The following is a 144,179-nucleotide window of genomic DNA, read 5'->3' as shown; positions in this document are numbered from 1 at the left end:
CGGAAAGGGGTTTGGAGCTGACATTGGGGCACAAGGGAAAGAGCTTTGGGACGGGGGGGGCGCCGGCACGGTAGTGCTCTGCCTGCATGGCTACGAGTGATTGGATAGAGTCCGCTTGGCGCACCAGGATGCTTATCAGCTTCTTAGTGCTTTTCTTCCTGGCCTCTGCGTTTCTCTGGCGGATCCTGCTTTCCCTTTCCCTCCAGTCCTGCAGTTTTTTATTCTCTCTGGCAGAGTGATCCATAACTGTTTGCATCAGGTTGTCTTTGCTTTTTCGCGGCTTCTTCCCAGGTTTTGGAGTCTTTGAGCTGCTGTTAACATGGGCAGCTGAGAACTCAAGGTCGCTTGTGGAAAGGAAAAAAAGGCTACAGTTAACAGAAGCAGCATTGTTTATATCTCAGACATTTATTCCCACACAGTGAAAGAGTTTACAGTCTTCACTTTAGCATAATTTTCCCATACCAAAGAGAGCGCTCATAACCCACAGGAGCCCCAAAATGGTGAGTAAGGGGGACTGATTGCTTCAGGGCTGTGCGGGGGTTTCTGTGCATTGGGGAAAGCAAACTGCTGCAGGGGGCACCTAAAGTGAACACTCTCCCAACATTTTCCACAGGAGTTAATTCTGGAAGCTATCTCGCTGCTGCGGGTCACCTGGGAAGAGGGAATGATTGCTTCAGGGCTGTGCTGGGGCTTCTGTGCGTTGGGGAAAGCAAACTGCTGCGGGGGACACCTACAGTGAACACTCTCACAACATTTTTCACAGGAGTTAATCCTGGAAGATATCTCGCTGCTGTGAGTCACCTGGGAAGAGTGGGAGGGTCTTCTAGAGCAATACAGATTCCGCCCAGGCCCCTATGCAGCTTGCCTGTGTTTTGCAATGGTCGCCATACCCCTCACGGCACAGTGGCACGTACGCGTTAGCCTGACTGGGACAAGGACCACAGTGGATCTCCCTATAAACTTGCGGAAGTGCATTGCCCACGCTCTGGCTGAAACTTTTGAAGAGGTTACCGAGGCTGATTACTGCGACGTGATAGACCACATCAACGGGCTATTCCACATCTAGGCATGCATGCATGCAGCCCTAACCCTCCCTCCTCTCCCGAAACATTTCCATCCTGAAAATAAAAGCCGCTTACTGGGAACCCGCTCCTCTGCTTGTCCTTCACCAAGTACCGGTTGCTGCGACTGGCTGCCTTCCTCCTGGCTTGAGAAGACCTCCTGGCTGCATGCCTCCTGGGACTCCGGGGTGTCTCCCCCCACCCCAGTACCCTCACTCTTGGTTTCCTCCCCCCCCCCTCCACCCCCCCCCTCGCTCTGAAGTGTCCATCGTGGTCCTCGGATTGGCGGTGGGGTCACCTCCAAGTATCGCGTCCATCTCCTTGTAGAAATGGCAGGTCGTGGGGGCAGCGCCGGAGAGGCGGTTTCCCTCGCGGGCTTTGCAATAGGCACTCCGCAGCTCCTTCACTTTAACCCTGCACTGCACTGCGTCCTGGTCATGGCCCCTTTCCAGCATGGCCCTTGATATCTGCCCATAGGTATCGTAATTCCTATGGCTGGAGCGCAGTTGTGACTGCACAGCTTCCTCCCCCCAAACACTGATGAAGTTCATCAACTCGCCATTGCTCCATGCTGGGGCTCGTTTGGCACGTGGAGGCATGGTCACCTGGAAAGATTCACTGATTGCACTCCACACCTGGCTGAGCAAACAGGAAGGGGATTTTTAAAATTTCCGGGGCATTTAAAGTGCGGGTCACCTGAGGCCAGGGCAGTAGAGTTTGAACTGATGAGCAGAGTGGCTGAGCAGGCATTCTGGGATACCTCTGAATACGTCTGGAGGCTAATAACAGCGCTTTTGGTGGCCACACTGTTGGAGCAGCGCTGCATCACCAGCGCTGCAGTCATTATTCCCCAGACAGAGGAGGAGTACAGCCAGCACTGTATCCAGGGAGATACAGCGCTGTATGTGCCTTGCAAGTGTGGACAGTGAGTAAGTTGCAGCGCTGTAAAGCCACCACTAGCACTGCAACTCTCCAGTGTAGCCAAGGCCTCAGTCTCTCTTAGAAGACAGAAGAAAATCAGAGCCTGATCTGGTACAGCTGCAGGCAAACTCACTTTCTCTTCTCATGCCTCCCTTAGCTTAGCTCAGTGGGAGGCTGAAGCTGAGAGAACTGTATGGTCGCTGGCCTTTAAGGAGATGGAGACCAGCCCTAGGCCACTTCCTTGGCTTCATCCTCCTTTTCACTTACAGGGACTCTCACCAACTGAATGTGTCCACAGAAAGAATCTAACAGGCTAGGACCATTCACCTGGGTTTAGGATTGTAAAATCTGTCTCTCTTCTTTCCCTGCTAAGTGCTACCTACTCCCCCAGCCCCAGGCAACTGTAATCTGTCTGTGATTTGCAAGCCTGCCAAAGGGGTGGCTTTTTAAGGTGTGTCATATCAATTACTTCCAGACTGGGCTTGCTCAGGGTGCCTCTGAGGACTTGTTAAGGCTCATCATGTGCAGTGCTGAAACTCTCCAGAGCTGCTTGAACTACATCAGAGCAGGGCCTTGGCATGCCACGATAAGTACCAGGCTGAAGTATAGCATTTCCACCTCTCTCCAGCTGTTGCTTGTCTTCTTAGATTGTGTGAACTCTTCGGGAAATTAACTGCGTCTCCCTATGTGTGTGAATGGTGCCTGGCATGTTGTGAGCGCTACCACAGTACTGCAACAACAACAAAGATAAATAGCAGTCTGAGGCCTCTGATTGCTGGGTTGCTGCTGGATTTGTGTCCTGGTTCTTCATCGTCTTAGTCCTGGGGCAAGAGGCTGTGTTAAAACAGGCACACTCTGTCAAGAGCAAGTGATTCAAAATGTTTAACATGGCGGGTAGAGGGGCCATGTTAGAGACATAACAGTCAAACATCATAAAGATGTAACAGCTACACAACCAGTCTGTGAGTTCAGCACTACCTGATGGGCCCTAAGCACTGCCGCAATACAGATAATAATAGGAGTCAGTTAGGGCTATGTCATTCTAGGTAGGTTCTTTTTATCCTTCACTCATCGCCACAGTATCTGAGTCCCTCGCTTTATTGCTACTTTTCTCCCAAGAGTTTTGGGAGATTTCAGTGGATGCAAGGTCAAGCCCTAGATATGCAGAAACTAGTCCTCTAGCCAGCTGTGGCATCCAGCCTGGGTGGGGGAATGAAAAGAGAACTACTTAACTAGCAATAGTCATCTTGCATATTGTTAACTTTGGAAGGCACTCAGATACCACAGTGATAGGCCTGGTGAAGAGCTGAATAGAACAGAATAGCTTGGCTCTCCCAAAATACAGTCAGATTAGGGTAGTCCCTCTTTGGATTCTAGTAAACCCAACTCTATAATAATCATAAAATGATACCTGTACCCTTTCTTCTGGATGATTGCAAAGCAATCTGTCTCCCTTTTGTGTCAATCCCATCTGTATTTTATTCACAGACCTTCCTTGCATCTCTTTATAAGCTGCAAATGCCTACCGATTTTCTTAGTTTGTCTGCCCTTAAAAGGGCTATTTCAGATTTTCTCTTTAAAAAATAAGTCTTTATGTGATGGCATCTTATAAAATGCTAAATAACATTTGATGAGATGAGCTTGTGATTAAAACCCTGGACCAGAAGCCAAGTGATTCATGTTCTATTCCCAGCTGTGTTATAGACTTGCTCTGTGACCCTAGGCAAGTCAATTAATCTCCTTGCCTCAGTTTCCGCACATATAAAATGGGGATAGTGATATTCACCATCTGCATAATGGCAAAGTGAAAGTTAAACTACACTAAAGTTTGCAAAGTGCTTTGCAGTCCTGTGATGGAGGATGCTATTCAAGTCCAAAATGTTATTAATACAGTAATATGGCTCCATCCCAAAACAAAGTTCAATTCCCTTTTTAGTAGAAGCAAACTATGTAGAGGTTCTACCGTGGCCTGTCTGAAACGGTGGTCCTGGGGAGTGCCGACTAGGATGTAGTCTGATTGCAATGAAGCAATTATTCCTCCCAGAAAATCTGTGGTAACCAGACTCAGGGTAGATTCTAATCTCTGTTATAGTGGTGCAAATTCAGTGAAGTTATTCAGGATTAACACTAGTAAAAACGAGACAAGAATCCAGCCCAGTGGGTCCAATTCTTGGTTGGTTTGACATCTGGGCTATGAAGAGTTTGGTCCTTAGTTTTCATTTCTTGATAAAAGTCTCCTTTTGATTTAGTGCACAGAAAAAGGACATTTTAATTTGCAATCGTTGCTATATTCAGTGCTAGCATCACTTTTCAAAGTGATCAAATCCATTCCGTATTTGCCCTTTTACTGGATCCCCTGCTATTGATTCAGCTGCCTTGATTTGGGAGGGATTGTGAGTAAGCATTCTTGTCCAACACCTCCTTGAAAAGCTGAGCATTTGGGAGCAAGGCACTGTCCAAATTTTATGGGGTGAGGGTTGGGTTGGTATATTTCAATCCCATCCCTTCAGTTCATCCTCCATCAAACAGCCCTTCTCATATTTCAACTCTGCTGCTGCAGCAGCCTATGTTCCAGGCATCAATATTTTATGTGGCTAAATGGTTCCCCTTTAGGAAAAGTAAAAGCAGTTTTTCCTGTTTGTGAAATTTCAGCATTGCCGAGACTAAGACATCCTGCATCTTCACTATAGTCCAGGCTTGCAGAGCTCCACTGCCTTATAGGGTCTGAAATCCCCTGGATTCACTGAAGGGGTGGGCCAGGAATGCTGCCTTTTCCTCCTTCTGGGTAATTCTGGGAGGCCCTGAAATGACGTCATGGTACATTTTAGGCTACAATAACAGGAAATTGTCAAGTGTTTACACAGGCAGACAGGGCTGTGATGTGATTTCCCTCCCCCCGATTTTACTTCCTTGGTATATCTGTTTCCTCCGATTAAAATACTACACAGTGACAACACTAAAAGAGGAAAAAGGAAAGGGGGGAGGGATATGGAAAGGCAAAATTTAAGCGGATGGCTCCCCTGGTGTGATTTACACACTGTACATAAACTGTAGTAGTGCAGCAGCTTGGACACAAGAGGCAACAGCACATCCTGCTGAGAGAATAAAGGGCACAGATCTCTGAGCCACAGGAACAAAAAAGGGAACCATCCCAACTCTCAGTCCTGGGGTAAATAAGTTGCTTGGGAAACCTCCTCTACAACATTTGCCCTGATTCTCCAGTGGGGTTAGGCACCCACTTGTACACTAAAGAAGTTATAAGACAAGAGTGAGGTTGGTGCAATCATTTAAAGTGAAAGTTCCAGCTGCAGGGTCAAAAAGTGGATTGGATACACATCGGGGTGGCTGGGTGCTGCATCACCATATGAAGCCAAAGTCAAGTTTTGGGCCAAGCTTCCAGGGGAGGGTCAGGCAGGGTTTGGGGATCAAGCTCCATTTAGATCAGGGTTCTCAGCCTGCCCTTCCCCATATACTGCTAACTGGTGGAAGGAATCCCAGCTAGATGGATGGAGGTTCCAATGTGGAAAAGGATGAGAACTGCTGGACTAGATGGCTTTGAAATTTTGTTAGGTGTTCTGGTAAGATTTTGGTCTCCTGTGGCAGAAATCTGAGATCAGCTGTACTCGTGGGCACAGGTGCTCTCTCAGAGTTTTGGTTGCAATGGAACTAGGTCTGCAAATAGGCCTCTTCCAGTTGGGGTCTAAATCCAGGCCACAGAGTAATGTTTTTTGATTGGGGTATTGGTAACCAAAGCATCGAAATTAAACTTGGGATTCAGATTCTGGCCAATTGCTAGTTTCAGGTTACTGTTGTCTTGGGCCTAATTCTCCTTCTGCCTACACCAGTGTGACTCCATTAACTTCAGTGAAGCTGCTCCTGATTTATACCAGGGGAGTGAGAGAAGAATGAATCCTTTTGACTCAACCTGATTTATTAAATTCATTCAATGCAAATTATTGGTGTAGTTCAGATTTCAAGTAATGAAAGTTGTTACTTGAATAGTAAAGGATCAGTGCAATTAGCAATTAATTTGTCCCTCCTGTAAGTCATTATTTATATTCAGTGTGAAATCATTATTTGGTTTTTCTGCAGTGTAACTGCAGGAATGGGCCCTTAGGATGTGCAGGCCTCTCCAATGGGGCCTGAATCTAATCTCACTTGTGCTCCTGCTGTTCAGAAATAACTGACGTTACACTGGGATTCAGTCAGAATCAGGTCACTGCAGAGTGGGTTTCACAGCAAAATGTCTCAAGGCCTGCAATCAGATTACCCTGATGGCCTCATGCACCCACGGACTGCAGGTTGCCCACCACTGCACTAGATGGACCATTGATCTTACCCAAAATGGCCATTCCTGAGTTTCTGTGTAAAATTAAGGAGTTACAGCTTTATGCAGAAAACTGAAAGAGCTACGTGAAGAAAACTGATGCACCATAATGCATGAAGGATCCAGAGAAGAACGCAGACAAGGCCCCTAAAAAATGGCCTATTCAGCCTATCGAGTTTTGACTCAACTTACTGTGGAAAAGCTGGATGGAAACTCAGTGGTATCAATCAGTGCAGGAAAAGAAACTGGATAGGTAGAAGGAAGGAGACTGTTCAGAGATAAATGCTGTGATTGGGTTCTGTCTAGTTGGTATCACCTATAAAGCAGAACGTTACAGTAATAGAGGCTGCACAGTAGAAGACAACTGGAAGAGTCTCAAGCATCCTAGTTACAAAGATAGGATAAACCACATAATAATACCTGGCGCTTATTAAGTGCTTTTCATCCCAGGGCCTCAAAGCACTTTACGAAAGACAGTATTCTTCTTCTGAGTTATAGATGGGGAAACTGAGGCACAGAAAAGAGCTGCAACTTGTCTAAGATCACCCAATGAGTCAGTGGCAAAGCTGGATATACAACCCAGAAGGACCGCCAGTTCAGAGCTCCAGCCACATGCTGCCTCTCAAAAAGGGCTGTGTGGGTGAGAGGAGAGAAGAGAAGAGGATGGGCTCTCAAAGAGGAAATGCACTGCTGATGGAGAGAAGTGAGGCTTAAAGTCTGCTTGAATGAATGTCAAATGCCAACTAAAGTGTACGGACTGCATGTTAAAGAGCTGGTCAAACACCATGACCATTTGGGCTGCATTACTCCACGCAGTGTCATTAATGCATGGATTAAATCTTAGCAAAGGCAGCGATAGAGAATTACAGAACTCCAAATTACAGAGTCCAACTGCACACTCAGAAGAGGGAAATGTGCCAAGAGGAGCTTCCTGCCTCAGCCTGTCCCATAATTTCCTGCTTCTCTACTGTATCTTCCTTTCACTGAAAGAGTTCACTTGGTCAGACTGTTAGAACTGGTCCAAACCTATCTATCAGGCCTCATAGTTTTTCTCATTTGCTAACAGCAGCCTGGGAGCCCGCTCTGTATTGTTGTCTTGGCATCCAAGAGGGTGAAAGACTTGAGTGTAATCAATGGTGTGGAGATAAAGGGAATCCCCCATTATGCTGTGTGAATGAGTGAGTCTGGCGCTGTGTGTGACTGTGGTTGTGTGCAAACAGCTCTCTTTGTGAATGACTCCCAGTGGGTGGGGTCAGAGACCATGCATTTATATGAACGTGCTGTGTATGGGGCTTTCTGTGCAATCTCTTGGCATGAATGCAGGTAGGTATTAAAAGCCCAATCTAATGTGTTTTACCAATGTGTCTTCAAAAGGAATCGGAATCAGAAATCAAACAATTTGGGATCAAATTCTGCTCCGAGTTACTGCCTTGTAACCCTGTTGAAATCATTGGGCTGGATTCTGATCCTTGTTACCCTGGTGGATGTGTGGATTTAAGTTGATAGTTACAGTGGTGTAAAATCACTGAAGATCAAAATTAGGCCCAGGAGGTTTACACAGGTGTAACTCAGTGAAGAATTTTGCCATTGAGGTATTGTCTGCTATAGTTTTGTGCACGTATTTGTATTCTGGTCAGTTTTTCTTGAGCATGTTGTGCAGAGTTATGAGAGGGCAGCACATGGTTTCACTCCTGCTCTAGGGCTATTGAACTAATTTAATCCATGTGGTTTGTTGTTGTTGTTGGTGGTGGTGGTTTCTTTGGCATGTCTGTTATATTTGCATGTGGATGAACCAGGAGACGATGGAGCACATGGCACAGGCACTTCTTTGCTCTGTTCCTGCCATATGTAACTCCAGTTATATAGGAATCTGCATCTTCTTAGAAAGCAGGAAAAAGCCAACGGAAGCATCAGTTTCCTTTGCTGCTAATTCCTAATTTCATTCTGTTTGTTTGATGCTAATGTCAGCTGTCTGTCCATGTGAGTCAGCATTTGTGTCTGTGTCTGTGCAGGGGATGAGGCTTGATTTTCTGTCAAGGATCAGCACCACTGAAAATCAGGTCCATATGTATATACATGCTGGACCAGGGGTGCTGTGCTGGAACAATTTGTATAGTGGAGGTGCTGAGAGACCCATTGAACCAAACTGTAAACTCTGTATATGATGGAAGCCACTTCAAGCCAGGGGGTGTGGCAGCTCCCCCAGGACCCCTAGCTCCAGCACCTATGTGCTGGACTGTATGATACATTTTGTATGTGTATATAAGGAAGAGGATCTTCTGTCCTGAAAGATCCCAAAGGTCAGGCTAAGTCTCCAGACAGGGAGTGGAGCTCGCATATTCTGGGCATCGTGCCATCTTGACATTTCATTGTCCTACTACAGGACACAAATACCACAATTGAGGCATAAGCGAGCAGGGTGTTACCTATGTACAACTGTGCAACATGCTAATGCAACATACATTTATCCTTACCACTGTCCTGAAACACAAAGGGTTACTATGTATTTATCAGCTATCCCTTAGTAATCACAGCCTTTCTCTTGTCCTCAGCTATCTCTTTTATTTCTATAAAGAAATATATCTTTATATTCTGTTTACCTAGAGCAGTGGTGCTGGGGCAAATTAATGCAGAAGAGTCAAGAATTCATGCACTGAGGCTCTGTAGCGGGGTGATCACCCCACTCCGGCCCTGGAAGGGTGAAAGCAGCCCTGGAGAGGGGCTGCAACAGGGTAAGAGGGATTAAGAACAGCTGGGGAAGCTGAGTGAGTAGCTGACCACAGCTGTGGCTGGTTTAATGAGGGCCCAGCTGGCCCTTATAAGAGAAGTGGGGCCAGAAGCCAAAAGATGGTGTCTCTCTAGCTGTTAGAGGGATTGGGCCTGGCTGCTGGGAACTGAGTAGGGTACCGAAAGTGGAGTAGAGCTGGGGAGCTCCAGCCTGGAAAACCCCCAGGCTGCAGGCCTTGTTAAAGGCTCAGAAAAGATACTAGGGTTGCAACAGGGCAGCCCAAGGGTAGGCAGAGGCAGCAGGTCCAAACTCTCCTTGCCAATGATGAGTGGCAATTATACCACAGTCTGCCCCAGTGAGCGGGGGTGGATGGTGATTGGCAGTAGCCCCAGACTGAGGTGAGGTAGGGATAGGGGGTTGGGGGTTCTCTGGGCAGGGGAGACCCAGGGAGACTGCAGGGTACTGAACGGGGCAGAACCCTGGCAGAAGGGGCACCAGGATCTGGGAGGGACATGGGGGCCAGCGACAAGGTGAGACACTGGCTTGCAGAGGGCACTCAAAGGCTGGAAAAGCTAATTCCCTGGATGACCAGCAGGAGGCGCTGCACCAGTGAGTTGTCATCCCGCTACAGGCTCAGATAGGAAAACAAAGAGTGTGAAACATGGAAATAATCAGTTCTATTAATTATGACTGAATGGGCGACAGTCTCCAGCATCCCCTATAGCACCTTTCACACCACAGGATCTCAACATGCCCTATGGACTCCATGGATACAGTCACTTCTGCCATACAGAAATACAGCTGATGTTCCCTGCTAACAGCAATGAGCAGTGCAAATTATCCAGTCCTACCAAATCAGACCACTCAGGAGGGTTAAGCATTGCCATGACTTGGCACTTATCAGTTTCTTTCATCCAAGGGTCTCAGAGCACTTGATAACCATTAATTAAGCCTCTCAGCATCCTGGTAGATCAGCATTAATATTCTTATTTTACCAACGGGGAAACTAAGCACAAAGAGGGGTGTGACTTGCACTAATTCCTTTAATGAATGGGTCCATTGTTTCAAAGCATCCCTTTGTCCCTGAGAGGATACAGCAGACCAGAGGCATCATTTCCATACCATGGTGTGGTGGTAGCAGCAAGGCTGTAACTTGGAGTTTTGTTTCAGAAACTGTTAATGGGTTTTACGGACGCTCCCTGACTTACGCAAGCGTTCCGTTCTGAAACACCTTGTGTAACTCAAATTTTGTGTATGTTGGAAACGTATCTCTGACCATTAAGCAACCCCCACCCCCTGTCTCCTATTTCTAGCGTACGTCAGGTTTACATAACTCGAGGAGTGTCGATATATTGTGAGCTATGAAAGACCCAGATAAATGGGCAGCTATTGCAGGCTATGTCCCCGCACTGGACCAGGCATCAGTGGACTTGCTCCAGATTTATATTGGTGTAGCTGAGATGAGATTCTTGCCTGCAGACTCTCTTCTATTAATATATTGACATTTTAAATAATAACCCACAAGGACATGATGATGGTGATTAAAGCAGGGACCTGCAAGTCAGGATGCCCGGGTTTTATTCCCTGTCCTGCCATTGATTTACTGTATGCCCCTAGGTAAGATTCTTCACCTATTTAGAGCTCCTGAAAGTAAAGGGCATATCTAAGGGTAAAATATTACTGCAGTTGTGCTGTAGCAAACTGGTGCATGACAACCCAGTGGTGTGGAACTTGGCCATGCCCACAGGGCCTCATTCTGCCCTTTCTAACTCTCCAGCAACCTCACTGGAATAAAGAGTTGCATAGGTCAACTGAGGCACAATTTCATCTTCAGAATTTTGGGGTGAGGTTAAATCAGTATCTCACTTATCAGCCTTGCCTAGGTCTCTGGGAGGGACCTTTTCTCACTCTACTTCAATGGTCCCTCTAATTTTTTACATCCATGTGCAGAATGAATTTTGTTATGTGCACCAGTGTGGAAGTGATGTGTGGCGGGGGTGTGGCCAAGGGGGTTGGAGTGGTGGGGCCTCAGGGCTGGGGCAGAGAGTTAGGGTGTGGGGGTGATGGCTCTGGCTGGGGGTGCAGGCTCTGGGATGGAGCCAGGGATGAGGGGTTTGGGATGCAGGCTATCCCATGGCTGTGGGGAGGAGAGAGGACTTCCCCCAGCCTCTACCCTGCTGCAGCAACTCCGGGGATGGGGCCAAGGGAGAGGTGCCTCTCCCCACCTGCGTGGCCCTTGATAGCGGCTTAAAGGGAACTTAGTTCTTCTCCTCTTTCCATTTCTGTGTCCCATCTTGCACGGGCCTTCTCTCTGTCCTTTTTCACGGTCCCACCTCTTGATGTGAAAGACGTTTCCTCTGCAGCTTGTGGCATCTGGAAAAGCCTCTCTGTATCTTACATTGCATTGACCTTCCATCTCATTTCATATCTCAGCCATGAACATCTTTCTTTTTCTTTATATTTTTCACGCCTGCTACTGTTTAACTTTTTAAAACATTCTGGGCTACGATTTGTCTGGGAGACACTGCAGAAAACAAAATCCCATACAATATAACCTCCCAACAGCCTCAGAGATCACTGCTGACCTTAGGAGGTGCTGAGAGCACCTCCTGCCCATGGGAGCTGGAAAGTAATATCTTGCAAGAGTGGGCCCTGGATAGGTTAATTACATCTGGGATATACAGCTCTTCTTTGCATCATTAATCAAGTCAGTAACTGTGTAAATCTTCTTTGGGAATAGTGGCAACTATCTGGTGTTCTTATCTCTCCTTTGAGTGCTGTGGGGGCAACCCATTGTTCTTCACCACCCTATCAACAACTCAGATTGCAAAATAATCTATAGCAAACACGGTGGTGCTAAGGCTGAATGAGAGCAAACAAACGAAGGAATAATGGATTTTTGATTTCTACTCTCCTTTCTGTTGATTTTTCCTAACTACAGCCAAATAAAAAACCCTTGAAGATATGCCCTATAAAGGGCTTGTATTCCCGTACAGCACTGTAGCGGTGGCGCCTGCTGTAGCACTGTAGTGGGAAAAGTTCTCCAGTGGACAGTATTGTTTACACCCAAGTAGTTATACTGACATAGGTCTGTAGTGTAGACCTGGCCTAAGGGCTTGTTTGCATGGAGTTTTGCACCAATGTGACTGCACTGGTGTAAATGGGCAGAACTGGTGTAAAGTCAGGTAAAATCCCATTGCTGCAGCATTCTCTGCTGGCAGCTTTGTACTGGTATAACTCCAATGTTGCAAGGATGCCTAATACAGATAAAGCTCAGCTCTTCATGCATAATGCAGGAGAAGTTACACTCTTTGCCTAATAGATCAGGATAAATGCAACAAAGTTAACTTCTTTTAGGCCCTGATCCAATTCTTATAGAAATCAACAGAATACCTCTCATTGACTTTTATGGGAGTTGATCTCAGTGTTTGTGCTTAAAGCCCCAGCTCCTGGAGTCATGTGAATACATCAAAATCTCAGCATTCTTTCAATTTTTTTTTTACTTTCTAGCTCTCATTGTGAAAATGTGACCCCTGAAGGTGCAAAAGCCAGATGGAAAATAAAAAGAACGCAAAATAAATTATTTTTAAAATTGCATGGTTTTTAAACTAATCCCATGATTTATTGGGGCCTGACTCATTATTCTGGAGTACTGGAGCAATTCTATGGATCCAGCCCTTAAGAGAATCCTCAATATGGGAAGAAATTCAAAAGCCATTCCCCTTGCAGTGAAATGGTGATTCACCTTGTAGTGAGGCAGATAGGCCTCCCTCCTCCGGGGTGAGTAAGGGAGTGTTACATGCCCCTTGGAGGGTGGAGCCTAGGCCACCCCGCCCCCCTTGCCAGAAGGACAGGGGCATGGCCGGCAGTATAAAAGACCAGACCCGCAGCCCATTCAGGGGGAAGCCTACAGAGGGGAAGGATGTCCCACTGGTTCTGGAGCAGCACAGAGCAGCTCCCCCATCTAGCTCAGCCCACGCCCCGGACATGGACGACAACTGGCCAGGAGTGCCTGCTGCTGCTTACCTGAAGGAGCTGGACAGCAACTGGATGTCAGAGGTACCCACCCCAGAGGAGGCAGGAAGTGGCCCAGGGGCAGCCGCCGTAGGGCTGGCTGCAAAGCCCAGAGCCCCAGCATTGGCGTATTGCAGCTGGATGCCCGCAACCCCAGGGCAGTGGATTCTGTCCCTGCCAGGGCCCTGGACTGGGATGTGGTGGAGTAGGGAGGGCCTGGTCCCCTTGCCCCCACCCCTGGTAGCTGACCCTCGTTCCTCTGCAAGGAGCTCTAGCTCTGAAGAGGAGTGGCCCCAGCCCCTTAAGACTATTGTTCGCTGGCTGCCTGAGCCCAGGCCCCAGTTAAACTGAGACAAGCTTGGAAGTGGGCTACCACCAGCCCTTCAGTGACCTCCCTCCTCCAGGGTGAGTGAGGGAGTGTTACACACCCCTATTCAAAAGCATGGAGCCAGATTCTCTGCTATTGTAACTCTGGAGTTATACCAGCAGAGAATTTGGCTCTTATTGGGTTAAAACAGTGCAGTATTGCCAACTCTCATGATTTAATCTTGAGTCTTGCAATATCTCCTGTTTATCTTCAAGCCCCAACTCCTGGAGTCAGGTGATTATGTGAGAATCTCTTTTTCATATAAAAAAAGGTAAATTTCTACCTCACTTCACTGTGAAGAAAAGCACAAAAGCATGCCATGAGTATGACCTAAAGGCTTAAAAGCCAACCTTCCCCCAACATTTGTTGTTGTTTTTTTTAAATAAAAATCCCATGATTTTTTTTAAGATCCAAAAAATCATCAGATTGGTTTGTCTCATTATTTTTGAATGCTTGTGATTGGCTATGCTATCAGGCACAGAAGGGATTTGGAGGAGGAGCATCCTTCACATACCATAATGTGCCAAGGACTCCATGAACAAATTGGATTTGGTCACCCTCTCCCATGGGGTAACCCACAGCACCATGGGGCAACAGCCTTGGTTGTTCCTAGAGGTGGCAGGTTGTTCCTCTCTAATGAACGAGCAGGGGTTTTGGCCTGCAGAATTCATGGTCCCTATTAAGATTCACACGGATCCATGCTGCGAGGGATTGCTTTGCTGTCTGCTGTCCCCAGGATCCTCCTTACAGGAAGGGACTGCAGAATTATTACTGCAGATTCACAGCTGCTTTGGAAAGGGGCAGAATGCAAGCGAGTCATCATTCCCTCTTACCACTGCTTTCAGGGTGCCTTTGTTGCTTTTGGCCATGATTTGTTCTCTTTAGTGCCAGGAAGCAGAGGAAGGAATAGAACAATTGTATCTATCTTATTCTTAACTGAAATGCAGTCACCTCTGGGGTGGAGCACAACTGCTTTTCTATAGTACACAGTAACATCACCCATTGTCCATGACAGAAACGATATGTTGCTCTTTTTGGAAAGCTGCCCTCAGCATATCCAGCCTTGCTGATGGCTCCAAGCTGTACGGCATTTTCACAGCAAAAGCTCTCTCAGGCATTGATAGTGCTGGTGGGTAGCTCAGGTGCAGAGTAGGAGAAGGTCATTTGGTAAAGACAGGGAGGCATTCCAGCGTGATAGAACTTTACTGCCTTCTCAGGGCTGGTCTACACTACGGGGGAAAATCAATCTCAGATACGCAACTTCAGCTACGTGAATAACGTAGCTGAAGTTGAAGTATCTAAGATCAAATTACTCACCATCCTCACGGCGCGGGATCGATGTCCGCGGCTCCCCATGTCGACTCCGCAACTCCGTTCGGGTTGGTGGAGTTCCAGAATCGATATAAGCGCGTTCAGGGATTGATATATCGCATCTAGATGAGACGCGATATATCGATCCCCAAGCAATCGATTGCTACCCGATGATACGGCGGGTAGTGAAGACGTAGCCTTAGAAGCTTTTAACCTCTGCAGGGGAGGCATGGGGAAGGAGAGACAAGAACCTTTATGAAACAAAGGCCTGAAATGTCACAGCACTGAATAGAACCCAGAAAATGTTCTGGCTACTGGATGAAAATAGTCCATATACCAAGCTGCTCTTTGCATCCACTGATTTCCTTGCTCACGTTCCCCAGAGCCAGGGTAGTCAATTACTTTTTTGTCAAGGTCAGAATTTTTTGATTAAGGTATAGTCAAGGTCCAGACTCCAGAGAAACATATTTTACTGTAATAACAGTAATAAGTAAATAAAAAGATTTTGTGGTCCATTCAAAAGCATCTGGCAGTCCAGATTTGGCCCACAGTTCGCCTAGTGACTACCCTTCCCCCAGAGTGTCAGTCGAGGGCTTCTTGCTTTATAGCAAAAAACTTCCAAAAAATTTAGCACTATGGACTGGAGCCCTTGCAGCTCTCTGTATAATATCTCATTATATGCAAAGTCTTTGCCTACTCTCCTTTTGGTAGTAAATTCCCATTCGTGCTCAAAACTGCTTAATTACCAACTCCATTGAGAATATAATGGCAGAGATCAACACAGGGAAAAGAGCATACCAAGTGTAGGTACTTAGAGCATACCAAATGTATGGTACTTTAGCACTATAGGACCCAGTCCTGTGAGGGGCAGAACACTCTCTACCCCCATTGTCTTCAGGGAGAATTTAAGGGGCTGAGTACCAATCAGGATGGTGTCCAAAATCCTTCTGGTTCATCAGTTTTGCTTAATGATCATTAGCTGCACATTATCTTTTGCTAATGGAGGCTTTGGCATCTTGAAGGCTGGTGGATTTGAGAGAGAATTACCTGGAGAGCTTTGGCTTGCTTGTTCAAAGCACTGTGCAAACACTGGCTATTTAATCCTCCCTGCCCCCTGGGAGGCAAAGGAGTGCTGGGGGGTGGGGGAGTACTGAATTTTACAATCCCCTCAAAATATGTTTTTGGGTTTGCAAAACTAGTTTTGCATTTGGGAGCCTTTTCCTAGTAATAAAAATCCAGGGAATTTTTGTTCAAGGGAGATTCTATTTAGTGAGACACTCCCTGCCCCCAAAGCCCCAAACCAACCAACCAAAAGTAAGTGGTGGCAGCGGTTGTTTTAAAAGGGAAAGCCAGTGTTCTCTATTTAGGCTAAAGGACCCCCCCGAAAAGCAAGGTTGGTATAACTGGGGCAATCTGTCATCCAAGTACTACCACAGTATTTGTTCTTTACTATGCCTAGGGCCCTACCAAATTCACAGCCATGAAAAACACGTCGCGGACCATGAAATCTGATCTCCCTCATGAAATCTGGCCATTGTAAGGGGGGGAGGTCGTGGTATTTCAGCAGTGCAGAATTACGGGTGGCAATATGATACCATGCCACCCTTACTTCTGCACTGCTGAGGGTGGCAGTGCTTCCTTCAGAGCTGGGCACCCAGACAGCAGCTGCCACTCTCCAACTGCCCAGCTCTGAAGGCAGCACAGCAGTAAAGGTGGCAATACTATGGCTGACACTCCCCCGCCCCCACCAATAGCCTTGTGACCTCCTCCAGTTTGAGAAACACTGACTTAAAGGATTTAAATGTTTAAATTAGGACTCTCAATTAATCACACGATTAATGAAACAAATAACTGTGATTAAAAAAATTAATCACAATTAATTGCACTGTTAAACATATTTTTGGATTTTTTCTACTACAACACAGACTATAAAGTGTACAGTGCTCACTTTATATTTTTTATTATATTTGCACTGTAAAAATGATACTATTTATTTTGTTTATTTTTCAGTTTACCTCATACAAGTACTGTAGTGCAATGGCTTTATTGTGAAAGTGTAACTTACAAATGTAGATTTTATATTGTTACATAACTGCACTCAAAAACGAAACAATGTAAAACTTTAAAGCCTACAAGTCCACTCAGTTCTACTTCTTGTTCAGCCAATTGCTAAGAGAAACAACTTTGTTTATATTTACAAGAGATACTTCTGACTGCTTCTTCTTTACATGTCACCTGAAAGTGAGAACAGGCATTCGCATGGCACTTTTGTAGCTAGCGTTGCAAGGTATTTATGTGCCAGATATGTTAAACATTCATATGTCTCTTCATGCTTCAACCTCCATTCCCGGGGACATGCGTCCATGCTGATGACGGGTTCTGCTCAATAGTGACCCAAAGCAGAGCAGACTGACACATGTTTATTTTCCTCATCTGAGTCAGATACCACCAGCAGAAGGTTGATTTTCTTTTTTGTGGTTCGGGTTCTGCAGTTTCTGTATAGGAGTGTTGCACTTTTAAGACATCTGAGAGCATTCTCCACACCTTGTCCCTCTCAGATTTTGGAAGGGACTTCAGATTCTTAAACCTTGGGTCGAGTGCTGTAGCTATCCTTAGAAATTGCACATTGGTACCTTCTTTGCATTTTGTCAAATCTTCTGTGAAAGTGTTCTTAAAATGAGCGTGTGCTGGGTCATCATCCAAGACTGCTATAACATGAAATATATAGCAGAATGTGGGTAAAACAGAGCAGGAGACATACAATTCTCCCCCAAGGAGTTCAGTCACAAACTTAATTAACACATTTTTTTTTAACAAGCATCATCAGGATGGAAGCATGTCCTCTGGAATGGTGGTTGAAGCATGAAGAGACATATGACTCTTTAGCGCATCTGGCATGTGAAGATCTTTCAACACCGGCTACGACAGTGCCATGCGAATACCTGGTCTCACTTTCGGGTGACATTGTAAACAAGATATGTGCAGCATTATCTCCTGCAAATTGTAACCAAACCTGTTTGTCTGAGCTACTGGCTGAAGTAGGACTGAGTGGACTTGTAGGTTCTAAAGTTTTACGTTGTTTTATTTTTGAATGCAGTTATTTTTTGTACATAATTCTACATTTGTAAGTTCACGTTTCATTATAAAGAGATTGAACTGAAGTACTAGTATTAGGTGAATTGAAATATACTATTTGTTTTTTACAGTGCAAATATTTGTAATAACAAATAAATATAAAGTGAGCACTGTACACTTTGTATTCAGTGTTGTAATTGAAATTAATATATTTGAAAATGTAGAAAACATCCCAAATATTTAAATAAATGGTATTATATTATTGATTAACAGTGCAATTAATTGCAATTAATTTTTTTAATGGCTTGACAGCCCTAGTTTATATTTTTAAATACATATTCGTGCTTTGTAACAACACTGTGAAATTTAAGATTTAAATATCTTAAACTGTAATTCAAGATTTTTAAAATGCTATGACCATGAAATTTACCAAAACGGATCATGAATTTGGTAGGGCCCTATGCCCCCCTCTGTTCCATTATAGCTGCTCACATGCCATGGTTCTGTGTGTTGTATAGGAATCTAGACAAAACAGAATGTTTCTTCTGTCACATGTATGGGATTAGTAGATGAAGGTGTGATGTTTGTTTACGTTTAGCCACAGAGAGGTGATACAGCTGTTCACTAATCTGTACCTCAGTACAATCCTCTGCACAATAAGGCCATGTCTACCCTATGAAATTATGTTGACCTAATTTAGGTCAGCATACAGTCACTGCAGTTATTAAATCGGTTGTATGTGTGCGCAGTTGGAGTCTTGTGTCAGCAATTCATGTCCTCACCAGGAGTGCTTTTACTGATTTTTATTAGGAGTGTGAGGCATTGTGGAATGGCTCCTGAAGGCCAGTAGCAATTGATATAAGCAACATAGTGTCTACACTGACACTGTGTTGACCTAATTACATCAGCACAGTGTTGCCAACTCTCATGATTTTGTCATGAATCTCGTGATAATTATTATTTTCCTTAAAGCCCACAGCTCCTGGAGTCAAGTGGATATATGATGATTTCAGCCTTCATTGTTAAAGAAAATGTAAGTTTCTAGCCCTTGTGGCTGTGGAGAAAGCTTCAAAATGTGACCCCAATGCACGTGAAAGGCTCAAAAAGCAGAAGGCAAGTAAAAAGAACACCAAATCTCATAATTTTAAAGCCAATCTCATGGTTTCTGGTGAGCCTGACTCATGATTTTTGAACATTTGGGGTTGGTAGTGATGCAGCAAACATGACTCTATACTGCTTGGGGAGGTGGTGTTACTAACTGGCGTAGAGAGGCACTTATGATGGCGGGAGCCAAATTTAAGAGGAGACACTTCCACAGCTAGGTGGATGCAAGGCAGGTTACATTGGCCTAACCATGTAGTGTAGACCAGGTGTAAAGCTCTGTTAATCTATGCCTGTTCCTTGTTACATCTCAGTAATGACTAGAGTAGCCATTTGGCCAGCTTTTTCTGTGACTTGTTTTGCTGTACATCTAGAATCCACTTTAAGATGAGGAGAAGCCAGTTCGGGGGTTTTTGTCTGTGGGTTTGCTTTTTTTTATTTAAATGTCTTCAGTAAATAAAAAGCAACAAAGAGTCCTGTGGCAGCTTTAAGCAGAGTCCTAGCTTAAAGACTAACAGATGTATTGGAGCATGAGCTTTTGTGCATCTGACGAAGTGGGTATTCACCCACGAAAGCTTATGCTCCAATACATCTGTTAGTCTTTAAGGTGCTACGGGACTTTTTGTTGCTTTTTACAGATCCAGACTAACACGGCTACCCCTCTGATACTTCAGTAAATAAAGTTCCTGTATCTGAAGAAAAGTGGCTGGCAACTCCCTGGATATTTTTAAAGGTTCCAAAAATAGATCCGAGTCTCAGACAAAATGAATGGAGCCAAGAGTTATATGGAAAGAAGCAGTAAAGGGTGGTTTGTCTGAAGCAGTTATTACTGAAATCCTCCTCCACCCCAAATGCCACTACCTTGAAGCATGGGCCAGTTTTTATTCCCAACTTTATAGCCTTCTGTCTGAATCTTATTCCCCAGCCTGTTTGTTCACTCGTTAGGTTTCAGTGCAGCCTGGGAGGAGCTGACTTAACTTTGGTAGGGGAAAAGTAGAGGGAGGGTGCTCACCCTTACTGTGTTTGTGCTCTTTGGAAAGTGTGGGGTGGAGAACCAACACCTTTGGAATCAACCTTGATTAGCAAATTGACAAATCTTCCTGCAAATCAACACAACAGGCCAGATCCTCGGTTGGTGTAAATCTGCCTAGCTTCATTGACTTGAGTGGAGCTAGACTGATTTACACCAGCTGAGACTCAGGTCCTGCATCATCCAACTTCAGGAACTTATTCTGCAAGGTGCTGAAGCCAGGGGGAGTTGATTTTAGTGGAAGTTAAGAGCCTAAATACCTTCAAGGATCTGGGTCTCAGTGCCTCCGAGGAGGTGCTCAGCACCCTGAAGAATAAGAACCTTATTTTGCATATGATCTTCCAACTCCCTTGCAGAGTTAAATGATATAGTACAGTAGAGTGGTAATTATAGAAAATGCAATAACAGCAAGGTGTCCTTGTGGCACATCCTTGTTTTTTCTGATACAGACTAACACGGCTACCACTCAAAAAATGCAATGACACCGGAGTCTTCAGTTTATTTACTCCTTAGATCAAAGTGAACGACAGATTAAAAGGTATAGGCAAGAGAGAAGAGATCTCGATGTAATGGGAAAGAGAGAGGGAAGGTGCCCCAAGTGGCAGGAACTGCAAAGGAGAAGACTCTCACACCAACAGTGGTGAGATTGTGTAACAGGCCAGTGATAGATGAGTGCAGGAAACAGAAACAAGAGCAGTGACAGAGGACAGGACAGATTCAGATCTGATGTAACTCCACTGTTATCAATGGAATTGTGCTCACTTACACCAGAGATGTTATACCATGAGGTGGGACTAGGGAAGTCTATGGAATGTTGTTGTAAAAAGGAGAAGGGTCATTTAGAAACAAAGGCCCTGACTCTGGTCTGCAGTTAAGTTGCATGCTACCTTTGTACCTCCTGCAGCATGGAGACAGCTGGGGACTAGAGTGGTCCTTGGTGTAAGCTCCAGCAGCCTCAGGGGCTGCTCTAAATTATGCTGTGCTGCTAAACAGCTGTACTGAGTTCCAGCCATACCCTCCAATCCACCCCCAACCACACCCTATGCCAGGGTTGCAAGGGGAGAGGGCATCATAAAGCTTTTACATTGGTTCTGTACTGAATAGGAAACCTCCCTTTAGAAAAGAGGATTCTGGAAAGCGGTTCCACTCCCTTTGTGGCCCCTTTACATTACCAGAGTGGCATCAAGAGGTTATAGCTTTTGGCCTAGAATACTGAAGTGACCGTGGAGCTGGTGGATGGTTTGAGGATGAGTTTGTGCTTCTCCATATGTGTGAGAAGGCAGGCAGTGGCATTTTGCACAGGCTAGGGTCACTTGCTATGAAACAAGGTCATGGGACACTGTCATGGGTGCAAGACATTACAGCTCGGCATCAAAGGGTACAATATGCTCTCCACCATAAGGGGAGCAAGCACCAGGGAGAACTGCCTCTCGATGCTGGGTAGCACCTAGGAGTCAAAGGGCTGTTTTGTCCTAAGAGTTTCACACAGCCCCAGACTTCAGCAAATGAAATGAAGCTTTGTGCTTAGAGTGGTGCCAATATGGCAACAGATTATTTAACGGTCTGTTAAAGCAGTTGCTTTGGCTGCAGCTAGTGGTGTAGGAGGAGTTTGCTGTCTCGCTCTCTCACAACTCATGAGCTGTGTCCTCATTCTGCTGTTGGAGCTGCTTGTGAACTCTGGCAGGGGCAATGCCAGAATCCATTGCAGGGAGCCATAACAATCCTGTGAAAAAATGTACAAATTCTCCTGGAACTAGCTAAGAGGAGAACACACCCAGCCTGTGTGCACTGAGACAGAAAACCAGAAGATCCCTTCTGACCTTTTACCTCTCTATTCAATGGTTAGCTAACACTTATATCTATCCTGTCTGTAGCATAGCACCTTTCAAAACCCTGAAGGCACTTAAAAAGTACGTAACTGTAGAGGCAGTCACCACCAAAGCACAACCACCTCTAGGGTGGAATACAACAGAAGGAATACCATGTATCACAAAAAGCAGTTTAGGACAGGAAGTGAAAGAGAATACTGTATCCAATTAAAATACCAGAGAAATTTAGGTGGGTAGAATAGAATTCCATGTAAATTTTCACTTGTGACTGTCATGAGATGTCCCCAGACTTTATTCTATCTCTCTCTGATTCCATGATTAGTTTCCCAAGTAAGGTTTTAAGCTTAATGTACTGTGCCAGCTGCCATGATTTGGTCAGTAAGATGCACAAGTGGCTCTATGGTTTAAACTTGCTATAAAAGTCAGTCACTCATTACCAGAGTATCTGAGGGGTAGAGTGAGAAAGTGGATCTGCTTCACCACTACCTTGCCTCTCTGTCAGGGGTTGGATCAGGCCACAAAGCATGCAAAGTGAATAAGGAGCTTTATTCCTCACTTCCTTGGACCTTGTGTCATTACTTACACCTGTGTAGAGTGTATGCCAAATGTGTCCCACTTAGAATGGCAGCATTTTACTCCCATTTTGTGCTCACTTTGCACAGGTTTGGATGTCGACACAAGGTACAAGGAAGTGGAGAATAAGTCTCCTTGTTCCCTTTTCATTCTTTGTGACCTGGTCCAACTCCTCTGGAAGTCAAATATCCATTAACTTCAGTGGGATTTGGATCATGCCCTTATGCAGTGTGTTTACTTGCTATATTTTACCCAGTTTGGGCAATGAAAACACAACAATCACTGTCCCTCTTTTCTAATTTGTTTCACTCTCTGGTTCTTGCTCACTAGCACAGTGCTGCAATCCTTGGGTTACAAAACTGCAAGGGAATTTTTTGCCTTTAAAAATAAACCATTTGCACTGACATAAATAATGGAAACAATTCTCTCTCTCTTTGTATGTATTATTATTATTTTTTTTAATTTAACATGTTATTTATAAAACTTAAATGTGGCTCTAAACTAGCTGTCAGTGTCCCCTTTAATTAATTAATCCTCCCCAGTGAAATAGCTCAGCATTATCATGCTCATTTTATAGATGGGGAAAGTGACACATAGAGAGGTAATAAGAGATCTCACAGCCAGTTCATGATAGGACTCATAGAACTCAAAAGACCTGGTTCCTGTCACATATCCACTAGAGCAGTGGTGGGCAACCTACGGCCCGTGGCCTGCATGCGACCCACCAGGGTAATCTGCTGGCAGGCTGTTAGACCATTTGTTTACATTTGCACGGCTGCCCACAGCTCCCACTGGCCATGGTTCACCGTTCCTGGCAGGGCCAGCTCCAGGCACCAGCACAGCAAGCAGATGCTTGGGGCGGCCAAGGCGAAGAGGCGACACGTTGGGCTCTTCGGCGGCAATTTGGCGGCAGGTCCCTCGGCCCTTCTCGGAGGGAAGGACCAGCCACTGAATTGCTGCCGAAGAAGAAAGTGGCGCAGTGAAGCAGGCGCCGATTGCGATCACAGCTTTTTTCTTTTTTTTTCCGCTTGGGGCAACAAAAACCCTGGAGCCGGCCCTGGTTCCCGGCCAATGGGAGCTGCGGGAAGCAGATTACCCTGACGGGCCACAAGTTGCCCACCACTGCACTAGAGGACTCTTTTAATGGCCTGATTTTTTCAGAGATCTGGAGGACTTGCAATTTCCATTCAGTTTCGCAGGAAGTTGGTGGTGCTCGGCATGTCTGAAGATTAAGCCACAAACTACTTTAGCTCTGGTCAAGGAGAGGCAAATTGTCCAGGAGTAACTCTAAGAAAAAGGAGGTTATTGCAGCTCCAGGAAGTTGACTGCAGCTAAAGGGTTTAAGAAATGAGGTTTGTTATTGCTGCCTCTTGAGAGCTTTCATTTTCCTGTCTGACGCTTCCTATCTCATAAAGCGCGCCCTTTATTTCCTCTTGAGCCTGGTCTTCCCTCCCACCTCAACCACAGCTGCTTTGAGTAACTTGTGGGTCAGAGACTCCACAAGGCATATTTTATGCAGATACTTTTATGGGTCCTGAATCTGATATAAAACCAAAGGGAACTTTTGCATTGACTAAAATGGGCTTTGGAACAGGCCCATAATTTGCAAGTTTAACTCATTGGTAAAAGTAGAAAGACGGGATCAATTAGCTGTTTTTTCATCCACTTATAGAGGAAATTTTAACTCTGAGGTAGGGTCCATTTTTGCAGCCATCTCAATGTCACTGGCTTGTTAAGTAATCAACATTTACTAAGTAGTTTCCACACTTTAAAATCAATTATAAATACTTTTAGTAAAAACCAGGGGCGAGAGTCAAAGCTAGTGTAGGCAGGCAGGAGACACTGCTACAGGCAAAGCTATTGTAAGTCAATAGCATTTCATTCACTTGCACCAGATCTGAATATCATAGGATTGCCATATTTCAGGTTTCCAAAAAGAGGACGCTGCGGGGGAGGAGGGTACTTGTGGCAGGGGTATTCACTGGAGATGGGGGGCAGTGTTGCTCCATGTCAAGATGGTGGGTGGCCAGGTGCCCGGTTTTTGACTGGAAAATCCAGTTGAAAAGGGGACCAGACAATGCCTGGTTAGATCTACTGACTGGACACCCAATGTCCGGTTACTGCAGGCAGGAGAAACAGGGAGGCGCTGGGTCATCACCCATGCAGCCCCTACTCAGCTGGGGCTGCCTCCTACCTGTGTCGGATGGCTGCGGCTCCTAGCCCTGGCTCTGCAGGCAAGTCCCTCTTGACCCGGATAGGAGAGTGGGAGGGGAAAAGCAGCAAGCGATGGGGGAAGGGGGGAGAAAGAGGAGTGGATGAGGGTGGGGCCTCAGGGGGAACAAACAGGGCAGGGGTGGAACCTCAGGGGGAAGAGGTGAGGCAGGGGAGGTTCTGGCACTCCTGTGGAGTGTCTAGTTTTTAACTCTTACTAAGGGTATGTCTACACTATGAAATTAGGTCGAATTTATAGAAGTCGATTTTTTTAGAAATCGATTTTATACAGTCGAGTGTTTGTGTCCCCACTTACGACCAATAACTTGGTAGTGTGCATCCACGGTATCGAGGCTAGCGTCGACTTCCGGAGCATTGCACTGTGGGTAGCTATCCCACAGTTCCTGCAGTCTCTGCTGCCCATTGGAATTCTGGGTTGAGCTCCCAATGCCTTATGGGTCAAAACCATTGTCACGGGTGGTTCTGGGTACAAGTCATCAGGCCCCCCCTCTGTCACTCCTCCATGAAAGCAATGGCAACAGGGCCGGTGCTTCCATTTAGGCGGCCTAGGCAATCGCCTAGGGCGCCAGGATTATTAGGGGGTGGCATTTTGCTGGGGGGTGGGAGCAGCAGGCAGCTCCGGTGGACCTGCCGCAGTCGTGCCTGCGGAGGGTCCCCTGGTCCCGCAGTTCCAGTGGAGCTGCTGCAGGCATTCCTGCAGACGGTTCGCTGCTCCCGCGGCTCCGGTGGACCTCCTGCAGGCACGGCTGCGGCAGCTCCATCGGAGCCGCGGACCAGCAGACCCTCTCTGCAGGCCAGCACCCGGAGTGGCGAAATGGCCGTGTGCCTAGGGTGCTAAAAACACTAGCACCGGTCCTGAACGGCAAACAATAATTTCTTGCCTTTTTTTCCTGGGTTACCCGTGCAGATGCCGTACCACGGCAAGCATGGAGCCCGCTCAGCTCATTGTCACCGTATGTCTCCTGGGTGCTGGCAGACGTGGGACTGCATTGCTACACAGCAGCAGCTTATTGCCTTTTGGCAGCAGATGGTGCATTATGATTGGTAGCCATCGTAATTGTCTCCTACGTGCTCTTTTAGCCGACCTCCGTGAGGTCTGTCAGGGGCGCCTGGACATAAATGGGAGTGACTCCAGGTCATTCTATTTTTAAGTTTCGTCTCTTGGAGATTCAGTCCTGCCTGCAGTCGTACTGCACCGTCTTCTGGCTAGCAGCCAGGAGATGACGATGGCTAGCAATTATAATGCACTGTCTGCTGCCAGCCTAAGATGTATAAAAGAGATGGAGTGGATCAAAACAAGAAAGAGACCAGATTTGTTTTGTATTCATTTGTTCCCCCCATCCCTCCTTCCATGAAATCAATGGCCGACAATCATTTTGGTGAGGTCTGTCAGGGGCACCTTGAAAAGTTTAATGGAGATTCAGCCCTGTCTGGAATAGTGGGGGGAGGGAGAGCTCAGTGGTTTGAGCATTGGCCTGCTACACTCAGGGTTTGGAGTTCAATCCTTGAGGGGCCATTCTGTGTGACAGTTGTGTGTGTTTCTCTTTGATGCACACCCACCTCCTTTGTTGATTTTAATTCCCTGTAAGCCTTGTCATCAGTTGACCCTCCTTTGGCACTGCTGCAGGTCCCTGTTATCGCCTATGTCCTTCATGCCCTTGGAGATTTTTTCAAATGTTTGGGCATTTCATCTTTTGGAACGGAGTTCTGAGAGCACAGATTCGTCTCCTCATACAGCGATCAGGTCCCGGACCTGTAGTTCGGTCCATGCTGGAGCTCTTTTGTGATTCTGGGACTCCATCATGGTAGCCAAAGTAAAAAAAAAAAAGATCATAAAAAACAAAGAAAAATGTTGAGAGATTCAGCTTTTTCCAAATTCCTCTAAAACCCAATTTCACAGTCCTTGTAACCACATATTTGGCGAGTCATTGTATCACTTCAGCACTAGTGCCAAGTTAATAAGTGATTTTTTTTTCCCATGGAGTGCTAAAAAGAAATGAAAGGAATCTCAAGAAAAATGAATAGTATCTCCCCAAGTCCTGGAAAAAGGAACATGGATTTAAGAAACAGTCCTTGTCTAAAGGCCTTATCGTCTTGTTTCTAAGCAGGTAACACTTCCTTTGCAATCAGGATCGGAACTGCAGGATTGGACTCTCACTATTAAAGCCAAAGGAGTGCAAATGTGGGCAGGTCAGAGAGATTTTTGGATGGTCAGTTGGAAGGCAGTTTATGCGGAATAATGATTTAGGGTATGTCATTTGGGGGTTCTACAGCATAAGTAAAAGCATAACCCCTCAACTAATTTTTTCAGTGATGTTAGTTGCAAGTTTCTATCACTGGCCTGCGATTGTATTGAGAATAATGTCCTGGGGGCTCCAGACAGCAGTGCTGGGGCTGACGTGTGCATTTATGGCCTTGTCTTCCCTGCTAGAAAAGGCGTATTTTTTACCTCAGAGTAAATAATGTGGATGAGCTATCCTGAGTAAAAACACAGTGAAGACAAGGCAGTTTAGTTTACCTTGTGGTAAAACTAAGCAAGGTCAATATTATACCCCCGTCTATTGCTGACCTCACCTAGTTTACTTCACAGTAAAACTAAGATGCTTTTCACGGTGCTTTTTGCCTCAGAATAGCTCCTGCGTTAGTTACCCCAAGGTAAGAAAACCCCACCTTTTCCAGCAGTGAAGACAAGGCCTCTGTGTATGTACGTGTTACCCATGTTGGTGTTACATGAGCGAAGAGTGGGACACATGCACTGAGAGCTTTATTTGTTTCCAAAGCTGAGTGAAGCAGAGTAGGTTTGTTACAGGAATGCTGTGTACCTATGATGGGATCAGCGCAGAGTTTCAATGTAAGTAACCCTGTACTGACCTCTCCTATCTTATCTTCAAGATCCAGGACACTCTTATAAATCTCTGACTCTGGTCAGATCCAACAGGCTTCTTTCCCTATACTCACTGGGTCAAATTCACCCCAGTCTAATTCTGTTGACCCCAGTGAATTCACCTGAGGGATGAATTTAGCCCAGCCTTCTTATTACAACCTGATTCTAGAGCTCTGCCTGAATGCCCTGCTTTTGCATGCTATGAATTAAATGTGGGGAGCACAGTCTGGATCCACAGTTATGCTGATGGATGAAGGGGTGTCAATGACTACTCTCTGCCTAACATCTTAGCTCTTCTGATCTATCTCCACTATCCATCTGTGTTAGTAGCGAGTGGCTGCTACTGCGGTATTTCAGTACTTCCGTTTTATGCTATTAGACCATATTGATATGAAAAACACTTTCAAAATCAGTTTATCCCTGTGGCTTCTTTAGACAGGTTTATATTAATAGAATCGTAGAAACATAGGGTTGGAAGGGAACTGAAGAGGTCATCTACTGCAGTGCTTCTCAAAACCGGTCCGCCGCTTGTTCAGGGAAAGCCCCTGGCGGTCCGGGCTGGTTTGTTTACCTGCCGTGTCCGCAGGTTTGGTCAATCGCTGCTCCAGGCCAATAGGGGCTGCAGGAAGGGGCTACCAGCACATCCCGCAGCCCCCATTGGCCTGGAGTGGCGAACCGTGGCCAGTAGGAGCTGCGATTGGCCGAACCTGCCAATGCGGCAGGTAAAAAAACTGTCCCGGGCCACCAGGGGCTTTCCTTGAACAAGCAGCGGACGAGCTTTGAGAATCACTGATCAACTGTATCCCTTTGCTCTGAGGCAGGACCAAGTAAACCTAGACCACCCTGACTGGTGGTTGTCTAGCCTGTTAAAATCCTCCAGTGATGGGGTTTCACAACTTCCCTGGGAAGCCTATTCCAGTGCTCAATTATCCTTATAGTTAGATATCAGGGGGAAAAAATTCTAACCTAAATCTCCCTTGCTGCAAATTAAACCCATTACTTCTTGTCCTGCTTTCAGTAGACATGGAGAACAATAGATCCCTCTTCTCCTTATCACAACCCTTAATGTATTTGAAGACAGTTATCAAGTCCCCCTCTTCAGTCTTCCTTTCTCAATATTAAACATGCCCAGTTTTTTTAACCTTTCCTCATAGGTCATGCTTTCTGAATCTTTTATCATTTCTGTTGCTCTCTACTCAGCTAATATTGCACAACTCCCTCCATCTTCCAGACTGATTCTGTATGCTATCACTCAGCCTATTTAAACTCTTCTCTGCCCATTAGACTCCCTGTATCTCTGCTAAACTTATAATTGCCCTTTAAAGTCTTGAGAAATCCCTAATGTAAATACAAGCATTCCTGATGTATTCCTGTCTAATATTTACTAGTGCAATGGGACACCTTCTGGAACCCAGAGTGCAGTCCCATTGGCTGAACTATGCATCAGAGTTCTTGTAAGGGGAGAAGATGGCTATCCTCCACCCAGAGCCAGGGAAATGCTGTATCATCATTACTTAAGCCTCAGGACTCCCCGTGCATGGGTCAGAAGAGCTGATGGATCTGCATAGTCATAGACCCAGCAGTCTTATCCCTGCTCTGTCCTAACTCTGTGTGCTAGAATGCAGGGAGCTCCCAAAGATCCCATCTCACTGGCACAGCACAAGGGGTCACTAAATTTACTCCTGGAGGAATTCTGTGCCAACAAATTAATAAATTCTGAATACAATATTTTAAAATTTTGCATATTTTATCTGTGTACATAACACAATATAATCACGTCAGTTTAAGTTATTTTGGTAATTTATTTCAAAATACGTGTCAGCAAATAGGTATCTAACAATATAGACAAAAAAATAAAAGCTGATTTTTTTTTTTTTACAAATAGATTCCTTACTAAGCACATTAATACAAAACTTTGAGTAATTCATTTAAACTACAATACAGAAATCTATTTCCCACACCCCTCAGAAGCAGTGCAAAGGCTTGCAGGAGGCAGAGGTAATGGAGGAGCTGAGGGAGAAGGAAAGAGCCTGGGAGTGAACCTGGAGGGTTGTTGGGTGTGAGTGGGAGAAGTATGGAAGAGGGTTTTTTTTTGCCGGGGGAGGAATTGTTACGGAGTTGGGGAGCTTTTCCAATGCAGACTCTGGCTGACCCTTAGCCTCTCCCATTCAGTCAGGCATATCTGCCCCTGTCCCCATGTGTCCTTGCACCCCCCATCCATGTGTGTCCTTGCACCCCCTACCCCCATCCCTATGTGGCCCTGCAGTTCCCTCCCATTCAGCCACTGGCTCAATGCTGTCACCCCTTTAGCTCCTGAGCGCATGCCCAGTCCGTTCCCTCCACTCGCCCTTTTGAACTCCAGTCTGTAACTCCCCCAGTAGCCCCATGTGTCCCACTCTGTCCGTCCAGTGCCTCCTCACCTGGCCCTGCTGTGAGGAATTCAGCCTCTCTGGCTGGCTGCCCTTTTTTCTGGTGCCACAGCAGCAGCTTGGCGGGCCAAAGGTGTAACTGTAGTGACTCTCCAGTAGAATCGATATTCTGCAGAGAAAAAAAATCTGTGGGGGGGACATGAATTCTGTGCATGTGCAGTGGTGCATAATTCCCCCAGGAGTATAAATTGTATCTCCACTTTCTGCAGCAGAATCATATTGGCTCTGCTGGATCTAGGCCAGTGTTTCTCAAATGTGGCCACCATGGCTGCATGAGGCCATCAGGGGCTTTTCTTGCAGCCACAGCCTCCTGGGCTGTGATGGGGGCGGGGAATAGCGCCTCCTCCCCCTACCTGTTGCTTCTGGATACACTGCCTTGGAGTTGGTTGTTGGGGCTACCTGTAGGAATTGGGCCCTGCTCCCCTCTGGAGTCATCTGTGGCACAATGCTGTAAGAGCAGGCAGCCAGTGAGTTCCCTTCCTTCTCAGGGACAGTGGGGCTCAGGCTTTGGGCTTTAGCCCAGGGCTGGTGAGGCAGCAGGTTCTGGACATGGGCTTTCGGGCTCCAGCCCCAGGCTCTGGCTGCACGATGGCAGGCCCCAGGTTTTGGCCACACAGCCTCAGGCTCCATCCCGTCCTCCAGCCGCAGGGCTTACTAGCTATCAATAAATAAATTACAACTATTTGGACATGTGTATGTGCATATTTATTTGGTTTTCTTAATGCGTATCAAGTATTTTAGGAAAAAGTGTGAGTGGCCACCAGCAAGAGTTGGTGGCTGCATTCTGAGGCACGAAAATTTTTTTCCTGAGAACCCCTGATCTAGGATCATCACAGCAACCAAGGAGGAGGCAGCATTTGGCCCTATAAAATAAAATGTTGGTCAGATTTTATGCCTGCCTGCTTTAAGAGTGTCTCTTTAAGTAAATAAGTTTGGGAAAGAAACAGAGTGACAGAGAAGCATTAGAGAGTTTAGATTCTCCATTTCCTGCATATGGGTTATTTCTTTGATTGCTGTTTGTTTAAAACAAGGTATCTCTTAGAATGGACAGCAGTTGTGATTTTTGGCATGCCTCAGGTGACTGGTCATAGGCTACGGGGCATTTAACACCTACTTCATTGGTTACAATCTGCTCCAGGTTGGTTGTGACTTTAGTAACTGTTTGACGGACTGTGTTAAGTAATTTTGGGTGTGTCTATGTTTCTTGTTTCTGTTCCTACTGGACATGTGCCCAGATCACAAAAACCACCAGGACAATTGATGCCATGGGGATTGCTTGCTAGGCATATCAAAAAGACCAAGGGTCAAAACTGAACTCTACTCCTGGGTGGGCGGGGGAAAGGGCGACTTCTGGTGAGGGTGAGGCGAGAGAGCCATTGGTGGGCCAGAACTTGAGAAGATCGCACTGTGCTGTGAATAAATAGGGGATGTCAGTCTCCAGACCTTCTATATATTGTTCTATTTCATATAGATTCTTGTACCACACTCATCAGTGCAGTATCTGGCACCTGGCACCCAAACTGCCACAAAATGGCCACTGTTTGTCCTCACTTATTATCTTATTTAGGCTGCAAATTCTTAAAGTTCTACCCTAGATTATATACAAGGCCTTTTATTTTTTCTTATCAGCAAGTAATGCAGGATGTGACAAGTGGACATTATTGATCCTCTTGCTCCTATATAGTACCAAGGAAGAGAGAGAGCTGCATTCCACATATGCTGCAGCTTCTGGATCAGTTTCAAAGGAAACCTGAACAGTAGCAGGTTCCAATAATCTAGCCTGAGGCTGAAGGCATGAAGAGCTGTAGCAAGGTCTGCATTCGATTGGAAGGGATATTTGTGAATAAGTCTGAGATACTTTGGAATGAAAGATGCTGTAGAAATGTAAAATATGATTGTTAATTAAAAGTATCCATGCTGCATGTTCAGACCTTATGGTCTGAGTGGAGGGAGGAGGCAGACCTACTGTACGTAGGGTGAAAAGAATAGTTTGTAACAGCTCGGTTAATCATCAGTGAAGAACAGCCTAAAATGGCTACATGATAAATGCACAGGTTCTCACCTTAGGTCAGTTACTGCTAGTGGTTCCAATGTGTTCCCTAAGCTTCCTCCCTAGCAGCAATGGCTTTGTTTTCTGATAGGGACACTACACATTTGCTTTGTTGCCCTGTGGCATGTTTGATGGAATCATTAGCTTTCCCCCTGTCCTCTTTGGTGGAGGCTCTGCAACTTGCCCATTTTGTGCACATGAGATCTTAACTTACGGTTCTCTTTCAGGAAGCTGCATGCTGGAGAGCCACTTCAGTGCTTGTATTAAAATATTTCTATTTAATCCACAATTTAAAATTAAATCTTTACCTCTTTCTTCCACTTAAAAGGCAATACTGCTAAGCTTCTTAAACTAGGAACAATAAATCATCACTACACAGGGCAGGGGAATACCTGCATCATCAAGGAGGATGCTTAATGCTGCCTAAGTCTAATCTAATTTTTAAATACTTGAATATTATTTGATTCCTGAGCAAACTGAGAATAACAGCATTTTGAAGGCCTTGGGCAATGTTATTCAATCTGTACTGCCTCCTCTAGGGATCTTGCTTTATTTGGGCCCTAACAAGCAGATAGTTCTCCCTTCAAAACTCAGCCCATTGGTCTAGAGCCCAGATATCTCTTCTGTACCTTGCATGTGGCTTTCATGGAATCCATAACTGGGCCTGATCTCAAGTCACACAAGGCTGTGCAGGGAGTGCTCAGCAAACAAACCAGAGCTTCTGGAATCCATTCTCTTCACTCTCAGCAGATGGAAACAAGGGGGAGGGGAATTCTTGGTGCAGCATCCTAACTCCTGACATTTTATTGCAATGTAGCATGAGCAACCCTACAACACAGAGCTGCCAGTGACTGCAGGTGTCAGTTCAGGCAAAGTGGGCCCCAGCTCATGTACCTCCCCTGTTCTATAGCTCTACAGGGAAGAGGAGGGTGAGAGCAAGCAGCAGGAGGGAAGTGAGTGCAGGGTGTAGGTGAAGCATGTAGGCTTGTGCCCCCATCACAGCAAGCCCCTAACTTTTAGACACTTTCACTAACACAGCCATCATCTAACTGGCTAATCATCTCTGCAGTGGTGTCAGAACCTGCACCCCTGCTTCAGTGTCCCCTATAGACCACTGCAAGGTGCACAGTCACCTGGTGTAGGAATGAGCCAGCCCCACCTCATCCCACCCTTGGCAGTGTAGATTCAGGTTCAGTGGGCCAGTTGCCACCCACCTCTGCAGGATCCTCCAGCAAAATGGCTGTTCCCTCTCCAGCCCTGTCCCTGTGCTGGGGGTGACTGCAGAGGTGACTGATGCAAAGGGGCTGTAGGACAGCTAAGAGTTTGAATCTCCATCATCAGGTACAGAGAGTGGATGGAGCAGGTTTGGCTGAGGGGAAGAGGGAGGAGGTGGGGTGATTGGGATGAGAAGGAAATGTCTAACATGCTGTGAACCTAACATCACCCTGAACATTCTAGTCGTATGTTTATATAGGGTTTCTCTACACTCCATTGCAAACGTGTGTCTATATGTAAGGGGACTGTTGTCCCCTTACTAAAACTTGTGGGGGTGTTTTGGTTGGCTAGCTCCCAGTACCAAAAGAAAGTGGAAGAGTCGATGAGAAATCAGGACCCTGAGACGGACAGTCCCCAGGAACAATGGGGAGAGGCCAATGCTCCAGGTCATAGCCCTGACTCCTATTGGTAGATGCTTAGCACCCACCCACAGCTCCCTGTCCCCCCGCCCCAGCTCAGCTCCATCTCCGTTCTGCCTCCGTCTCCTCTCTTGGGCACACCGCATGCCCGCTTTTTCCCCTTGGCTCCCAGCGCTTGTGCTGTGAAACAGCTGATTCGTGCAGCAAGTGCTGGGAGGGAGGAGAGAGGAGGGGGAACGCTGTGCACTTGGGGAAGAGGCGAGGCCAGAGCAGGGCTTTGGGGAAGGGGTCCAATAGGGGCAGGGAGGGGGAGAAGTTGGGGCGGGAACTTTGGGGAAGGGATTGGAATGGGGGCAGGGCAGGGGCGGGGAAAGGTGGAGTCAGGGTGGGGCCAGGTGCCGGGTGGCATGAGCACCCACTGGTGCCAGGGAAAGTTCGTGCCTATGCTCCAGGTCAGCCTGATTGACAGGGCGGGCAGGCTAATCAGGAAGTCAGGAGGGATCCCATCCTCTGTGTGAGCTGGAATTGCCTGGGTCAGACAGAATAGGGCTGAGTTAAGGAGAAGGAAGGGGCCCAAGCTGAGCTGGGGAGCAGAGCTGTGCCAGCCAGAGGGGCCGGAAAAGCAGCTCAGGAAGCAGGTCAGTGCTGGCAGCAAAGTCACAGAGGTGGCCCACAGAAGAGCAGATCCTGTGCTTGGAGGAGAGCTGCATCAACCAGAGCCAGAGGGGCCAGAGAAGCAACCCAGAGAGCTTGAGGCAGAATGGAGCTGGAGCTGAGGCAGAGTGAAGCTGGAGCAGTTCAGAGTCGGGTGTGGTGAGCGGCTGGGGAGAGCAATGGGGGACCCTGGGCAGCGGGCCCAGTGCAGGGAGACACCCCCAGCCAAGAGACCCTGCAGGCCACACTTGGAGGGAGATTGTAACCCCGACGGGGTGGAGGCGACACTGGGAAGAAGGATCCTGCCATTTAAAGCCTGAGGGCATGTGGGCACCACCAGAGCAAGTGTCTGACCCGCAGCATCCCTGTAGCACAGCCAGGGTCTGAGGAATAAGTCTGGGCCTTGTGAGGAACAGACAGAACTTCCCTCACATTCCAGAGACACTGGTCATGATGTCCCTGTGCCACAGAGCGGGGTGATGTTTTCCTTTCACTTTTTTCATTTTTTCCTTTATTCTTTTTTTTAATTGATTGCTGTTTAATAAATTGTATTTGCTTTGAATTGTGTGTAATGATTAGTGGGTCAGGGAAGGAACCAGTGCAGAGAGAGCACCCTGGAGTGGGAACACCCTAGCCCAGGGGTGGGCAAACTACGGCCCACGGGCAGTATCCAGCCCATCAGAACTTTGGATCTGGCCCACAGGATTGCCAGCCCTGTGGCCGCACCGCTCCCGGAAGTGGCCAGCACCACATCCCTGCAGCCCCTGGGGGAGAGGGGCAGAGGGCTCCACGGGCTGCCCTCACCTGCAGGCACCAACCTCTGCTGCTCCCTCCAACTGCAGCCAATGGGAGCTTTGGGGGAGGTACCTGCAGGAGAGGACAATGCGCAGAGCCCTCTGCCTCCCTTCCCCCCAGGGAGGCTGCCTTAGCCCCACTGCATGCTGCTGCCACCTCAGAGCTGCTCAAGATAAATGGTGCTGGGCCGGAGGTTGCAGCCCAACCCCCTGCTGAGCTCCCTCCTACACTCCGCACCCGAACCTCCTGCCCTGAGCACCCTCTCACACGCCACACCCCTAGCTGCACCCCAACCCCGTGCCCTGAGCCCCCAACTCTCTGCCCCAGCCCTACATTCATGGCCCTGCATTTAATTTCCCCACCCAGATGTGGCCCTCGGGCCAAAAAGTTTGCCCACCCCTGCCCTAGCTCCTGCTCTAAGTGACCATGGCAAGGTTGGGGGTTGAGCCCCCCAGGAGTCCTGGGCCCATCCTCATAGGCACCGACTCTGTGGGTGCTTTGGGGCTGGATCACCCATGGGGAAAAATTAGTGGGTGCTCTTCACCCACTGGCAGCCAAGCTCCCCACTCCTCACCTCCTTCTCCTCCCCAGCATGCCACATACCTGCTTCTCCCCCTCCCTCCTAGTGCTTCCCGTCCCCCCACTGCCTAACAGCTGTTTGGTGGCACTTAGGACGTTCCGGAAGGGAGGGGTAGGAGCGGGGACATGGCATGCTTGGGGGAGGAGGCGGGGCAGGGGCAGGGACTTGGGGAAAGGGGTGGAATGGGGGTAAGGTGAGGGCAGTGCAGGGACGGGAAGAGGTGGTGCAAGGGTGGGGACGGGGGAGGAGTCGAGCACCCACCAGGCAGAGGGGAAGTTGGTGCCTATGCCCAGCCTTGTTTGGGTTGGGAGGACTCTGCCACACAGGAGAGTGGAAGGGGAGCCCTCGAGCTCAGGCAGGTCTCTGGGTAAAGGAAGTGGGAGTGAGAACTCAGATCCTTCCACTAGCTCATTTCACTGGGGTAGTGTATAAGCCAGGAAAGTTCACCACAATAGCGGGACCATTCCCCCACTTACATATAGTACCTAGGCTTGTGGTCTTGTTGTTTCCAAATCTGTGCTTGAGGGTCCACACTGTGTTGTAAGCCTGCATTTACAATTGCTGGACCTGGATCCCACAGCCTTGCTAATGCTTCCATACTGCAATAGGCAGCCATTCTGACTCAAGTTTGCCTCTTGAGCTGCACCCACACTGCAAAATGACAGGGTTTGGACCCAAATCACAGCAAGACTTGGGTTCTGACCCACTTTCCTACTGGAGTTCTGTGACCTGGGTCCTGAGTACTTGCTGACCTGAGACAGACTGATTTGTGTGTGTAGGGATGTGAGGCTTGAGCTCAATCTTGGGTCAAAGCCCCAGGTTAGGGTGCAGTATACACATATCCACAGTGCCTGGCACACTGTGGCCTGTAGGTGTAAGAAAGAATTACACATTTGTGTGTATATGTAAAATATTCCTTGATGATGTTTCTTTAAAATTTGGAGCTATATGTTTATCCTGCTGTTGACATGGGTGTGTTGACACTGGCATTCAGGGTTCCTAATCTCAGCAATGTGAGCACAAAGCTAGTTTCCTACAAACCAAACTGTGACTGACACCTGAAAGTTCACAAAGGGATGCCCTGGACTTGAACTTTAATAGGAGTCACAGGGCTAATAGGAGCTTACTGGCTAAATCTCCAATGTACATTGCTTCAAAACTTGCGGAAGGGGGGACTTGAGAAATAGGATGATGCAGTCAAGGGGTTGGATTTTCCTCTAACTTACACTGTTGTAAAAGTACAGTGAGCTCATTGAGTTACGCTAGTGTGACTACACACTTCAAAATATAGCTTAGTATTTTGATGGGCAAGTCACTACAGGGCCACATATTTGAATTCTTTAAAAGCAGCAAAGAGTCCTGTGGCACCTTATAGACTAACAGACGTTTTGGAGCATGAGCTTTCGAACAGGGCCTCATCCTCCCTGATTGAACTACCTCATTATCTCTAGCTTGCCTGCATATATATACCTGCCCCTGGAAATTTCCACTACATGCATCTGATGAAGTGGGTATTCACCCACGAAAGCTCATGGTCCAAAATGTCTGTTAGTCTAAGGTGCCACAGGATTCTTTGCTGCTTTTACAGATCCAGACTAACACGGCTACCCCTCTGATATTTGAATTCTTATTCAGTCTGGCTCCAAACCAGGCACAAAGGAGCAATAGACAGCCCAGTGTCATTAGTCAAATCAAAGCAATGGGCAAGGATTTCCATACTTGTAGCATCTTGAGTCACTTATTTCAGTAGTCTAGTTTTGGAGTGGTAGCCATGTTAGTCTGTATCAGCAAAAAGAACGAGGAGTACTTGTGGCACCTTAGAGACTAACAAATTTATTTGAGCATAAGCTTTCGTGGGCTACAGCCCACTTCATCGGATGCATGCAGTGGAAGATACAGTAGGAAAAAATATATGCAGAGAGAACATGAAAAAATGAGTGTTGCCATACCAACTGTAACGAGGATAATTAATTAAGGTGAGCTATTAGGTGAGCTAATATCAGCAGAAGAAAAAAAATGTTTGTAGTGATAATCAGGATAACCCATTTCCAACCCTTGACAAGAAGGTGAAAGTAACAGTAGGGGGAAAATTAGCATGGGAAAACAATTTTACTTTGTATAATGACCCATCCACTCCCAGATTTTATTCAAGCCTAATTTAATGGTATCTAGTTAGCAAATTAATTCTAATTCTGCAGTTTCTCATTGGAGTCTGTTTTTGAAGTTTTTTTATTGGAGTATTGCGACTTTGAGATCTGTAATTGAGTGACCAGCGAGGTAGAAGTGTTCTCCGACTCGTTTTTGAATGTTATAATTCTTGACATCTGATTTGTGTCCATTTATTCTTTTGCGTAGAGATTGCCTGGTTTGGCTAATGTACATGGCAGAGGGGCATTGCTGGCACATGATGGCATATATCACATTGGTAGATGTGCAGGTGAACGAGCCTCTGATAGTGTGGCTGATGTAATTAGGTCCTATGATGGTGTCCCCTGAATAGATATGTGGACGGAGTTGACAATGGGCTTTGTTGCAAGGATAGATTCCTGGGTTAGTGTTTTTGTTGTGTGGTGTGTGGTTGCTGGTGAGTATGTCTAAGTCAGCCATAAAAATGTTGACATACTGTGGGCCCGTAGCAGTGCTGCTGACTTGAAGATATACATTGTCCCCAAATGTGAAATAGTTGTGGGTGAGGGCAAAGTCACAAAGGTCAGCCACCATGTGTGTCATGATTAGCATGGCTGACCTTTGTGACACACTATCAGAGGCTCGTTTGTTGTCAAGGGTTGGAAATGGGTCATCCTGATATCACTACAAAAGCTTTTTTTTCTTCCGCTGATAATAGCTTACCTTAATTAATTACCCTCATTACAGTTGGTATGGCAACACCCATTTTTCATGTTCTCTGTGTATTTATGTTTTCCTACCGTATCTTCCACTGCATGCATCCAATTAAGTGGGTTTTAGCCCACGAAAGCTTATGCTAGAATAAATTTGTTAGTCTCTAAGGTGCCACAAGTACTCCTCATTCTTCTTATTTCAATAAGTTCCTACAGATATAGTGGAAACCCACCCAATGAGGAGACTTGTTCTCAGCCTGGCATATGAGATATATAAACAAGTTCAAAGTCAACGAAGGTGGCAGAGGAAGGAAACTGGCATACTGTGTTGTACAGGTAATTTCAGTGGGCCCTTAGGGAATCTATGGCTTTGTCTAAAGAAAAGTTGTACCAATTTAAGACAATGTAGTTAAATGAGTGCAGTCTTCTTAGACAAGACCGAGGGCTTGACTACACTGGAGAGTTGCAGCGCTGGTGGTGGGTTTATGGCACTGCAACTTACTCACCGTCCACACTTACAAGGCACATACAGCGCTGCATCTCCCTGGCTGCAGCGCTGGCTGTACTCCTCCTCTGCCTGGGGTATAACAACTGCAGCGCTGCTCCACCAGCGTGGCCACCAAAAGCTCTGTAATTGGCCTCCAGAGGTATTCGGCCACTCTGCTCATCAGTTCGCACTCTACTGCCCTGGCCTCAGGTGACCCGCCCTTTAAATTCCCCGGGAATTTTAAAAATCCCCTTCCTGTTTGCTCAGCCAGGTGTGGAGTGCAATCAGTGAATCTTTCCAGGTGACCATGCCTCCACGTGCCAAACGAGCCCCAGCATGGAGCAATGGCGAGTTGATGGACCTCATCAGTGTTTGGGGGGAGGAAGCTGTGCAGTCACAGCTGTGCTCCAGCCCTAGGACTTACGATACCTATGGGCAGATATCAAGGGCCATTCTGGAAAGGGTCCATGACCGGGATGCGGCGCAGTGCAGGGTTAAAGTGAAGGAGCTGCGGAGTGCCTATTGCAAAGCTCACGAGGGAAACCGCTGCTCCGGTGCTGCCCCCACGACCTGCCGTTTTTACAAGGAGCTGGACGTGATACTTGGGGGTGACCCCACTGCCAATCCGACGACCATGATGGACATTTCAGAGAGGAGGGGGGAGGGTGGGAGAGCGGAGGAGGGGGGTAGGAAACCGAGACTGAGGGTACTGGGGTGGGGGGAGACACCCCAGAGTCCCAGGAGGCATGCAGCCAGGAGCTCTTCTCAAGCCAGGAGGAAGGCAGCCAGTCACAGCAGCCAGTACTTGATGAAGGACAAGCAGAGAAGAGGGTTACCGGTAAGCGGCTTTTATTTTCAGGATGGAAATGTTTCGGGAGAGGAGGGAGGGTTAGGGCTGCATGGATGCATGCCTAGATGTGGAATAGCCCATTGATGTGGTCTTATCACGTCGCGGTAATCGGCCTCGGTAATCTCTTCAAAAGTTTCAGCCAGAGCGTGGGCAATGCGCTTCCGCAAGTTTATAGGGAGAGCCACTGTGGTCCTTGTCCCAGTCAGGCTAACGCGTCCGAGCCTCTGTGCCGCTAGGGGTGGGGGGACCATTGCTGCACACAGGCAAGCTGCATAGGGGCCAGGGCGGAATCCGCATTGCTGTAGAAGACCCTCCCGCTCTTCCCAGGTGACCCGCAGCAGCGAGATATCTTCCAGGATTAACTCCTGTGGAAAATGTTGGGAGACTGTTCAGCGTAGATGCCCCCTGCCGCAGTTTGCTTTCCCCAACACACAGAAACCCATGCACATCTCTGAAGCAATCAGTCCCCCTTACTCACCATTTCGTGGCTCCTGTGGATTATGTGCGTTCTGTTTGGTATTGGAAAAGTATGCTAAAGTGAAGACTGTAATCTCCTTCACTGTGTGGGAATAACTGTCTGGGTGAGATTATAAACAATGCTGCCTCTGTTATCTGTTGCCATTTTTGCCTTTTGAAAAGTGGCCTTGACTACTCGACTGCCCGTATCATTGACTGTTCAGAGGCTACAAAACCTCAGGAAGAAGCAGCGAAAAAGCACAGAAGACATGCTGAAAGCAGTCATGGATCACTCTGCCAGAGAGAGTAAAAAACTGCAGGACTGGAGGAAAAAAACTGTAGGACTGGAGGGAAAGGGAAAGCAAGATCCGCCAGAGAAACGCAGTGGCTAAGAAGAAAAGCACAAAGCAGCTGACAAGCATCCTGGCACGCCAAGCGGACTCTATCCAGTCACTCGTAGCCATGCAGGCAGAGCACTACCGTGCTGGCCCCCCTCCCCTGTCCCAAAGCTCTTTCCCTTGTGCCCCAATGTCAGCTCCATACCTCCTTCCTCAGCTACAGGTTCTTACCACCACCAGCTGCCCCCCAAAACCTGTACGTTCACCAACCAGCCCTGAGAAATACGACCCTTACCCTCTGCACTCAACCCCCTTCACCATGCAGTATAGGCATCCTGAAGTGCAGCAGTCATTGCACAGCACTCCAGACAGGACATATTCAAACCTGTGACTGTACAGTTCACCACCCCACCCCCCTGCCCTTTTAGGTTCCCAAAATGTTGTGTGTCTGTCAAGAAAGTAATTTTCTTTTCAATAAATGAATTCTTGGCTTTGAAAAGAGTCTTTATTATTGCAGAAAGTCAAAGATACCATAGCCCAGGAAAGAAACAGGCACTGCAAATCATTTTAGGAAAAACAGATTCCTACTAACATTGTAACCACGGCACTTCACTCCCGTGCAAGGCACCAAACATTACTGTTGGTTTTCAGCCTTAAATTCCTCGCTCAAGGCATACCTAATCCTTGTAGCCCTGTGCTGGGCCTCTCTAATAGCCCTGCTCTCTGGCTGTGCAAATTCAGCTCCAGGCGTTGAACCTCAGAGGTCCATTCCTCACTGAATGTTTCACGCTTCCCTTCACAAATATTATGGAGGGTACAGCACTCGGATATAACCGCAGGGATGCTGCTTTCCCCCAAGTCTAGTTTCCCATACAGAGATTGCCAGTGCCCTTTTAAATGGCCAAAAGCACACTCCACAGTCATTCGGCACCGGCTCAGCCTGTAGTTGAACCAGTCCTTGCTCCTGTCAAGCTTCCCTGTATACGGTTTCATGAGCCAAGGCATTAACAGGTAAGTGGGGTCTCCAAGGATCACAGTGGGCATTTTGACGTCCCCTACTGTGATCTTCCGGTCTGGGGAAAGAGTCCCTGCCTGCAGCTTCCTGAACAGGCCACTGTTCTGAAAGATGCGTGCATCATGCACCTTTCCAGGCCAGCCTGTGTTAATGTCAATGAAACGCCCCCGGTGATCCACAAACGCCTGGAGAACCATAGAGAAATACCCCTTCCGATTAATATACTCGGATGCTAGGTAGGGTGGTGCTAGAATAGGAATATGCGTCCCATCTATCGCCCCTCCACGGTTAGGGAAACCCATTTGTGCAAAGCCATCCAAAATGTCCTGAACATTCCCCAGAGTCACGGTTCTTCTTAGCAAGATGCGATTAATGGCCCTGCAAACTTCCATCAACATGATTCCAACGGTCGACTTTCCCACTCCAACTGGTTTTGCGACCCGATCGGTAGCTGTCTGGAGTTGCCAGCTTCCAGATTGCAATAGCCACCCGCTTCTTCACTGGCAGGGCAGCTCAATCTCGTGTCCTTGCGCCGCAGGGTGGGGGCGAGCTCAGCACACAGTCCCATGAAAGTGGCTTTTCTCATCCGAAAGTTCTGCAGCCACTGCTCGTCATCCCAGACTTCCATGACGACGTGATCGCACCACTCAGTGCTTGTTTCCCGAGCCCAAAAGTGGCGTTCCACGGTGCTGAGCATTTCCGTGAATGCCACAAGCAATTTAGTGTCATATGTGTCAGGTGACTCAATATCATCGTCGGACTCCTCACTGTCACTTTGGAGCTGAAGGAATAGCTCAACTGCCAAACGTGATGTGTTGGCAAGACTCATCAGCATACTCTTCAGCAGCTCGGGCTCCATTTCCCATACAAATCGCGCTGCACATAAATCGTTGGAAGAGTCACAATGGTGCCAAACATGGACGGAAAAACAGTGACTGCTGGGATGCAAAGTGATGCATCACGGGGCATTGGGACAGGAAGCAGAATGACCCGCACCCTTCCGTCCCCTTCCCACAACCCACGGCGCCAAAATGGGACGAGGTGCTCTGTAGGATAGCTGCCCATAATGCACCACTCCCAACAGCGCTGCAAATGCTGCAAATGTGGCCACACTGCAGCGCTGGTAGCTGTCAGTGTGGCCACACTCCAGCGCTTTCCCTTCACAGCTGTATGAAGACAGCTGTAACTCCCAGCGCTGTACAGCTGCAAGTGTAGCCATACCCCTAGGGAATTTTGCTTGAGTGAGGCTGGAGGCTTCAGGCTTAATAAATACAACAGGCTCTCATGAAGGTTATGGGCCTGATTCTCCTATTATTCCAGTTCTGTGCTGGTATAACTCAATTGACCTCAGTAGTGTTACTCTTGCTTTACGCTGGTATAAGGCATAGGAGAATCAAATATCTTCTGGTTTATATATTTCTTTTATAGAATGAGAACGATGCTGTTTTTCTTTTTCTTTTTCACAGAATAGTACATGGTGAAGAAACAAGACATTGCAAAACATATTAACACATTTTACAGGCTGCTAAATGGAAATTTATTTATATTGTACTACATATAATTTTACAGCATATTATTGCTGAGGGGAAAAAATAAATTTCCCTTTCAGCAGTTGTGAAGATTTAATTATTAGTGTGTGCAAAGCACTTTGAGATCCTCAGATAGAGGCACTAGAGAAATGCAAAGTACTGTATAATTATTAATGTGGTATCAATTCCTAATATGCCCTAGTTTACTGGTACTCCCAGAAGAATCCTAGAATCAAATTAAACAAAAGAGATTAGTCAGCAATAGGCTATGCTTAGTTGTCTATTAGTTTTTGGCTAGTCCACTTTCCATTTTATAACTGGATATGGATTTACACCACCTTAATTTATTCTAGCACCAGAAAGTGACAGGTATGTGGCAGAAGTCAATTAAGGGAGAAGAACCACTGGACCTAGGAATCGATTTAGTGGGCCAACAAATGAAGAAAACAGCTGCCTCGTCCTTAGTATGGGGCTTGGAAACCCCATCACAGGCCCCTTTGAGAATCTGAACCCTAGATCCCATCTCATCAAGAACTAATATTTAAGTGCCTGAAAATGGGATACAGCTTTCTTAGCCACAGCGGCTATGAAAGAATTTTGTAAATCAAAGTCTGACTCTATAACATCTTCCATAGATTAATAGTCTGTTGACTTTGACTGTTGCAGGATGGGGCCCTACATCTGATGCTTTAAGACTTAGGGTATGTCTTCACTAGCAATGTTAAAGTGGTGCCGCGGCAGCGCTTTAATGTGGCTGGGTAGTTGCAGCACCAGCGCTGGGTCTCCCAGTGTTGCAAAAACCTCACCTCCACGAGGGGAGTAGCTCCCAGCGCTGGTGCACTGTCTACACTGCCACTTTACAGCACTGAAACATGCAGCGCTCAGGGATGTGTTTTTTTGCTAAAGCCTTGTCTACACTACACAGTTTAACACTGAAATGCTCCTCTCACCGAAATAACTCCCCAGCAATGCCAACATAATAAAAACACCTAAAAAATGTTGATTGAGGATTGCCTTAATCCTGCAAACTATATGTGCTTAAATGTTCTCTATCCTACACTCCTTTCACATCCCCTCCATGTGCCTATACATCCCCCCAGCATTTTGATTCCATTATCCTCTGATGTTGTATTCTAATTTTTAAACCATACTTTGAAACATTTTATTCTATAAAACATCATTAAGGTATTTTTAAACAGAAAAAATGTTGTTAAAAGGATTGCAGGTACAGGGAAAACTTCAGTCAACGTTAGTGGCTTAAATGTCAATGACCAAAATGAGAGCTTTGGCCTGCTCCAGCCTTCCTGGATTTCATGCAATTGTGCTGATCATTTGTGAACTAGTCTGCAGGATGTTTAAAAACTCATGAATTTTGTTCAGGTAGAATATTGCATCAGGACGTGATACAATTTGTCGGTAAGATTTCCACTTAAAAGGGAGCTTGACCAATGGGGCAGACTTGTGCGTCATGATTTCATATTTGCATTTGTAATCAGACATAATAATATCTGCAGTGTGATGTTTTATGAGTCTCAAAAATTATTTCAGGCTCTCTCAAGATCACACTAAGTAGACTTGTTGTACGTGGGATTATCCTGCAGCAACACAGAGATGCCTTGGTGGTTCACTACTCTGTTTAAGCAACTCTTGTCAGGCCTGACATACTCACTACACCTAACACACTGTTGTCACAATCTGTATCTAAAAGGCATCATGTAAAATATCATAAACAATCTAGTAATAGGCTGGTCTTGAAAATCATTACATGGTGTATGTAAGGGGGTGCATACAAAGAGTTAGAGATATGTGCTACAAATGTGTTCTTAAATGTATTTGGTAAATAGTATCCTAGCTATGCCTATTCCCGACGAAGGAATGTGGCTCCATATGCTTGAAAATGTCTCTAGTGTAAATTAGGCAAGGTGTGACCAAAGACAAAGAAGAGAACATTTACTTGCAAGGTTAAAAAAAAAAAGCCATCAAAGAGCAAGTGGGGAAAGATAAATACCTAATCTCAGTGGAGGATGGAGCCTGCATCCCTGAGTAATCTTCATGCTTCTTGAAGCAGGGTCAATTAACTTTGGGAAGCCAGTGTGGCATCTGCATAAGGAAACAGAAACTTGGGGCTAGTCTACATGGCAGCACTTTAATGTGCCTTGTGTGGTCATGGAACAGCACTGGGAGAGAGCTCTTCCAGCGCTCTAAAAAGCCACCTCCACGAGGGGCATAGCTCTCGGCGCTGGTGCACTGTCTACACTGGTGCTTTACAGCACTGCAACTTGCTGTGCTCAGGGAGGTGTTTTTTCACACCCCTGAGCGAGAAAGTTGCAGCGCTGTAAAGTGCCACTGTAAACAAGCTCTTGGTCTGCACTTACTTTTCAAAGAATACATTTCAAAGGCTGCCTCAGCTATAAAGACAAGTCTGAATCTCCAGTGATAAGCAATTAAATCAGATGACTGTATACAATACTACTGTGTTACCAAAGTGTATCAAGTATGGTTTTCAATGGAAGCCTATGACCCCTGGTGATTAATGTCTTTGTGACATGTATGCATTAACACTATCTGAGGAATTATGGATACTTATGACATTATGCTTTTAAAGGCTGTGATCAAACACAGAAAGAAACAGGCTTTCTCCCAGACAGGAGGGAAGGCAGCTAGCTATCTGTCTCCAGTATAAATTAAACAGTGTAGAATCAAAACAATGGAAGCCCCATTTACATATGAAGTCCATAGGATGGGAAGAACAGCAGGAAGCCTCCCTGGCTCTTGAAACAGAGACCGTACTTTACGGTGACAAAAGAGAGGCAAAAGACATTTGCGTTATCCATCACTCGGGGGACTAATGGGGCCAGAGCTCTTGAAATCACAGAATTTGGGATCCTTCGGCTAAGAGGGCTACAGTCTCTGGGAACTAAGTTCAGTGAAAAACCTGCTTAGGCAAAGATTGTACCTTGCTGAAACTAAGTTTTAGTCCTAGAAGTATAGTTTTAGTTTTTGTTTGCTTGCAACCTTTTTTATCTTTATTCCTTATACTTGATATCACTTAATTCTATGTTTTATTGTTAAATAAACTTAGATATCTGGTTAACTTTTATTGAGTACTCAAAGTACATTCACCTGCAAAAAACCCCAGCACACCTGTCCATTTTTTTTTTAAATATTAACATCTGATAAATGTTTATGCCCAGACTGTTTAATATGTTTCTATAGGGACTTCACTCTATTTAATAAAATCATTAGAAACAACATATTATAGGTGTTGTAATGATGTTCACTCTTTAATACCCTGTTAAATAGAAAGATCTGATGACTATATTCCTACATAATGTCTCTTTAAACAAAAGTTAACTGTTGTAATGTTTGTTTTGTTTCTCACATTTATATGGCAAGGATTTGTAAACTTGTTAAAGCTTCCTAAATAAATATTTAAAAAATAGTTCAGTTGATTCAGAATTGATTATTTCTCTACTGTAGGCAAGGCAAGACTGGGGAAAGTAGGGAAGAAGAGATGGGAGAATGTGTATGGAAAACAGAGATGTGGGGCTTTAATGAGAGAAGCAGAGATTGAGGAGACTTGTGGGGGGAAAGGGCTTTAGGGAGGGTATGCTGAGGAGATTTATGGGGAGGATGAACAAAGACTGAAGGCCTTCTGTCATGGGAGGAGAGGTTGGAAGGTTGTGTGTGGGGAGGGATACAATAAGGGGATATGGTGTTAGGATAGAAACACTGAAGGGATTGAGATGAAGTGGGTAGAGATTTAGGGAGAGCTGGGGGATGGAGATCTACAAGGAGAGGATGCAGATCCAAGGAGGGGGTCACTCAGGAGATGTGATGAGACCGGGAAACACTGGAATGTGTGTGGGAGATGTGGGGGTCGGGGACACAGTGAAGAGATGTAGGAGTGGGGAACACATGAGGTCACAAGAAGGACTGGGACAGATGGACACACAGGAGTGTGGGAGTCACAGGGAGGACCGGGGTCCGGGGACATGCAAGGATATAGGGGCAGTCAAGGAGGGATTGGGGCTGAGGGACATGCAAGGATGTGGGGGGCAGATGGGGATTGGGGCAGGAGGACACTTGGGGCTGTAGGGGTCAGATGGGGATTGGGGCAGGGGGACATGTGGAGGTGTGGGGCACAGGGGATTGGGGCAGGGGAATACGCATGGGTGTGAGGGTAGCAGGGAGGACCAGGGCAGAGGGACACACACGGATGTGGGGGCAGATGGGGACACACAGGGTATGGGGACATAAGGTGGATTGGGGGCAGGGGGACATGCAGGGATGTTGGGGGTAGAGGGGGATTGGGGCAGGGAGACAGGGTGTAGAGTCATATGGGGCTTGGGGGACACACAGGGTGCCCTAACAATTCAGGAGTCCTAGGGCAAAGCAACTTTGGGGGCCCCTTCCACAAAAAAAGTTGCAATATTATAGTCTCGTGGGGGCCCCTGCAGGGCCTGGGGCAAATTGCCCCACTCCCCCCCCCCCGCCGCCCTGGGGACACACACAGGTGTGGGGGCAGAAGGTGGATTGGAGGCAGGGGAATACGAGGATGTTGGGGGCAGAAGAGGGTGGGGGCAGAGGGGGATTGGGGCATATGGAGACTGGGGGCAGGGGAAATCGGGCGGGGCCGGGGGGGCAGGGAGACAGGGATCAGACAGCGGTTTATTGAGGGCTTCGGGGTGCAGGCGGCAGCTGAGGGATCGGGGAGGGTCAGGGGGACACAATGACTTGCGGGGTGCTAGGACCCCGGCCCGCCCAGGACCATGCACCCAGAGCAGGGGGGCGGCCGCTGGCTGCCTGTCCGGGCCGGCCGCGGGGCGCAGGCAGCGCCAGCCGGGGGAGGCAGCCAGGGGCGGGGGCTCGGCAGCTCCAGCCCAGAATAAAGGCGGGCGGCGGGGCCGCAGCTCCGGGGTGGGGTTTGCGTCGTCGCGGGAGAGGCAGACAAGTCCCGTTAGCAGGAAGCGCGGAGCCCGCAGCAGCCGGAGCGGAGGAGCCGAGAGCGTAGTGCCCAGCCCGCCGCGAAGATGCCGAAGACGGTGGGTGCCCCCGGGCTCACCCCGCCGGGCTCGGGCTCGGAGCTGCTGGGGGCGGCGAACGGAAGCGGCCGTCTCCGCTCTGCCCCTGCGGGCCGCTCCCTGCGCAGCCCTTCCGTGCCGTGCCGTGCCGTGCCAGCGGGGCTCCGGCGGGCGCCCTGGGCAGGGCAGGGCTGGGGGCGCTGCTCGGGGGGGGGGAGCGGAGAGTGAGTCCCGTCTCGGGGCAGGGCAGGCCCCCACCCGGCTCAGCCCTGCCCTCCCCCGGCCGGGTTTAACTCGGCGTTTCCCTTCTCGCGGCGGGGATTTCACCACCGCTGGCCGGTATCTGATGTGCGGACCCGGGGGGTGGGGCGGCCCTTGTTTTAAAACAAGCCCCGCTCCCTCTTCGGCTGAACTTCGGGGGGTCCCTGGGCCCGATGCACTGTCTGCAGCCGCTGCTCGGGGTGGGGCGGGATGGGGGGCGGGGAGACCGCTCTGGCCGAAATCTTGTACCCGTGGCTGCTGCCCGGCCCCGGGATCGATCAAGGGGCGCGCTCGTGGTTAGCTACTTAGCGGAACGGGGGCCGGGCCGAGCTTCTGAGTCTCCCGTGAATGATCACATTCGTGGGCGGGAGGGGCTCCTCTGAGGCGTGGACAGGAGCTGGAACGTGGGTAGGGCTGTGGGCAGCCATGGTGGAGCATGTGCGGTTCCTGCCGGGTGGGTTCATTTGCAAACGAACCCTGCCCTCCAAAGAGTGTTAATTGGAGGTGGAGTAAACCCCCCCCCCCGTGTTCTTATCATATCAGTCAGACTTCCCAGAACGGCGGGGGGTGGTGGTGGTAATAATAAGAGTTTCTGTCCTGTAAAGGAGGGAGGAGTGAATCTTCAGCAGAGCTGGGCTGTATTGGCCCAGCTGCCATTGGGTGAGCTGATGACTGTCAATGGGTGATGAGTGTGTGGTGGTGGACTTGCTTCTGGCTGCCCTTGGTGGAGGTGGCTGACTGACTAATTGCACAGTTGTGCAATTCTCATCCTGAAACTACCCACAAGCATTCATTCTTTTTGAATCAGACTTTTCTTTCTATCTGTCTCCACCATTGTCAGGGCCTTATTCAGTCTACACAAGTTTACAAGCCTTTCTATAAGTAACATGGCTACTCCCTGATACTTGAAGCCTATAGTTCAGGGATTGTCTTATGAGTGTATTTTGTGAATACAAATTTACTGACCTCTTTAAAGCCAAAGTATGGGGAGTAAAAATGCATATGGAATGTAGTCTCATAACTCCCAGTATGGCTACATCTCAGCCATGAAGAACATAGGGTCTGGTGTCTTTATAACTCATAATTAAAGTCTCTGTTTGACTGAGTTGCCAGGGAGCCTTGTCCCAACTTGATTCAAAAGTATTTCTTGGCTAGGGAGAGCTGAGTGCTTGAGAAAGTTTTGTCAAGTCCATACTTGACTCTTTTTTTTTTTTCTTTTTGTTGAGTTGATGAATAAGAAGGATGAGTTTCTTCCATTTTTAATTTCTCTTGCTTGGACTCAGAACTCCTACTTATTTTCCATTATAGGAAAATGGAAGATTCAGACTTGCAGGTCTGAAGATTTTTCTGCAATTAAAACTTTGTCCTGTTTCATTAAAACATAGTTTGTAGACTAACAGCCCTTTTTAAACATAAAAAACATGCAAGTATCTGTATCTAATGAAACTACCCTGAACTTTTGAAGATAATGTGATTTGGGTTGAAGTACTTCTATCATACTGCAGGAGTTATTGATGGAAACGGTTACCGTGCAAACAAGCTGTATCCAGATTTATGTGCCATGTTATAATAAAGTGCCTGTTGCGATTTCAGAATCACATACACACCCTAGACTCAGTTAACGGTGTTCAATCTGGTGCTTTTTGCTCTTTGCCTAGGGGCTTGGTTCTATTTTCAGAGCAATTCAAATAGATGCAGATATGAAAATCCAAGCACTTCATTGCAGTACTTCATATCTGCTGTACCTTGTACCTATTGGGTTTCTGGGCTGCTGTATGTTGTAACTTCAGATGCTGAAGCAGATTTAGAAGCTGGTTGTTTAAATGTGCACTTAGCTACCACAGTGCAGAACTGTGGGCTCATTGGAATGAGGCAATAGCAAGTAGCCAGCTTCCCTCCTGTTTCCTGGTCTGTCTGTTATAATTGCAGACCTAAAATAAAATGACACTTCAGCCTCCACTGCAGATAAATTATAGTTCAAACGTTTTCAAGCTGTGGCTCACAGGAAATGTAGGCAAAACTATGTAACCATTTCTCTAGGTGAAAGCAGCACACTACTAGTAGTCATCCTTCTTAAAACTTTTTTTAAAACAAAATGGCTGAAATTCAAAGAATAAAAGATGAGTTACTTTCTTCCTTCAAATCAAGGTCAAACATGAGTGAAACCTCCTAATAATTAGACATAGCTGTAGTATGAGTCCCATCGCAAAAATAAATCATGGAGGAGCCAGTTGGAGCAAATGTTTCAGTGAATGCTTCTGGCTGGGCAGGAAAAAATTGATAGAATTTCACCAGACTCTCAGAAAATGGGCTGCTATGGTCACTGTTTGGTCTAAGCATCAAAAACTGTTGCAGTTTTTTTTAAGCATCTACCAGCCAGGCTAAAGTTTAACAGAGTTAGACAGAAATCACTCTTCCTTCAGCCATTCCATCACTTTTCAGAATTGGCCAAGTGGTATTAAACTTTGGTGCACTATTAATAGGAAGGAAAGCTCCACTCTGTTAACCCTTGAACTAGTGCTACCTGTGACCTTTGAGATGTACATGGGCTCTCTTTGTCAAGCAGTCAGCACACTTGTGATCAAGGGTGGGAAATGACTCCCAAGGGCTGGTCCCAAGAAGATATTTTTTTTTTCTGGAGTGGCAGCTGGCACATTGGTGTTTATATAGGCTATGTAGAAAGTCCATTGTGAAAATGTCTGCAAATCCTGCTAGACTCTTGGGGTGGGGGGGGGCGAGCACCTGCATCTGGCTTGACAGCTGAATGTAGAGAGCTATCCTAAATGGGTGTTTGCTTCTGGCTCACTATTGCTCCTTGTTCTGAAAGATCTGTGTGGTGTGTGTGTGCAGTGTAAGCAGTTAAGGATTACATCAAAGAGTAGGCTATATACTTTTTTGTTCCCACATGTTAGAGGAGATGGTTGACTGTTTAAAGGCTTTCCCAGGTCATACTAAGCACTGAAGTCTCTTCCCCTTTGTCATTAGAGCCTTGCTTATTGGCAAAGAGTGGGAACTGGTCTCATTGTGACTGGCTAGTGCTTCTGTCTGTCACTCTCTACCATTTCATGCTTGGTAGAGCTGAACACTACACTGTGTTCCAGAACCTAATTGAGGTGAGTGAGCTGTCACTGCCAAAGCTGGTTCAAAACCTCACTTCATAACTTGTAGCTATTTAAAAAATAATAATAATAAAAAAAATTAGCTTGCCTGTGGGGTAAGTGTTGCTTCATAGAGCTAGTATTTTTCTCATGTTTCTACTAAATGGGGACATGAGTGAGGCCATGTCTACATCTAAAATTTTGCAGCGCTGGTTGTTACAGCTGTATTAGTACAGCTGTATAGGGCCAGCGCTGCAGAGTGGCCACACTTACAGCAACCAGCGCTGCAAGTGGTGTTAGATGTGGCCACACTGCAGCGCTGTTGGGCGGCTTCAAGGGGGGTTCCGGGAACGCGAGAGCAAACCGGGGAAGGAGACCAGCTTCGCCGCGGTTTGCTCTCGCGTTCCCGGAGCCACCCTGCAAACCGCAGGGAAGGAGACCTGCTTGCTCGGGGTTCCGGGAACGAGAGAGCAAGCCGGGGAAGGAGACCAGCTTCGCCGCGGCTTGCTCTCGCGTTCCCGGAGCCACCCTGCAAACCGCAGGGAAGGAGACCTGCTTGCTCGGGGTTCCGGGAATGAGAGAGCAAGCCGGGGAAGGAGACCAGCTTCGCCGCGGTTTGCTCTCTCGTTCCTGTCCCATTGCCTCTCTTCCAGCAAAATAACTAACACTGGCTATCTGGAAATAATAGTGTATTAAGAAATTTGGCTTTGTTTTAGGATTTTTAAATGGGGATAAAATCAAACACTGACTAAAATGTCTCAATTAATGAAACTTTATTACCCAAAAATGCTTTAATACTTGTGATTGGCAAAAGAAGTGGAAGCTGAATGGTCAAATGACAAAAGGGCTGATTATTTTGCAGATCAGCCATCTCTGAAATGTTAATCCCTTTGGAACAGCAGTTATGGTTTCTTGGTGCTGCAGGAATATTTGGGTTCTGTATTGTATCTTGTATATAACGTGCAGTTGTATCTATGCACAATGGAGTGAGCTGAATGGACTAGAAACAATATTTACTAGGATTTTTTTGGACTCTGTCATTTAAGTAATACATAAGGGGTTACAAAATCCAATTGATGGGTAAAATAACATTGATTTGTTTAAGTTCTGGTGCATTTTTTCCACACACAAGCCAGTGGCAGGGCAAGTTTCCCTTACAATTTCAGCCTCTGCCTGAGTGCTTCAGCATTGATTTAGAATGGTGTCTGCTGTTGGGAGTGGGAATTCAGTCATTCAGCCAAGAATTTGGTTGAGACTAACAAAAGGGGGACTACTTATCAATGTCTTTTTAATAGTGGGATAGCCTAGTACCATTAGATGACTTGGAAAAATCATCTTTAACACAGTCCTATGTCCCCTCTGGTGGGGTTGGGGATTAAGAGAAGAGGGAGAAGTAGAATTCTACAAGAGCTTCCTTCTAAATCTATTCAACTTCAGACTTTTGGGGATTTGCCACAAAAACCCAAACCAATTTAATCTCCAAAATGACCAAAACAATTAAAATTGCATTTTGTCCTTAGTCTCCCTTCTGAAAAGGGAACCCTTTTGGATAGTATATCTGGCTGGTCATGTCATGCAGAGAATCTCTGTGCAAAAGCAGAATTCCAGACCTGACCCTTCTGGGTAGTGACCAAAAGTTATCACTAACATCTCTTTAATCTGACTTTTTTGAAAGACATTCATGGTCTTTGTTCACCTCTTGGATAAGTGTCCACCTAGCAAATCACCACTGTAACTGATCCCCTTAGCCTCCACAGAAGTGGCAAAAAATTGAGGAGCCAGAGCCTGAACTCACCCCTCCCCCTGTACTTCTGGAGCTTGGCTACCACAGACTATTCTAGGTTGTCTAAGAACATAATGGCTAGATCAGTGTTGAAGCATACTTAAAAAGGCAGCATGACTGTGCTTTCACAGCTGCTATCCATAACATAATTCTGCAGAGAAAAAGAACACTTAATTCCCCAGGATTGCTAATCCAGTATCTCTCTCAAACACCAGAGTATTTTTTTTCCAATTGAATTGCAGGCAAATCCTTCTTTGGGACAGCAGGATTTGAAGTGCTTTCTCTGTTGTGCTGACTCCACTGCCTCTTATGTGTCTGATTAATCCCCTCTGAAGGTAAAGGACAGTCTCTCTTTAAAAAAAGAAGATGAAATATCCCTGCTTAAGATGCCTTAATATGGACGCCTTTTTGACAGGAAATGGCACAGCTGCTTCAAGAGGAAGCTCTCTGTTTCAGATGTCTCATGTATAATATTTGTTGTGAAGCAAAATCTTGCTGCGCAGCTCTGCACAGCTCACTTAGCCCTGTGCAACTAGCAGGAAGTACAGCTAGGTAGCCGAAACTTTGTAAGTGGAAGGAGGGACTCCTTATTAGCCTGTTGTGACTTATTTTTAAAGCTGCTCTTTCATCACAAGCTGCTGGGATCTGAGCATCTCTGCTCTCAACTGACTGATATTCTTCAGTGTGAGATTTGATGTCTGAGAGGTCTTCTGGCTCCACTCCAGCTTCTGAAGGAAACTGATGACTAAAGGCTTCCTCTGAATCACGTCATCTCCTGGACCCTTTCCTGGCTTGGTACCACTCAAACGGCCTTATTTGGCTGACTATTTTTCTTCCTCCTTGATTTTAGCACAATAAAGCTGCTGTTGGAGATTAATGATAACCCTGACGGTTGCAGTGAGGCCTGCTTGGAGAAGGGCTCAAAGATTCTCACAGCTCTGGGGGTATGTCTACACAGCAACTAGACATTCATGGCTGGCCTGTGCCAGTTGACTTGGGTTTGGGCTGTGGGGCTGTTTCATTGCTATGTAGACTTCCGGGTGTGGGCTGGAGCCCAAGCTCTGGGACTCTCCTGCCTGATGGGGTCCTAGAGCCTGGGCTCAAGCCTGAGCCCAGAAGTCTACACAGACATGGAACATCCCCACAGCCAGAATTGACTGGCATGGGCCAGCCACAAATGTCTAGTTGCTGTGTAGACATACCCTGTATGTTACCTCAGGTTCTTTCCTCCCACCCCCACCCCCCAGAAGTATCTCATTCACATGCTTGCTTTTAATGTGGTGCACCAAACTCTTCAGGGGGCCTCTGTAGCAGTGTTAGCATAGCCCCAAAAAACCCCAACCCACCCAGGGATAATTCATACCAATCTAGTGGTTTGCTTTTCCTAAGGGATGTGTTAGAACAACAGAAGACCTGTGGATTAGATTCACTAAATGCCTTATTAGTGGCTTGTATTTTTACAGTGATCTTAAACTTCAGGCTGCTTTAGAAGCATAAGTCTGATGTTTGTGGTGATTTTTATTGTGAATTGTTTCACGAAAGCACTTCTGTGGCGTAAACTTTATTGAAAACTGACTTCAGCTGTAGCATTCCTGAATGGTTTGGGTATATAAACCCATCCTTCTGACTGCAATAGTTAATGCTGATTCTCTTTCGCTGTAATGCTTAATATATCTTCCAGTTCCACTGCCAAATACTTGTAGAAAATAGGTCATTTGCAGACTTGGTGATGATAAAGCCATAGCTCTAGAGGAGCGGAGGAGAATTAGCTGTAACTGTTCTAAATTTTATGAAATTAAGCAAGGTTCTTAGGCATTGAAACCCCTTCCCCCCCTTGTAGCTGTAACGTTGTGGGGGAGATCCAACATTTGCTGTCTTACTGCCCAGCCATTGGATACTTTTTAGTCTACCTTCACATAGGTACTTCTCTATTACCCACAAATTTGGGTGTCATAATGGCCATCCTGGTTTAGGTTTTTAAACTTGATGGTACAAGCTGATTAAATACTAATCTGGATCTTTTGAGGACAATGGGATAATTCCTGCAGGAATCTGCAGACTTAAATTACAGCAGTACCCAAAGGTGTGCTAGTTACCATAAAAACCTGTAAGAAAACAGTCACTGTCCTGAGGTGCCTACTTGGGAGAAGGACAAGCATCTGAAGGGTGGGGAAAGTAGAATGAATGTGTACACTGTGGGGGTGGGAGTGTCTGGCAGTATCCAGCTGCTTCTTTCACTAGCCCAGGGGTGGGCAAACTATGGCCCAGGGGCTGCATCTGGCCCTCCAGAATTTTAATTTGGCCCTTGAGCTCCTGCTGGGGAGCAGGGTCTGGGGCTTGCCCTGTTCTGTTGCTCCAGCCAGAGAGGGGGGGCCAGGGGCTTGCCTCACTCCACATGGCTCTCGGAAGCAACAGCATGTCCCTCGTCCACCCCCTACACATAGGGGCAGCCAGGGGGCTCTGCACACTGTCCCCACAGCTCCCATTGGCCAGAAACCTCAGCCAATGGAAGCTGCAAGGGCAGCACCTGCTGACAGGGCAGTGCACAGAGCTGCCTGGCCGTGTCTTTGCATAGAGCTGGAGGGGGGACATGCTGCTGCATCTGGGAGCTGCTTGAGGTAAGCACTGCCCAGAGCTTGCACCCCTGATCTCCCTCCCACCCTCTGAACCCCTCAGTCGCAGCCCAAAGCACCCTCCTGCACCCCCAGCCCCTCATCCCCAGCCCCACATCAGAGCCTGCATCTCCAGCCGGAGCCCTCATCCCCCTCCTGCATCCCAACCCCTTTTCCCAGCCCAGAGCCCCCTCCTGAACCCTAAAGTCCTCATTTTTAGCAACACCTCAGAGCCCACACCCAATGGCCAATTTTATGAGCATTCATGGCCTGCCATACAATTTCTATATCCAGATGTGGCCCTCAGGCCAAAAAGTTTGCCCACCCCTGCACTAGCTATTAATAGTTAGTAGTTTAAGAGGAGGAATTTGAATGGAGAGGTTAGTTGCTGTGCAGATCAGCAAAGGGAGTTGTGGGAAAGAAAGCATGACTATTTGAGAGGGTGGAAGAGGAGAAACAAGGCATCAAAACTGGCATCACTGGAACAGAGGTACAGGGTGGTAAGACCTGGGTTTAACTTCAGTAATGTGGTATCATGTGAATCCCACAAAATACAGAATGGACTATAAATTTGGTAAATGACCTAGACTCCTTGCCTGTTGCAGCCCCTTAGTAAGCAACAATTCAGAATTTCCTGGAGATCCCATGCATACTCTAATGAAAGCTCTTAACTCTGCTCCAGAAACAAACTAGATTAGTCCCTGAGGCTATGAGACATGTGACTTTCAAAGAGTCAGACTAACCCAACCTCTGATCCTCCCTCTTGCTTTACCACTATGAATCACTGCCCTCTTTCCTCTGGCTAAGAAGGTCTCATTAACTTGAGGAAATTATTCAATATAGGAAAAATCTAGCAGTGAGCAGTCTGTGATGTAGTAGTTTATTTAAAACTTTATGGTTTTATGTGGCATAATAATGCATCAAAAGCTGTGCTAAACTGATCCCTGATGTAACTCTTGTTTACACTAAGAATGAATTTGGCCCATTTAATTTTATTGTCTGTTCTAGGACTTGTCAATTTCCCATATAGACCAGCAGAAATATAGCAGTATAATTATACTACCAAATAGGTAGCACCACTGACAAGAATTTAGATTAAAAAAAAAATGATACTTGGCATTGCAATTGGAGCAATTCCAGAATCTGGCCTTTTAAAAGGATCTAAATAATTGCATTAGGAAATATGTATGTGTTTAGGTCTATCTGGAGCAGGCTGGAAAATGGAAGCTGCAAGTGTTCACAAAGTATTTGCATCTCCCCCTTTCTCTACTAAATCTTGACAGATTTTTTTTCTACCTGTTGTAGTTCATATGCTGGGTGCGGAAGTCATTGGTATTGGCATTGAGTGCAGAAGTCATCTGCAGTCCTTTGTACAGCCTTTTGACTGGTATACTTTCACCACAGGAAAATTCGTCTACTTTAATATCCTTGCATCTCATACTGGGGTGGTGTTTTTTTTTTTTTAAGAAGCTATAGTGAAACTAGACAAACTTCAATGCACTTCTGGAAAGTTCCTGCAGTTTTCCTTTAAACTTAAATCAGTATTCAGGATGCTTTCTTTACTTAGAGGTTCAGGAAAAGTGCAGATCCATGAGCTCTTAATTTAAACTACTCTATCCTACAACATAAGCACCCTTTTGCTGTTCAACCTGTGTGCAATATACAGATAGGTTTTATGACTGTGGTTTCTGAAGGAAATGGATAAACTGTATCTGATAAACCAGTTAGCACAGCCCTCATTAAGCTCTTCTTGCGGAGACAGAGCTGCTGGTGAACGCGTCTCATGAAAACAAAATTTAAACCACTGTCCAGATTGAGTGTTAATCCAAAGGATAGATGGGGGAATACAGTATTTTGTAGAGATAAAATTTACTATCAAAGTCTTAATTTTTGTCAGAAGGTTCATGATAATACAATGATGGGGCATTTAAAATGCCTAAATCTTGACCTGAAAAATATGGTTACTAAATGGAACAGTTTAACTACCAATAAATCATTCAAGGATTATTTTAAAGAATACATATAACAAAATGGGTATCATACCAATTGATAAGGTACCAGATATATTTCAGTAATCAAGGTCAGGTTAATCGAATGTTCAACTTTATTGAAATCTGCAGCTGTTTGAGGGGAAGGGGGAAGTAAGTAACAGTGTAGGAAAAAATTGTCTAGTCTGTGTCCCATAATATAATCAATTGTTGGTGGGGGGGGAGGGTTGTATTAAGAAAGGAATTGCTCCTTGGTATACAATAGTTTTTCTACATGCTAACTACACTCCATTGTGGAGGGTGAGGCTGGTGCAAGATAGCCAAGTAGAATAAACTAGCACAGACCTTTTGCATTACCAAGTCAACCATTGGTGCTTTTAAAGTTTCTTAAGGATTTAAAAAAAACAGTTTTGGTGACTCTTCTATTCTAACACTTCTATTTACTGGTTCTTAATTCCCTCCATGTTGCAGTACTCCAAAGAGGCTTAGTCCAGGTTTGTGAAGAAAATAGATTAAAAAAGCAGTCTGGCCTGACTTTATATTGAGATGAATTCTGCAGTGTTTGGATTCCTAAAACTGTTTGGATGGCAACAGTATGTTACCTATTGGAAGACCCTAAGGATCACTGGCTGTGCAGACAGGTGTTCACTTAAAGGAAAAACTGCATTAAGCTCAGTTTGCTAGCCAGCAGTTTAAGGACTCACTTGCTACAGTTTTTACAAGGAGTGTCTGCTGTAGCACTTGCCTGGTTTTCAAATCCTTACATTAAATTGGCTCTTTCCCTTTAAAAAGAGCCATATTTGACTACAGCACATACAAATTGATTTCCACTAAGGGCTTGTCTAAACTGCAACTGTTGACAAAACTATTGTTTTTCACAGCTACTTAAAGCACGCCTGCCACGTTGAAAGACAAAAGTTTTGCCGAAGCAAGTGGCAGTGTGAATGCTCTCCTGCTGACAAAGCTGCTGCCGTTCACAAGGCTGGAAGTATTTTTGCTGACAAAATACCACTTGGGAGCATTCACACATGCTGACTTCTTAGCACCAAGGCTGTATTGACACAGCCTTGATGCTAAAAGCTGCATAGTGTAGACAAGCCCTGAGGCAGTGGTGCCAAATCTTATTACACAGGAGAGTCATACAAACCTAAGCACAACCTTGTGTGGGCCAAACATTAAAATATGTGGAATCTAAGATTTTAAAGTCACCTGTATTGATTTATATTCAGTTCAGCTTGTTTCATATGTATTAGGTTGTTTATATGCAGTGTTTGTTTACACTTGTGTAAACGAAAATGATGTAAACATGATGACAAAAGGCTAATGAATCTGCCATTAGTATATTGTATTGATGCAGGCTCTGGGTCTTATGACTGGGCTCCCCTGTGCTAAGGGAACAGCAAGTTTGAGGGGCGTGTGGGTGTGTGTGGTATTATGTAACCTGTTTGTTTCCAAAATGCTTTGGGTGAGGTGAGAGGGAATGACTAGATTTCTGCACAAGTCTTATGGCTTCTGAAGATAATGATGTGCAATTAGATTTTTGGTATCAACCCTGTAATTGGAACGTAGCTTAATCAAATAGCTTTGCTTTCTTCTGAAGGACACATGACCCACCTGATGAGCTTCATGGGGTTGGTAAAATAATGCTGGAAGTAATTCTGAAATATATTCACCAAAAGCAGTGAAATGGATCTGTTTGTAGGATACTTGTCATCCAGTCAGGGAGCAGAAGCTTTTATTGAATCAGTTAAGTGATCACTCATACACAACAACTCAGTTACAGTGAAAAGTTTGCAAACAGGGTGAAACTTTGTAAGTATTCACTGAATAGTTTACATTCCTAGTAATCTGGCTCAGGGCATGAACAGAAAGAAGATGACTATTCATTTGATTAATCTAAAACAAGCAAAGCTGATCAAGTTATAAAGTGTTGGCCTTTGAGATGTTTCCAAAGGACCAGCATCCCATTAAAACTGGAAAATGATAGGAATTATACTGCAGTCTTGCAAATATGGGTGGCTCAGATGTTAAAGATTTCAGAGTTGTGCAGACTTGCTGGTGGAGGCTGACTGCAAACTTACCTGTCAAGATCACAGTTCAGTACTCTAGGTTTATCTTGCTGTTAATGCCATTGATGAGCAGGGAGTAACATGTTTTTTATCAGTTATGATATCAGTAACATGAAAAACCTTAACTTATTTTCTGAGAAGTATGGAAACTTACAAACAAGTATCCTTTTTTTAAGCTGAAGTATGCTGTCATGTGGCCCATATGCCTTCCAAAACTGACAGCACCTTGTTTTTTCATTTTTTTTTAAACCTCTTTAAAAACATATTGCTTTAACTTTTAAGTGAGCCACTCAAGATCATAGAAAACTGGAAGTTCCATATCTCAATTGATAATTCTTGAATTGGTGTGTCTGGGTCTCCATGGTATCTGTCTGCATCATCACTTGGTGTAGTGCCAGTTGCTGTGGTGTGAGTGTCTACTGTAGTACACTGTTACTAGCTGCAGTAACTTTAGAAAAATTAATACTGAAAGAGGGAAGGATTGTAATGTTTTGTACCTCGCTGTCTCTTATGGCTTAACTCTAATAACCTTTGGCACTTCATATGTTATCTCAAGCAAGTATCATCAGAAATGATGCATGAATTTGCATACCCCCATGTTGGAACAAAGGATTGGCTTAGGAGCTTTCATCGCCCTCTTAGGAAAAAAATCCTTTTTTTTTCCTTTAGCTCTATAACATGTGCTAAAGTGCCTGTCCTGAGCTGTAAGTGCCTTTGGCATAACATAAAAATATAACTAGACAAATGACCAAATGCTGTTCATCCCAAATTGTAGAATAATCAACCAAAGATGAGGTGAAATACTAAAACTCCACTCCTTACTCAGACCCCAAAACTCTATCTTTACACAGGAAATGGGTGAGATACTCACCATTTTTTGTGAATATGGCAAATAACTGACAATGCTAAATCACTAAGATGGGGAAATTTGACACACAATCCTTGCACTGTTTCAAGCTCTTTACCAAATTGGGGTGGGGTGTGTGCGTGTATCCTTCTGAATTAGTGCTATATTTTGCTCTTTGTGTGGGTGTTAACCAAGCATAGGTGCTTCTGTCAATAAGGACCAGTGCAGCTTGTTCAGGGGCAACCTGTAGCTACTGGTCTCAGCTCTTTGGTGGACTCCTTGGACCTACTGTGAAACAAGTTGATTTGTTTTCTGTATGACTTCTTAAACATTCCAGTGTGGAATTCTTAAATTTAATTGCACATCTAGAAACTAGCTTCTAGTCATGAGCATAAAACCCACTCAGCAAGTAGGTTTGATTTCTTCTCTTAGGAGCTGTATTTTGCTTCTGTACTTAAAGTATGAAAGGTGGTCTTCATTTCAGCTGGAATATTTTTCCTTTTTCTGAAAGGTATGAAAAATACTTGAGTGGCTATACTCTCCCAAACAGGAAGCTTGTGCCAATGATCTTTAAAGTAAACTTGATGCTGTGCACATGTGCAACCCCTTCTCCCAATACCCCTAAACTGATAACTAGGACATAATGCTATTGCTGTAGTGTTTACAAACTGTAGTGAAATATACTTCAGGGTGCCTAAGCATTTCTCTCCAACCGCCCTCTTTCAGTTACTTGCAACTTTCTGAATATCGACTGTTGGATGAAATGTTCTTAGTTTGGTACCTGCATGAGGATAGCACTATGTGTATGGGAGATAGCAATGCTAGCCCAGTTTTCCCTATAAGCAGCCTCTTCAAACAGGTCTAGTACCAGAATGGTTGGGGAGAGTCAACATTGAGCAGAGAATTGCCTTGAAGATGTCTCTTCAGTGTTTCAGTTGGAATAGTTTTTGATTTGGCCCTGTTGAGCTTGAAAATCATCCATGGCTTAGGGATAGAGTAACTTTTTAACAATAGTCCTTTAGGACATTTAATAAAAGGAAAAAAAGGACTAGCACTGTTTGCTGCTAATCTAGCATGGTGAGGTCTGTGGTTTTTTTTTTTTTTGTATAACCTTTTTTTATTGGTATGAATTAAGAGATTAACTTTCATTGGAAATAGCCAGATACTGAACAGGCTGCCTCTGCTATCCAATTCATTTTCTTAGCTCCAGCACTGCAGCTGTGTTTGGAGTGTAGACGTATCCTATCGTGCCATAGAGTAGATGCTTCCTACATTCATGGAAGGGATTTTTCTATCACTGTAGATAATCCAGCCACCTAAGTAGCATAGCTAGGTTGACAGGTGTAGTCTTCTGTTGACTAGTCTGTGGATTAACTATAGTGCATGGGTCTGAATCTTTCAGAACCTGTGGGGGTGGCCCCCCCCAGCATTGTAGCTAGGAGGATTTAAATTTTAGGGGTAGGTCAGGGCTCAGTCTTTGTTACTCTAGCCTCTAACAGGTCTACCCTTGTCCCCACTCCTCACAAAGATGAGGCTTGCTAGACTTGCTTTAACCTGTGAGTTGAGCTAATATTGAAATAAAGGGTTTTGTTTTTTTAAATCCCTAGCTCTGCTCGCTGTGGGCTTTGAAACACTGAGCTGATAAATCTGTACGTTTTCACTTCTCTTTCAGATTACATTTCCAGAGTAGTACAGGGCTTTAGCAGTGACTTTTAGTGCACTTGCATGGCTAAAGCCTTGCTTCTAGGTGGGCAGAAATCCTGATTCCTGGTCTGGAGGGTTAATACAGACCAGCATATCTGCTTTCCTAGGTGGCTGAAAGGCATTTTAATAGCAAAAACTTTATGGAATCTTTACATAATGCTAAAGCAGTGATCAGCATTGCTCTTGATTGGAGAAGTACAGGCCTGTACTGTTTTGGAAGTGATGCAGGCCTTTTGGCTGTGGAAACTGTTACTTTGTTTTTAAGATGGAGAGTGCCTGTGTGATACTGTAGCATGTGCTTGTTGTGAGTTGTCTAAACTGATTCAATTTCTTCAGTGTTCCTTTAGAAGTTGCATTGTTCAAATACAATGAATGAAGGTGAGACTTCACAATGACTCATGCAGCAGGTGCTTTCCCCCACCTCTTATTGTTTGTCTACTAGCTTCAGTTTTGGATTTCTCTTCAGGGCCCTATCCCAACTGACTTTTAAGAAGTTTATAGGTGGCTATGAAAGAATTTGTTTTTGTTTTTCCCCCTCTTCTCCCCCCTGAGGGGTCTTGGAACACAGTCTTAGCCCTCATCTTTGGGGGAGAGACTTCCTTCTAACTATCGGAATGGACTTTTTATAGTGACCATCAATCTTCTGGGTATTGTGCTGTAACTCTTTGCAAAGATACACACCCTTCCCTTTTAGTGGTATCTTTCTGCGTGGGGGAAGAAAAGTCACCACAGTTCTTGGCACAAGCTCCTCTTTGAGTCAAATTTTATAACTCCATTTTAAAAGGGAGGTAGAGGTGGGGAGAAAATCTACCTGTTCTCTAAAAGGTGCCTCCAACACTTCCCTGTGATTCTTGGCACCTCTTCACCCAGATGCACTGATCACTGCCTCCTCTAAGATGGCATTGGGTGACTAATCTTCTTTCAGCTTGGGGTAACGATGCCCACTAATGCTCTTGGGTGGGTCTGAAGAACCTCTGAAATATAACTAAGCATGTGGACCTGTGGATTACAGACTTGAAGTATTGCTTTGAATTCCCTGTTGTGTGTACTTCAAGGCACTAAGTAGTTCATGTTGCCTGTAGAAAGACATTTGGGAAGTGGGTTGTAGCCTGATTGTATGCTTCCGGAAGGGAATTCAGAAGTTTTCTTGCCTACAGTGACAAGTCAGACCTGAAGGGTGAAAGTAGCTTTGAGTGTTCAAAACTCTTCTCCATCATAATTATCTTCAATTCTAGCCTACTTATATCTTCTGAAACCTTCTATAGAAATGTTACAGAGCAGTTCTCAAATAATTACAGCAACATTTTATTGTAGAGATACTTATAGCTCCACTCCCCCCTCCTCCCAGCCACGTGAACTTTGGTTTATCTTAAATAAACCCTGAACCTTTGATCAAAATTAGGCTCTCACCACAGTTTCAGAGGAAGATAATTTTTTTTTAGTCCACATTAGTTACAGAACCAGGATAAACAGCTTCTAATGTTCAGTGACTGAAGTGATACAACCTCTTCCCAATGTACCTGTCCCCTGTGTTTACATGAGCAAGTATTCTTTTTCCCCCTTTAAGCTTACACTATAGAGCTGTTTAAGCCACCTGCTAGGGAGAAGTAGATATCCAATTTTCTGTTAGACTTTGAAACTTATCTGTAGCACTGCTGAGAGGCTAGTATTTTTAAAAATGCTGTAGTGTGTCCACTGGCAGGTGGATCCCTTTATTGGGATCCTCATTGTTTACAGCAGTTGTGGCTGGGAATTTCCTGGGGGAGGAGTGAATCTCTCTTTAAAGAGAGTGGAAAGCATTAGCAGATTTACAGTGGAGAGAAACCCTGCACTGGCAGGGAGAGGGAGTGGATGACCTAATCAGTCTTTCCCCCTCCATTTCTACCCACTACTTAATCAAAAGCTAATAACCCTGCCTATTTTTCAAACTTGTTTCAAAAAATGGGTTGTGGTTCAGTGTTTCTTACATGTTACCAAATTTTGACTTTCTCCAATCCTTGCATTCTGATTCTCAAGAGTGTGGGGATGCTAAGTCTTGCAAACCCTGTACAATACCTGTAAATGTCAAGTATTTTCAGTGCTTGCTTTATAGTTCTCTGGCTTGCTTTTGACAGAGCTGCCCATCAAAGCCAGCACTCTGTACAATGTTCAAAGTCATAACAGCTGATAATAGATTATATTAAGCAGGAGTACTGTTTCAATATTCACATCCCTCTTTACAATTCTAGTCTTATAATCCAGAGAGTATGTGGGGAGGGGGGTTGGTTTTGGAAAAAAAGCCCTTATAAATTGCCAGTTTATGCATCTAAGTGATCTGAGCATCCAGATGCTACTTTAAAATACCCAAATCTTGCCATCTTCTGAGAACTGGGCCTTGTATGTTTCAAGGGGCATATGAATACCTCTGAGGTCTGAATATGGCTCAGTCTTCAATGTTCTAGGGAAGTATGCTCTAGGTTAAGCAGTTTTTCTTAATGAAACAAGAATCCCTCTGGAAAGCTTTACTTTGGAAGGTAACTAGGAGCATATGTATTTTGATTTAGTACAACACCCACCAGTGTAACCAATGCAGCTTACTCTAATTTACTAGAGTACTCTACCAGTGAAGTCTCATTCTTGCATTGCTTCGGTTGTCTACATTAGAGGCTTGCATCAGTGTGACTATCTCAGTGTAGTTACAACAGTGCAAACACTTGAAAATCTTCCTAATATGTAGGCAGGCACTAACATATAAAAGTAAGGTTGGTGTTGCAAATCATTTTTTAATAAACCATAAATAACTCTGGGATTATACAAATTGAAGTTAATGGGTGAGGTCAGGACCGTCCTTACCCATATGCAAAGCTTGTGGCTGTGTAAGGCACTGGGAAATTTGGAAACTTCCTGGTGCTCTGCACAGCTGTGTGCTGCTCCAGCCCCTGCTCTGCCTCTGCCCCTGCCCCACCCCCACTACCCTGAGGAGTGCAGCAGGGCTGGGCCTGCACTCTCCAGCAGTGGGAGGTGCAGAGGCCCAGCCCCAGCCATGCTGCTGGGGGGTGGTTCTCCCTCCCCCCACCCCCAAGCCAGCCCCACTCCTCCCTGCCATGGAGGCCTGGGGCCAGCATAGGGCCCCGGAATAGCTAGAGACAGCCTGGGGTGGGGTGGGAGGCAAATGAAAGTGGAAAACTTTTTTTTGTTTTAAACTCACAAAAAATCCCACCATGCTTCCTGTGAAATCCTGCCTTGTATGGAGCAACATCATGAATGGACTGAATCACTTCTCCTGAATATGAGACCCTAAAAGAAACAAAGTTAGAAGATTTAACTTTCTCTGGAGATGAAATGGATTCTGGGATTCTCAGAATCTACTTAATGATCAACAGCTTTAATTTAGGTCTCATTGCAGACAAATCTGGAGACATGCCTCATAGACTGGACAGGCACACTCCCACAGCAGGTACATCTGGGTTCATAGCCAGATTTCTAGGAACTATTGGACAGTTCTAGTGCATATTGAGAAACTGCACAAGTACTTGGTGTGCCCCACCCAGGCATTGATCTTGCACTGTTAAGTTGACCTATGAAGATCATAAAATACAACTGACATGCCAGAAGTGACCCCCTCTGTTTGTTGACCAAGAGCTTTAAGTAGGTGACAACTTTGTAAAAGGTTTACACAAACACTGTAGAATTATATAGAAAGGGACGGTGTGCTCCTTCACCCTCAGTGTACTTTTTATGTACATATGTATTTTCTCTCATAAAAAGCAGTTTTGGAATTTTGCAACTAGAGATGTTTTCCTAAATTTCTTCTTCAAATTTTGGATCTTTTTTAAGCTTATGAAGCTGGAATTAGTCATCCAGTATAATAAAGCATAGAGTATATCTACACTGTGGGATTACTCTGATTTTACAGAAATTGATTTTTGGAAACAGATTGTATAAAATAGAGTGCATGTGGCCACACTAACCACCTTAATTTGGTGGTGTGCATCCATGTACTGACTCTAGAGTAAACTTCCAGAGCATTGCACTGTGGGTAGCTATCCCATAGTTCCCACAGTCTCCCCCACCCATTGAGATTCTGGATTGAGATCCCAATGCCTGAAGGGGGGAAAAAACATTGTCATGGGTGGTTCTGGGTACATGTCAGGCCCCCCCCCTCCATGAAAGCAATGGCAGACAACCATTTCACACTTTTTCCTGGGTTATGTGTGCAGATGCCATACCACAGCAAGCATGGAGCCCACTCAGCTCAATGCAGCAGTCATGAACATTGTAAACACCTCACACATTATTGTGCAGTTTAAGCTGAAGCAGAACCTGCAAAACCAGGTGAGGAGGAGGCGGCAGCGCAGTGAGTGATGAGAATATGGACACAGAATTCTCAAACTGTGGACCCCTTCACTTTGGAGACTATGATGTTAATGGGACAGGTTCATGCCATGGAACACCAATTCTGGGCCCAGGAAACACCCACAGACTGGTAGGACCACATAGTGTTGCATGTCTGGGATGATTCCCAGTGGCTGCGAAACTTCTGAATGTGTAGGGGCGCTTTCATGGAACTTTGCACTGCAGGGGAAAGCAAGACAAAGATGCCAAAATGAGAGCAGCCCTCACAGTTGAGAAGCAAGTGGCAATAGCCCTGTGGAAGCTTGCAATGATTGCAAGATCTCAGAACATTTCATCTCATGTGCGTGGCTTTTTTTATTTTATTTTATTTTTTTTTGCTGCCTTATCTGAGAGAGCCTTCAGGACAGAGGAGGGAGGCTTGAAAAATTTGCAGCTGCGGGAGGGAGAAAGGGGGAGAGACTTATTTAAAAATATACATTTTACAGAACAAGATGTTCACTGTGAAAGAGTATACAACACTATTCATATTACATAGCACATGTGATTTCGGTGCATTTTGCATCTTAATATTGAGTGCCTGCGGCTGTGGTGGTAGAGGTCATAGACGCAGGGCTGAGCAAGAATTTGGCTTCATGCAGCCATGGTAAGCCATTGTCTTTTGGCTTCTGCAATCTTCATAAAAGCAGCACCCTCCTTTCCCATACTAAACAAAGCCTGTTAAGTGCTGCAGTTTTCATGTTAATGTGCAGCAGCAGAAACCAAACTACCCACCCCCATCCAATTCTCTGGGATGATCACCTTACCCCTCCCCCCACTGCATGGCTGGTACCAGGGAAGATCCCTGCTAGCCAAAAGCAAACAGCTCAGCAACAATGGTGCCCCCCCCTCACCACTTGGCTAACTGCAGGGAAGGATTTCTTTTCAGTCACAGGCAAACAGCCCTGTAGGAACAGCCACCTCTGTCCCCTTAACCTGGCTGAAATATGGGAATTTAATTATCATGAATGATATCACTCTACTGAGGATAACACAATGAGATAAAGAATGGCTGTTGCTTGAATGCTAGCAAACACCAGGACCATACGCTGCCATGCTTTGTCATGCAATGATACCAGATTACTTGCTACTAGCATGGCATGGTAGAGTGTCCTACCATGGAGGACGGAATAAGGCTGCCCAGAAACCTTCTGCAAAGGCTGTTGGAGTAACCTCCAGGAGAGCTTCATGGAGATGTCCCTGGAGGATTTCCACTCCATGCCCAGACACGTTAACAGACTTTTCCAGTATCTGTACTCGCCACGAATGCATCCCAAATTCTCAGGGCAAATTTAATCCATTTAAAAACATTTTTACTTTTGAACCATGTTTTATATTTACAGAGGTACCAAAGGTATCATCTATGGCTTCATGGTCCAGGATACCGGGTTGGGAGGCTACTTCAGTCAGGCTGAGAATGGTGTGCTGTGCTTTCCACAAGCTCCAGCTCCAGCTCCTCCTCCTCCTTCCCCATTCGCAAAATCCTCAGGCATGGCTGAGTACCCCCTCCTTGGAATCCACAGTAAGGGGTGGAGGAGTGGTGGTGGTGGCGGCTCCCCCTCCCCCCACCCCCCGAATTGCATGCAGCTCAGCGTAGAAGTAGCATGTCTGTGGCCCTGCACCGGACTGTCCATTTGCTGCTTTGGTTTTCTGGTACACTTGTCTGAGCTCCTTAACTTTCATGTGGCACTGTAGTGAGTCCCTGTTGTGTCCTGTCTCCATCAGGCCCTTAGACTTTTTTCAAATGTTTTGGTATTCTGTCTTTTGGAACTTAGTTCTGCTAGCACGGAATCCTCTCCCCATACAGCGATCAGATCCAGTACCTCCCATGCGGTCCATGCTGGAGCTCTTTTTCTATTCTCAGGAGACTGCATTGTTACCTGTGCTGATGAGCTCTGTGTGGTCATCTGTGCTGATCAGCTTTCCAGGCTAGGCAAACAAGAAATGAAATTCAAAAGTTCCCGGGGCTTTTCCTATCTATCTGAGTTTAGATGACTGTCCAGAGTAGTCACAATGGTGTACTGCAAGATAGGTCCCGGAGGCCAATACCATCAGATTGCATCCACACTAACCCTAATTCAAACCAGCAGTGTCTCTTTCAGCACTACTCCCCTCATCGGAGATGAGTGCAGAAATGGATTTTAAGAGTTCTTTATGTTGAGGTAAATGGCTTTGTTGTGTGAACAGGTGCAGGGTTAATTTGATTTAGCACTGCTAAATTCGTCCTCAACTCGTAGTGTAGACCAGGCCATAGTATTGTTGTGTGCTGTGGGACTCTTGTCTCCACACATCCAATGCACTTCAGTCTTCAAAACCCTTACAAGCCTGCCTTGATCTTGTGTTTTGATCTTGCCTATCATGCTTATGAGCTGCTCATAGTTTACTCTTGTGATTTGGCCAGAGGCCCACAGAGCAGTAGACTAGGATCCTAAAATCTTAGTTCATGACTGAATCCAGATTGAAATTTGGGAGTCTCTAGTGATCTAGAAGGCTTGTTTGAAATTTATGCTATTTTAGATATGGAGAGAGTATATGATATGCTAGATCAAAAAGCAAATGGAATGCCCCTAATTAGGGGCAGGGAAATGTTTAAGAGACTTCTTAAGTAGAAAAATAACATTGAAAAATATTTAGTTAGTGGCTGCTTCAGGCCATCTGAAGAGACTTCCCTAGTGTTTACTTAAGCCAGTTTTGGTCTTTCCCTGCATTTTGATCCTAGCTGTTACTAAAGCACATCCACTTAAGCATGTAGTGATCCCAGGATATAAATCTCCTTGAAGTGGCTGTGTCGAGCTTGGATTGTGTCAGCAGAGATAACTATTGTGTATCTGTCCCAATCAGCAAGTACTGTAAACTGGTGTGCCAAGCTCCTTTTCACTTCCCCCATCTGAGAAGACAAAATCATGCCCCAAATGGCAGTTCAGTTTTTTCCTCAGGGCTCCTGATTGCCTTAGGGGTTGGCTACACTCAAAACTCCAAAGCGCTGCCACAGGAGCGCTCATGTGGCAGCGCTTTGAAGTGCGAGTGTGGTCACGGCGCCAGCGCTGGGAGAGAGCTCTCCCAGCACTGCAGGTACTCCTCCATCCCCCCCCCCCCCCCGTGGGAATTAGCTTACAGTGCTGGGAGCTGCGCTGGGGCACTGTTTACAGTGGCGCTCTACAGCGCTGTAACTTGCTGCGCTCAGGGAGATGTGGCTTTTTTTACAGCACTGCCACTTTCTTGCTCAAGGGTGTAAAGTGCCAGTGTAGCCAAGGCCTTAGAAACAAAGATTCAAAACAGCATGATGCAACTCAAAACACTTGTGCTGCCCCTCAGGGCCTTGTGTAGCTGCTGGTCCAGGGTGTCAGCCCTTCTTCCAAGATTTCATACGTAGCTCCTGTGCCCTGTCAAAGCTTCCATCTGACAGGCACAAAGAGCCCCTTTCCTAAGAGGCAGGAAGCCTTGTATGTGATTTCACATACGCCATGTCCCTGGCCCTAATCTTGTGCCCTGAAACTTCAGCTCTTTGTAAAAAGTCCAAAGGCCATACTAAGCATACAGACGTGTGCATATTCCCCACATGCATATGTCACACGACTCCAGATCTAGTCTATTTTCAGACAGTTGTCTCTTGTTACAAATATGGAAGGGGACAAATGATGGCAACTATGTCAAGCTGGATTTGGCTCTCCCGAGCCTAATGTTGAACATGTGGTGAGGGGAGATGTCATGTCCTCTTTCCAGAATCTGATGTTTGTCAGTCAAATCCAGAAGGGGCACAAAGCTTGTTGATCTCTGCAAGTCAGCCAAGTAGCTGCTCTGTCCCTGTTCTGAAAAGCAATTCTTTTTAACGGTTTATTTTCAAACCCTAGTGGCACAAGAACTTCAGACAGCAGCTTTATCACAGGAAAGCAAAGGGAGTGTTCATGAAGATTCTATTTATGAGAGAGGAAATGGCAAAAATAGAGGAATTGACTTACTACCCAAGGCTGTGAATAACATTTGCAATAACTGCTGCCATAAATATCTGAACTTGACTTACTCTGAGGGATCCACCCATAATATTTTCTTTCTGGTTTAGTGTTCTTAGTTTTGCAGTTCCTTTTTTTTTTTTTTCCTCTGCCTCTTCATTTAAGAGGGTGGGGAACTGCTTGTGTCCTTCCTGGCTGACTAGCCAGTGGCCACTGTGTTGAAACACAGTTTATGACTGCGAGAAGTGATTAATCCTGTATCACTTGGTTAGTTAGGAAGGAATTTTTGCCATTTAACTCACAGAATTGGAATATTCCGACAAACTACATGTAATAAATTCAGTTACCCTCAGCTGATGAATTTTGCTTGTAACCTGTTGAAAGGGGCAAGTCCCCCTGCTGGTGGCTAAAACCTAATAACCATGCTTTAACCCTGTCACAACAATCTACATGTTGTTGGCCTCCTTCCTGAAAGGAACATAGTTACTAAGGATTTTATTATTCTATTATAAATCAAATAGGTAATATCCCCAGAGTTGTAAATCTCTAAAACTCACCTTTTATTTGCTGAGAACTAATAATAAATGCTGAGGTAGAACCTCTTTATGGTGGTCCCTGTTAGTGCTTGGTTGTCATAAAGCCACACTACCATAGCTTTGACACTTTTTTTTTTTTTTTTTTTTTTTAAATATCCATACCAATGGGGGAAAAAAGTGTTACTGAAACAAGGAAACCTGTCTCTAACTTGGTGGGATGAATGAAGGAAGCTTCTGCTTTCTCTTCCTCCCGCCACCCCTAGTTCTTTAAAAAGGTCTTTAACAGAACTTAAAGCATTCTTGACTCTTCATTGGACTGGGATGGTGGAAAAGCCTGAAGCCTTTGCCAAACTATGGTATGGGTGACTATCTCTAGAGTAAGGCATTCTTGTTCCATTAAGAAACTTTGTCTTTAGATATTCTTCACATGTAGCCTACTGCAAAAATCCAGAAACTTTGATTATATACATATAATGAAGTAGGAAAGATTCCAGTTTGCTTTAATGGCGGCAGGAAAGACTTACCCAACAACACAACTGAGCTTAGTCAAGATTCTAGGGGTCTGATTGTCATAGATGCTGAGTGCCTGCAACTCAAGACTTGCATTATCCGTTGGCTTCCTCTTAACTGTTTTAAGAGAGCCCAGCTTGGGTGTGGCAGTGCTTCTGTGATAGGTCATTCCCTAACTGGACTCTCTATGGCTATTTGCCTCTCAAGATGGCAGTGTCTGCAGAGAAGTATTTTGCTTTTCATCTGTATGAGGGTGGAGTGTACATCCTAAAGGTAAAGTAAACCTCCTTTACAGGACTGGTAGGTGCAGGTAAAGAGCTGGTGAAAAGGGATTAAATGCTCAGTTCCCTCATTGTGGTGTAAGTAACTTTCATGGATAAAGACCCTGGGTTGAAGTTAGCGCTGCTGGAATATGTTTTGCCTTTTAACTTATGGTCACGCTAGTGAAAACTTGAGACTATCCCAGGTTGCTCTTCTAACAAAGACTTCAGCTAGTGGAAGGAGAGACACTGTTTTGGGGGAGTCCTGATACAAGTCCTCATTCTCAAGGTACCTAATGACTAGGTGATCTGCTTTGTAAACATTTGTTAGCTGCAGCCCTTAAAGGGAGTTTTTCCAAAGGTGCTGCACTGTGAGACTTAATTATCAGTAATAGAATATCGTTTTTCAGAGCATCTTGCAATATATCTGTGAGGTAAGTGTATTCACATCTTGCCGATGGAGGTGTGAGAGAAAGTACTGGAGTGCTAAGAGCATAAATGACTTGTGAGATGGTGACAGGAATGGGAATAGAATTCAAGTCCATGCTCAGTCCTATGTTTTAGATAGTAATAAGTAGAGAAAACAGATGCAATTTTCTGTTGGTGAGGGGAGCTGTGGTAATTGAATGTTCATATGTTAACATCTGGAGTATCACTTAGTAATTGCAAATGCAGAATAAGATTATTGCACCAAAAGATGGACTGTCATACTGGGGACATTTAAGTTTGGGTACTTAAATCTACTTGCCTCTTAGCAAGAGTGGAGACATGCAAATACAAGTTCTTGGTATTTGAATGAGTTTCCTCCCTCCTATCTTGTCATGCCCCTCTGCTTATACACACACCTATCACAATAAACCAAAGTAGAATTACAGGTCTGTCACATCTTGCATGCATTTAACACGTGCAATTTCAGCTTTTGGTGGTTGGCAAAAAAAAGAGAAATAACCGTTTTAATATTGTACCTGTAGTGCAGGAGATTCTGCCCGCCATTCAACTCAATGTAATTTTGACTCTGCAGTTTTCACTTTACACTCTAACCGTGGAACGGAGCCCCTGTGTAGGATGAGACTCTCCTGTAATCATGGGGGTGCCTTGTGGAGAATGAAAACTTCAAGGAGCCTCTATGACTAGCAGTTTAACTGCAAACCAGTCATTATGACAAACATAAGATAAGGGGCATACAATATCAGCCACTGCAGTATGAATTCTGCAGTTTAAAATCTGTTTAAAGTGCTGTTGGTGAGCTCTGACTCAGAAGCACCATGCCCACTGTAGGGGATTGGAGACTGGACTAACTTGGCAGAGGATCTTTTCAGGGTGTTTTGAATGATTATACAGCTTTTACTATATAAGTGTATGGCAAAGTATAATACAATAGGGTCTTAATTAGGGGAAAAAATTTAAAGGTTAATTCCTCCTCTCCCCCCCAGGACAACCTAGAATACTAAGGTAGGATTGGAGTTGCACTAAAATCTGTAAAATGGCCAGTCATGTGCAGAGGCTGCAGAAGAGTATATTGTAAAACACTACAGAGTGGATATAAGAAGCCCCCTCACCTGTAGACAGTTGGCAGTGATCCTGTGCAACTGTTTAGAATTGAAAATGGAGGGATCCTTGCAACTGAACAGATGTAGTCTCTGCCACCAGCCTGTTAGATAAGGCAGAGGGTTCTCTTCCTCTCTGCACCCAATAACCAATGTTGGTACTCAAATAGTGTGGCCTAAGTGGAATGAGGTAGTCCAGAAAGCCATCCATGATAAATAGGCACTTAGTACAGGTGACCTAGTCCTCTAGCAAACATCTGTTGCCCTTACTTCAATGGCCAGGACACTAAGTATACCCCCATAAGAACCATGACATCCAAGTGTCATGCGTACTTCATTGTCGCTATAAATTGTGGGGTTGGCATTAAGAGTCTGTGGCAATGCCCCGCTGAGTTCCACTACAGAAGCAAGAGAATGTCACACCCTGTGACAATGAATGCCCGATTTGCAGGTTCACTTCCCTTCATCTCTCTCCCTTCCCCCACCCCTCTTTCTCAGATCCACTTCTTCAAGTAGACTTGTTTTCAGATGCAATCATAAAGTGTTTGAGCCTCGCTGAGGCGGATATGGTTCACTTCCTCTTGTAGTGGGCTGGCCCCACCATTCTCTCAACTACTCAATGCTTTGGAAGTTGCTTTAGAGGTGCAGCTTGCCGCAAGAACAGACAGTTGAAGCCAAAAGCCAACTTTATAGTATCCTGGGAATCTGAAAATCAAATAGTTAACTTGCATTTTAGTTTGTTAAACTTAACAATCCTCTAGCTCCAGCAGCTACCCTGTCTAGCTATCTATAACTGGAGCATTAATGGCTTTAATGGGTATAGTAGTTACCAGTGGCCCTGTATCCCTTTTTGGAAGATGAGTGGTGTTGAGTTTTCCCAGTCCTTCTAGTCTTCTGATGTATCTGACCAACCTGGCTTCTGATCTAGTTTTGCTAGGCAGAAAGCAAGTCTCATTCCTTTTACATGCACCATCAATTACTTGACATCCAGTCAGGTGCAGTCTTCAGATGTCAAATTTACATACTTGTCTCTGGAGTTGGATTCAGCCCTAAAGTGCAGACTAAGATGGCTGAGCACTGCCACTACAAATTGTTCTAATTAACTTTAAGGAATACTCTTATAGGAGTGCATACATGCCCATAATAGATTAACTGCGTAATGCTGCATGTTGTAGCAAATTACTCTTAAGACTATATAATGTTCTGTGCTAAATACTAGGAATTGCCATACTGGATCCAGAACAGCATCCTGTCTCCAATGGTGGTCGGAACTAGATGTTTCAGAGGAAGGTGCAAGAACCTTGTATCCAGCAGATGTTCCTCCCCAACACATACACTAGTCCAGTGGTCCCCAACCTTTTCAGTGTGGTGGGTGCCTGATGACTAGCCACCAAGACATAGCATCGTCAAGAGGCGTCACCACTGAAAATCAGCGGCATTTTGGCAACAGTGCTTGATGTTGCTGCTTCTCGGCGGCATTTTGGCAGCTGCTTTTCTGGTGGCCAGTAGGAGGGCGCTTATAGATGCCATGGAGGGCACCGCAGTGGGGACCCCTGCACTAGGCAGTCTCCTGATAGCTAGGGATTGGCTTAACCCCTGAAGCAAGAGGCTTCTCCCCAAACTAATTATAATTCTCGATATTCTTGTTGCCATGTAAATATCCAGTCCTGTCTTTGTAGAATCTTGCAAGTTAGTGACATGTGGTAACGATTTCCAGTCTAATTTTGCATTTTATTTGGGGCGAGGGGAAGTATCTTGTTGGCTTTGTATTTGTCACCTTCTGATTTCATTGAATGTTCCCTTGTTCTTCAGTTTTGAGACTGGGAGAATAGAAGCTCCTCATCTGCCTTCTCTACAATGTTCATTATTTTCTTAACTTCTATTATGTACCCACTTGGCTCTCCTTAAAAGATGAACATCCCACCCTTTTCAGATCTCTTCATACAAGTTTCTCCATTTCATTAATCCCTTTCATGGTCCATCTCTGAATCTCCTCAAACTCTGAAATCCCCTTTTTGAGATGGACTAGTGCTGCAGACAGTTTTCTATATAAGCTGCAATGGTGAGGAGGCTCAGGCTTTTTCTCAATTGTCTATCGAAAATGCGAGGTTGGTGGGGGTGTGGCCTTTTTTTGAGCGTGCCTGACATTCTTTTGCAGTATTGGATGCATCCTAGTTCTCCACTGGCTTCAGTGGCTGGCTGAGATTGTACAGGAGCAGGGGTGACCAAGTACCAGCAGCTGAAGATTTGAAGGGTTTCAGTTTAGCTCTCACTGGACTTGGCTTCTCTGTGCTGATTATCTTCCTGGGTGCTGGTTGACTGCACCTGATTATAATTAGACCAGCCCTTCAATTACCTGAAAGAAGCTCTTCTGAAAGGGCTCAGGCCACTGTGACCTTCAGTTCCTGCTGCTTCTCCATCCTGTGACCTGGAGATCAGCCTCTACTGCTTTTGTAGGCTATCCTTTTGAATAAGACTTTTTTCATTACTGGGATGAAGTGATTTTTATTTTTAAACTTCTCCCCATTACAGCTCAAACAAACATGAGTTTCTTTTTTTGTCACTGCAATCGTAATTTCAGATTTAGGAAATAAACTCAGACTGATCATTTCTTAAGGTTCTCAGTCACGTTAGTTTGATTTTACATGATACAAGAGCTGTCTATTTTGACATCTGTTGCTTGCGTAAAATCATCAGTCAAAGTTTTTTTTTTTTTTTTATAAACTTGCCTCGGGGCCAGATTTTTGAAGTATTTAAGCAGCTAAAGAAGCAAATGTTTAGTGGGATTTCCCAAATCACTTAGACTCCTGTCAATGGGAATTAAGCACCTCTTTGTCTTTAAAATTTTTTTCCCCAAATTAGGTATCTAAAGATTTCTCCTCTACTAAAAACACTCCTGTGCTGTGCACACAGATAACACAAGTGTCTCAACACTCTCCATAACTAGAATATTGTTACAGGGATACAGTCAACTTGAAATCTGGTTTCAAAAAAATTAAATCTATGTGCAAGTTACAATGACAAAACTGACCTAGAAATAACACTTTGAATCTGTTTCTCCTCTTTAAATTATAGTGGTCATATTAGGGATGTGTGTGTATGTGTAAGTAAAATTATTGTTTTCATTGTCCATTTAACTTCTCCTTGAAGCTGTCTAAGCCTGTGTGGGGCAAAGAAGCTAAATCTTACATTTGCTCCTTGTCCTTAGGGTCTGCACTAAAGTGGTTGAGGGTCCAGGAGTCACAGTGAGTTCCCATCATGTGCTCCAGTAAAAGAGATAATGACTAGTGGAAATGGAAATGAATGACTGTAAGGGATATACCACTTCTACAGTGATCACAGATATCAAGGTGCATTAGAAAAGTGGGCAAATAACATTCCTGTTTGTTAGAGGAATAAACTGAGACCCAGAGGCAACTCATCCAAAGTCTCTCAGTGAGCTAATGGCAAAGCTGGGGATGGAACACATCTACTAACCCAGTCTAGTGCCCCGTCCATCAAGCCCAGGGTCTTTAAGAGTAGAAGTAGAGAAGACTAGTGTGTGAAAGTTAAATGGAAAAGCAAGATGGATACAGCAGGCTTTCTTGGGTGGCCATCCGGAGGGTTAATCTTTTTTTCTCCAGGTTGCAATGTGGCAGGGTTATGCTTGGAACCCTGGGTGTGCCTGCCTGCTGGTGTTCTGTTCCCTGATTAGCTTAGGAATATGAAAAGCCCCTTTAAGATTGCTGGAAGGGGGCTTGGTTTAATTAAATGTAATCCCTTCAGCAATTGCAAGCACTTTCATATGACCTAGGTTCAGCTTCACTCCGACACACAAAGAACACAGGGAAGTTTTGAGAGGGAAGGGCTGGCAGTCAAAAAGAAGCCAGATGTCTGTAAGTATCCCTGGTGCAACAGGTGGGGGTGGAGTGGCTTATCTCTAATGTTCCTTGTAGGGCCTGTAGTAAGCAGAAGCACCTGGTTCACTCTAATGTGACTTCATGTCCCTCTGGCAGGCCACTGGGCCTGGAATATGTGAAGTGTCAGGGCCAGGTTAGTTCATCTTTCCAGCCAGGATTAGAATTAATATGTAGTTGTGAGAAATGTCTACCCCTTAAACATGTGTGGGTTTTTGGGGGTAGAATTTCACCCTGATCATGGTGTCATGGGCCTCCGTATTCTCTACAGAGCTCTCCTTTTGATGCTACTGTTAAAGTCCTCTTTAACAGTTCTAGATTCCTCTTACGGCTTTGCCACATTATGAGTTGTTTCCTCATACAATTTCTGTTGGATGTACTATACTTCATTTCCTGTTCTAATCTGTGTAGTATTGCAATATGCTGTTTTAGTCTGAAAATTTCCACCCCAAAAGTGGTTTCATTTCATGGGTGGGTGTAGTCATTCTTGTGTGTATGACACACAATCTGAATTCCTTTATGAATGGGTGAAAGGAGTGTAAATGTAGCACAGTATTCTATTTAACTTGATTCTGAACTGTCCATGAGAAAATCAGATAACCCATAAGTTTCCCCTTTTTATAGAGCAGTTTTCTCCAGGAATAGTCTGAAATGGACATATTGATAACTTGAATCATAGCTGTAACATCTCAGGAGGTGTGAAGCCTATAAATCAAACCAGTAGTGCTATATCCTGTGCCCTTGAAGAGTAGCAATCTTCCTGCATTGTGACCTCCAATAAGGAATGACTTTTTTAATAGCCCAAGAAATAATTAGTCTGGGAGTCTTGAATAAATGATACTCTAGGGGATATTTCATGTCCCTTGAATTACAAGCACAATATGTAGGGCTCTGGCTTGGGTTATCCATACACAAAATGGACAGCTTGCCATGTGAGAAGGAATGTACCCTTAAGGGTTTGAGGTTTGGTAATGCCTGAGTCAGTAAGCCTGCTTCCATGTCTTGATAGAATGAGGATTAGGGCAGTGAATGTCCTAATTGTATAAACTGCCATCCTGAATAGAGGAAGAAATAGGCAAGATTGTTAGCAATGCTAGCTTCGTGTGGGTATTGTAAAAAGCCTGGTGGGTTAAAACTTGCAGGTGGAGAGTCTGCATGATGAAAGCTTAGTGCAATTTATGTCTATGCTGGAATCTGGGGAAATATTGGTGTGGGGACAAGAATGCATCAGTAGCAGTGAGGGAGTTGTGATAAAGCAGTGGTTTTCAGCCTGTGGTATGTGGAAATCAGACATGGTCTGCAGACCCCCAGGGGTCCAAAGGGGTCGACATCTCCATTTGAGGCTTTTTTAGGGGTCTGCAGGTGGAAAAGGTTGAAAACCACTGATAAATGAATGAACAAAACCTACTTTCCAAGGCCAATGCACATTGATATCAGGTCTCAGTTAAGGTAACTGCTATGCTTTTGGGAGTGCAGGGCAACTTGCTTCCATGCCAAGCTACACTAAGAGTAGGCTCTGTTACTGTGGGTGGGTGGGTGTAACTTTTTTAAATTCCTCCACTAGAAGTTGCTGCTAGATCTGAAATGTTTCCAGTGGGTGAAACCGATTTGGGAGAGCCACCCCCACTTTGGGAAAAGTGACTTGCAAATAGCTTTTTGTGAACAATAGCTGAGTTTGACTTGCCAGGTTCCCAGTGTTCTTGGGATGGCGCAACTGTTCATGAGCGGGCTGATGGGGATATATGTGCATGTGGTGGTAAATCCTACAAGTTCATTGAATTTCAATAAAGCTAATCTGGTATAACTTTTTTTGAATAGAAGTGTCATTCTAGCCTTCCTTTCTTTCAGGGAATGTCAGAATATCTCAGAAATGATACCATGTGATATTGCACATCCCAAATGGCATAGTTGAACTCAGTAGCTTACAAATAAAGCCACAGATTGGAATTTGTTTTCTAAAGTATTCGGCAAATATTTGATGATGATGATAGCTGTAGAAACTAATTACTTTCATGTGTGACTAAAAAGAACTAAACTTGCAACTGAAATGTGGTAGCCAGTTACTTTAGTGTTGCACTGAATTCCCTGTGCTCAGGGAAATGCAGACTGGTAAAATGTATTGACTTTGACTTCTTCCTCTGTCATGTGATTGTCTAAAAGGTGGGATCAGTCCCAGTCCACAGACCCAGTAAATTCCCAACATACCATTTGACTGGGGTATACTTTTTTTCAGACTCTGGTAAAAAGGCACTCTGGTCAAAGCAGCAGTGACTGACTCAGCATATAGAGTTGGTTCATATGATTTTTGGTCATTTGTTACTTGCCTCTTGTTTGCCCAGATGAACTCATGGCTTGCTTCGTGCACCACTAAGAGGTGAATAACAAAGACCACCTTAATTATCCATTGACTTTTCTCAGGTCATTCCTGATCCTGGGCTTGAAGGAAGTGGATATGCTGAATATCAGCTGGATCAACCCTGTCCAGGGCCAGCTCTAACTTTTTTTTTTTTTTTTTTTTTTTTTTTGCTGCCCCAAGCAAAAAAGCTACCCTGCCCCACCGTAACCCCCTCCCCAGTGCCACCCAGCTGAACCAACCCCCCCCCCCCAAACTGAGCACTGCTCCACCCAAAGATGCTGCCCCAAGCACATGCTTGGTTGGCTGGTGCCTGGAGCTGACCATGACCCTGTCCCTATTTAGCAACTGTGCTTATCCTTGCTCTTCCTTACAAACGTGTTACATGATGAATTTTGTGAACTCGTGTTGCTCCATATGCAAAAAGGGTCATATGAAATAACTGAAATCAGTTCCCTAAAATACTGTTTTAGGTAAGCAAAACTTCACACCAAATGTCTGGTTACTGGGTGTGTGTGTGTGTGTGTGTGTGTGTGTGTGTGTGTGTGTGGAATACTGATGAGATACAACCCACAATATTTAGATGCTAAAAAAACTTCTTGTATTATGGGCTTAAAATGCGGTAGTCTCCGACAGACACTCGGAGGCCATTTGTTAATATATCCTGGAATTATTACAACATGTAAAATCTCCTCTTCTCCCAGTATCTTTGGACTTTCTATTGCAGGAACTCTGATCCTCAAAGGGGATGCAGGGAAGGAAGGACCCTTCAGCTAGCTAACAGTGCACTTGATTAGTACAGGAGTTGGTCATATCCAGTGATGAGCTGCCAGAATGTTAATAACTGGTTCCCTACCAGGCCTTTGGTGGCAGGTCCTCACTCACTCTTTTTTTTTTTGCCCGGAGCGAGTGAGCAACCTGCTGCCAAAGTGCCATTGCCAACCTGGTAAGGAACTAGTTATTAAGCACTTCCCATGAGTACAAGCCTGAGACCCCCTCCCTCTCCCCCTCCCCCCCAATACCACCCCTTATCCAGCTCGCCCTGCTCTGTCCCCTGACTGCCCTGACCCCAGGGGTGAAAGTAGAAATAGGAATTCACAGGGCTGGGTTGGGGCCAGCTCAGGCCCGCAGAAGCAGAGGGAGATCAGAGCCAGCCGCAGCCTGCCCTGTATTGGTAAGTGCCCTCTGCTTCCCCTGCTGGAGTAGCAGCAGCAGCCAGGGCTGTGGCAGCAGCTTAAAGGGCTCAGGTCTCCCCTACTTCTACCACCCCAGCCCTTTAAATAGCCCCTGGAGTAGCAGCAGTAGGGCTCTGGCACTATTTAAAGGGCACAGGGCAGTAGAGGTAGTGGGAGTCCCAGCCCTGGCCCGGCCTGCTTACCATGCTGCTCAGGGCAGCATGTATGGGTGCTGTGCAGCCCTATCCCCTTACCATGCTACTCAAAGTGGAGGAGCTCCAGAGCTGCCCAGGAGTGGTCCAGAGTGCTGGTGCTGGGCTCTGAGAGAGGAGGGAAGGCAGGGGAGGGGCTGGGGGAGCATCCCCAGGTGGGCCAGACAGGACAGTACTGTGGGTCAGATGTGGCCTGCGACCTAGAGTCTGCCCAGCCCTTTAACCACTGGTTCTAAACCAGCTTCTGAATTATCTGGTTCACATGAACCAGCTCCATCTCACCACTGGGCATATCCTTCCATCCCTGCACCTACACACAAGTCAACCTAATAAACTGTAAAGTAATTGATGATAAGGCAAGTGACTCTGGGATGGCACTTTCAGATAAAGGAGATTCCTCTGTCCACTCACATAGCCATGGAGAAAAGGGAACACTGGGTACCAGTTGTATCAAGTGTAGTAGGAAATACCATCTTGCAGCTGTAACTTGGCCTGGCTACAATTTATTTTCCTGTTTGCCATTCTTATAAGGTAGCTACAGGCCAAACCACCCTGTTTAGTTTACTGCTGCTTATTAAGAGGGGAGGGGAATTATTCTTCTCTGAACATATGAGATAACTGATGTGCGAGAGCATTGGAAAGGAACTTATTAGCAAACCTATTCAGGCATTTACATGGAGGAGGGGATGAAGGGTGGGTATGGAAGGCATATGCACAATGTTAAACTTTTGAAGGCCTGTTGCAAATAGATAATGGTACCAGGCACCTAGTATCACTTGTCTCCAATTTGATGCTGCTGTGGGAGGAGGTGCTGATCCCTGATGATTTCTGAAGCTATATATTAAAAGGCAATCTTGCCAGTTGCAGCTGTTTTCCATATGGGAACAGGCACTGCTCTGACTTAGAGGGTTTGGCCTGTGTAGGAGGCCTTGCCTTCACAGCAGTGCTGTCCAGGGCAGCAGGAAATTCTGTTGCAGAAGCAATTTCGTAACTTAAAAAAAAACAAACGGTAGTTAAAGTGGTAAAACCATGGCAACTGCTCTCTGTAACAGACAGAGTTGCTGGGGTTCTGGCTGTTTCCTTTAGGGAGATGTTAGCAATATAGTCTTTCATGACTAGTATGTTCTCCTTGATATCTGGTGTGGAGTGTTCTTAGGAATCCTGTTAGGGAGGGACACTAAAAGAGGTACCACAGCCATCTTCTAATATGTAGCAAAAGCCATTTCTTTAGAAGCACTTTGCACAGTATTGAGAGTTGTAAATATATGTATAAACTAAAGTGGAGGGAGGATAAAGGGTTCTGCAAGCCTTTCTCTTCCTTTTGATTAGTAAATTACTAGTTGGCTCAAAGGGCTAGCAGAATTTTTATTATAGCAGAGGTGGCCTCTAAAGGTCTAAACAAAATTGTTTTCATGGTTGCACTTGTACATGAGTAAATGCATTAAAAGTGCTAAGATGGATGGATTGATTGGGTTGCATTAAATAGAAATGCAGTGAAACATACCCAGGGAATCATCCTGAAGTGGAAGTCTAAAACTATAAATGCCTGTAAATCCCTTAACTGCGTTTTTTAGCTGTTAAGGGTTTGTCTTAAACCTCCTTCCTTTCCAAAGGAGTTGTTATGAAGTCTTTTTCTAGAAAGCCAGCTTTTTCTCTCTCTCTCTCTCACACACACACACACACACACACACACACACACACACACACACACACACACACACACACACACACACACACACACACACACACACACACACACACACACACACACACACGTATCTTTCTGGGCTCTTATCATTGGAGGGAATGTTTTTCCCTGCTCTTACATATTGAATTTTTATGAAATGACTAGTAGTAACCCTACAATGACTGGGTAGCAAGACATGAGATTCCATGTCAATTGGGTTACTCCCCCTTACATTGGGGAGTAGCTGGTTCTTTGGAATGGGAAATATTAGCCTGTGAACAACCAGTTAACATGAGCAGTGGTGTCAGCACCAGCTGTGCTAACACTTGAACTAAACTGCTGTTGGTGCTTGTGTATATTGGGAGATCACATCACCTTTGCCATGTCTCCATGCCACTGCCAGGCAGTGGTCTAGTCTCCAGCACAGGCCTGGTGGCTGGATGCATTGGTGAGCATGTGTATATAGGGTTTTGGAGGGGAGGACATTAGAACTACTTACAACTTTGTGGAAGTCTTGGTTGCAACTTCATTTGGCTGGTGAAGGACACCAATACAATGCTCATAGAAAAGTGTCTGACTATGTTCTGTCCCCTGAGCCGGTCCAGACCTCGCAGGTCTGTCTTTTTTACCTTTGCTTCCAGATGCTAGCAGAAGAAAAACCTAGATTCAGGAAAGTGGGAGTTCAGTTCCTAGCTCTGCCACATGCTCACTATGCAATCTGGGGCAGGTCACTTCAACTGTACACCCACTTCTGCATCTGTGAAATGGGGAGAGTACATATCCCACTGCTGTTAGTACATCAGATGTGAGGAAACTTTTAGCTTGAGAGAGATCTATTTCCCCCCCTTTTCAGAAGTGCAAGGTATAAACAGCTTAAACCTCCTGCTGGCAGCAGTTTTAAAAATCTTTGGCACAGTTATTTATCTGTATTCCATAAACACTGGTGGTAAAAAATAAATTTAGCCTTTTAACTCCCCCACCCCCCAAAAATCCTAGCATCTCATAACTGACAAAGGAAACAGCATGATGTGCTGTGGTGGGATTGGATTCTCTTGTCTAACGTCAAGAATAGTGATCAGTATTATAGGACACCCATGCTGCTGTGGCATTATCAATGGTGGGCAGAGTATGAGGCTTTTTGTTCATCATAAGGGATTTTTAAGGTTAGCTAGGGAAGACTTTAGCTGATTGCTCTGCCAGGCACTCTCATCAGAGGTGATATATGCAGTATGTATACTAATGTACACTTAAAGTTCTGCTTTATCACTTAAGGGTGAACAGAGGAAGAGAGTTCTTCTGTGTAATATGTATCTTTTACTATCAGTTAAATGAACTGATGGGGATGGAACCTCTCCTACATATATGACAATGTCTCTCACTAAGGGGCCATACTCATAAAACATCAGCCATGTGCCTGTCCTCCTTTATAAAGTGTTACAAGCCTGACCTTTTATCTGCTTACTGGGATAATAAAGAGAAACTCCACTTCCCATTTCAAACAGTAGAACCTTGGTAATGCTCTTATCACTGATCCACACCCAATAACTCATGCACACAAAGTAGCTTCTCTGCAGAAATGTTTCACTGTAGTGAGGTACCATGTTTATCTTTGCAAAACTTAATACACCATAGTGGCTAACATAGTATGAGATTATAAATAAATCAGTTGCATTATTGCTGCTATTTGGTTAATAGATCACAAGAAGCTGTCTCCCTCTTGATCTATTGCTAACTCACAATTCAGTTATTTAGTAGATCGCTTAATTAGTGCAGACAAGTGAGGCCTCCCTGTATTTAGGGGTGGCTTTACAGAGCACCTACTTATCTCTCAATTTAAACCGGCCGCTGGAATCCATATACCCTGAATTAAGCAGAACTGCATAGGGCTCAATATTTTTATGACTGCTTCTGAGCTTTTCATTTACTTAACTCTGAGCAGAAATAATTGGTAGAACCTCTAGAGTGCAGAAAATGCAGGTATTTCTCTCTCAAATAGTTACCCGTGTTCAGTACTACAAGATTCTTAAAGAATTTTATATACTGAACAGATTGGTGGTAGAATAGGCTTAAATGCACTAAAGTAAAAATAGGCCCCTTACTGCATGCCCAATTACTGTTGTGTAGCAGTGTCAAGCATTGCATTTAACTGTGTGGGCACAAATAGGTTTAAAAGATTAGAATCCTGCATGTAGGATTGGTACTACCATCCATCAAGGCAGCTTCACTTTATGGTCTGATCTGGAAAACAGCTTTTAAAATATTATTCAGTCCCAGGATATAAACCAGCCACAGATGCTACAATTGTCTTCTCCTGATTAATTGGAACTGTGGGCTGAAGTGTCAAAGCCAACATTTGTGTCACTAATATCTCAGTCTAAATTGCTTGCCCAAGCCAGGATGTCCTTGGCCAGCAGTCATCATTTTTAAACTGTAAAAGGGAGAGCCAAATAATGGATTGCTCTTCCACCAGTGATCGGAACAAATAATAGTAAAGCTTTTGGGGAAAGATGACTTAAGTCATTGCAGAGGATAGTAGTCAAAAGACAATTGTGGCTGAATTGAGTGTAACCTGTCTGACAGTTGACTTTTTGTTTAAAAAATAAAAATAATCCTTGTTCTGGTCCATATATGCCACGAACAAGGGAGAAAAACTGTAGATGCTTCCTGGCTACTTATTTCAGCTGGCAACACAAGAATGCCAGCTAGACTGTGTATTTACTAACCAATTAAGAACAATTGCTCTATTCACAGTGGGTCCAACTAAAGGAGGTGACAAAGAAGTAGAGCCAATGTAAATACTCGGACTCTGTAGAAAAGCCTCCTGTGAGGATATTTCAATATATCCTAACAAAGCACTGAGTGCTACACAAGAACTACAAAACACGTAGGGTTAAAGTTGTTGTCTTATAAGCTATCCAGAGAAGGCGGAAGAGGCCAGTTTAAGGCTTGGCTATGATATTTTTCTTACTGCATGGTGACAGAACAGTTAATGCTACGGCAGAGTAAAGTGCAAGCTGTCAGCATGGTTATCCCAGGGAGTGGGCGAACTGGCCTGTTGGGATCTGTTTCAGAAATGCACATAATTCGGGCACAGTGATCTTTTTCTGTGTGTAAATCTAGGATTTGACTAGTTCATCCATTAAATAAAAATAAAGCCTTTTGCTCACATCTTTCTACAGCTGTTCTGCAGTTTTGTGTGCTGCTATCTCATTAGCAAAGGAAATGGTGATATGTTAGTGATGAAACCTGTCTAGGTAGACAAATTACTCTGAACCAACTTAATTCATAGCTATATTGGGTGGTTCCTCAAATATTTCTTTGCTGATGCTTGCTTTTTTGTCTCTAGTGTCATGGTTCGCAACTTTAGTCTAAACTTGAGTTTGAATTTTTATTGGTAAAGCCAACCCACTTAGTGGCTTTTTCTTTGAGAGGGAGCAGATAGAGCTGAAGGGAGAGTTGGGAAGGGTCGATCATCTTGCGAGCTGGTAATTAATTAATTAAAATTTGACTCCTGGCAGGCCAGGGGTAACCATAGCACAGTTTTGTATTCAGTTTTGATACATTGGGTATCTTGTTCTGCATAATCCTGAATTTTGGTTTGGCCGTCCTGGATGGGGAGAGTACTAGAACAGTTAGTTCTAAAAATACCCAGCTAAAAATACTTGAAGCACAATGTACATAGGTTTTGGAGGTTTTCCCTTCCATATAAACAGATATGCAAACAGAAATGGGTTCACAAACAACTTGCATCTTTTTTTGGGGGGGGGGGAGGTGCACTACTGAAAGTCCTAACATTAGCTTCACCCACATTCTTGTAACTCATCCTCTCCATTTTCAGGTAGGAATTTTTTTCCCCACTCAAATCTACAAGAAGTCTCCTTTAACCTAGGAAATGCAGCTAGATGCTCCAGAGAGGTCTGAATGGAATCACAGCTCAGTCATACAGTAGTATTCAAAGAGGAACCTGTCCCACCTTAGACTGTGGCTACACTAAACTTACAGCCACGCAGCAGCATGATATAACCACTCTAGGCCAATGGGAGAGAGCTCGGTAGCTGTGTGGCAGAAGCTCTCCCACTGACATCGTGATACGTACACTGTGTTAGGTTGGCATTATTTATGTTGCTTTGGCTCTTTCACACGCCTGAATGACCTAACTTTATCCTGCAGTAAGTGCTAGTGTAGACATAGCCTTAAGTGCCTAGAAAAACCCTACAGGATTCAAGCAGCTGTCATGGGTTTAGAATATATAGTCTAATAGAGGCTCTAATGTGCCTTTAATTTGGGACTGACAACTTTTTTATGGCTACAGAGTCCAGTGGCACCTTAAAGACTAACAGATTTATTTGAGCATAAACTTTTTTGGTAGGCAAACCCCACTTCAGATGCATGGAGTGAGAAGTACAGATGCAGGCATTATTATACTGATGCATGAAGAGAAAGGAGTTACCTCACAAGTGGAGAACCACTATTGACAGGGCCCTTCCCCATCCCCAAATCCAAACTAAGGAGGCCCCATTCTTATTGTGAGCAGTGTGGTGTAGTTTTTGTTTAATCTCCCAGACAGAACACCACTAATTTACACACTACGTAGCCCTCAGATTCTCATGCTCTTGCCCCACCTGTCAAAGGTTTAGTAGATTGCTGTAGGGAGGTCTTGACCCAAAGATTTCATGTTCAATAAACAAATATAGTGTAGAGTACTGTGTAGAAAGGCATTACTATTGCAGTCCAAAAGAACTACAGGGTAGCTTATCAGTCCTATAGCTTTGTGAACAGCATGTACACTTTCAGGGGATCCATCTCTTAACAGAAGTGATGTGTGGGCAAGCTTCTACATCTTATCAAATCTGAAACTTGACACTCTTGTCCTCAAATCTCCCAAAATTTGCATAGCAGGGTTTTGGCTACACAACTTGCCTCAATCAAAGGAAGCTGTAGCCATGGAATCAAATTCTTGATAGGCTTCTTGAGCAGCTTAAGCAGTTAATATTTCTGAGCATGTTTATAGACTCATGAGTGGGATCTCCTGGTCTGAGTGCTGTGTTTTTAGAGAAGACAGTTTCAAGTGCTTTCTCTTAAATATGATGGAAGCTGTTGGAATGTCATCTGTCGAGCACTAAACTTTATATCTGTGTTTGCAAACTATAATCTGACATTTTACATGTACATGTTTTAGATTTAGATTGGATTAACTCTTTTAGAAGGGATGTAAATGCTCATGTTTCATAGCAGAGATGAACCATTCACTGACTTGGATAGGGGAAGTGAGGGGGTTAAGAAGAAACTTCTCCATATGGGCTTTCTGCCCACTTAAAGGTTTCTTGCACCTTTTATCCAAAGGCTCCAGCACTAGCTGATGTAGACTGGGGGTGGGACTAAATAAATGGACCACTGGTGTGATGTAGTATGACTGTTCCTATGTTCCCTGTAATAGCATCACACAATTAGGAACATCCATTGTAACCACTATTTTTTTTTCTTCTTTATCTTCCAGATCAGTGTGCGAGTTACCACCATGGATGCTGAGCTGGAGTTTGCCATCCAGCCCAACACCACAGGGAAGCAGCTCTTTGATCAGGTAAAGTGACACAACCTCAGAAAACATGCACTTAGTACTGACTCTGGTAGCGTGCCCTTCTCTCTTCTCTTCCCCCCCCCCATTTCATGACTATCCTCACCTATTAACACACTTGCCACTGACTTATTTCTTTGAGGCCTTTAAAAGAGACTACAGGGCCATTAGACTATCATCAAGGAACTGCATGGTTTTTATCCCCACCTCATTTGTATATTTTAATTGAGTGTGCCAGGAGCTATATCTGCCCCCAAAGTGCTTCCACTCTTGGGCAAATTGCATACCAAGAGGAGGGGAGAGGCTAAAATATGCAATCATGTTGTTGTTTTTAAAAATATTAACTGTCCTGAATCACCTCTCTCCGTACCATCATCAATTAGCTTATTGTAGGTGTGTTGGTAGAAATAGCCCCGGGAGACATTTGAAAGAGTTGTGCCTATTCAAAATAAAAACTCTCCTTTGTACAAGTGTCAGCAAACGAGTTTAGTGAAATGTGCACTATAACATGTGCCAGACTTTGACAAGGTGATTTCTTACTACTGTAAGTCACTTCCTAGGTTCAGCTGTCTTTATCTTGGTGCACTGGCTTTCTTCTGCATTCTATGCTCAGTGGCAGGGTGGATTCCCTTCCCTCTGCCCCCACCCCCCCAACCGCAGCTCAGGCTAAACAGAAGCAGGAAGACATATGCAGCCCAAACTTGGAGCTGTGAAGCCATGGACATTATCCAATCGCAGCTGTTGAGAAACTGACAGACTCCATTACACATCTCCTCTGTAATCCCAGAGGCCTTATCCAGGCTCTGCCCAGCCGCTCACAGCATCCGTTCAGCCTGTGGAGAGTGATGCAATCATGTCTTGTAGACAGAAGGGACTTTGTCAAGCTGCCGTTGGGGGAGGTGGCGTGCAGTAGAGGTGGAAGGAGGAAGAGATCACAGGCGTTGGCTGCTTGCAGAAGATTCTGTGAACAATAAGTCTTATTTTCATTTTTCTTTTGCCTGATTCCTTCGTGTGTGTTTAACATGGGTGTGGTTCAGAAGAAACCCTAGACATTCTGGGGCCAGCCTTTGCACCGCATCTGGGCTAGTGAGGAAAGAAAAATCAATTATGGTTACTTTACCCATAAAGCTGACTATCTCATTTGAGACCAAAAGGCTTAATTTTGTACCGCAAGATCACTTAAAGGTTTTTTCATTTCAAACACTTGACTGTTTGAATGTGCAGATAGTAAATGTTCCCTCTTCTGATGTTGCTTCGCTGCAATATAGAGGAATAGGTTGACAGATTAGTATACTATTTTTGTGATGGAGCAGTGCCTCAAGATATTCAATGAATAAACCTCTACTCCCTCCCAAAGCCTTGACTTAAGGAGGGCTTGGATGGGCTGTTAGAGCTACTGCTTTTCAGTAACATGCGAACACTTTTTTAGCCTTGACCCACCCTTTAAATATAATCCATAGAAATGACATTGTTGAAACCCAACCAGCATGAGTGTAGACAAATAAGTGTAGGGGACAATGAATTGATAGTTCATTCTACATCTGGCATTTCAAGTGTTACTGCAGTATGATGGAATAAAATTAAGAGCTTGATGTTAGTTTGTTTTCCCTTGAAACTGTCTTGTGTTATGTGGGGTTTTTTGGGGTGTGAGGTGGGGTTCACCATGTCTACTGTTAAAGGGTCAGGCTTTAATACTCTTAACTACACAGAGTTACTTGCTAGTCAGCAAGCACACCGCAGACTTCAGTGGATGTTCTTGCAGGTGTAACTGTTAACCAGTGAGAGGAGAGGGTTCCGAGTCTTGTCCATGTTGGTCTGCAATTTTGATGGCTGTCCCTAGGGTGGCAGAACATTTCCACAAAATGCTGAATTTAGTCTTTACAGTGAATAAGTCTGTATTTGAGAAGCATTCATCATATAAACCTTCTAATTTTTAATCATTGATTTTTTTTTTTTTTGTCTTTCATAGCCCAGAGAGAGAGCAGTGTCAATTTGGCTTTTGAGGATTTTTGGCCAACGTAGCTTGTTTTTAGGCACTGGCTTTTTTAAAGTTACCTGGGTGCCCAAATATTTTGATACCTTAAGTGATCTGACACACCTTCATCAAAAGGTTTGGAGCATCCACAGCTGGCATGTTAATGCTATGCCATACTAAGAGCTCCTGAAAATTTGGGCCATTTTTCATAGGTGCCTAAAACCTGGTTTAAATATAAACAGTCATTTTTTGAAAATGTTTGCCACTTCTTTTTGAGCAGAATTTATTTTTGTCAAGACAGAAGTCTTTTTTTCTGCTTGCCTCTTACTTCCCTTCCCCCTGGTTTCTCCCCATTACTTGAACTATTAAAGGGCCTACTTCCCTCCTTCCCCCAAAGTCTAAAAGACTGATGCATAGTTGAGTCGAGATACCAATCTTCAAAGATTAGAAGGCTGAATCTTAAAACCATGTAGAAGCTTCACTAATGGGTTAATCTTTAAAAATCTTAATGGAAGAATTTCAGTGGATGAGTGGTAATTTGACCCACAAGGAGAGGAAGGTACACTGGCATATAACTAAAGTTTTCCACAATACATCAGAGCCAGGATACAGAACAGTTCCTCTGCTACCTTTCTCAAGTTCTCATTTTTCAATTATCTGCATTATTACAGTTGTCAGATACATACTAAAATATAAAGGAGAGACATTGCACTAAATGGTGATGTGTGTCCATCCACTTTGTGCCTTGACAAGGGTGAAGATTCTTACAGTCTACTGGGAAGCCTGCATCTGGTTAATACACAATATATGGACAGTTGAATGACCTAGCTATAGCATACTACAGTTGCTGTCTAGAAGCTTGTCTGATTTGTAATCTCCTGCTGCTCACTCCACAGGGAGTATGTGAAAGTGGTGTGTAGTCCTTGACTGCTGTGCATGCCTGCCTCACTCTGGTGACTCTGTGGCAGTTCTAGTAATATGGCACTGGGGTTCAGGGACAGTCAGATGGGGGCTAGGCACTGAAAGTGCCATTTAGGAAGTTGGGAAGATGAAGGTTCTGCCAAGGAAAAGTGAGTAGTCTAAACACACTGAGGAGTGAGATGGGAAGTAGGCATTGCATTTATGGGTATCAAGGCTGCCCTCTTGGCTGTAGTAGGCTGAGCTGCTGAACTGCAGGAAGGGTGAGGAATTTTAGAATCTGCTGCTATGTCAGTGCAATGATAAAGAATCTAATCTGTCCTCTAATGTTGCCCTGGCATTCAAAAACTGTCTCTGGACAATTGCACGAGGGGGAAGTTTTGATTGCAAAGGAAACAATCCATTCAGCTTCAGCAACAATGGGAAACGTATTGCTCTTGTCTTGAAATAAGAGTGATTATTCTGTATTTTTGTTTCTTGACGAAATGTTCTGGCTTGCAAAGACTGCCCTAGTTTGTAATTCTGAACAAAATGTTCTTTCAGAAGTTTACAACTGAACATTGACTTAATACAGCTTCAAAACTTTACTATGAAGAAAAATGCTTCTTTCCTATTTTTTTTTAAATATAGTACAGTCCTGTGTTAACTACATTTGCTTTTTTGTCTCTGCTGCTGCCTGATTGTGTACTTCGGGTTCCAAATGAGCGGTGTGGTTGACTGGTCAGTAACTCTGGTGATCTTAATTCTGAGGTTCTACTGTATTTAAGCTGGCTCAGAGAACTGCTTGTCATGAAAGTACCATCAGGCATTATAATCCAAACATGGCAAGAGTTCAGGGCTATATTGGAATATTTTAAACTGTTGCTCGGAATATAACTGTGTAAAATGACTTGAAGTATAACCAGAAAGACCAAAGAGCTTCGATGCAGCAGCTGATGTAGAGAATTTCAACCATGTGCATGGAACAAGCTTCACGATGGATGTGAAATTGGGGATTTTTTGGAAACCAAATACTGGAGTTCTACCAAATGATCTAACCTGGCAGGGGATGGTGAAGGGAGAGGGGCACGAAATGGGCGCAGGGCTGTCCTCTGGTATTTTTCTGCTCAGTTACGAATACTACTTGTGCCCTCATTCAGTGGACTGCAGCCAAATCATCCCTGCCTGTCTGGTTAGCCCTGGTTAGAATCCTCTTGCTTCCACACTCTTCCTGCATCAAGTACAAATGCCTCTGCCTACTACAGTTCTGCAATGCTGGGCTCTGTCATCCTTGATTTCACCACCACTTGTGCAGTGCTTTGCCAATCACTTGCCTCTGATCCCTTTGTCTCTCTTTTTTCCCTTTGCACCTCATGTATCTTCTGTATCTTCCTCCTCCCTCTGCCCCCAAAAGCCTTTACATCTGCTCTCCATCCTCTGCACCTGATCTAATGCACTTGCATAAAGAGTGAGGTGGTTTTTCCTAAAAGCTCACTTCTTGCAGCTCATAGACTCATAGGTCAGAAGGGACCAATATGATCATCTAGTGTGACCTCCTGCACAAGGCAGGCCACAGAACCCTACCCATCCACTTTTATAACAACCCCTAACCCAGGACTGAGTTATTGAAATCCTCAAAATTGGTTTGAAGACCTCAAGCTGCAGAGAATCCACCAGCAAGCGACCCATGCCCCACGCTGCAGGGGAATGTGAAAAACCTCCAGGGCCCCTGCCAATTCGCCCTGGAGGAAAATTCCTTCCCGACCCCAAATATGGCAATCAGCTAAACCCTGAGCATGTGGGCAAGGCTCACCAGCCAGCACCCAAGAAGGAATTCTCTGCAGTAACTCAGTTCCCATCCCATCCAACATCTCGCCGCAGACCACTGAGCAGCCCCATCTGGTGATAATCCAAGATCAATTGTCCAAATTAAACTATCCTATCATAATATCCCCTCCATATACTTATCAAGCTTAGTCTTAAAGCCAGAAAAGTGTTTTGCCCCCACTACTTCTTTCGGAAGGCTGTTCCAGAACTTCACTCCCCAATAGTTAGAAACCTTCGTCTAATTTCAAGTCAGCTAACCATTCTCTTCTGTTCTTGCCTAGTAGTTCTAGTTGTTTTTGATGTAGACCTGTGCCAAGCCGCAAATGCATATTCAAATAACTTAGAGCCATTTCTTCACCCTGTCTGCATGCTGTCTAATTTGGACCATAGAAGATATGCTCCCCCTACCGTAAGTCTATCTGTGTAAAATGACGCATGTACCTCTGATGCAGTTCAGAACTGCATTTCTTGCCACAGCTACTAATGAACTTCCTGGACTGCACATTTTTTAGCTGCAACTGTTGCTTTACCATTACATGGGCCTTGAGGTTTGCTGTTGGCTTTACCTTTTGTCCAAAGTTTTTCGGTACAATGGGTAAGACCCAAATGGAACCAGGTTACAGTGCTCTGGCTCTGGTGTAATTACTTCTAGGCTTATAGCTGTACTAGCTGCTTTAAGTTATGGCATGCTTTAGGACAAAATTGGGTCAGCAGTCACTTCTGCACTGCGCCTGGCAGCCACATCTTTCAGCACCCTGTTGAGACCCTCCCCCCTGAACTCATAAAGCCAGACTGTTTTGTGTAGCTGTATAGGGATCTTCTCCTAACGTCAGGCCTAATCTTGATGCTTCCTGGAGCCTTGTCAAGAGGGGTGACTTTCTGCTGTTTCAAACAGACTCCTAGCACTGGCATTCCCTTTATTTCATTGAGAGTAAATGAGACTTTGAATGTAGGAATTGTTAGATCTGAGTTGAGCTGTTCCCTTCTTACTAAACTTAGCAAAACTAGTACCCAGCTTGTGGTCAAACCTTCTGATACACAACTGTAATGGATATGAACATATTGTAGTATGTGCATTTGACTTCATTCAGCCACATTCAAGTGCAGCCTGTGTATAGCTCTCTACTTTATTATGTATATTTGACCTGCCAGTGAGCTCATTGGACCTCTTCTCTTTCTAGCTACCAGGCTCACCTTACTTTGAAAGTGCAGCAGAAAATTGTTGCCCTGTGTTCATTTTAAATCACTTCAAATATGAATTGACACTAATAAGATGAAAGTCATGGGAACTAACAGTGTCAGAATTAAACAGTGGTTTCACTAGAGCAGGGTGGAGTTTGGTTCGCTGCAGAGATGGTTTCACAGCAGTTTATTTTTAAGTGCTGGCCTTTTGTTAAACTCCCTCTACCTTTTTCTATTCTTTCTGCTAAATGTTCAGTAGTAAACTATAGTCTCGGGCTGCTTTGTCATGGAGAAAGCTACCTAAAGGCTACTCTCCTGCTTGCCTCTTTCTGTAATGGAGTCTGGGTTCTAAGCTGTTATTTCTATAACCAATTACTTTGATGTATTGATCCACCCAGGGGATGCATGAGTCCTTCTGTCTTGCCTTTCTCCAATAGCTTCAGATAGGTTCTATTGCAGCCTTTTGTACACCTCTAATATCTGACTCCCCCCCCCAACTGCACGTGCAATTGTAGGCCTGACTTAAGTATAGAACTAGGAAAATTACATACATGCACAGACAGACCATTTTCAGTTGCAAATGGTCAGCTGGGTGCTTGTATAGCCACTTGTATAAACCATCAATAACTAGGACTGTGTTTATTCCATAGGGTCTCAGTATTATGAGTTTTTTCCTAATTATTCAGTTGCTTTAGATGCCTCTGAATGTCAACACTTTTTTTCAGCTGAATAGTGAAACTGTAGCACTCTACAGATAATTGATGGGAGGCTCGTTTAGAATTTATGGATTAAATGAGTTACTTAGGGTTAGTCTACACTGGCAACACTAAAGCGCTGCCACAGCAGCACTTTAACATGGCTTGTGTATTTGCAGCAGAGCGCTGGAGGAGAACTCTCCCAGTACTCTAAAAAACCCACCTCCGCAAGGGGCGTGGCTCCCAGTGCTGGTGCACTGTCTGCACTGGCACTTTACAGTGCTGAAACTTGCTGTGCTTAGGGGTGGGGGGTGTGTGTGGTTTTTTCCCCTCCCAACCCCTGAGCAAGGAAAGCAGCACTGTAAAGTGCCAGTGTAGACAAGTCCGTAGTTATGGAGCTACAGGTCAATCAAGGGGCTCTTCTGTCCTCACTGTGCGTAGCTCCTTGGGTGTTTCTTCCTTCACTGCTGTTAGTGGTCAGTAAAACACCTGTGAAATGGCAACTCTCCCTAGTTTGTGGATTAGCATGAAGACTGCAATATCAACACCAATTTATTTCCTCCCTCCCCACGCCCTCGTTGCATGTGGATTAAAGGGTAAAATATAGCATGGCTTGAGACTCTTAGGCCATGGCTACACTTACAGTTCTGCAGCGCTGGTAGTTACAGCTGTGTAGGGCCAGCGCTGCAGTGTGGCCACACTGACAGCTACCAGTGCTGCAGTGTGGCCACATGTGCAGCACTTGCAGTGCTGTTGGGAGTGGTGCATTGTGGGCAGCTATCTCAGCATTCAAGTGGCTGCAGCGTGCTTTTTCAAAAGAGGGGGGTGGGGTGGAATGTGACAGGGAGCGTGGGAGAGACAGAGAGATTGGATTTTTGGAGCTGACACTGTTCTCAGCTCCCTGCCTTGCAAGTTCTAAGGACTGGAAGACACACAGTGCCTACCTTCAATTATTTTAAAAGTTCTGACCCCTTCCCCCACCCCTCTCTCATTCACTAAATGCAAATTATGCACTCCTAAATAACCATCAGACCAGATAAGCATCTGCTCAACACGGACTTCCCCCTCCCCCTGTGCCGTGTGAGCGTGCTGTTTCTCTCTTCAAGCAAACAGCTGTGAACATTCCAAAGTAATTCCCCTGCCTCCGCTCGCTCAGCAAACAGGAGCTGTTTGTTTTTTAAATAAGCAGTTTGGCTGAACTCCGAGATCCCCCTTTCTTCCGGTTTGTTGTGGACAGGAATTCTGGGATACCTCCTTATACCCCGGAGGTCAGTAAAAGTGCTGGTGGGGTCCACACTTGCTGACCAGCGCTGGATCACCAGCGCTGGAATCCCTACACCCGAGGCTCGAGCGGGTGTACAGCCAGCGCTGCAACCAGGGAGTTGCAGCGCTGGCCGTGCTTTGCAAGTGTGGCCACATCCTAAGTTGCAGCGCTGTAACCTCCTCACCAGCGCTGCAACTCTCTAGTGTAGCCATGGCCTGTGACACTCTCTTCCTCCCATAATGTCACCAGCTACATTTTGTTTTACTAACTTTGACTACCATGTGGTTACCAAGAGGAAGCAGTAGTTGACTCAGTTGAGGCGCTCTTCCTGGTGCAGATAGGTTTTTCTTCTGAAGGTGTGGTGTGCAGGCTGGACTTCTCTAACTAGAATTTAAATCCAGACAATTTGTTCAAAGAAATCCATGGTTAGGTTGGTGGAATTAATGAATTAATTTACTACCTACAGAAGTAGCAATAAGACACCATTGGGGGGGAGGGATAGCTCAGTGGTTTGAGCATTGGCCTGCTAAACTCAGGGTTGTGAGTTCAACCCTTGAGAGGGCCACTTAAGGATCTGGGGCAAAAATCAGTACTTGGTCCTGCTAGTGAAGGCAGGGGGCTGGACTTGATTACCTTTTCAAGGTCCCTTCCAGTTCTAGGAGATTGGTGTATATCCTAATATTATTATTTATTATTAGTGGAAGCTGCTTGAAATAAATCACATGAATTCAATCTTTTGCATGCCTTGACTTTGTACAACACCATACGTCCAAATCTCAAAACGGACGTGCAGAGTCCCCTTCTTCCAGTTCCCCAGCTCTACTCTGCTGCAGACTTCTTTCCAACCCATGGAGCAGCTCTACTTTTGACCTGTTCAGCACCTAGTAATTACTCAGTCTTGTTAGTCTACTTCTTTCTTCTCCTATTTATTACCTCCCCTGGATGTACAGCCTACATCACACTACTTTATCAGAGCCCTGGTAGTGACTCCCTAGCCAGCCTCTGCAGTTCCTGGAACTACTTGTTGGAGACAGCAGCTATCAGCTACTGGTGAACACTTAAGAAGTGGCAACTGATGCCTCTGGGGAGAGGATCAGCCCTGCATTACAGATAGGAAGTTGGGAATTGTAGCCAGCAACCAGTGGAAATATTTAAAAATTTGACTCATTGCCCTAACTGAATATGCAGTGGAGGTTTAGGACCACACCCCTCCTATTCTGAGCAAAAACCAGTTTGGTTCCCCAAAATCTTATCTCTGGCTTTGTATCCGCATGCACCCTCTACCTACCACAGTCAAAACCTCTGCATCTATCATACGGCAATAGCACTTCTGATTTATTAGGTTAGACAACAACATTCCTCTCCCATATTGTAAGCATGGTCCTACAAAGCTTCAGATTCTTGATAGTAAAACACTGACAGCTCTTCCCTGAACCTCCCAGAAAAATTTATCTTTATCTAGCCTTGATCTGGGCTGGGCAGTCCAGTTTACTACGTCTACCCTTTGAATTTTATAACTGCTCTAATACCACATCATATTTTATTGTGTTGTATACTTTCTGGACAAGAGTCTGGAACTCCTAGACAATTTTATATAATACAGTATCTGCTATATGAAGTGAAGAAAGTGGGTATTGTCTTAACTACACCACATGGTTGAGTGGGAATATGGGCTCATAATTACATGGTATGTCAAGTAGGGGTAAAATACCATCAAACCAGACTATGCCAGACTTGTGAGCATTTTAAATCCTCTTTGCACAGGGGTGTATGACTGCAGAATATGTAATGAATCAATTCAAATCCCTAGTTTGGGAACCTAGGAATTGCTAAGTGTGGATATTCATGAACTCCAAATTTTTTGACTTAACTTTTCACACCTCAGTGTTCTAATTTTTCTTAAATAATTGCATCCACAAACATAACTCATGTTTTTCATTTGAGGGTTTTTACAAACCTGTCAAGTCAAATGGTAACATCCTGTTTATGTGGAGCTCCTTACCTAGTAGGTATGGGCGCTGGACTGCCTAAAGCTGAGAGCTTCAACTTGTTCATACTGTACAGCTTCCACAAGCCTATCCCTGTGGAATCCTTACACACAGCCAGTTCAGCACCAAATTAAGAGTCTGAAGATGTGTGTGCAGACTTCAGGAAGGATTGAGGACCAGAGTACATTTGGTTTGACATATACATGGTTTGAGGTCCAAGTTTTAATGGTTGTATGCAACTCCAAAACCAACCACCCAACCTTAAAGTAAACACAGGTTGTAGGATTCATTTGAGGACCTTTTTTCATTATTTTTATTTTTAATATAAATAAATTTCAAGTTTCTTAGCAAAGTCAGGTGATTATGGCATGCTTCAGAAAGAAAATTTTTTTTTTGAGAAAGTTAAGTTGGGAAATGAGAACTTGGCTTGTAACAGAAAGCTATGAACTCTAAGCAGTTATGGCTGAAATTTACAGCTTCTCCCTTGTAGACCTGTGACTGAATCTTATTCAGTGCTCACTGTCCTTTATGCTCATTGCTGAGCATATGCTAGTACATACTCAAATGTGGAGCCTATCAACGTCCATATCAATGGGGAAAGAGCCTGTACTGAATCGCTCCTGTAATTCTGGATTCTAGAGTGATGCTTAAGAACATAAAACTGGGTCAGACCAAAGGTCCATCTAGCCCAGTGTTCTGTCTTCCGACAGTGACCAGTGCGATGTTCCCCAGAGGGAACAAATAGAACAAGTGATCCACCCCCCACTGTTGCCCAGTCCTTCTGGCAGGCAGAGGCTAGGGATACCATCCCTGCCCATCCCAGCTAATAGCCATTGATGGTCCTATCCTCCATTAACTTATCTAGTTCTTTTTTGAACCCTGTTATAGTCTTGGCCTTCACAACATCCTCTGGCAAGGAGTTCCACAGGCTGACTATGCGTGGTGGGTGGGTGTGTGTGTGTGGGTGGGGTGGGGGGAGATACATTCTTTTCTTTAAACTTGCTGCCTATTGATGTCATTTGATGACCCCCAGTTCTTGTGCTTATGAAAGGGAGTAAATAACATTTACTTTATAAAATGACTAGTGTGGAGAGACATCTGTCATATTCTTTTCCCCCTCCCCCACCCCCGTTATCTTTTCCAAGCTGAAAAGTCCCAGTCTTTTTAATCTCTCATCATATGGCGGACCTTCCATACCACTTATTTTTGTTGCCCTGTTTTTGAACCTTTTCCAGTTTGCAGTATTCAAGATGTGAGTGATCATGGATTTATATAGCGGCAATATATTTTCTGTTGTCTGTCTATCTGTCTGTCCCTTTCTTAACGATTACCAGCATTTTGCTTTTTTGACTGCTGCTGCCCATTGAGTAGATACTTTTTTCAGAGAACTATCCACAATGACTCCAAGATCTTTCTTGAGTGGTAACAGCTAACTTAAACCCCATTTTATATGTATAATTGGGATAGGTTTCCAATGTGCATTACTTTGCTTCTAAGCCATCTCACTGACAAACAAGGACTTGAAACAAATAGGAAGAGTCTTGTCTTTATTTTTATTTTTATTTTTATTTTCAATTTCTTCATGGTTGCTATTAGGGAGCAACAGTTTTAGCCACAACAGTTTAGCAGAGACAAAGCTCCCTAGGGGTACCTAGAAAAAACAACTTTGCCCAATTAAGGGGCTTATGGAATACCTTTTTGCGGGCTTTTGTGCTGCACATAAGTAAACTGTGAGGAGCCAATGGAGATGCACTCAGCAGTAGCAAGAGTAATCTGAAATATTTCCTTGAAATATTACATTGGCATTTAAAGGGCTGATAGGCTAATGCGTTAACCACTCTCCTAGATTGAAGTTAGCAGTGCCTTTTGCCATTACCATAAGGGAAAGAGGATTCCATGGACAGTGTTCATCAGGTCGGTCCACCCACCCCAGAATGCATTCTCTTTCTGCAGCTATGGATGGTTGTGGTGTTAGTGTTTTTGGAAATGTGGCTTTACCGTTTACTTTAGCAACCAACTTTATACAAAATTAAACTTGTTTCCAAAGGGTGACTGGAGCCAGGAATTTTTCTTTTAGAGGGAAACCTTGTGGGTGCTCTCATCTTCTGGTTTGAACAAGATTATCCATTTTTCCCTCTCAAATTGTTCTTGGAGCATGTTCTCTTGGCTGTAGATTGGGCCAAGAGGAATGAAGTTAGACTAGTACCAAGCAACATGTATCTCTTGCCATGGTATAGGTTTTAGAAACGGTTTTGTGCAATTTCTTTTTTCCAGGGATGGGGAAGAGGGCTTATTAGGTATCTTCTCAGTAGTCCATATCTGTCTCAATAAAGGACAGCTGGGCCCTTCTTAGTAGTATTTGAAAGTTATCTCTAGAATAGTGGCTTCTGGGCTGCCTAACTTGTATACAATTATGCTTCACTTCTATAGGATGTTGGTTCATTCTGTATCATTCTAGAACTCCTCATGCTGCTACTCCCCCCCCCCCCCCTTAATCAGTCTTAAAGCATGGACATAAATGCAGGATCTATTTTTGGTAGGATGTGCACACATTAGATGTAAGTTTTGTGATCAGGCTGCTTTGTCTGATACATAAGTAGTTATGCGTCAGGTCTCTATAAAATTAAATTGGGTTTACATTTAAATGAAACTGGAGGAATAAAATTAATACAGTGTTTGGTTTTTTTGGTTGCTATTAAAAGCAGTAAACTATTCTGAAAGCTGCCTTCATAACCAGGAATTCTAGATAAAAGTTTAGAGAGAAATAAAACTTTAGTTTAGATTTGACAGGAAGATGGATTTTGTAGTTGGCATAGAGAGTATAAGTTTAACATGACTTTTGTGGGCATTTTAACAAATTGGCCCACCATATTGCTGCTGCTGCTGGATGTGGTGTTAGAATGTGTGTACTGCTGTGAAGCTAGAATACCAGGGCAAAGGCTACAGTGAAACTTGCCAACTTCATGCATTTGGTAAAGCATTTTTGTTCCCTTTATCATTGTTTCATATGCTGTGAAAACATGAAGGCTTTTTGACATACAAAGCCTTTTCAGCTAATTAAGTTTCACTATTGCCAAATCCAAACATTTAGTCATGAGTCTGGCCCTCCAAAAATCATGAGATTAAAGGGGAAAATTGGGGTTCTTGGTTTTGTTTTCTGGAATTTGACGCTTTAGGGTTCCTTTTCTCAGTTCTTTCTTTGCATCTCTGAGGGCTTAAAACCTTTTTTTTTTTTTTTTTTTTTTTTTTTTTTTTAAATGAGGTGGGGGTTTATCACCATAATTCTGTGATTCAGAGCTTGGGCTTTAAGAAAAGCACCATGTTGAGAGACTTGCAATAAAACTGCATCAGTAACAACGAAGCTTAAAGGAGAATGCAGATCTGGCTCATGTTGATCCTTGCTCCCAGGGCTTAAATTCTCTGATTATTTCCCGGAGCCCCCTGCACCTCTTTGCCCCCTTCCCTGATTCAGGGTTCCAAGTTTCAGTTGCAGGGGGTCCTCAGGGCTTTCAGCCCTACAAGGGAAGGTGGCTGCTGGAGCTCCCAGGGGTTTAAAAATATTTACTAGAGCTTTGCTCTGGATGGCTCTGGCTGATTTTAAGCCCTGCTTGTTTCTCATCTGATGTTTTGGAAGCTGGGCAAAGTCTCCTTTTCTCCCTTCCCCCCGCCCCCCCCAATTCTGCTTCTTAGGGTATGTCTACATCTAAAATTTTGCAGCGCTGGTTGTTACAGCTGTATTAGTACAGCTGTATAGGGCCAGCGCTGCAGAGTGGTCACACTTACAGCAACCAGCGCTGCAAGTGGTGTTAGATGTGGCCATACTGCAGCGCTGTTGGGCGGCTTCAAGGGGGGTTCGGGGAACGCGAGAGCAAACCGGGGAAGGAGACCAGCTTCGCCGCGGTTTGCTCTCGCGTTCCCCGAACCCCCCTGCAAACCACAGGGAAGGAGACCTGCTTGCACGGAGGTTCGGGGAACGTGAGAGCAAACCGGGGAAGGAGACCAGCTTGATTACCAGAGGCTTCCTCAGGTATGCTGGGATACCTGCTTATTCCACGGAGGTCAAGAAAAGCGCTGGTAAGTGTCTACACTTGATTACCAGTGCTGGATCCTCTACACCCAAGACAAAACGGGAGTACGGCCAGCGCTGCAAACAGGGAGTTGCAGCGCTGGTGATGCCCTGCAGATGTGTACACCTAAGTTGCAGCGCTGTAACCCCCTCACCAGCGCTGCAACTTTGTGATGTAGACAAGCCCTCAGCCACATACTGTGCAGTGACCCCAAGCAGAAGACAAACAGTAATATCTCTTGACTTGGGAGCCCTAGTAGAAACTACTACTCTGATTTCTCATCTCTTAGACTTGGGAGAAAGATCTTGAGAGAATATCAGAAATCTTACTCTCTTGGAAGAGCCTTCATGTGTGTCTCATCTCTTCGTCCTCTTCTTCCCCCTGCTGCCCCATCCTAAACTGTAAAATTAACTTGTTACTTCTAGATAATGGCTCTGATTTTCCAATTCAGGATACAGAACCATGAAGAATAGGTAACTTATGCAGGCTGGACAACTCTTTCCGGTTAGGGAGAGTCTTATGCTGCTGTCTTTATATTGCATGCAGAATGTCTGAAGTGAAACATTACTAGTTTTAATTAAGTATCTTGACGATGTTAAGACTGCAGATCAAATTCCTAAGGAACAAGATTTCACAAAGCTGTAAAAGTTTCTCCTCCTGGATTGCGAGCCATGGCCATCAGTTTAGATATTCTTCCAAGAAAGGCTTTGTCCCTCATGGTATCATATGCATCTGATGAAGTGAGTATTCACCCATGAAAGCTCATGCTCCAACATGTCTGTTAGTCTATAAGGTGCCAGAGGACTCTTTGCTGCATACCTGATTAAGGCATCTTTTTATCTCATGCTGACAATAGAGGAAAGGGGAGCTTCCTGCATACTCACCACAGTTTCCTCTTTAAACTCCCCCTCCCCCCACTGGTGCATAATATGCCCAGTAACCTGAAATGGTGCTGTTTTTCCATCTTCTTCTCCCCCCCCTCCAACTTAAGGGTAATTGAAGGAAAACCCCACTCCCAGAGAAAAGCAAATTACTTTAATTCTTCCAATTGTCTCTGAATAACGACTTGACAATATAAGTTAGTGGACCAAATTCTGGTAGTGCAATCCCATTGTTGATGGGTTTCCAGGAGCATAATTGAAGGCAGAATGATCCAGTAAGGTGTGGATTTGCCCTAGCTAGTGCCTTTTGCTTTTTCTACTCAGACTATAAATCATTCACAGAATGGCATCTGTAATACCTTGTGACAATGATCCCATGTGAAAAGAGATTCTGTAATGGGCCACTTGAAGCTTCCAATTCTAGCTATCAAGTTGAATACTCACTTCATCAGATGCATATGATACCATGAGGGGGACACAGCCTTTCTTGGAAGAATATTTAAACTGATGGCCATGGCTCACAATCCAGGAGGAGAAACTTTTACAGCTTTGTGAAATCTTGTTCCTTAGGAATTTGATCTGCAGTCTTAACATCGTCAAGACACTTAAACTAGTAATGTTTCACTTCAGACATTCTGCATGCAATATAAAGACAGCAGCATAAGACTCTTCCTAACTGGAAAGAGTTGTCCAGCCTGCATAAATGCCAAGTAGAACATAATGAAAACTGTTAGTGGGCTGCTGGCTGGTTTCTCTCAGTGGAACACTTAATACCTTGACCACCTTCCTGCAAAAAAAAGGGAGACGCTATAGCTAAAAGGCTTTCCTGGGACGAGATAGCAAGCGATCCAACTTTCTGGTTGCATAACTAGAACCTAACTGTGAAAGGGGGGTTTAAGGTCAGAGCTATTGGTGTACTGAGGGATCCCAGGAGAAGTTGGTTTGCTTGTAGAGGATTATTGAGAGAACAGGAATTTTCAAAGTTGAAAGGCAAGTTTAAACTCTGTGTTTAAACCCTAATTTTCAGAAATGTCACTCAAAATACTTGAATTAGTCATCACTGGTGTTGGCGATTTTGTTAGTTATTTAGAATGAGAAATTGTATGAGTAATGGTGAGAAACTGGGAAAAACTTCCCTAATGTAGACGTCACTTTTATGCATGTCAGTCAATGGCTTGTTCATACTTGTTTACAGGCACCTTTGGTGGCATATTTAATGCTCTTCAAAGCAGTAGAGAGGGGATGGCAGATGTCTAGATTCACTTTTGTCATTGGGCATGCAGCAAATACAAAATCCTTTTGCCTTGTGGTGGTTCTCCAGTAGTCAGAATGCTGTGTCTGGGAGCAGTGCCAGAGACTCCATAGTCATCTTCTTTCTTTAACTAGAAAGATGGAATGTATGAGCAACAGGAGCCTTATAGGGAAGCATGTGCAATTGGGATAAGAAGCATTGGGTGTAGCAAGGGACTGAAGAAACTGGTATTGCACTAGAACAGTGGTTTTCAAACTTCTTTTTTTTCTGGGGACCCAGTTGAAGAAAACTGAGCCCACGCCCCAGTGGAATTGGGGATGAGGGTTTGGGATATGGGGGGGCTGTGGGCTGAGGCAGGGGTTGGAGTGTGGGAGGGGGTCAGGGTTCTAGGATTAGGATGCAGGCTCTGGGGTGGGGCTGGGGCAAGGGATTGGGGGCACAGGATTGGGGTGCAGACTGCACTGCTGACTGGGAGCTGCTAGAGGTAAGAGGCAGGCTTCCCACCTGTCCTGACACCATGGGGCATGCTGCACCCCAGAAGTGGCCGGCAGCAGTCTAGCTCCTAGGTGGAGGTGCACAAGCAGCTCCTGGCCAGTGGGAGTGCAGAGCTGGTGCTGGGGTGGGAGCAGCATGTGGAGCCTTTGGGGCCACCCCCCCCCCCCACCTAGAAGCCAGATCTATTGCTGGCCGCTTCCAGGGCACAGCACAGTGTTGGAACTAATAGGCACTGGTCTGCCTTATCTGGGCAGCACTGCCGACGGAACTTTAATGTTCCAATTGGTGGTGCTGACCAGAGCTGCTTGGGTCCCTGGGTGCTGAGCAAGGCGACCCGGTGCCTTGCATGCTGCGACTCAATACTGGGTTGTGACCTGAACTTTGAAAAACACTGCCATAAGACTTGCATGTATCTGTAAGAATGTTATTGCCACTGTTGCTATAGAGATTCACTCAAAGGATGAGTGCAAAGATATCTAGAGCGTGGTTATTTCAGTATAAGGTGGGAAAAGGCTTGATACAATTCTGATCTGGGATTTACTTGTGGCAACCCAAGTTTCAGTTGATGAACAGTGCCTGAGCTAGGGTCTTTATAAATAATTGGCTTTGAAACCATAACTAGAATCTTGAGGATTGCCAGAACTCTCCGTACACTGCTTTTCACCATCCTAGAGGCAGATAAAAAATATGAAATCTATGAATAAATTCCTTGTTATACTCCAGAGTTTTGTTAGTCAACCTGACTTAATATTCTGCTTAGTAAGGAGGAAAGATAGTGTTCTCTTGTTCCACATACAAAGTAAGGCTATAAATATGTTATCTTGTAATACAGCATATGGTCAGCTGTCTTTAAAATTCATTGTCCCTCCTCAAAACAACCCTATGCATTTTGTCCATTTGCACCCTCCATTCCTGCTCACTGACAAGAATTGTGTGAGGCCCCACAGGCAAACAGTTCATCAAATCTCCAAATGCTGTGTAGCCTTTTAACAAAAGTAGATTGGTAATCGGGCTGCTAGCTGACTGACTCCTAGCAGCTGTAGAAATCAGTCTCTACCTTGATGATGATTTTTCCCTTTGCCAAGTAGAACAAAAACTTTTTTTTATATGCAGTGGGGAGTCACTTCCCTTTGCATTCGGTAGAGGCTACCAGCATGAACATCCGGTTAGAAAGATTGCAGATATGAATGAGTACATACAGCCTGAGCGCACACCTGGTCTAGCAAGCCAGAATGTGCTTGGCTTTACAGCTCACATAATTCATAGCACTAATGAGGTTGGTTCTATGCAGCATAGTGTCAGTATAACTTTGCAAAAAAGTTATGGGGGTGGGGAGCGGAAGGGAGGGAATACGATTTGTAAAGATACTGAGTTTGCATAGCTGGCTTTCCTTTTTGTCCCATCTGTTGTTGCTGTTGCTATTACTGTGCAGACTTCTCCGCTGTGGAATAAAAGTCCTTTTGTGCTATGGCCTCAGTGTGATGCCATTTGGTTCCTTTTTGGCAGTTCAGCATGCTGAACTCCCAGGCTTAAGCTGTCAGCAAATGAAATTGAGGCAAGCAGACACATGCAGCTGTGGGGGTGAGCAACCATCCTATTCAAATGTTAATGATGCCTGAGAACAGAGCTCTCATTTTAACTGTATTCCAGACCCATTCCTTCCCCTGCCCCACACATATAAGCTGTATAGCAGCCTGCAGTCTTAAATGCACTTCAGAAAGTCTGTTTAGCAGCATGCATTCCATTGTCTGTGACAAACATTTGCTTATGTTCCTATGACCTACTGTCATACTCCAAACCATTGGACCAGTCCCTCAACTCTTAAGCAAGTGATGCTTACTTGGACAAATCCCACTGAAGTCAGAGGGACTGGTGCATAGGGGAGGATTGCAGTATGTGGCCCGATATTTCTTACTATGATTGTGTCTACCCTATAGAGGCTATATTAGCACAGCTATATTGGCATAATTATGCTGGCATAACCCCACAGTGTAGACACAGCCTACACTGACTAACTGAAGGGATCTTCCTCTTTTCCACCATTCATCTAAACAATGGTAGCAAGGTTGATGGACTCATTCTTCCATCAATCTAGCTGTCTTTATACCGGAGGCACTAGGTCAGAATAGCTGGGTGTTGGTCAGGAGTATGGATTTTTCACATCTGATATACTTGACTTGGTCTATGATTAAGTCTGATAAATACTTCTTACCTGTAAACCCCTCTCCCTTTTTGCTGTAGGTAGCAAAGCAGTAAGTGACCTAGCATTGTTCTCAGATCCAACATTCCTTCTATTCTTAGAAGACTTTGGCCATAAAACCAGTAATACAAATTTCAGGGTATGCTGCACCCCATTGCGATAGAACAGGATGGAGCGGAGGGCTTTCTAAAAATTCAGAGAGGAAGTGATTTTGAGAGGAGAGATTCCATCAGCACTGCTTCTCCCTCAAGAGATTGTCTAGGCATCAGACTGAGTGGCAAGCATGCAGTCACAAGGAGTGGGTAAATCTGAAGTCCGACAGGTAGGATAGAGAGAGAGTGCCTGCAATCTTGAGACACTTGGATGCAGTGTTGTTGGAGGGTCATAATTTTACAGAATAGCTTGAAAGACAGGTGGGTAAAGTCAGCTGGCTAAGAAGCTAGTGAAGATGATGGGGAGAGTGGGACATACATCTTTCTAGTTTCCTGAAGTGTAGCGTACAGGTTGGAAGCCAGATGACGACAAAAAGTTTCAGGAAGGTTGCCTGTGGGGGAATTTTTTAGCCTGTAGCATGTCCCTGGCTTATCAAAGTTCAGTTCTGTTGGTTTGGCAGTAGCTCATTTGTTCATGATCACAAATAACCTCCACCCCCTGACAGGAAATAGCATTACCACAGTAGTTTTCCACCTCTGGCAGGCTTCTAACTCTGAATGCTACAATAGCTTTGTGAAGTCATCTTCGTTTATATGGCACCAAAAGTGTGCTAGGTGCAAGACGGAGGAGAGATCCCTGCATCAGGATTTTAGTTATTGCATTGGTGGCTTGTCACTGTCTAAGGGGCATGTTGTGCTGTCTTACCCAAAGCAGTGCACTTCTGTGGAGCAAGTAAATTGCAGGTGGGTGTGAGTAGGCATCATTTACATACAAGGTAGCATGCACTGCAAATCTTAAGGCATGTGGCAGTTAACAGGACTGACTCTCTGGTCCATAGCAGAGTGGTTCATGGTATGCTCAAAAGTAGGACCCTTGCATGTAAAAATGATGAGTGGTTCTGGAACTAGAGCCAAGACACATGCTGTCTACTCCTCTAGTATCTGCCATTGCCTTAACCCAGCCAGCCATATCACTCCTTACTGCAGTGGTCCTTGCTCGTTTGAGTGTCTAGTATCTCAGCATTTGCACTGTTGCCATCCAGGCTGAGACCAGGGATCTAAGCTTCCCACCTGCAAACTCTCTGGAATCTACCTACATACAAGGGAAACACCAGCTTTTGCTGTGGTGCCAAAATCTTAGTGTATCAATAACTTAGGGTTGCTCCATGCTCCAGCTTTTTGCAACAGGAGTCCTGTTTCAGATGGGTTTAGGGGGGCATCTGAAATGAGTTTGAGAGAGGTGCTTAGTTCTTAATTGGTGTTAGTCTTACTCAGAAAACTATTGTACAACTGGCAGCCTTCACTCTAGGCCTTGGCTACACTCACACTTTACAGCGCTGCAACTGGCGTGTGAAAAAACACCCCCCTGAGCGCTGCAAGATACAGCGCTGTAAAGCGTCAGTGTAATCGCTCCCAGCGCTGCACGCCACACCCGTAAGGGATGTGGTTTACATGCAGCGCTGGGAGAGCTCTCTCCCAGCGCTGCCGCTCCGACTACACTCACACTTCAAAGCGCTGCCGCGGCAGCGCTCCGAAATTCCAAATATAGCCATACCTTTAGGGAAGGAGAGGTGAGGGGGCATGTAAGAAGATGCAGCAGGGCGGTAGTGACCTGCAGGAGCAGAGCTGCATAAGGCATTCTGTTACTACCTGCCTCAATTTGGCCTACCCTAATTACCATCACCCTACCTCAAATTTGGCAAACTTTTTTTAGGGACGCCTCTTATCTCCCTTTATAAAGGACTCTGTAGAAGTGGTATGAAGTGCAGGGAGTCCACAAGGATAGTGGGTTCCTCCCCCCTGCCCCAAATACTCATAGTCAACAGGTGGAAGTTGGATTATTTGAGGTTTTTTTTTTTTTTTTTTTTTCCCCCTAAACTTGCCTACCCCAACACATTTCCAGGTAACCAGTGAGCCCATGAACGGTCAGCTGTGACGGTTACTGATGCGTTCTATCATCTCTTCCAGGTTGTGAAGACAATTGGGCTGAGAGAGGTCTGGTTTTTTGGACTTCAGTACCAGGACACCAAGGGCTTCTCTACATGGCTGAAACTCAATAAAAAGGTTATCCAATTTGTACACTTGATGATTTAGTGCATTTGTTTTAACCATTCTTTTCTGGACTCTTGTCCTCAGCTCGATGGGATGCTCAGATCCTCCGTATGCTGCTGAGTAGTGAACCTTGATATATAGAGATATAGATATAAATTATTTTTTTTTTTTTTGCTAGTCTGTGCTGACTGTTCCAGAATGGCTGGCATATCTGTGTGTTGTAGACCTAGCCAATCTGCTGTTCCTGGCCTGCAGTTATCCCATGCTTTTATCCAGGCAGATCTAATGTGGTGGGTCGAGGAAGAGACGGTATCCATGTGTAATACCTCCAGTGAATAAGACTCCTGGTGTGGTGCCATCCCTAGGAAACACTGTGGTGCATGACTTACTGATAGGTTCACAATAGCATTTGGCAGCTGCTAAACAAATGAGAAATCTTGGCTAGACTGGACCAACTCCTCAGTTTCCAATGAATTGCTCAATGGGAGGATACTTTATGCTTTTTTGATTTGTGTGTCAGAAGGGAAGTGATTTTTGAACATGCCTCTGTCTTTTACTCCCTTTTTATTACACACTGTTCAAGTCAGCTGGCAGGCTAGCTCTAAAACTGGATGGTGTCATCTCTCACTCCAGGTGACTGCACAGGATGTGCGCAAGGAAAGCCCACTGCTCTTCAAGTTCCGTGCCAAGTTCTACCCAGAGGATGTGTCAGAGGAGCTGATTCAGGACATCACGCAGCGCCTCTTTTTCCTCCAGGTGAAGGAGGGCATCTTGAATGATGATATCTATTGCCCTCCAGAGACTGCTGTCCTTCTGGCTTCCTATGCTGTCCAGTCTAAACATGGAGACTTCAACAAGGAGCTGCACAAGCCTGGCTATCTTGCTGGAGACAAGCTGCTCCCTCAAAGGTATGCAGACTTCACCAGCCTGGGACCTCCCAGCACCATGAAATGCACAAGTGCTATATTTATTATAGCTTCACTTACTCTGACTTTTTGCTTGTTTTTGTTTTTCTCAAATCACCTTAATTATGATGAGGTGTTCAGGGAGCATCTGTCCGTAAGAGCAAGGCTGTTGCATTTCCTGCACCCCTGTCTATTCTCCCTGGGCATTTGCATTTTGAAGAGTGCATTGCAACTCAGTATAAAAGTGCAGGTAGAAACTTAAATTTCTGGGAATAATTGAAGATATCTGAGCAACAGAAAGAAGGGGGGAACAAAGGAGGGGGTCAATTTTGGCACTAAATTCATAAATGTTGGTACAAAAGGAATGAGGAGCTGGATATCCCTACTTGGCTAAATATTCAGGGCTCCTGTCACATTACGCTGTAGTCTGGATATGCGGCAGTCGTTCATCAGGCCAAATTGTTTCTTAACCCAATTAAATGTTCTAAGAGTCAACGCTGGCCAATAAGGCCAGCATTTACTATAGGATTTCTGTTGGCATTGTTATACTGTGCATTGAGACATTTAGACTGTACAGCACTGCATAGGCTCAGACTTGTGGCCTGTCTCCATGTAGTCCCTTCTTTTATACTGACAGGATCTTGCTGTTCTTTTTTTTTTTTTCTGTTCTAGAGTTCTGGAGCAGCACAAACTCAATAAAGACCAATGGGAGGAGAGGATCCAGGTGTGGCATGAGGAACATCGGGGAATGCTCAGGTAACTGATCAAGGTTCGATCTCACTCTGTTAGAATAGTGTAGTCATACTACATGGTAGTTCTCAACTCTGTTTAGACACAAACCTTATCTACAAGAAGATCATCCTAGGGCAAAAGCCTCTTATCGTTGTTCCAGCCATCTTGCTGAAGAATAACTATCTTGTCTGTCTCAGCCGGTATTGGCTAGCAAGTTTACAATTGCTTTAGCAAAGTGAAACTGAACTTTTTAAATAGTTGCATTATAAGAACACCCAGACTGGATCAGACCAATGGTCCATCTACCTCAGTATTGTCTGACAGTGGCCAGTGCCAGCTGCTTCAGACAGAATGAATAGAACAGGGCAATTTCAAGTGAGTCATCCATCTTGCAGTCCCAACTTCTGCCAGTTGGAAGTTTAGGGACCTTGCACAGTTGGTAGTTCTGCAATTGCATATGAGGTCTTTCAGAATTCTCAGGGAATACCATTTGTCATGTTTAACTTTTCAGTTTGTTCCAAAACTACTATTATTGACACCTTGATCTGGGACAGTTGCTCAGAATGGTTTGGGTGAGGAGATCTGCCAGAGATCCTCTGCAGTGAAGACTTCAAAGACTTTTTTTTAGTTTCTCCACAATGGCCTTGTCTTCCTTGAGTGCTCCTTTAGCATGTCAGTCGTCCAGTGGCTCCACTGACTTTGGCAGGTTTCCTGCTTCTGATGTACTTGGCAACAAACTTTTCTTTTTCTTTTCTATATCTTCAGCTAGTTGCTCTTCAAATTCTTTCTTGGCCTGCCTTTACACTTGATTGCCAGGGTTTATGCTTCTCTATTTCTCAATAGGATGAGTTCCAAACATTTAAGGAATGTCTTTTTGCCTCTAACCACCTCCTTTACTCTGTTTAGCCATGGTGGCATTTTTTGGGTCCAATTTTTTTGTTAAATTTGGGGTATACATTTAGTTTGGTGTTTGTTTTAAATGGTGTCCATGCAGTTTGCAGGCTTTTCACCCCATTAATTTCCATTCAACCAAAGTGAGGAAGCTTGTATCATTCCCCCTTTTGTTTTTCTTTAAGTTAAATGCTACCATAGTGGGTTTTCTAGTATTCCTTGTCCCCGCCAAGAATGTTCAACTTAATTACATTATAGTCACTATTACGGAGTACTTCAGTTAGTCAGTCACCTCTTTGGCCAGATCCAGTGGTCAATTTTAGGACTAAATCAAGATTTCCCTCCCTTTTGTGGGTTACAGCAGTGGTTCTCAAGCATGGGGCCATGGGAAGGTTTCAGGGGGTCTGCCAAGCAGGGCCAGTGTTTTGGCTTTCTGCCCTGGGCTCCAATGTGTAAGTCCACCCTCGTGGGGCTGAAGCCTGGGGCCCTGGCACCTGGGGCTGAAGACGAAACTTGAGCAACTTAGCTTCATGGGGCCTCATATGGCATGCGGCCCCAGGCAACTGCCCTGCTTGCTACCCCTAATGCTGGCCCTGGCTTTTATATGCAGAAAACTAGTTGTGGCACAAATGGACTGTGGGGTTCCTGTAGTATGTTGGGGGCATATGGGGGGGAGGGAGCTCAGACAGAAAAAGGTTGCGAACTCCTGGGTTTCAGGACCAGCTGCTCCAAGAAATAATTTCTAGACACAGTAAAGGACTGTATCTCTGCAACTCTTCCTGAGATGACACATGCCTAGTCATGGGGATAGTTGAAATCACCCAATATTATTGTTTCCAGCCTTTGTAGCATCTCTAATCTCCCTAAGCATTTAATCATCATGGTCAGGAGATTGGCATTGTATTCCTGCTGCTATCCTTGTATTGTTCAGGCATGGAGTTTACCATAGAATCTCAATGGAGACAGTTTGGTTCATTTTAGGATTTTTACTTTGACTCTGTCATACTGTGTCACTTCCACACCAGCATGACCTACTTTCATTCCTATATTTAGTACCTTGGTATTACTGGGTCCCATTAATTATCCTTCCACCAAGTTTCCACTATTATATCAGTATCCTCATGTAATGCCAGGGACTCTAGTTCATCCATATTAGTATTAGACTGTTAGCATTTGTGTATATAAGCACTATTATATTGTCAAAGTTCAATTGCTTGCCTTCATGTGTTATTTAAATGGGACTTTTAAAAAACATTTTGCTTGGTTCTCACTACCTCCCTCATCTGCTTTACCAACTTCTTTCCTATCTCTTTACTAGGACATAAAGTTCCCCCTCTAATGGAAACATCCTACCTGAACCATATGCTCCTCTTGGCTTTTGCCCAGCCCGTAGTTTAAAAAATCATCTCTGCATTGTCATGCTCTGAGGTGTTGTCAGACTTGTCAATTGATTGGCTAATGGCAACAAGGCAGTAAATTCTCTATTTTTGGCTTATCTGGTTTCAAATGTGAATATCGGCTCTCCTTTGCACGTTTTAGGGAAGATGCCATCTTGGAGTACCTGAAAATTGCACAGGATCTGGAAATGTACGGCGTGAACTACTTCAGCATTAAGAATAAGAAGGGATCTGAACTCTGGCTAGGTGTTGATGCTCTTGGACTCAACATTTATGAGCAGAATGACAGGTAACAAACATCTCTCAGTTCACTGTCCCCTCTCTTGTGACCCTTCATTTCACAGTGCGGATGCAGTTAACACAAACTTGCTTCTCCAAAGCAAAGGAATACTTTGAAGAATCAAGTTTTTGGAACAGATAGCTGTTTCTCACTCAGTTACACAGGAAGGTGGTTCAGTTTGTTGGGATGATGCTATTTGCGGTCTGCAAACTCCTCCAACCACGTCCTCGTGGCTCTTGGCAATGTCCTTGACACAAACCTTGTGATTCAGTACTCTGGATCTCCTGCATAAGTACAGCTGTTCACTATCATAGGGTAAATAGACCAAGAAACTGAAATTAGGCATTGATCAAATCCCATTGAATGGGGTTTGCTTAAAGACTGAGCCTTCAAATTTTAAGGAACGTCTAAGCTGAAAATGCTGCAGCTGTGCCACTATAACACTTAAGTGAAGACAGTGGGAGAGCTGCTCCTGCCAGCATAGTTAATCCACCTCCAAGAGGCAGTAGCTATGTCAACAGGAGAAGCTGTCCTGCTGACACCATGTGGCCTGTACCAGGGGTTAGATTGGCATAACTACATTGCTCGGGTGTGGATTTTTCACAGATAAGTCATAGTGTAGACCTGGCCGTACTTTCTCTAATTGGGGAGAAGGGTTGAAAAGCTGTCACCTCCTGCTTTTGTTTTTTACATGCCTCTTCACTCTCGTTTCTGGCTTTGGCTGGAACTGGGAATTACTGAAGTACTCTGAGAGCCAGTTTGAGATTTCCAGCCCAGTGTTCTAGACTAAAAATTTGAGACGGCTTGGGGTAACATCTCCTAAAAACTTCTTTCTTTATTGCAGGCTAACACCAAAAATTGGATTCCCTTGGAGTGAGATCAGGAATATTTCATTCAACGATAAGAAGTTTGTTATCAAGCCCATTGACAAGAAAGCACCAGTAAGAAACAGTGCTCAGACATAAATCTTTAGCGTTTTATACATAGAGTTGAGCTAAACATCTCTTACACATTTAAATACTACCAATCTAATCAATTCTAGAACCTTCTGTTGGCATCATAAGGCATCCACATATTGCCAAAGTAATACCTCAAGCATTGCAGAGCAGGCTTAATAGTAAGTGGGTAGATGGGTTGGCGTGGGAAAGGGGTTTATACAATGGCTGTTGTATATAGTTGTCCACTTCTGATTTGATGACCAGCTGCCTTACATCGAGGTGAGAAAATTACTGCTGATACTTTTCTTCCTTGTTGATGTGCACTGAAGAATCTTACTATTTCTGATAACCCAAACAAATCCCATTCACTCTGGAAAAATCCAAAGTAGAATGCATTTCTAAATCTCTGCAATTCTGGAGAAAATGGAAATCAAGCTGTAGCTCCTTGGCTTGCACATATACCTATTTATATCTTCTTTCCTTCCCTGGATGAAGTTACTGCTGCTTGGAAACCACCTTGCAGCTGTTGTACCTCATTCACAAATGAAGATGCATTTTCTTCCCCTTTTTGTGGCATAAGAGGAAACCTTCTTTTTCACATGTCAGCCAGAACATTACAATCCTAGTTGAATAGAGTAAGGGTGTGAGACCATGTGGTTCACCTTTATATGATCCTAACAACTTGTACAGTGTCTCAGAATGTAGAAACTCTTCCTTAAAACCAGACACTGAGGCTTGATAGAGGAATGCTTTAACTGAGTTTTGAGTATTTCTGTACTGCATGCATATCCACACAACTGAAAATCCAGTTCCAGTATGCATTAGGCAGAACATAAGCCCTGAGAATTTTCTGAGGCCAGAGACTTGAACAGCACCATAGATCACTGGGAATCCCAGGAAAACTGACAACTATATAGTCTCCTTGTAATCTCCAAAATGTGCTTGTGGAGATACATCTGTACGAGATCTGTCCATCTCCATAATCTAAACCAGCTGTTTAGTACTGCTAATTCAAGGCACCTGACCCATGTCGTCAGGCACCTGTGTGTGCTGGGTATAAGTGTTTGAAATCCATTTTAATTGCTGGTAATGGGCTCCCTCAGACCCTTGACATTTTTTATGTGCAAGGCTGCTATTGGATACAGAGTTATGTTTGGCGCATGCTTGGGGAGTGATGAGTCTAACGCGGTCTCCCATCTGTCCCAAGGACTTTGTATTTTATGCCCCACGATTACGGATTAACAAGCGAATCCTGGCACTGTGCATGGGGAACCATGAGCTGTATATGCGCAGACGTAAACCAGACACCATTGAGGTGCAGCAGATGAAGGCACAGGCTCGGGAAGAGAAGCATCAGAAACAGATGGAGAGGTGGGTACTGCAGGGCTCTGAGTAACTAGTGTTTGTTTTTTTGAGTCCACTGCTAGAGTAATTAAAGCAGGTTCATTTCTGCTCCAGTAGACCTAAAGAGATGTTGTAGAGGGCATTCCTTATAAATATGACCCTGTGTAGGACTGCCTTGGGCAGCTCAAAGCATTTCAGGCCTATTCATATCAATATCATGATTCTGAATCTTAATGTTGACTCCACAGGCTATATTTCAAATTAGTCTGGATTGTCCAAATAGATGACCTAAACAGGGCTGTTGCTTGACCTGTGTAACTTCTACAAATGAAAACCTACCTGACACAGTTCTGTTTGCAGTGGTGGTGTCAGTGTCAGTCCCAGGACTGGAAGAAGAGGGTGTGTGTGTCCCCCAATGGTTCAATGACAGACATTACTTCACCCATCTTGTGTCTGTCATTTGCTGCTTACATGCTCACAGGTCTTCTATTATAAAGCATGGAGATCTTTGAATTGTAGTTTAGATTTAACTGTTGTACTGTAACTTTTCCCAAATCAGAGCTCTGCTGGAGAATGAGAAGAAAAAGAGGGAACTGGCGGAAAAGGAGAAAGAGAAGATTGAGCGTGAGAAGGAAGAGCTGATGGAACGACTCAGACAAATTGAGGAGCAAACCAAGAAAGCTCAACTAGGTATTCGGAAATGTGCATTGGGAGAGACTGGAATAGCCTGGTTCTATAGGGCCTTCATTTGAAGGGAAAAATTAAAAATGCCACAATTACCTACCCCACCAACCAACTTACTTCCTTGAACTACATAATCACATAGTGCTCTGGTTCAGTTGGTGCTGATGGAAAGACTCCTTCTCCCACCCCCCTCACCCCCTTGGTATCCTAAGGGGGCAGGTGCAAGAGACTTCACCACAAATGACTTTCCTGTCCTTTTTCTGAACTCTTACCACCTCGAATGATGGTTAATGTGGTGCAGCCAAAGCATGTTGCTGTATATTTATTTGCTGCTTGGTTTAACTAACACAAAACAGGAGCTTGAGTTGTCATCTGGTGCTTTTACAGACAAATGGTTCCAACCAATGGTAACCAGATGGTATTTGAAGCAACTTTAAAAAAAGATGTAATATGGGGTAGGACAATGCAAAACCAGACTGTCTATGCAATATATTCCTAACCTGTTCACCAATATTTACTCCCACTTGTTTACCCACATTTCTGTGTTGGGAGTGAAGGGAAAGTGTCATGGGGAAGGAACCTTGCTTTCCTGCATGGATCCTGCGCTTGGAGGATCAGAAAGACTCTTTGCCTCATACTTTGTGTCCTCACTTCAGAATTGGAAGAACAGACCCGCAGGGCACTGGAGCTAGAGCAGGAAAGGAAACGAGCCCAGGAAGAAGCAGAGAAGCTGGCTAAGGAACGCAAAGAGGCAGAGGAGGCAAAGGAAGCCCTGCTGAAAGCATCCCATGATCAGAAAAAGACCCAGGAGCAGCTGGTAAATAGCTTTCCTGAAAGCTTAGCAGTGGGGGAATAGTTTTACTGGAGTTCTAGACCGCCAGCCTCAAAACTGGGTGAGTTATGTAATCTAGTCACTGTAGCTGTAGTAGGGGCATAAACTACTATTTAAAGAAACTTAATTGCATTTTTCTGAAAAATGCAGGTGTTTTACTGTGGGCTCTATTTGAGCTGCTTTTTGTATATAGTGATTTGATGGAGAATACCTTCCAGTAAAGTCCATATATGTGCTAACTAGCGAAGCTGGGTACTGAGAGAGCAACTTCATGGCCTTGTTTTAGAATCTTAAAGTTAAGGGAAGAGAAGGAGGAAAAGACCAAGCCGAGACCCACAATTACAAGCTGGGCATAAAGCAACTAACAATGTATCCATAAGTGGCTTTAGGTGTCTTTCCCTTGCATCTCTGGAAATCTGTCCGGCACCAAAAAAAAACCCACAACCCTTCCCTTTGGTCCTAGTCCTCTTATTAGTGTGGAAATAGAACTTCCAGGATCCTGGAGCTTTAGGGGCCTAATATCAGAAGGGAATTGGTTTTCTCTCCTCCTATTAAAAATAACCTATTACCTCCACAGGCAGCTGAGATGTCAGAACTCACATCCAGAATCTCACAGCTGGAAATGGCCAGGCAGAAGAAGGAGAGTGAAGCCTTGGAGTGGCAACAGAAGGTATCGGTGGAGCCTAAATACAAAAGTATAGCTTTTGGCCTTAGCACAGTATTCCTCTTCTTACTATGGACTGGCCTGACTTTCTGACCATGTCATGCGATTAATTGTATGACCCAAACCACAAGTCCTTTACCATGCAGAGAGCTCTTTAAAATAAGACTCAGAACACTCTTCAGTAGAAAGGAGGGAAGCCAATGTGTGGTAAAGCTCCAGTTATCAATTTACCAGTTATTTCCTAGTTCACCTTGCTAGAACCAGTTTTTGGATCAAAAAGTGGTGAGAGTGACTTATGCAGGTAAAATCCAGTAGTTGCACACAGCTCCAAATTCATTCAGTGTTCCTAAAGTGAAGTTTATTCAAAAGAATATGCAGAAAATGTCCATCTTGCAACTTAAATGGACAGACATGGGAATTATCCTGTGGGCAGACTTTAAAAAGATGGGTGCACTTACACCCTTATTCATGCCTAAATTGTGTGCAGACTGTGTAGTTGCAGATGCCCAGGCCTGGTTTAAAGTATGAGTATACACAGTGCAGGATTTACAGGTGCAGGTTGGGTATCCGAATACCTAAAATGCATACAAATGTGTGCACATCTGCACACGCCTAACTCTGCAGTACTTGTACACAGATGGCTGCCCAGATTATCTAAGTTGCCTTTAGTTACTGCAAATAAGATACATCTCCCCTATCAAAACTCTGAGGTTGATGGCCATATTCTAGCTCCACTAGTGTATGATGGTGCCTGGACAGCCTATGAATTCTCACTTGAAAGCGCTTCTCCCAGTGGGGTTATGGACATTCTGAAAGAGACATTTGAACACGGATGTTCCCTCTTTTGGGTCCCTTGGATTATAAGGGAAGCCTTTGAAACGGGGTCTCTTTCCCACTAACCCACTGAGGGATGTTGCCCTTCTGCAGGCTCAGACAGTGCAGGAAGACCTAGAGAAGACCAAAGAGGAACTGAAGACTGCCATGAGTACTCCTCATGTCACCGAACCCATGCAGTCTGAGAATGAGCATGATGATGAACAGGATGAGAACGCTGCAGAGGCCAGTGCTGAACTGAAGGCAGATGCCACCATCAAGGACCGCAGCGAGGAGGATCGCACCACTGAGGCAGAGAAGAACGAACGGGTTCAGAAACACTTGAAGGTAATGCCAGGGGTGGGGTCGGGGATATCTGCTGCTTCTGGGCTGCTGTTTTCTTCCTTGCCATGCTCAGGTAGCTGTTGTGGGGACTAAATGCATCTACTGAGGAGTAGGTGCCACAATCTCATCAATTCAATACCTAGCAAGATGTAGGGAGAGTGGGGGAGAAGCTTGCCCCTCTCCCGCCCACTCCCATCCAATAACCATTCAAACCTCTTGCCAGTGAAGCATACTTGTGTATTGCAAAGAAAAGCATCTGTCCAGTATATTCTACTCAGTGGAATCCCGCTGGCCATCTGGCAGCTGTTCAGTGCTGTCTGGAACAGGATGAAGGACTTGGTTCAGTTCCTGTCAAGCAGGTGTCTGTGCCAGTCTGCTGCCCTGTTGGCTGACTTGACTGAATTGCACTGCTCAACCCCAGTAGCAGTCTCTCTCAAAGGCAGGTTTGAAGTGCCTTTTTGAGAGCAGCACAGGGAAACCCTGTCTTATCTGTCCAGTACCTACACTGAACTGCAGTCTGCTGGGTGGTGTCTGTTTAGCGGTGGTGAACAAACAAGTGGGGCTCTGTGTCCAGCTGTGAATCACTCACTGGCTGTCTAGGCTTCTTCACCTGCAGACCAAGGCAGAAATATTACTGCATTGTGCTGTGGCGATGCTAGAAAAGTGGCTGGAATCTGCAGTGCCTTTCTAATGGCAAGGGGTTTGCCATTTTGTTCACTATTTAAATATCTTGCCATTGTTCTCCCTCTCCGACCCCTAACCCCCCACCCCCATGGGAAAAATCCCTTGCTAGAGAGCCCCAGGGGGCACACCTTTTTGGAGTTTTCACCTTTTCCTATGTAATCTTATGCCTAACTTTAGTCCAGACTTCTTCATACACTAGACAAAACCTAGACTTGTGAGCAAAGGGTGTGATGTCATCACACTTCCCACACTGAAAATATTGGGGGTGAGAAAATACCAGATTAAGTAGGCACAGGGGTTTTCATCTCAAAAGATAGTGATCTTTTGGGTCTACGGCACACTTTACCTTGTGCTGATCCTACAGCTCAGCACTGCTGCATGTGCTGGCTTGTAACCCTACTTCTGTCTTTCTCCATCTATAGGCTCTTACCTCAGAGCTGGCAAATGCCCGGGATGAAACCAAGAAGACAGCCAATGACATGATCCATGCTGAGAACATGCGGCAGGGCCGTGACAAGTACAAGACCCTCCGCCAGATCCGGCAGGGCAATACTAAGCAGCGCATTGATGAGTTTGAGTCCATGTAAACTCTCTTGCACCTGCTGTCCTCTCTTTTTCTCGTCCTCTCCCATCATTCACGTGTAATCGTGCTGCGCTGGAACCACTACAGAAGAGTGACCATGGTCTTTATTTATCGAGTTTCGTGCAGTCTCTGCAGTTCAGCAACGGAGGAACAAACAAAATATCCATGTTGTCTTAGGCAGGGTGGGGACTCCAAATCTGAAATTGTTTTTGCTTAGCTGGGTAAAGTCTCTATTGCACATGGCTTTGTACTGTTCACTGAAACAATTGCATTGCTCTCTGGGTCCACTGGGAGGAGATGCAACCAGACACTTCCACTGAGTTACATATGGTGAAAGTCAGCAATCTGACACACATGCCTTAAAACAGTACTTCAGTATTAGAATTGAGTAGCGAGGGGATAGATCGTTGCTTTAATGCAAGTGTTTGGTTTTAATTGAGTTGGGGGGGTGTTGGGAAAGAAGGTTTGCGTGAAAAGGGGTTGGAAGTAAAGTATAAATTTTGTTTGTAAAAGACCAAAGGTTTTTCTGCTCTCCAAATTTGAGCAAGCCAAACAGATCATCTGAACTGTCAGTGTTAAAATTTCTTGAGGGATCCATCAGACTTCTTTTTAGTTATGAAACTTTTTAGTTTTCTATTCCTGAGTCCTTTGGAGTGATCTGGGCGTTTCCATTCAAGTAACTTGATTTGGAGCAGTAAATTCCCTAGTCAGCGAGGAGAGGGGTTCCTCCCCACAGTAATTCTTGTTCATTGCCTTTTGTTGTGCCATTGGCAGGCAATAGCCGAGACTGTGTTGGAGGGGCTTTAACTTCCACTAGTGACCCCAAACTAGAATTCTAAAGGAATAGGCAAATATGTGAGGGGGAAGGCGGAGAGAGACTTAAAAATTAAGTAGTTCTTAACAAATGAAAATGTAGCCACCAAAAATCATGACTGAGTATGATGCATTTATTCTTCTCATGCAGATAACTTCCAGAAAAGGCCTTTTTACCATAAATCATTGATGCCTTATGACTTGTGCACAGATGCATATTGTAGTTTAGGGTTTTAATAAGGTCTTTAGTTTTTTAAAATTAGTTTAAACTAGGAAAAATGACGGGCAGCTGGGGCCCAAAAATACTCAGTGACCTAAGGCTTTTCATTTCACATCTGGTTCATCTGTTGCAGGTCAGTGCCTTCATCCCTTCCTGCCATCTCTTCTGGTTGGCAAGAGAAGATACCTTGCTAGCTGTCTGTCCTAAGTGGAATCCTCTTTTCCTATTGCCAACTTAATTGTCCCATGATAGCAGCACACTTAATTTCTAACTCAAATCTGTCCTCCCCTTGGAATGATATTGTGTCCTTTTTGTCTGTGGCCCTGAGAACAGAAGTTTCTGCCCCTAATGATGAGGTGACTTGGTCCTGAGCTAGCTGTTACTGTTTTACTGTCACTTGTTGGACAGGACAACAAATGAGTCATCCAAATGGACTTGTTATGCATTCCTGTCTCTTATAGGGAAGATTCAGTGTACACTTGGCAGGAAAGAACCATGTATGTTCAGGGTTGACGTGGACATGGCCTTTAATTCTTTATAGAAGGAAATGAGGGGAAAATGCTCCAGTTCTAGAAGAGCCTTTTTAAAATTCAAATCCATCTAAGTGGGCTCCCCCTCCCCCCTGCTCTTCACGTCTTAGCTTAGACTGTTGCTACTTAAATTTGCAGCCTTCATCCTGGCTGGTAGTGTGTTCTTGTTGCATAGATTTTGGAACATGCTAAGCTTCAGCCCTGTGGGAGCTTCCCACCGCCTTCTCATCCATGTAGTATCACCATTAGTGTAAGTTTTCAGGTATTTTCTTTATACCACCAGTAGAGCTCCTCAAAACTCCTTCTACTAAGGCAAACTAGAAGTGGTCCAGTGGAATGTTAGTGGTGTGGAGAGAAGATTGCCAGAAAGTCAGTGTTAATACAAGCCTGCAGTATTTCTTCAGGAATCCTTTGTGCTGCTTGAAATCACATCTGTATGAGTGATTTTTTAGAGAAGCAATATCCGTTTGTTTGCATGGAGATCCGTGCAAACACTGACTAAGTGGACCTCTGTTGGTAGCATAACCTAATGTAGATCCTTCCAAATGTCCAATACATGTGTTTTTGAAGCACTTTTGTCCCCAGACACAATGTGCCTTTAGGAGTGGGGAGAGGGAAACTTTCCATCAACCAAAAAAAAACCTCAGAAAACACTCCAGTGCTTTGAAAGTTACAAATAAAATTGCAGTTAAACTTGTCAGAACTTATTTGCATATTTCTTTACTGAAGAGTTGTTGGCACTGATTCTGAGTCTCAGTAATGAGAGAACAGACAACAATTAGACTTCACTTCTGGTGCTTTAAACCTGGTTCTCAGTAGTTCTGCTCTGTCTGTGACAACTACTGGCTTTTTAAAGTCTTTTTTTATTGCATCTTTAACAGCTTCCTTAATGAGAAGATGCACAGTGCCTGGAGTATGTTTGTTCAAATAAACCTCTTTCTGTTGTGATGGGTCACAGAACACTGCTGAACTCCTGTGTTATGTTGACATGACTTCTGTTTTTGTCACATTCTAATTTCAAATGGTCCGATATAGGAATAGAACAGTTCATACCAGTGAGTCCACCTAACTCCTTGTGTAGTTGTTTCAGCTGTGCCTTTTCCTACCAGTATTATATTCCAGTGGTATCTAATGATATTTGATTTCAGCCTTTCTAGCTATGCACAATTAGAAAATATTAGTCATGGGAGGAGGAGATGTTTATAGTCCCCTCGCCCTTTGAAAATGTATACTGTATTGTAAAGAGATGATATTTTGCAAGGAAATTAATGTAAGATGCTTTCAGTATTATGGTGAGATTTCTAGACACACTTTTTTATTTGTTACAATACATTGAGCAAATTTTTTCTCTCCCCCCTCCCCCAGTTTGTTTACTACTTGGATATGGAGTATCCTCTTCAGGGGGTTATCCTATGAAGTGTTTGCCTGCCTTTGTTTTTTTGTTGCTGTAAATTATGTCTACATGGTTTTTGACCAAACTTTTTATTTTGGTTATGTTAAAACAGCAGTCCCTTGGGGCTTGTGAGATAACTCATGGGCCCATATGGCTAACCACAAAAAGAAACTTGGTATCAAAACACTTTAGTTTGGAGGAATTTGTTAAAGTCCATGTCCTGTTCTTCCTTCAGTGCCAATAAAGTTTAGAGAAATTAAATCCTTGGTGTATCTGGGTTGCTGTGCTTTCTATTTCAAGCCTTCCCCCACCACTTCCATCTTCTGCCACTGCACCACCATGCTCACTTGCAACAGTCTGTTACCATGGAATTCCAACCTCTCAGCATTAACACATTGTGGTTCCTCCTTGATGCACACAAATAGAGGCTAGGATGGAACCCACAAACTCTTGACTTAAGCTAGGGTTGGAGGCCAGGTCTCCAGAGGTAGAAGTCAAAACGAAGTCACGGGATTGTACTATCTTTAACACCTGCAGCTGACAATGACCCAAGGTAAAAAACCTGATGTGTCTAAGACTGCTTCCAGTTCAGGGAAGAACCTAAAATGGTTGGATTTTGAATTAAAATTTTCACTTGTTTCTGGTGTGGAGACATACTGATGCAAAGAAGCAGCTAAGCCACAAGAGGGCAGCATAGATTAGCCTGTGGGTTTTTTGTAGCTAAATTCCTAATGTAGTGGGGATTTTTTTTCCCCCGCAAGCTACCAGTTGCTTGTTCCCTCACTCTCCTCCCAAATTTCAAAAATGTGTACGTTTGAGATTTTAGGGATGATGAGATGCTGAAGGATGTTACATATGCTCGCTCTCCAAGCTGAGTGTGGGCAGTTTAGTTTCCATATTGAGAGGAGAGTCCTAATTGGGAAGAGACAATGATCGTCTTAGGGATTTGGATGTGACTAGAGAAGAGCTTTCTGCACAACCACATTGCCTCTCTGCACCTCAATCTCCCCATCTGTAAAATGAGGATAAAGATCCTTATTTTTGACAGTGCTTTGAGATCTATTGGTGAAAAATCATTACAGAAGAACTTACTGTTGTACTTAATAAGGAACACTGATGGTCATGATTTTGGCGGCCAGTGACACTTCCTATCTCCTCTGGTGGGTTGCAAGCATGTCTCTAGAACAGCCTTCTTCCCCTAAGGCATAATTGGGTGATAAGTGGGGCTGCCAAGTAAGGATGGAATTTTTGGCCTACAGTTTGCTCAGTGTGCTTGTTTTCTAGGAGTGCTCCCAATTTATAACTAGATTATTGGAGTCAGCAAAAAAGACAACTGGTTTGAGACTACACTGGTGTCTTGTGTCTTAATTATTGTTTTAAATCACTGTAAATATGCCTTGTCCACAATGGTGGAGTCTTAGATGGCTCTTAGTGGCATGTTTGATTGGACAATATCTGGCTGCAGGAACAATACAGTATTGACTTTCTCCTAAACAAGTACCAAATCCTTATCAAACATCTGGATTAAGGCTGTATGAACCACAATGGTGTAAGAGGCAACCTTGTATTAAACAGTGTCAAGTGTAGCAGATTAGATATGATCATCAGCACAAGTGTGGGATTCAAGAGTGTGTGTGTGTGTGTGTGTGTGTGTGTACTTAAGACAGCTCTGATCGTCCACTTAGTCAATCATGTAAGTGCAGTGACTTCAGTGGAGTTACTCCTGACATACACTGGTGTGAGTAATCCTTAATATATTACCCTTAGAGACAAGTCCCCAGTGATGTCTATACTAGCCACCTGATTGGCAGGCAGCAATCGATCCAGCAGAGGTCAATTTATCACATCTAGTCTAGATGCAATAAATCAACCCCCAAGTGCTCTCCTGTTGACTCCAGGTCAAGAGGCACAGGCGGAGTGGATGGGGGAGCATCAGTAGTCGACTCACTGCAGTGTCTTCACTGCGATGAATAGATCTAAGTACACTGACTTAGCTGAAGTTGCGTAACTTAGATTGAGATCCCCCTGCCCCCCGGGGTAGACCAGGCCTAAGCCTATGGAAGAAGTGAGAGCACTTTCACAGTCCTGGAATGGGAAACTAACCCTAAATAACCACCTTCTGAAAACTCTTCCCATTGGGGAAGAAATGTACCTGCAAACAGATGTGGAAGAGTTAAGGCTGCAAAATAGCTTTCATTACAGCACCCTATTTCACATGCTCCTAATGCTCTAAAACAACCGGGGCTCCCATTTTCCATGCTTGGTCTCTCTTGAAAGGTGTCAAGGCTAAACACCCTCACCTTTATCCATTTCTAAGTTACAAAAGTAACTTTGTGTAGCTTAAATGGTAACTCGTGCTTCTAAAAGTTGCAGCAAAAACTTTAAACTTTCCAGAGGTACAATCTAATCATAATCCTTAACACTTTATGCAGTGCTTTCCATTGGCATAGCACTCTATGAACATGGAGCAAATGCTCTTTACTCCACTTGAAACAGGGAGGAGGGGTGAATTTCCTTCTCCTTTCCTCTTACTAACTTTCCATTCCCACTCTACTGCTAACCCCAATAGAAAGAACAAAATGTAACTATAAAGTTGCTAGTTCTGCACTATGTTAATTTGCTTGTTTATTAGATCCTTGTCACCTGTCTTGTTAAGATAGTAAATCTCTGAGGGTGGATTGTATCTCTGTACAGTGTCTAGCACAATGGGACCACAATCCTGGTTAAGGCTTCTGGGTGCTACTGTCATACATACTGCTGACCGGAAATGTCAGCATACCCCAAACATACAAAAAGCTGTGCGATTCGGGCAAGTTATGGCTATCCTGCCTGTTCCTGTGTAGAATCTGTGCCCTTGTTTTGCACAGGTGACATTTCAGATTTCCTGCTGGTGTGAAGCAGTTGGTGTGATCTGTAGCACAGCTGAAAGTTTCGGAAGCTGACATTCAAGAAAGGGATATTAGTCTGTACAGCCCTAAAGAGTCTGTGTGGGCATTATGTGCTAGCACTGTTGAAGAGGAAGACCTTGTGGAGAGGTAGGTAGTTAAGTGCATGTGTTTTGATGTGCAGTTTTATGGGACAGCCTTTGGTACTTAGCAAGAACTGTACAGTGGTTAGGTTGTAGTGTTAACTATTCAAATAGCCACTTTTCTCTGCTGAGCTCTATCCTCCTGCCTATTCCGTGCGCACATGCATGCTCTCTGCCTGTCCCTCTACCCACATGTGGTGAGAGACAGCTGAAGCCTTAGTCCCGCCTCTTCTCCCTTTTGCCCTGTCTCTCTGCTTACCCTTCCTGGGATTTGTCCCTTTGTTATAACTCTGTCTGTTGGGATGTGAGAAGAAACAGAAAATCTGAAAGATGGTTTTTATCTGGTCCGGTGTATAGAAGCTTCCGCCCCACAGCCTTGTCAGAGAGACGTATTTCTGTTCGGACAGTTGGACAAACCCACGGGTTACAAAACACAAGGTTCTGATTTAATGTGTTGGCAGGGTTGAAAGCACAGTAATTTAAGTGATCCAAGGTCAGGCCCCTGAGACAGTCGTCCCCAGGCAGGCATGTCATGTCTATGTCCAATCATCCTCCCAGTGCAGTGGGTGGTCTCTACCAAAAGCTAAGAACTAACTGGTAAGGATGGTTATTGTGGGCTGTTTGTCACAGAGTTATAGACTAAGGTCAGAAGGGACCATCATGATCATCTAGTCTGACCTGTGCATTGCAGGTCACAGAATCTCACCCACCCTCTTCTGTAATATACTCCTAACCTATGTCTGAGCTATTGAAATTCTCAAATCGTGGTTTAAAAACTTCACGGTGCAGAGAATCCTCCAGCAAGCGACCCATGCCCCACGTTGCAGAGGAAGGCAAAAAACCCTCGGGGCCTCTGCCAATCTGCCCTGGAGGAAAATTCCTTCCCGACCCCCAAATATGGAGATCAGCTAAACCAGGCGTCCCCAACACGGTGCCCATGGGCACCATGGCACCCGTGGGGGCATCTAAATTCACCCGCATCCTGGCCGGCAGTGGAGCATCTGCCGAAATGCAACCGAATTTCTGTGGCGTTTCGGTGGCGACGCCTCTCGATGATGCCACTTGTCGTCAATGGTCCATCTGGCGCCCGCCAGATGAAAAGGTTGTGGACCACTGAGCTAAACTCTGAGCATGTAGGCAAGAGTCACTGGCCAAACACCCAGGAAAGAATTCTCTGTAGTAACTTAGATCCCACTCCATCTAACATCCTATCACAGGCCATTGGGCATATTTACTGCTAATAATCAAAGATCAATTAATTGCCAAAATTAGGCTATCCCATCATACCATCCCTTCCGTAAACTTATCAAGCTTAGTCTTGAAGCCAAATGTCTTTTGCCCCCACTACTCCCCTTGGAAGGCTGTTCCAGAGCTTCACTCCTCTGATGGTAAGAAACCTTCATCTAATTTCAAGTCTAAACTTCCTGATGGCCAGTTTATATCCATTTGTTCTTGTGTCCATTTTGATACTGAGCTTAAATAATTCCTCTCCCTCCCTGGTATTTATTCCTTTGATTGATATATTTATAGAGAGCAATCATATCTCCCCTCAGCCTTCTTTTGGTTAGGCTAAACAAGCCTAAGTCTCCTTTCATAAGTCAGGTTTTCCATTCCGTGGATCATCCTAGTAGCCCTTCTCTGTACCTGTTCCAGTTTGAATTCATCCTCCTTAAACATGGGAGACCAGAACTGCCCACAGTATTCCAGATGATATCATTATGTAGCATATTTGGTTCCCAAACAGTTGGAGGTGACATATGTCACCGGAGGTGGGGTGGATCTCAGCTGACTTAGTCAACACAGAACAATTGACATCCATCAGCCCTGCATTTACGGTGTGGAGCAGATGCAGGCTTAAGCATGGACAAAGACAAAAGAATCTCAAGGAAAGACTGAACTAAAGTGAAGCCCATAAATGTGGGTGCACGGCTTCCACGGAGGTGTTGGATCAGTGCATATTGTGAGTGCCCAGAAGATAAGGGATTAGGCACTTGACTGTAACAAGGTGGGTATGTGTTTAATTTAATTTATAACCTGGAAAGGTGGGGGAAACTCATGGAGCCCAAAGTGGAGCACTTGTGCTGCAAGTAGACAGCAGAGTGAGGAGGATATGCCACAGTGGACACAGACAAGGCTGTCTCACTCTGTAAGCAGGCAGAAGTAATTCACCTCCGCTAATCCCAGAAACTCTCAGTCCCCACTGCGCAGATGAGATCAGTTTCTTCTGTATTCTTCCAGTCACTTCTTTATTTCCACAATTAACAATTGGATATAAATGCCCATTGGTGTCAAGCTGGCTAATGCCATTCAAATATATGGATGACTTGCAATAACCAATGTAATTCAGGCTTTCCTGAAAGACTCTCTTGAACAGCAATTGGGGCTAAGTCCTGCTCTCATATGTATGTAGGACTCTTAACTTTTCTCCTACTAATTATATACTTTAATTTTGAATCCCTTTATTTTAGGCTATGGGGGAAAAAACAAAAATAAGCATAAAGACTCCATGAGAGAGTGCAACCAATTGTCCAGTGTTCGTGATATGTCCCCCACTTGACACTGGCCAATGGAGGATGAAAGTCTATTACAGCTACAAGAATTACTTTAGCTCAAGGATCAATGCTCACCATTTTAGGTCTAGAGGTCGGGAGTTCAATTTCCCTGTGATGGTGGTGGTTACAAGAGTGCTGTCTCCCTGTATCATGCTGCATTGACTTTGCTGCACAAAATGACACCTGTCTCTGCAGCTAGTTGGTATTTAATATCCTGTAAAAGTGGAGGGCACCGTAAACAAGAACAGAAGTTACATTCATCATGGCCTTTGCCAGGAGTATCTTATATCTGAGAGCAGAATTTCTTCCTAAGAAGAAGTGGAGAATAAACCCAGCTGCAGTCTGACACCATATTCTTCGCTGGCTGCTCTAAGCTGGTTACCACCACATTTCACAACTGCTATCACTTTGTGTGAAGAGTTTGATTCTGATCTCACCCATGGTATACCGCAGATTTACTCCACTGCTTTCCCTTAGTCGCTCTGCACTGGCACAAGAGTGACCAGGGCCCAAAATTGCTATATGCCCATCCCCTGTCGATTGACTTCACATGGAAATTATAATTTTGTTTTCCTCCTTTCCAAGAAAAACTCAGTTTAAGCTCTTCCGCAAGATGTGCATTGGAAGGAATGAGTGGAGAGGAGAAATGACATAAAAACAAGAGGAGGAAGAAAAGAAGGAGCAGAGAAATTAGGGATAAGGAGGCAGTGGGGAAAAGGGACTCCAGGAGAAGGGGAGAAATGAGAGGGAGCTGCTGGATGGGACCCTAACTTTGGTGGTCTTCAGAAAGAACCTTAAGTCTGTCCAAAGCAAATACCTAGACCTATTGGCACAGCTCCTGGTCACAAGAGCAAGCTGGAAAAGTACAAATCTCCATCATTCCTGCTGCCTCCAATTCTGAAGTTTTAAGGAAAACAAACCATGGTTGCGCTGACATAAAGATTGAACAGGGCAGCAAGGGGCTTGGAATATATAGAGCTGGAGTCAGCAGGTTCCAGCAAAGGCCATTTGTATCCCAAGTGCAGTGGCATTGCCCTCTTCACTCATGCCAGCAGAATCCTTGAGTGACTGAAAAGCATTTGCTGCTGTAAACTACAAACTTGGCTGGGACACTTGAACCACTGGGAAGACCTTCACCCGGATGCTTTCGAAGATGGTTAGGTGAATTAATGACAGTTTCTGACAGTGTTGATTTGTCACATGGGGCAGCATACCAGTGCTGCCCCATTTGTGGCATTGCATCGTGATAAATCATTGGTTAGTGTCTCTTCACTAGTGCTGGAAAAGTGTGCTGCTCTGCCTTTGTTTGGACCATTTCTCAGGAGATCTCAAAACACTCAAACACCAATGAGGCAGATAAATGCTATTCCCATTTTACAAGTGGGGAAGCTGAGGCATAGAGTTGAATGGCTTGATTTGTGAAGGTGACCACTTGCTGAGCTGTGTCTATAGGGAAGCTGAGCACCCACAATTCCCAAGTATCCGGCCATACACAACCAAAATATTGACTCCTAGATGTCTGTTCTAACCACTGTAGCACGTTATTTCCATTTGCTCTCATCAGGTTCAACATGTTCGGTATGGGGCAGACTTGTGTGTTTGGATCTGGGTACATGAGCAGTACGCAGATGGATTCAGGCTGCACCAGTGCAATATTTTCCCTGTAATAGAAATAGTCAGAACGGGGCTGGTGGACTAAGCAGTTTTCATCTGGAGTTAGGGATGATGAATTTTGGAAGGTGACTTTAAACCTGTGGGTATGGGACCCTCTTACCTGTGCTTTGTTGCTGGGAATGTCTGCTGTGGTTTTTCGTACAAGAGGAATGCTGGGCTGAGATGTTGTGGGTGGTCTGGTTTTGCTACATTAGTTACAAGTGAAGACCAAACTCCTCCCACCCCTCCATTGTCCCTGGATTTGGGCATGTCTCTTTCTGAGATGGTATCTTAACCAAAGGCACTCCACCTTGGTGGGAGTTGTTCTACTCAGACTTTACTGGTAAAGATAAGACAGACCTATGTGTGGCTGCTTCATTGGCAGTACCTGGCCGATTGTGTCTGTGCGCACCCTTCTGAGGAAAAGCAATACTGAACCAACGCTCATGCTGCTTTACCAATATTAGCGAACTCACCCTCACCGTCTCGTGGCAGGCAGGTAAGTGTCAGCAGTCCCATTCGTCCAGATGGGGTGAACTGAGGCTAGAGAAAATTGACTACTAGGGATCTGTCTGCAGGGCCAGTTGCAAGGTGGTGCAGTGAGTCTCCGAGCCTGGGTTGACAGGCTCTGGCGCAAATAGCTATATAGACCAGAGGCTGGGAATCTTTCAGTGCCAAGTCTTCATATATTCACTCTAATTTAAGGTTTCACGTGCCAGTAATACATTAATGCTTTTAGACGATCTCTTTCTATAACATATAACTGAACTATTGTTGTATGTATAGTAAATAAGGTTTATAAAATGTATAAGAAGCTTCATTTAAAATTAAATTAAAATGCAGAGCCCCCTGGACCAGTGGCCAGGACCCAGGCAGTGTGAGTGCCACTGAAAATCAGCTTGTGTGCTGCCTGTAGCACACGTGCCATAGGTTGCTTACCCCTGATATAGACAGTGCTTTTAAATTGTGACTCGGGCCAGTCAGAGCTTGAGCTGCAATGTCCATATAGCTACTTTTAGTGTGGCAGTGTGAACCTGAGTCTGTTGACCTGGGTTTGGAGGCTTGCTGCTGTAGGCTGTGTAGACATACCCTAAAAGAGCTGGAATTAGAGCTCTGCAGCTCCTGGTTCCCAGCTCAGCCCACTAGCTCTATCCTCTCTCAAGGCATCACTGTTTCAGAATCCCTTACTGCTTGCTGAGCCATGAGGGCACAGATCACCTGCCTTATTCCCATCAGCATAACAGTGGAATGGTGGAATCTAGCTCCCAGACCCAATCTCTCCCTCCGTGACTCACTGCAGATAACAAAAAGGAGCCAGTTCCATGTCCAGTAGGATCGAGACCACTCTCTTCAATTTCACAGCCCCGCGGACAGATGATTGTTCCATACACAAGTCTCCTTTTCATATATACAACCCATGAATTACTCTTGCTGCAGTTACAAGGCTGGGGAGGGGCACAGTATGTAGCCACAGGGGATTTTAGCTACTGATATTTAAAAGGGGGAGCGAATTTCTTTTATAACCTCCCAATTGTTCCCTCCCCAAACCCTAGTTCTTCTTCGAGTAATTGCTCATATCCATTCCAGTTAGGTGTGTGCGCCGCGTGTGCACATTCGTCGGAAAACTTTTACCCTAGCAACTCAGTGGGCCGGCAGGTCGCCCCCTAGAGTTGCGCCATCATGGTGTTCATTATATACCCCTGCCGGCCCACCCGCTCCTCAGTTCCTTCTTACTGCCCGTGTCGGTCGTTGGAACAGTGGAGCGCGGCTTAGCTGACCTCCACTTCCCTAGCTACTCGTAGTTCTCGTATATAGTTATGCAGTTATAATCCTTTTATATATATATATATATATATATATATATATATATATTTGTATAGTTATACGCTTTTTCTTTGCTAACATAGTTAGTTTAGTAATAGTTAGCGGGGTTCAGGAAGTAGCCCCTTCCATGAACCCGGTGCCGGAGCCCATGCACGGCTCACCGAGTTTTAAAATGGGCTCGGCCTGCCAGAAGCCGATGCCGAAGGGAGATCCACACGACTCCTGTTTGAAGTGCCTCAGGGAATCTCACTTGACAGCTAAGTGCTCCATTTGCAAGGCTTTAAGCCGAGAACAAAAAGGAGCGGGACTTTCATTTACCCCTCCACCTTTGGCTCCGAGCGATGATCAAGCGGCTGGCAGAAGCGCCTCCTCGGCACCGGACCCCGCCGGTACTGCCAAGGCCTTTCGGCACCGGCCGTCGCCGGCACTGAAGTCGACTCAGCACCGCTCCCTTCCTCTGAGGTCGGGAGAGCCTACGATTCCTGCTGGTGCCTGACGGCTCCCCGGCATGCGCCGTGGTTGAGCCCCCTGCTCCTGCTGCTTCCGTGCCACCTGCATTGCAGCCAGAGAGCTTGTCTAAGTCGGATTGCCCAGCACCGACACCTGCAGAGGCACCGATGACATCGGCACCGTCGATTCCAGTCCCCCAGGGCCATTGAATCCAGTGCCTGACAGCTCCCCGGCACGCGCCGTGGTAGAGCTTACTGCTCCCGCTGCTTCCGTGCCAACTGCACCACAGCCAGAGAGCTCGTCTAAGTTGGATCGCCCAGCACCGACACCTGCTGAGGCACTGACAACGTCGGCGCCGTCGAATCCGGTGCCTGACGGCTCCCCGGCACGCGCCGTGGTTGAGCTTACTGCTCCTGCTGCTTCTGTGCCAACTGCACCGCAGCCAGAGAGCTCGTCTAAGTCGGATCACCCGGCACCAACACCTCTGAGGCACCGACAACGTCGGCACCGTCGATTCCAGTCCCACAAGGGCCGTCGAATCCAGTGCCTGTCAGCTCCCCGGCACGCGCCGTGGTTGAGCTTATTGCTCCTGCTGCTTCCGTGCCGATGGCACCGCAGCCAGAGAGCTCGTCTAAGTCGGCTCACCCGGCACCGACATCTACCGAAGCTCTGACTACCTCGGTACTGTCGATCCCGGTCCCACGAGGGCCGTCGAATCCAGTGCCTGACAGCTCCCCAGTATGCACTGTGGTTGAGCCTGCTGTTCCCTCCACGCCAGAGACATTACCAGCGGCGAGGGATCTCATTGCCATGACAGAGTCGATGCTGCCTGACCCCAGCACCGCCGGTGCGGGTAATACAGTCTCTTCATATGACCATCCTCTGTCAGCACAGCAGAGCGGCACTGTTCATGATCACGGTCCCGCAGACACTCCAGGTCCTGTCGGCACACCCGACACCACTTGCAGTCCCGGTGCTGTTTTCCTCATCGGTACTGGTCGCACTCGCCGCACCGGTCGGTATCCCGTTCGCCGACCCGCTATCGGCACCGTTCCGACTCCCGGCACGGCGACAGGTACCTTGACTCCTGTAGCCTCTCCCCGAGCCTCAAGATCTCGGTCGACCTCCCAGCACCATTCTGGTTGCAGGTCTGGATCTCGTTCCAGATACCGGTACGCCTCCCGGTGCCGGTCCCCGGTGCCGAGTTGGGCAAGGTCCGATAGAGTCAGAGACTCTTCCCGTGCCTTCTTTTAGTACCTCCATGGCCATCCAGACACGCATCCGTGTCATCCCACATGCGCAGATCTTATGCTCAGGACCACGCTTCTGATACGCCCCCCGACAACCTGAGGTGGAGGAGGTCCCAGAGGTAGAGGACCCGGTATGGGGCCCTCTAAGGGGTATGACTACTCGTCTGTCCGCTCTTCTCTCTGCTCACTAGTCTTTCAGTCTGTTAAGGAGAGGTATTGGCATGGCCAGCGGGCGCCAGCCCCGAAACCGAAAGAGGCTTGGCGAATGAACCTGCTTGGCCGCCAGGTGTACTCTGCAGAGACCCTGCAGCTCTGGGTAGCAAAGCAACAAGCCTTGCTTAGCTGCTATAATTATAGCACCTGGGTGAAGGTAGTTTAGTTTATGGAGTTTCTCCCTCAAAACTCCCGCCAAGAGTTCGCTGCCGTCTTGGAGGACGGGGGAAAAAGGTACCCAGAGCGTCCCTCCAGGCCTCGTTGGACGCAGCAGACTCAGCAGCCAGGACTCTGGCCTTTGGTGTCGCCATGAGGTGCATCTCATGGCTTCAGGTTTCAAACCTCCGGCCGGAGCTGCAGTATGCCATTCAGGATTTACCCTTTGTTGGTAAAGGCCTCTTCGCGGCAAAGACAGCCCCAGGCTGCGAAGCCTGATGGACAATAGGGTCCTAATGCGCTCTCTCAGCATGCATATGCCAGCGACCAAACGCAGGCCTTTCTATCCCCAGCCGCCATACTCTGTGCCTAGCCAGAGACAGGACTTTGGCAAACGGCGAGGCCAAGGTGGTCGCAGATGAACGTCAGGACCCCTAAAGAGCCAAGGTCAAGGTCCCTCGCAATTACCACTGGGACCAAAGACGAACCTTCCAAGGTGCACCTGAGGGCGGTGTACCAGTCACAGGCCGGGATCCCAATCCCGCTTTCTGGGTCCTGTGCACGGTGGAGCATAGGTAACACCTCTAATTTGTTCCAGCCCTGTCCCCCTTCAGGGACCCCTCTCACGAGCAATTCCTCGTACAGGAGGTGCAGACGCCGACTGACGAAAGGGGCAAGGGGGTTTACTCCCGTTATGCCCTAGTCCTCCACTCGAACGGAGGTCTCAGACCTTCCTAGTCCTGCACGGACTCAACCAGTTTAGGATAAGGTTGAAGTTCCGCATGGTATCCCTGGGAACCATTATTCCATCCTTGCCTCCTGGGTGCTACTATGCCGCCCTTGATATGAAGGACGCGTACTTTCGCAACGCCATCTTCCCTCCGCACAGGAGATACCTCCGCTTTCTAGCCAACCGTCAGTACTTCTGGTTTACGGCCATAGTCGCCGCCTACCTTCGCTGATGTCGGATATGCATTTTTCCGTATCTGGACGATTCGCTTATCCGAGGAGACTCCGAGACACAAACCACTCAGCACGTGGGCATCGTCACGGTCTTATTCACAGGTCTAGGCCTGATGATTACTATAGAGCAATCCACTCTGGTTCCCACGCAGAGGTTGGACTTCCTAGGGCTATCCTGGTCTCCTACCTAGCCGGAGCCTGCTTATCACAACTGCGGTTTTAGGCATTGGCAACAATCATCCGAGGTCTGCAGGCTTTCCCAACGACCTTGGCTCGTACTTGTCTCAGTCTCCTGGGTCCATGGCTGCCCGCAAGTTTGTAACCAAACACGCCAAGCTCCGCCTCCGTCCTCTCCAAGTCCAGCTCACCTCGGCGTACCACCCGGACAGGGAGCCAATGGTCATGGTAGTCACCGTTCCCTCGAGCACCTTAGGCTCCCTAGAGTGGTGGCTAACTCCCTCCCTGGTGTGGGCAGGGATGCGGTTCCATCCACCCCAGCCCTCACTGCCCCTGACGACGGACGCGTCATCTCTCTGCTCGAGTGCTCATGGTCACCTCCGAGCTTAAGGCCTTTGGTCTTCTTGGGAGCTGGCATTCCACATCAATGCCCCAAAAATGAGAGTAGTCCGCCTGGTGTGCCAGGGGTTCCAGCGGCAGCTGCGAGGCCGTGGTATCTCGGTGTTTACAGCCAACACAACGGCCATGTGCTTCATAAATAACCAGGGAGGGACATGGTCCTCCCCCCCTTTTGTCAGGAGGCCATCCATTTCCGGGACTTTGGCATGGCCCATTCGATGGAGCTGGTGACGTCCTTTCTCCCAGGCGTTCGGAACGTCTTGGCGCTTTGACTCAGCAGGTCTTTCCTGTTTTACGAGTGATCACTCTGCCCCATGTGAGGCGTTCTGCTTTCCAGAAGTGGAGATGTTTCCTCACATAGACCTGTTCGCTCACCACGAGAGCAGAAAATGCCCGATGTTCTGCTCCTTCCAAGGTCTCTCCTCGGGATCAATCTTGGACGCATTCCTGATGCCGTGGAAAGGCCAACTCCTTTATGCCTTCCCACTGTTCCCACTGGTTCATTAGGTCCTGCTCAAACTCCGCAGGGGCAGAGCGCGCATCATCATGATCACTCCAGAGTGGTCCAGGCAGCACTGATATACCACGTTGCTCGGCCTGTCAATAACCGACCCAATTACCCTGCCACCCCACCCAGACCTCATCACTCAGGGCAACGACAGGCTTCGTCACCCGGACCTGCAGCCTCTTCGCCTCACGGTGTGGCTGCTGCGTAACTGAGCCGGGGTGACAGGAAGCCTTCCACCTGGTCAACGTACCGGGCCGAGTGGAAGCGTTTCTTCTACAGCTGCAATACGCTCGATCTTGCTCCTACTGAGGTCTCGATCCCCTCTATTTGGCCTGCCTCTGGCCTTCAGCGGCAGGACCTGGCGGTCTCATCGCTGAGGGTACACTCGGCAGCCATCGCTACCTTCCAGCCAGGCTAAGGTGGACGTTCCGTGTTCTCACACTCTATGGGTTCGAGGTCCCTCAAGGGCTTGGAGCGCTTGCACCCTTGGGTGCGCCGCCCAGCCCCAACCTGGGACCTCAACCTAGTTTTAACCAGACTTATGTCTCCCCCATTCGAGCCGTTCGCGACCGGCCCTCTGCTATACCTGTCTTGGACAACAACTTTCCTCGTAGCTGTTACATCGGCCAGACGGGTCTCCGAGCTCAAAGCTCTTACGGTGGTTCCGCCGTACACTAGGTTTCACAGACAAGGTGCAGTTATGACCCCACCCGGCTTTCCTCCCTAAGGTGGTTTCGGCCTTTCATGTTACTCACAGCTCAACGCAATGGGCACAACCATTGCACTCCCTGGACATCTGTGGAGTGCTCGCATTTATATTGCGCTGACAGAACCATTTCGTAAGGTGCCCCAGCTCTGTCACGGTAGCAGCCCAAAGGGAGAGCTTGCTTGTTTTCCTCTCAGAGGATCTCATCTTGGGTGATGGCGTACATCCGCACTTGTTATGATTTGGCTCATATTTCCCCAAGCCACATCACCGTGCATTCTACCAGGGCTCAGGCTTCATCTGCCGCCTTGCTGGCTCGTGTTCCTACCCACGAGATCTGTCGTGCAGCTCCATTGGTCCTCGGTCCATACCTTTGCTTCACAGTATGCCCTGGTTCAACAGTCAAGAGATGCTGTAGCCTCTGGCTCAGCAGTTTTCATTCTGCCACATTTCACTCCGACCCCACTGCCTACGTAAGGCTTGGGATTCACCTAACTGGAATGGATATGAGCAATCACTCGAAGAAAAGACGGTTACTCACCTTTGTAACTGTTGTTCTTCGAGATGTGTTGCTCATATCCATTCCACACCCGCCCTCCTTCCCCACTGTCGGAGTAGCCGGCAAGAAGGAACTGAGGAGCGGGTGGGCCGGCAGGGGTATATATCGAGCACCATGACGGCGCCACTCTAGGGGGCGACCTGCCGGCCCACTGAGTTGCTAGGGTAAAAGTTTTCTGACGAATGTGCACGTGCGGCGCACACACCTAACTGGAATGGATATGAGCAACACATCTCGAAGAACAACAGTTACAAAGGTGAGTAACCGTCTTTTCCGAGACATGGACATGAGTGTATTTGCAATTGCAGGTGTGTTTGGGATGCTGCACATGGCATTAAACTAGATGAGAATCCTGCTTTTTGAGAGGCTATGCACTAATAGAGTGTAGGCCTGATTTGAGGCCTACCAGCCCTGAAAAGTTGGTAGCACTGGGGTTAATGCTTACTGATTAGACTTGTGTTTGCAGAGACAACCCTGTGCCTAAGGGAAGCATAGATAGTGTCTGAATTTGTACTCGGCTCTTGCCTCTTACTGATGTCTACTTGTGAGCACTGGAACAGAGCCCTAAGGAACATGCCCATAGAAGGAGTGAAACTGCCCCCGGCTGCTGTAATGGTGGTCAGAGTACTGGGTTTGGTATTCAGGAAATGCTGCTGAGTGTGCTTCCTGCTCAGAGCTGCTGCAATGCCATTAAGTAATTTCTTGTCCGTTCAGCTTTGTGCTGATTTCACTTTGATTACTCACTGCTTTTAATTGTGCTGTTAGGGAATCCACATCACCTTGCCACCTCTCCCAAATGTTTGTGGGGCAGTCCCTAAGCTTGCCCTGTGCTTGAGGAATCTAAAGTAGCCATGATTTACTGCACGCTGGGGGGAGGGGGAACCCCCCTTCACAGCATGTGCAGAGGCAGTGTGAGGGCTGCATGCACTGTCTGTACAAGTGCTGCAGCAGCAGAATGTGACGCTGCCTATGGTGTGTGCAGTGGCGGAAAGCCGCCTTCTCTCTTAGCTCCTGCCTACTTAGCAAAGCAGAGGCTGGGGCCAGGACTTGAATCGAGGTCTCTAATGGGGCAAGACAGGGCACTAACCGCTAGGCAGCCAAACCAATGCTGCTACGAGCCATTCTGTGTGCTGTACAGTGTGTTTTTATCCCTAGCTCTTTTGCTGTCTCCCAGGTTTAGGGAGTGATCTCTGACACTTTGCAAACACCATGTGTTACTTTTGGAATTGGTCCTAGATTTGCAAATGGAGGTGTCCATCCACTACCTCCCCTATACTATCCTCAGAGGTCCAAAATTAGGTGATGCCCTGCTGTCAGCTGATCCCTGTCTCCAAGCCCCCGCAATGGTTTAGCTGGAGGGGAGTTGCTTCCCACCCACCAATTCCACAGTCGCTGCAGTGCTCCCTTGAGGGATGGGGGTAACGAGCTCAGCATCCGATCCTCAGCTGGGCTATCCCTTCTTGTGCCATTGACCTGCTATTCACTGTGTGGTTTCAGAATTCTTCGTAGCGAAGGAGGTCAGTGCTAAGCAAACATGCCAGTGTCCTTGCAAGAGAGCTGCTGCTCGTATGTCTTGCGTATCTCTCGGTTCAAGGTTTGCTGGTGAGATAAGCTGCTCAGCTGTTTGTTTGGATGTGCTTTTGGTCCTTTTTCCGTATTGTTCATGGCGAATCCAGTTCTCATTTAACACAGGGATGGGGGGCAGAGGGAACAGAACAGAGGTGCTGAGCTGCACCTACAAACCCAGGCTCATGAACAGAGAGGGGGATTGGAGGAGTCTTTTAATAACCATGTGCAATGTTTGCTGGTTAAAGTTAGAGGTGGGCCTCAGCCACAAAGTTTGGGTTTGGATATGAACTTTCTCAGCCTTTGTAATATTCAGGCCCAGTGTTTTAGTTCAGCATGTGATAGAGAGAGGGTGACCAGCTGTCCCAATTTTATAGGGACAGTCCTGATACTTGGGACTTTATCTTATATAACTGCCTATTCCCCCTCCCCCGCATCCCTGTCCCAATATTTCACACTTGCTGTCTGGTCACTCTAGATAGAGATCAAACCAGCTGTTACATGCTGATCTGGGGTTGAATTGCCTCAACATTTTAGGGGCCTGAGATCAGGGATTTATTCTGATCCCCATCTCCAGTGAAAAGGTTCCCCTACCACAGTGAAGTCACTGTGCGAATGAGGGCACTCTTGAGAACAGCCCTGCCTGAACTCCTGCATGACATGGGACGAGGTTGATGTCGGTTTTTCTGCCCTACTGCACAAATAATTTAAAATGGGAGATTTTACTGTAGGGGCCAGTGCTACATTGATGGGGGGTTGGGGTCTGTGCAATGGCTGAGACACCCTAACAATGAAAGTCTTTTCCATCTCTAAGGTATGTGCGTGTACAGACTATTAAAAACCAAGTTTACTGGGCAGGGCCCCTGTCAGGGTTTATTTCCTTCCTTTAACATCTCGACCCTGCAGAGCATGGGACGTACAGCAATTGTCTCAGTGTGGGGGGCACAGCCGTCATCTGGACTGAGACAGTAATAATATGCATTAGATTAAAACCATAATAATAATACTTCAGCTCCCACCCCCCATCCATTACTGGAAAAGGCACTGGACTGAGCAAACGCTGATAGGATCCATAATGCCAGGTGGACCTTACAGCAGAGTAAAGCCCCATATTTGCTGTGGGTGTTATGGAGGCACAGCTATGTACTGTAGTGCCATGCTAGAAGTGCTTTTTAGAGTTAGGGAAGGTGTTTTCTGTCGCTGTAGTTAAGCCACTTCTCCAAGTGGCAGGAACTAGATTGATAGAGAGTTCTTCTGTTGACTAGAAAGGGGTTAGGTTGGCTTAATGATGGCTCTTGGAGTGGGTGAGGGTAGGGTGCATTTTTCACACCTATGAATGCTACAGCTAGGCCAATCTAACATTTAAGGTAGGCCAGGCCCAAATGCACTTGTGGGGGTTGCTGAAGAGATCTAGCTGCTTCCTGAAGAGCGGTTCCTACTAAACTCCACACACAGCCTCTTTGGATGGGAGAGCATGTCTGTCATTCAGTGCACAGCTCTTTAAGGTCCTGTCATGGGTAGGATGTGAACCCCCTCTCCTGGGAGGCTAGCCCCTGGATTTGCCCCTTCCACACCTGTCATAAACAGATAGCTAAGGGTTAACGTCTCTTTCACCTGGCAAGAAGTAATCTGAAACACCTGACCAGAGGACCAATCAGGAAACAAGACTTTTTCAAATCTGGGTGGAGGGAACTTTGTGTGTGAGTCCTTTGTTCTGGGGTCTTCTGCCTGTACTCTCTCGGCTATGAAGAGTGATTTTTTTCTATTTCCTGCTTTCTAATCTTCTGTTTCCAAGTTGTGAGTACAAAGATAGTTTGTTGTTTTGTATTTACATGTCTATAGTTGCTAGAGTGCTTTGAATTGTATTCTTTTTGAAGAAGGCTGTTTATTCAATATTCTTTTAAGCAAATGACCCTGTATTTGTCACCTTAATACAGAGAGACCATTTTTATGTATTTTTCTTTCTTTTTTTATATAAAGCTTTCTTTTAAGACCTGTTGGAGTTTTTCTTTAGTGGGGAACTCCAGGGAATTGAGTCTGCAGCTCACCAGGGAACTGGTGGGAGGAAGAAGTCAGGGGGAAATCTGTGTGTGTTAGATTTACTAGCCTGACTTTGCATTCCCTCTGGATGAAGAGGGAAGTGCTTGTGTTTCCAGGACTGGAAATAGAGAGGGTGGACTCCCTCTGTTTAGATTCAAGGAGTTTGCACCTGGAGGGGGGAAAGGGAAAAGGTTTATTTCCCTTTGTTGTGAGACTCAAGGGATTTGGGTCTTGGGGTCCCCAGGGAATGTTTTTGGGGGGACCAGAACGTCCCAAAACACTCTAATTTTTTGGGTGGTGGCAGCTTTACCAGGTCCAAGCTGGTAACTAAGCTTGGAGGTTTTCATGCTAACCCCCATATTTTGGACGCTAAGGTCCAAATCTGGGACTAGGTTATGATAACACCCCCTTGCCTGTTGGAGCCCCAAGCTATCCACCCCCAGGGTGTTCAGAGATGCTCTGGCCAAGCTGCCCCAAGCACTGCGCAGCTATCTGGACTGCCTGTGAGTCCATCTTAACCACCCCAGCCAACCCAAGCATCAGCCCGCCTGCTGTGGGCCGCCAGCTCGCCCCAGCCATGCTGGTCGCCCCTCTTCCCACACCACCAGCCAGCCACCCCCAGGCCGCTGGCTGCATTGAGCAGCCCCTGGCTGCCGGCCAGCCTGAGCCACTGGTTGGCCGAGTCCTGAGCTCCAGGCTGCCAGCCTGAGCTGAGCCCCCGCCAACTTTGGGGAAGAGGGGGAGCGAGGGTGGGGCCTTGGGACAGAGCATGGGCAGGGCCACAGTCTGGGTCTGGGGGGAGGCTTAGCCTACCCATGCCTATTATACCTGCTGCCCATGGGTGACGTGGTGTTGCGCTTCTGAGCTGTGTCCCTGTTGTGGCAAGGTATTAAGACTTGCTCTGTGTTGTGCAGAGAATGCTTATCAATACAGGACTAATCACTGACTTGCCTCCTCCTCTTAAATTTTACAGGGAAGGGCTTGATTCCCCTTTCACTCATACTGGTTTTCTGCCACTGACTTCAACCATGTTCAGTGAGTGTATTCTTTGTCATGGGTCTGTTCCTGTATGGTCTATGGGGGCCTCTACTGGCTGCTATGTGCATTACACAGTGAGGGGAAAGTCGGAGAGTGGGAAAAGAGTTTGGGGGTGGTTGTGACACCAGATGAATCCAACAGAGCACTTGCAGCAGAGGATCCTTTGTGACTTACTTTGCTGCTGCTTGCCTTTCTGTTCAGTTCAAGCTGCCTTTGTTGATCATTTGTCAATCAGTTACAGAGCACCTTATTTCTTTCTCTCTCTCTCCCCCACACATTCCCCCATATACGGGGATGTCTTCTAGACTAGAGTGCAACTACAGTGTGTGTGATTGCAGATCAAGTAGACATACCTGAGCTGGCTTTAATCTAGATAGTTTGGGTCCCAAAGTAGAGTCACCTGGCAACTCATGCTTCAGTGCTAGCCCCATGTGTAGTTGTCTGGGAGTAGTTAGCTGTGCTTGTACAGAGTGTGCTGAAGTTTATGCTGTTACAGCGTTGTTGCTCCATTACTGGAGCTAGCAAGATTAAAGCTAGCTTGGGTGCATCACCCTGTGATGGCAGTATAGACATACCCATAGAGAATGGTGATGACCCTTCTCTCATTAAAGTCAGTAGAAATAGGAACAGGATCCAAAGCATTGAATGGGAATCCAATAACCCTGTATGTTTGAGTCTCACTGATGGGACGGCACATCACAGGGAGGGCGGATACCTCTAGAGATCATGGGTTCTCTGAGACCTCAGGGAGGGGACCCACTTTCTTTCTAACCTCATGCCATTCCCTGAAAGCTTTTCCCCACCTTCAATTTAGTCTTGAGAGCAATACAACACAATGATTTAAATGGCAAGTTTTAATTATGGCTGCTTGGAAATTGTCCCTGAATTTTTTCCCCCCAACAGATGATTGGAGTTTTTGACTGACTAGACTTGTTCATGGAGTGTCTGCTTTCCTCTGTTGATTTTTGTTAGAAAAACTGAAAACTCCCAAACCAAGAAGTTTCTGGTTGAAAATGTTCACTTCTTTGACAGAGAGTCAATTTTTTCCACTGAAAACAAACAAAACAATTCTTGCTTCTAAATTTTCATCCCCAGCCCCATTTTCTGATCAGATCTAGACTAAATCTCTTAATGTCTCTGCCTTTTGGGATTGACTGGTGGTTTGCTGCTATCCTCTTCTGAAACCTATATGGGAGCCCTAGACCTTTTCACTTTAAAAGGTTCACTAATACTTGTAACTAACAATACCTTTATAGTAATGTAAAGGATATATTATGATACAGATAATTAAAACAAATATTTCTATTAACTGTCAAATTATTCAGATTTGTTTAGGGGTAACTCAGTCTTTTGAAATGATCAGCCCAAGACTGGACTTGCCTCTCACCTACAGTGGTGGGTCCTTTTCAGGTCAGGGGTGAGGACATTGTTACAGGGCAGAGGACACTATTGCTGCCATGATCACACTTGTTTTGGGAATAAATTGAGGCTCTAGGGTTACTACCAGTACTGAATTCCCTGTACATTTAAATGACTAGGATAATCCATGCTTGC

The 144,179-nt window shown here is 45.4% G+C and overlaps 1 protein-coding gene across 2 annotated transcripts; it reads left to right on the top strand.

Moving 5' to 3' along the window:
* Positions 1 to 48,019: 48,019 nt before the first annotated feature.
* On the top strand, positions 48,020 to 123,804 carry MSN (moesin). Of its 2 annotated transcripts, none has more exons than XM_030574564.1 (13): positions 48,020 to 48,155; positions 88,491 to 88,574; positions 109,412 to 109,507; positions 110,129 to 110,403; positions 111,073 to 111,156; positions 113,563 to 113,709; positions 114,545 to 114,641; positions 115,846 to 116,009; positions 116,542 to 116,672; positions 117,323 to 117,483; positions 118,076 to 118,168; positions 119,090 to 119,323; positions 120,427 to 123,804. In XM_030574564.1, the coding sequence occupies exons 1-13, from the start codon at positions 48,144 to 48,146 to the stop codon at positions 120,589 to 120,591; spliced, it is 1,743 nt and encodes a 580-aa protein (XP_030430424.1). In that variant the 5' UTR covers positions 48,020 to 48,143; the 3' UTR covers positions 120,592 to 123,804. The 2 variants fall into 2 exon arrangements, with proteins under 2 accessions (XP_030430424.1, XP_030430425.1); XM_030574565.1 differs by lacking the exon at positions 48,020 to 48,155 and adding an exon at positions 77,468 to 77,545.
* Positions 123,805 to 144,179: the final 20,375 nt, after the last annotated feature.

Source organism: Gopherus evgoodei, chromosome 9 (genome assembly GCF_007399415.2).
Source record: "Gopherus evgoodei ecotype Sinaloan lineage chromosome 9, rGopEvg1_v1.p, whole genome shotgun sequence".
In the NCBI taxonomy this organism is placed as follows: domain Eukaryota; kingdom Metazoa; phylum Chordata; order Testudines; family Testudinidae; genus Gopherus; species Gopherus evgoodei.
The sequence above is the reverse complement of the archived record's forward strand: the minus strand, read 5'-3'. Positions and strand labels throughout refer to the sequence as shown.

Excerpts from the sequence above, each read along its gene's own strand:
- MSN (XM_030574564.1), top strand. Across the intron at positions 110,404-111,072 it reads GACAAGCTGCTCCCTCAAAG|AGTTCTGGAGCAGCACAAAC; the intron begins GTATGCAGACTT and ends TTTCTGTTCTAG. Across the intron at positions 116,010-116,541 it reads CATCAGAAACAGATGGAGAG|AGCTCTGCTGGAGAATGAGA; the intron begins GTGGGTACTGCA and ends TTCCCAAATCAG.